The sequence below is a fragment of the Heterodontus francisci genome, chromosome 6 (genome assembly GCF_036365525.1).
Source record: "Heterodontus francisci isolate sHetFra1 chromosome 6, sHetFra1.hap1, whole genome shotgun sequence".
Taxonomy (NCBI): domain Eukaryota; kingdom Metazoa; phylum Chordata; class Chondrichthyes; order Heterodontiformes; family Heterodontidae; genus Heterodontus; species Heterodontus francisci.
This window is the reverse complement of record NC_090376.1, coordinates 42,051,975-42,173,870: the sequence shown is the minus strand read 5'-3', so window position 1 is coordinate 42,173,870 and position 121,896 is coordinate 42,051,975. Positions and strand designations below refer to the sequence as shown.

Genomic DNA, 121,896 nt, shown 5'->3' with positions numbered 1-121,896 from the left:
TGTTCCACTTTTCAAGAATGCCTTCCGCTGGATGATCTGCCACAGACAGCTACAAAAATGACAAGGCAATGCAAAGAACAGAAGTGAGATGATATCAAATTCATTCTTAATGTAGAAATAGAAATATTATTAAAAATCTGTGCCTGGTAATTATTTATGTGGTTCCTTTATCATGTACCAGAATAAGCATTATGCTATCAAAACCTTTACATAATTAAAGTCGTTCAGTGCTTACACTTATAAGGAAGTAGAGGGGAGATAATTGCCCAAAGAAACATGTCCAGTTGTTGTAATCACTACTCAAGCCTTCAGCAATCTTCAGGCTCAACAACTCTTCACTTCTGCCTGTCTCAGTTGTTCCTGACAGCAGCTGCACCTTATGACTCGCATTCTAATTTACCCTAGAACATTGTCGGTGTAAAACAGGAAATTCGGGTTGCAGTATCTGTTTGTTTTTTGCATTTAGCCTACATAATTGTGGACTTGTTTTTGATTGCCTATAGATATGTTACACTCCCCTTTCTCAACCGCAATGACAGCATTTCAGAAGCAGGTGTGTCATGCCATTATCATGGAAAAGGAGGAAGAGGAGGAGCAGGAGAGGATTAAGACGATCATTCACATTATTATGAGATAGTTGGGGAGTTGGTGGGCCAATTCCTGTTCGAAAATTCAGTGGAATCCTTTGTGGGGTGGTAAACTGACAGAAATGGCTTCTGCCTCATGCTGCTGCCCAGGAGAAATACTTTCCCTGATATTATACTTAAAAGGAAGCACTGAGAATGGGATGGAATTTCATGACCTATAACTTTATCACTGCTGCAGTGTGCATATGTTATATAGCTCAAAATGCTCTTTTAAAATAACATTCAGTGTGGAATTTTAGGATTAGTTGGACATATGATATGTACAGTCCTCCTACTAATGGTCTGATGTTAAGTCATTGTTGAGGAAAGGAACAAAGATTGATGCAATTTGTTCCTTTAGTCCAATTCACATTGGTGAAAAATTGGCATGTTGCTTACAGTACTAGAATCCACAGCTTCTCTGTATATTCACCATTTCTCAGAGATGGAAGTAGGTTAGATGACGTGAATATTCTACTGAAAGCTGTTTAAACTTGATAATTGAGTAAATAACTGTTAATGATTATACAGTAATTGGCTGTAATTTGGAAACTGGATGAAATGTTAAGAATCCTTGACATAAAACCTACACACAAAATCATAAAAATATAAATATCTATAAAATTATTCAATGAACATCACACTTTTAGTGAACGTATACAGGAGAAACAGTAAAAAATAGGAAATTGCTCCATAAAGTGATTTACGAGAAAAGTGTCACAGGAATTCTTCGTGATCAGTTCCTCTAGCACTGCAAAATTGATTTTCAGTCTCTGGTTCACTTGGAAGTTCAGCAAGGTCCTTGAAAATCTCAACATATATTTCAAAATTTGGTCCCCAGTTTAAAATATCATCCCAGTTTTGTGTTCTTTTGACAAGGGAATAATCACATGGTAACATATTGTTATCTGAATCCTCATCAGTGATAATTTCAGTGTTCATTAAACATGAGTTAGATGTATACCCTTTTTCATGTCCTTGTAATCTAATCTCCCATTCATTAAGTATCTTATCTTCAACAACATTTCTCTCTGAATCCTGTTGAGTATATTTGTGCACAGAAGAATGGCTAAATGCTGAAAGTTCCCTTTCATAGTTATACTCTGAACAAGTGAAAGAACTATGGGAATCACTATCAGATGAAGTGTCTGTGGAAGAAAGGAAGATTGGAGGACCTTTCTGGGCTGAAGTTCTTTGTGAAACTTGTGACAGCAATATTCCTTGAGCAGTATTCTTGACAGATTTCTGTATTGTTGGAGTATTCAGTTGTTTTATTTCTTCCACAGACAGGCCGAGTGGAAGTCTCTCGACTATCTGTTTTATTCTGCTGTTGGGTCTGGAGCTGGACATAAACACTGATGCATCAGCCAACCTCCCAGTCCGATCATCTTCACAAAAGGTCAAATTATCAATGCCTCCTTCACTTGATTGGTTGGTGTCAAAGTGGACAAGGTGGGAAAGCTCTGTTTCATAGCCAGTTGAATAAAGATCATTTATTAAATATTTGTGCTCTGTAAATAAAATTGATGAAGGAAACCATTCTGACGAGCATGTGTGAGGGCAATATTGCTTTTCAAGTCCACTTTTTGCTTCTGGTTTTTTACATTGAGCATTTTGTTGACTTGGACTAATCTGTGCAGTAGATTGGGTGTTTCTTTGATTCACAATAGGTATAAATGGTTGAGATTTATCATGCATACTTTTTGAGAGAATAGTATAATGATCGTTGTTGGTCTGAAACTGTCTGTGGTACTGAATGACATCAATATCAGAAGGAGATATACTGCTTGCATTATCAATGTCATAGACCTCTAAGTCATAGTCTTCGCACCCATAACATTTCTTATTCTGCACTATGGCTGTGGCATTAATATATGTTTCATCCATGATGTGATAATTTTTTTCTGCTTTGAGGATATCTGGCTGCTTTTCATCATTGTCAGGCGTGCAATGATTTGTGCCATCAACATCATCATCATGATCATCAAAAGCTTTGTTCTCAGTACCTGTCTGGAGTGATGCAACCATTTTTGTTCTCTTATTTTTCAAAGTAGTATATCGACACTTGAAAAACACAACTATCAGAGAAATTACTACTAGAGTAACAGGTATAATCATTGTTATGCTCCATTGTGGAAATTGAATATTGTCTTCCTGACAGGCTGAATGGTCATTAGTTGCTGATGTGCAGAACTCACAATAAGATCCAGTAAAATCTGGCTTGCAAATGCAGTGATATGAGCCATTTGAGGAAGGAAGACATTTACCACCATGCTTACAAGGGTCAGGAAAACAGGAAACTGGAAGACACTCATATGCAAACCATAAATCAATGCACTTCATTCCAGTTGGGCATGGGTTGCTTAAGCAAGCATTAGACTCTCTGCATCCGACCTGTATTGAGACGTCACTTGGCTGTACTTCGACTAAGTCATTTGATCCAGTAAATGGCATCACCTGATTATTGTATTTGAAAGCTTTGATGCAGCCTTTAAAGCCTATAGTAAAAGAAAAAGAAGTTAGCAGATTGTACAACTAATTACAAATCAAGCATTATGCAAAATCTCCTGAGGTTTTGCTGGCTAATAATGATTCAGTTAAAATCTGTAGCATTCACTACACTTAGGACCAAATACAATTCCTAAGAAAAATGATTCATTAATTGTCATGTCCAGTTCACAAAAAACACTTTTGACAGATTCCTAAGTCAAGTATTATGCAAACAATTTAAGGTCAGTTTAAAACAACTTTTTATATTTGTAATTATTCAGTTGGTACCATGTACAACATGTTGTCAGACCAATCTTTGACCCAAGCCATCAGCCAATGGCTAACTTATTTGAATTGATCAAACTGTATGGTGGGAATCCAAACTTATTTGTGCAAACCTGTGTTTGTGAAGAAAATACAGAGTTAAATGCCATAATTACATGAGTACATGAGTCCAGAAACTGGTGTCTGGAGCATGATGCAATCTTGATTACCACACATTTGCTGATACTAAAGAGAAAGCTGGAAGGTAAAGATGGCGTATGAGCACAAATGCATGCAAATTAAGCAGTAAGGCAATTAAATGATTAATCTTGTCCAGATGGAGCAGGCATTAAGGGAGCAATTGCATTGATAACCTCCAAGTCTTCCTTTAGAGGTAAGTAGATTCAAATTTTCTTTATACTGTCTAGGATTTTTGCTAAATATAGAGAACTGTATTCAGTGCTCCACAAACCTGGCAGAGGAGGACCAGCAGAGCAGGAAAGGGTTACCTGTGCAGTCAGGCAGCACAATTGACATATCATTAGGTTTTGTGTCTTCGCTTCACAATGAATCTCATGTACTAGGTACAGTTACCTGGCCATAACAGTAGAGAAATGCTTAAGAAGGCTTTAGTTTAGCAGGACCGACTGCCAAATAATTTGTAAAATCAGTTCAACATTGCCAATGCCAGCCAAAGTCAGTTCTCAATTGTTATGTAATAAAAACAGAAGATGCTGGAAGTACACAGCAGGTTTGGAAGCATCTGTGGAGAGAGAAACAGAGTTAATGTTTCAGGTCGATGACCTTTCGTCAGAATTGATGAGGTTAATAGGCATCAAAGTGCCATCCTCTAATGGCTGAAGGCATAGCTGACACAAAAGAAGATGGTTGTAGTTGTTGGAGGCCAGGACATTATTGCAGGAATGTCTCAGAATGTTCTTTGCCTGAGTGGCTCATCAATGTTCTTCTTTTCATCATAAGGCCAAAGTGTGCTGTTCACTGATGACTTGACAGTGTTCAGCTATATTCACAACTCCTCTGATACCAAAGCAGCCCATGACAGCCTACAGCAGGATTTTGAAACCTATAGCCTGGGACTGAGAAGTGAAAGATAACATTTGTACCATATGAAATGGCAACAATTAGAGGCCACGTTACCTCCCGCCCGATCTTCGCCAGCCCCACTATCAACACGCTGGCATCACCATTAACCAGAAGCTTCATTGGATCAGCCATGTCAACAATATGGCTACAAGACCAGGGCAGAGGATGAGTACTCTGTGATGAGTTGCACTTCAAATCCTCTCCAGCATCTACAAAGCTGAAATCAGGAGCGCAATGACATAATCACCACGCCCGGATGGGTGCATTGTCAACAACCCTCAAGAAGATTGACTCCATCCAGGACAAAGCAGTCTGCCTGATCAGCACCCCTGTCTGAACTTCAGATCCACCCTCTCCTCCATTGGTTCACTGTGGCTGTCATATATACTATCTATCGATTGGGTCAAAATCCTGAAATTCCCTACCCAGCACCACTATGGGAACATGATCAGCACAAGGTTTACAGCAATTCAAGGAGAAGGACACCACCAACTTCTCAGGGCAAAAATGAATGGACGGTGAAATGCAGCTTTGATGGTGTTACCCAAATAAATAGAAATTGTGTGTCTCCTCTTCTAAGCCCACATAGAATAGCTTGCTTGCCTCACCCAGTACGATCATTTCTATAGCAATTTTACAGAGTAAACAGTTGGTTTAGCTTTTCCAATTCTATTTGAGGTGTTTAACTGCCTCCCTAATTGCAGATCACAGCTGAAGTAGAGGATTAATGCTGCTTGCTTTTCATTGGCAGGCACTGTATAAGAGAGAAAGATTACATATTAGTCAACAGACTAAAAATAGCAATATTTTGTGCATACCATGAGGAATAAATTCTCTCAAATACTGTTAGTAACCACAGTTAATACCTAAACAGCAGTAATTTTGATGCTACAGTTATGAATACTGTATTTTATTTTCTGTCTTTTAAAAATAATAATATTTTAGATTTTTTTAAAAATTTGGGGTAGCACAGTGGCGCAGTGGTTAGCACCGCAGCCTCACAGCTCCAGCGACCCAGGTTCAGTTCTGGGTACTGCCTGTGTGGAGTTTGCAAGTTCTCCCTGTGACTGCGTGGGTTTCCGTCGGGTGCTCCGGTTTCCTCCCACAGCCAAAGACCTGCAGGTTGATAGGTAAATTGGCCATTGTAAATTGCCCCTAGTGTAGGTAGGTGGTAGGAGAATGGTGGGGATGTGGTAGGGAATATGGGATTAATGTAGGATTAGTATAAATGGGTGGTTGTTGGTCGGCACAGACTCGGTGGGCCAAAGGGCCTGTTTCAGTGCTGTATCTCCAAATAAAAATAAATAGCTTCCTTCACATTGCATCTCAGTTGAACATTTGTTTTATTTTCACAATAACTTTAGATTACTCTAAATAGAGATCTAAATATGCAAGACTGTTTCAAACCATATAAATTATAGTTTTTTGTAGTTACTGTCGACTCTGGGGACATACTGTTTCTTCTTAAAAGCAAAAATACACTTGTCAAAAATGGCAATTCAGATACTGTATAAGGTAGCCTCGGGTTAGATAGCTTTCAAAGGCTGCTCTTGCAACATGTACGCATGATATCCTTGAGAACTATAACTATTTGTACTAAAATGAGTAGCGTCAAGGAAAGGCACATTTTGGTTATGAATATTTCCCAATATTCACTTAGGGCAAGTACTTATTCCGAATGCTCATGTTCTGATAATGCACATCTTTGTTCCTATCATTAAGTGTCGCCATGGAGTATTAAGTTTTTATAAACCAAGAAGCAAAAGTATTTGCTTTAACCTGATTATTTTTCAGACACACTATACAAACATATGAATTGCTATTCAGATACTTTCAACATTCAGGCAGTTATTTTCATCAACTGAACAATCACCTTGACAAAACAAAATGAGATCACAGCACATTTTAATGATTTGTTTTACTATTTTACTTGCCTCTTTAGTTAAGTACTTACATTTGTAAGTCTGGGTAACAAAATATAGTATGACTAGAGTAATAATTTTACCTGCATACCAAAACAATATTTGCTATATATTGCTAAGCAAAATTGTGCAAAGAACAATGCTGCAAAGCACTCTGCCTATCCTGTAGTCCAGTGATAGTTCAGCTTGACAATCAGAATTAGTGTTATGCCTCCTCTTCTGCATTACACAGCATTAACCATAAAACCCCAGCACATTTGCTATACTGTGTGAAAATAGCCTTTTGTTTTAGTCTTAAAGATACAGATTACATAGAGATTACAAAGAGCTAGGGGAATAAGCATTTTCACTGTGACATCATCATAACCATTAAGCAGTCTACACATCTATTTATTTCCAAATAAAATCATAAAAGTTGGGTTTCTAGATCAAACTTTAGTTGTAATTAATTATCTAATTTATGGCTTAAGTAGTCTGCACAGTGCAGAGCTGTGACCTATGATCTATTTAGAGTCATAGTTATGCAGCACAGAAACAAGCCCTTTGGCCCATTGTGTCTGTGATGGCCATCAAGCACCTAACTATTCTAGTCCCATTTTCCAGCACTTGGCCCGTAGCCTTGTATGCTATGGCGTTTCAAGTGCTCATCTAAATACTTCTTAAATGTTGTGAGGGTTCCTGCCTCTACCACCACTTCAGGCAGTGCGTTCCAGATTCCAACCACCCTCTAGGTGAAATTTTTTTTCCTCAAATCCCCTCTAAACCTCCTGCCCCTTACCTTAAATCTATGCCCCCTGGTTATTGACCCCGCCACTAAGGGAAAAAGTCTCTTCCAACTAACCTATCGATGCCCCTCATAATTTTGTATACCTCAATCATGTCCCTCCTCATCCTTCTCTGTTCTAAGGAAAACAACCCTAGCCTTTTCAGTCTCTCTTCATAGCTGAAATGCTCCAGCCCAGGCAATAACTATTTGCCACTGTTCCCTCATCACACTTAGCTTATCATGTTACAAAAATAAAATACTGCAGATAAATAAAACCAAAATATTGCAGATGCTGGAAATCTGAAATAAAAACAGAAAGTGCTGGTAATATTCAGCAGGTCAGGCAGCATCTGTGGAGAGAGAAACAGAGTTAATGGTTCAGGTCCTTGTGACCTTTCATCATTGAAAGGTCACAACCTGAAACGTTAATTTTGATTCTTTCTCCACAGATGCTGCCTGACTAGCTTATCATGTTGATCCACAAATGGAATATAAGACTTAATCTATCACATATTCTGACTGATCTGCTGAATGTTTCCTGCATTTTCTGTTATTGTTTGAAATTTCCAGCATCAGCAGTATTTTTCTTTTCCTTGTCACATATATTGCTTAAACCACATGCTAGTTTAATAATTAAAATGCAAAAAGTTAGATTTTCACTTTAAATGTATAAGTGGCAGAGTGGTCCCAGGAATGTCTATGTATCTTTTCATTTCTGTTTTGTCTCTACAGAATATGGAAAATATCATGTCATATGTTATAGAATAAATACTGCTTTCAGAAGTCAGAATTATCTTAAAATTCCTGTTATTTACAAACTACTCAAACTTTCCTTTCATCACTTATAATGTAAAATTTTCCTGTCAGTTAAGACTCCCTCCTACAAATCTATTTTACATTTGTTGTTCTAAATTATTATTATTGCAAGTCACCGTTGAATTAGCTAAGACAACTGTGTGTTAATTGCACTAGTTCCTCCAGTAGAAGGAACACAAATCACATGATTATCATAAAATAACAAAGCTAATTTTAGTTTGGTTTTCTTTCACAAGGTCTTGGGAATACTCTATCATGAAAACTTCCTGAGATAGTAGGATTTGGTTGCATACATTGATATGCTTTCTTTCTTAAACAGCAACCTTTCTATCCTACCCACAAGGGCATGTTCTTGTAGCCAGCCTCTCTGTCTGAGCCCTAAGCAAGCTTCAATTGATCCAAAACACTGTTGCCTATTTCCTCACCTGCACAAAGTTCGACATTTCCATCATCATATCATCTGCAAGCTCCACTAGCTCCCTTTGTCCCAACAAGTAAAAATTCTTGTACTCACTTCCAAATCTCTCCATGACCTTTTCTTGCCCTTAGTGATCTTCATCTGCCTTGTATCTCTGTATACCCATCACTCCTCTAATACCAGTTTTCTCCTTTCTTCAATTGGTGACTGCTTGTTCAGCCATTAGACTACTGTTCTCTAAGTCCCGACCTGGTTCCCTCTGATTTTCTACCTCCCTCTCTGTTTTTGAAAACCTTTCTCTTTCTATGTTTCCTTATTTCCCCTTTCCTCCTTCTGCTTACACCTTAGTCCCAGTTTTGCCTTCCTACTGTTAGGTGCCTTGAAAAATTTTCTTGCATATGAACAGCATTGAATTACATAGAATGTACAGCATAGAAACAGGGTATTCGGACCAATTAGTCTCTGCTTGCGGTTATGCTGTACATGAGCTTCCTCCCACCCTCCTTCATCTAATCCTATTAGCATAACCTCCATTTAATTCTCCCTGGCATATTGTGGAAATGCAAGTAGGTGTTGTTCTCTACTCCAAATAGCATTGATTGTTTGAACAGATATTCTATTTTTTGTATTTGGCAATGCATCATGCAGTTAAATATTCTGACAAAGTTTCCCACTCATTGGACAACCAATTAATATTTAGAACTCAAAATACCTTTATTAATTTACTACTTAATGCATTTTGTAAGAACTTTCAAGCTGGTAGCTAGTCTATTTTGGAGAGATACAGTATGATATAGGGGACATCATTAAAGTACCCTTCATTCTTATTATAATACTCCTTAAATGTGACTTTTTAAAAACGTTTCCACACAAACCAAATGTATATCAAATTCGAACAGTGAGGAAGATGCATTATCTCACAAATAACACACTGAAGTGTTACTATTGAGTGTTGATTTATGTCATCTAGATTTAAATATATCTTGTTGACAACATTGTACTTAGTTTATAAAATAAAAAAGAATTCATAGTAGCTCTATCAACAATACTTTACCTGGTTCAATTAGATTATCAAACTGTGATACTGGTGCCTGTCCCAAAGACAAACTGGAGACCTCAAACCCTCCCACTTTCTGAGTAGGATGTGAGATGTTTTTGAGGTGTTTTTTGTCAAGAATCAATCTAGTGACAAAGTCATTGCTCTCCATTTTGAAAGTATGCCATTTGCCATCGGAAACTGAGATATCTGGTAAATGATGCTTAATATAATCTATTGAGCCCGCATCAGAAATGTAGTTTATCCGTCCGTCCATAATCTGAAAATAAATGATAAATTACATTATATTTCAAATGTCTTTATTTTTGTTTTTAATTTTAAAACTCTATTTTTACTGCTGTATTTCCTCACAGGAAATCATTAATGCCAACCATCATCCTTTGGGTTATGGAGCAGACCGCTCTGACATCATGGCTATTCTGATCCATGGCTAGAAAATGGAAGCACTCTTATTTACTTAAAAAAATATCTGGTTTTACATTTTCTCTAGTTAAGTACTTGGGTTCCATTGAATAAATAATGGCACATGGTGCCAAACATTCCAGATGGTCTCTGGTAGGGGTAATCCCAGGATTTAAACCATTACCATCTGTTTTGGAGGCTGCATTCCACAGCCATACTTACCTTTATATTCATTGAAGCTATCTTTGTTTTCAAATTCATAGTTGTATTCAGTGAATTTTTTATCAACGTGAGAAATAAAATTTTTGTTTCTTTTTAGTCAGATGCATTACAAGATATTGTATGTGTTCTTGGTCACTTGCCCTATCAAGATGAGTCCTTGATCCATGTTAGGCCACCAAGCTGTCAGAGAATGAACCTGCACTTCACTTTCATGTACATCAACAAAAAGTGCTTGCATTGACAGATACCTTGCAGCAAGTTTTTTGGTTGCACAAAATGGGGAGAAGAAAAGGATACTGCAAAATGGAAAGGAAATGATCTTAAAAGATGCTAAGTTAACTTGCCAGTTGTAGTAAATTGAAGGCTGGAAACAAGTGTTTTGATGTGAAAATAAGAATGAAAAGTATTCACATGTTACAGAGCTGCATTGTATACATTGTATGTTAACTTGATATCAAATATTTGAAAAAATCCCTCTACCCTGCAATAACAATAAGACTCAACTTCAGAACAATATCAGTGTAACATTTTTCTGGTTCCCACACCAGTCCCTTGGAGTGAAATTACCAATCAATGGCATTTTTGTGCTGTGCGCCCATGCTCATTAGAAACAGGATTCAAGCTGTCCAAAGTTATTTTACGTAGGACCTTAATAACAGTCAAATCGAGGAGACTTCCATCCCAATGGTTTAGGCAGGATTCAAACCTACATCCGACAGGTATTTAATCTACTGGGTCATACTGTGCTCCTCCATCTTATGAATTATGTGCAATTTACATTTGCGCTGTAAAATTTACATTGGGTAATAATGCATTTTTGTAGTAAATTTATCATACTCTTCATTCCATACACTCCATGTAATCATCGTAATTATTGGGGTGAATTTTAACCCCCTAAAATGGGAGGTTTTGGCTTGGATCAGATATTAAAATTTTTAAATCTCAAATCCAACCCCAATTCACCCATTTTCGGGTTTAGCGGTGGCAGGGCAAAGGAAAGGCAGCCAACCCTAGAGGGGAAATAAAAATATTTTAATGAAGCTGACAGCATCTAATTTAATCTGTTTGGCCTCAGAAAATATGGAAGGTGAAGGGAGCGAGGATAGCTTTGGGGAAAAGGTAAGTGTTTTTACAACACTGTCTGTGGGCCAGGAGGAACAGGAGCACTTCCCCTCAGCTCCAGAAGCTCCCTTCTATCAGATCCCACACCCACCGCCCCCGATAAAAAGACTCCCAGCCGAGGATAAGACGCTCCAGGGTCATAGATCCGACCTACTTGCTCCAGCGGCCTGCTCCAAAGTCCAGTCCGTCTGACTGGAAAGCCAAGCCTGTCAATCAGGCCGACTTTCGGGCAGGGAACCTGTCAAGGAGAAAAGATACACACTGTGGAGTTAAATCCTCACAGCATGTGGGGAAACCCAGACTTCTGAGTTTTCCATCCAAAACTCCACCTCTCCCGCCTACACAACCCACCCCTATTAATATCTGGGGTATCATTTCTTTTTCTTGGCACTTGAAGCTGCTTGGAGCTAACTGGGATTCTTTAGGGTTTAAAACTAACAGACTGCTTTGAATATCACTGTTATAGTGAGCTACAAAAAACACACTTTATACGCGATGGAAAAACAATTCGTCATAAGTATATTCACAATAAATAAAGCAAATGAGAACTTCTGGGTTTCTGTTGAAAATAAATGTTGCTTTTCAGCACATTAAAGAGTAACAAAAATGTAATGAGTTCTTTTATGTTGTCTGATGCAACATAAATGAGATGCGTTGAGTCCGGTTGGTTGAAGATCTCAAACAGGTTTATTACAGCTAAATATTATATACAGAACAGAGCTAACTATTTACAGAACCTTACTCTGGGTGTTAGTGTTGCAGAGTGATGCTGGCTCTGAGTCACATGACTGCGTCCTGGTACTTATTTCATTAGCATACTAAGATCTTAAAGGGATATCACTCTTAAAGGCAATCATACAACATCCCCCTTCTTTCCAAAGATAAGTCGTGTATGCTCAAAGTAAGAAACATATAAAATTAGATATCAAAATTGTTTGCACATGGACAGAGATTGTGAAATTTACAAATATAGAAGCTTAAGAGTCCATATATCATTTTGGTGGTTTGACAATTCCTGCTCGGAGAATTTGCGTCTCATCTGTTGCTGTTCTTTCTGAAGTTTCTCCCTCTTTGCATTCAGTTTCTGCTGCTCAGCCTTCAGCCTGATAACATACTCTGTTGCTTTTCTCAAGATGACCACTTTTGAAGCCTTGTCATTCTTGGAGAGTTCTGGTGCCTCATCTCGAAGAGCCAACAGACGATGCTTCAACTCATTTCTTCTCTGCCTCTTCAGGACATTGCGTGTCCTTCGCCTCTCCTCATCCTCCGCGTCTGAAGGCCTGGCACCGAAAGTCAAGGACTTGTTTGGGCAGGAGTACTTGGTCTCATGGAGGCACCTGTCCATTCTAGCTTGTTGTGGCGCTGGCAGTTCTCTAGAGAGCAGAAGTGAAGATGCGACATAATTGTGCTGTTGCTGGATTTCCAGACTGCCCTGTTTGATGTTGGTCAGAGTCTGCGAGCGGGTTCCAGTCCTTGGAGATTTCCCCATGGCAATGCTCTCATGGATAGTTATGATATTGAGGTCCTTACACAGTGGTAGTCCTGCCACTGCTGGTCCGCTTGTGTCTACCAAGTAGAATACTTGTAGTTTCCATGCCAACTTACCATATCTGTATTGCTTTGTTAGTGTGCCGCTGCAAGGAATGGGTGACCGATGATATGCCGATAACTTGGCAGGTGTCGGTTTTATCATTGATTTCCGACGACTCCGGTACATATCTTTGAGTATTTGGACTGGTAGGATGTTAGCACTAGCGCTGGTGTCAATTTTGACCCTGAGTGTATGTTTGCCAGCTTTATTTGGGCATGTGATGTTAATAGAAGCAAAAGCTTCCAGTTGCTTGACTTCAACATGATGTGTCAGGTGCACAATGTGGAACGTCTATTCATCTTCTGGCTGATAATTACTCCTCATTGAGTCTTGTCTCAGGTCTGTTTCGCTGTGGACTTCATCTATCAGTTTGCGTTTACACAGGTCTCTGGTGCTTTCCTTGCTGCTGTTGCCCTGTTTTCTGTTTGCTTGTGTTCTACCATGACTTCTAGTTGCATCTTTGGAGTCAGTTTTGTTGCATAGGTGGGCGCAGTGTCCTTTTGCACTGCACGCCTTGCACAGGTCACAAAATACAGGGCAATTTCACCATGAGTGGGACAGATCACACTTACCACATAGCTTGCTTGCTCTTTTTGACCTGGTTATGGTGCTGATACTGTCGGTTGCACCTAGTGCTTGCAGTGCTGTTGTCCAGCTACAATGGCTTCGTATTTCCTGCCATCTTCCAGCAGCGCATCAATGCTGTGACCTTTCTTTTTCCCTAAGAGGCCTTTTTGAAATGCTTCAATGGGTGTCGATATAATCACTAGCTCCATTATTCGGTCCGACAGCTTAGGTGCTGAGAAGTCACATTTGTTGCCCTTACTACGACATCTACTGACAAACTGGTCTATTGATTCCTGTGGCTGTTGCCTGTAGGATATCAATTCCAGGTGGTGAATTCTAAAATTCACTCGTAATTGGAGCTGATCTTCTGGCACTTTCCATATCTTTGTGGGATCTTTCTGGTCCTTGTTAAATAAGCCTGAGGTATTGATTCTGTGTAATCCCTCATTTCCAACTGCAATTAGTATTTTTACAGACTGTTTTTCTGGTTTTACAATTATTTGGTCTGTGAAAAATAACTGCATTCTTTGTTTGAACAGTTAGAACTCGGATAGGATATCTAAGAACTTCCAGTTCATGTTGGGAAATTTGGTATCCATACTTCTGCTGTACTTTTGCTTTACAACTTGCTTTAAGACTTGTTCTACGACTCTACTGTTTTCCTTTTAAGAGACTCTCTGTTACTTATACTAGCTACTTTGATTGACAGGAGCAGGTGTTTACTAGTGCTGTGTTTATCTTGCTTCCAGGACTTAAGCCTGTACTGTCTACACAACTGTTTAATAGGCAGTTCAATGGTTTTTTTTTATGTTCTTCACACTCCAGTGATTGTAATTTTTTTAACAGTGGCTTTGTGAATGGAAGCTGTTATTCATACTTGAGTAGTTTAATTTTTTTTAAACTTTGGCTGTGTGAATGAAGGCTCTGCAGTGATCTGGGTTTTCCCACATTTTTTCTAATGGACACATCCTGTAATGGCGCCGACCTTGATCAGCTCAGGAAAGGAGTTGGGTCTTCCCCGTTCTTTTTCCACATGGAACTTTTGAAAAACAAATCATCTTTTGAAGGACTTCAAAGTTTTTTTTCAAAAAGCAGTATCCATCGCCCGTCAACACAATGATTCATCTGATTTATGTGCAGCCTGTCATTCTGTGCTCTGTCTTCTACAGCTGGAAGTAAGTTCTTTTTTCACTGTTTGAGCCAGCATTTCTGTCGAACTTTCTCTCTTTTAGTTGTAGGAAGGGTAGTTTTTACAGTATTTTACCTGTGGTCTTCAAAATTAGACTTTTGTCTTCACACCACACCTGCCACCATATAATGAGTTCTTTTATGTTGTCTGATGCATGGAGTCCAGTTGGTTGAAGATCTCAAACAGGTTCATTACAACTAAATATTATATACAGTACGGAGCTAACTAGTTACAGAACATAACTCTGGGTGTTAGAGTTGCAGAGTGACTCTGGCTTCAAGTCACATGACTGCATCCTGGTACTTAGCTCATCAGCATACTAAGATCTTAAAGAGACTTCACTCTTAAAGGCAATCATACAACAAAAAGCATGAACGTGGGTTTCAGCAGCGGATGGGCTGAGGCAGATATGGAATTGGGCGATATTATGGAATTAGAAAGTTTTGGTTTTGAATAGGATCAATATTCCCGTTAAGCTGCATGAGTCTGCAGCCACCCAGCAGCCTGAAAGGTACCACACAGACCTTGCTCTGGGATAAATAATGTGTGCCCGAGCCACGCAAAGGAACAGGCCACGCATAACAGCTAAATTTTAAAGGGATCGTTGGATAAGATATGGGGTCATAAGCTCAGCTCAGGGTCACATTAGAAGTTGAGGTTGTAGACAGTGTGGCTCACACTGAGATAGTGGACTGGGAGGGGGATGGAATCAGTGGTAAGGGAATGTCGCTATGGTGGGGACTTAAGGCAATGGCTTCAGTCTTCTGAATATTTACTGTTGTCTCAACCAGGACTGGAGGTCAGATCAGCAATCTGACAACACAGAGGCAATGAAGGGGTTGAGCGAGGTGGTGGTGAGCTAGAGCTGGGTGTGGAACCTGAGGTTGTATTTTTGGACAATGTCGCCAAGGGGCAGCATCTGGATAAGAAATAGGAGGTGCCAAGGTCAGATTTTTGGGAAGTCCAGAAGTAATGGTGTGAGGGTGAAGAGAAGCCATTGCAGAAGATTCTCTTGGCTATGACTGGATAGGTAAGAGTGGAACCAGGCAAGGGCAGTCCCATTCAATCCTCTTGTGGGCAGCCTCTCATCTGTCCTAAACTTCAGCTCATCAAAACTCTGTTACCCATATCCAATCCTGAACCAAGCACTGCACTTCTATCACCCATGTCATTGCTGACCTATATTGGCTCCTAGTCCCCCACTCCTCCAATATAAAATTCTTCTGGTGTTTATATTCCGTCATGGCCTCATCCTTCCCTATCTCTGTAATTTCCTTCAGGACTACAACCCTCCCTGCTGAATTCTCCATTTGTCTGCCTCTGGCATTTTTTAAAATCTCTACTCCCTTCACCCCACCACTGGCAGTCATGTCTTCAGACTTCTAGGCCCTACACTCTGGAATTCCCTTCCGAAATCTTCCAAGCTCCCTCTCCTTATTTAAGACCTTCCTTTAAACTGGCCTCTTTGATCAAGCCTTTTGTTATCCCTCTAAACATCTCCTTCTTTCATTCATTTATTTCTGATTACACCTCTGACACTACTTAAATGTAAGTTAGTGTTGTTGTTATAAAACTACAGCAAATGTGACATCAGATTCACATGAAAAAGGTTTGTGGAAATGGATGCAGCAAAAAAGGATTATGCTGCAATTCATTAATAGTACTTTTAATGTGAGTTCATCTGCAATTAATATCTCTCAAGGAAATTATTTATTATTTAGTTAATTTTACTGATTACAATACCAAAAACAGATTTACCTTGATAGTGGTATAGTTTATATTTCCCTGTATGTGGAGCAGTATTCCTTCCGATGAGCGTGTTCTGAACTGTATTTCAAAGCTACTGGCACCTCTGTCTCCTTTTTGATTTCTTTTTCTCTTTATATGGCTCTTCAGTAGTTGTTCACGTTTATAACTTTCTTTAATAAAATAATCAAGATGAAATTGCCCATTGAGATTTATTGCTGTATCTGGGGAAATAACTGCATTTGAGGACAAATAGTTAAATTCATCATACTGGCCATATAACCATAACTACAATCACCCAAATACAAATCATGTTCTCTCAGCCTCACAGGTTACACACGTCAGCACATTGCTTTGACTCCGCAGATCATATTCTCTCATTATTCTTGGGTCCAGGAGTCATTCTCCAGGATCTAGAAATCCTCACCTTGTCTGCCTCACTTGCATTCCTGCTGTTCTAATGTCTGCTCTTTTAACCTCTTAACTTGTATAAACTGGCCTCCTGGTTCCAAGTGTTGCCTGTGCAGTCTCCAGTCCCTATTGCCCACAACCTATCAACATTTCTACTAGTGAGCTAGAGACCTAACTGAATTCATCCGATTCATAGAATCCTATTCATAGAAATATCCAGCACAGAAGGAGGCCATTCAGCCCATTGTGCCTGTGCATTATTCTTCTGTGTGAGGTAACAGCAAAATATTTTCCCCTTCTTATTAACTTTCTCCATGTTGCAGGTTTGCAAATGTACATACAAGCTAATTGTACATGTTGATATTTTTAAAATAAGAATAAAAGCTCAAGAATTTTAAAGAACAGAGAAATGCTTTAAATGAGACTTCGAGTACAGCAAAAGTCTTACCTGTCTCTGGCCCTGCCTCAGCTCATCTGCTGCTGAGGCCCTCATCCAGGCTTTTGTCACCTCCAAACTCGACTATTCCAATGCTCTTCGGCCTCCCATCTTCTACCCTCTGTAAACTTCAAGTCTGGTTCACCCATCACCCCAACACTTGCTGGCCTGCATTGACTCCAATCCAGCAATACCTCAAATTTAAAATTCTCATCCTTGTTTTCAAATCCCTCCATGGTCTCACCCCTCCCTACATCTGTAGTCTCCTCCAGTCCTACAACCGCCAGAACTCTGCAATCCTCCAAATCCGACCTCTTGTGCATTCACAATTTCCATTGTTCCTCCTTTGGCGGCTGTGCCTTCAGCTGTCTAGGCCCTAAGCTCTGGAATTCCCTCCTAAACCTCTCCACCTCACTGTCCTTTAAGATGACCTTCAAAACCTTTCTCTTTGACTAAGCTTTTGGTCACCTGTCCTAATATCTCCTTATGTGGCTCGGTGTCAAATGTTGGCCGAGAATACTCCTGTGAAGCAGCTTGGGACATACTACCTTGTTAACTGCACTATATAAATGCAATTTGTTGCGATCAGCACCATGGGCACTATTGGGATGACTCCTGTGATCTCCCCTTACCAATCAAGCAGCCAAGTGTGGCTGTGGATACCAGCCAGAAAAATGGAATTGCTGACATTTTTGTGGGGGTACAGTTACATCACTCGTAAGTCATCAACAAAAATAGACATAACGTCAGGTTTAATTCTGGTGTTTGCTGAATTAACTGAGTTCAGTGAGGTTGTCATTAGGTGGACTACGATTGACATTAGTGCCCCACGTTAGAGTGGTAAAATCAGGCGGGGCCTCTGCTCATGATTGCTATCCAGCAACTGAAGCTGGATATGATCTTATGTAGACATTGGGTTAGGCCATGAACGGAACATACAGGAACTTAGGAACAAGAGTAGGCCATTCAGCCCCTTTAAACTGTTCCACCATTCTATTAAATAATGGCTGATTTGTACCTCAATTCTACCTGCTTTTTCTCCATATCCCTTAATAACCTTATCTAACAAAAAATCTATCAATCCCAGCCTTGAAAATTTCAACTGGCCCAGCATCCGCAGCCTTTTGTCTCCATCTCTTTACATTTAATTTACACACAACTGTCTCTGCTGTTAGTAATGTCATCCCTAGACCCATTTAAGGGTGCACCAGGAGTTGTGAATAATTATGCAAATAAGATTGGACTATAAGATGAAGATTCAGGCAGGTCTTAGAGCAGAGCTAATTAAATTAGAACTGATTTATATACCTGAAGACAAAAGATGGACACTAGGGGCTGAATTTTATCAACGTGCGGTGGCTCGCTGTGAAGGTGGTGCCTTCCAACATGGAAGTGCCACCGTACAGCCCCCACGATATTACGCGCAGGGGCTGATTTAAATGGAGGGGCGGAGTAGTTGCCCCCGATGATGTAGAAGGGGTGGCTGCCTCATCCCCGGCAATGGCGTCCGGTGCTATTTTTAAAGGGCTTCAAGCCTTCAGGTTATATTTAAATATTTAAAGCTGCCGGTGAGCTTAAAAAATTAATAATTTTTAATTTAACATTGCATCCCCTCTCCCACCCCCTCCCCACTAAGTCCTAAACACATAAATTGACCTACCCCCCCGAAAATACACTTTATGAAAATCTGAACTTTCCCCGCTGAACTTCAGTATCTTAGACCCTCAACCCCATGCCACCATCCCCACAACCAATAGGAATAGTTTTACCCGCTACCCCCCACCCCCCACCCCGCCACCTGCCCTGATAATTTTATTCCTCCCCTCTCCCCACCAGTGCGAGTTGCGGCTGGTTGGCCATAAAATTGGCGTGGGACAGCCGCCAGCGGTAGGTAGGTTAATTTTCATTTTAATTTAACTCATTTTAATATTTTAACGAAGACCTCACCGCTTGCCGCACCGAGGCCTCGCTGCCGCCGCTAATATCCGGCAGGGCCTTCTCGACGCCGTGGGTCGAGGCGGGCCGCTTCCGCTAGCATCTTACAGGCCTCCCCGCCACGACCCATGGCCTCGAGAGGCTGATAAAATTCAGCCCTTAGGTCGCCCTTGTATTCTTCTCTAAGCCTTTCAAAGGCAACAATGTCCTTTTGAAGCTAGGTTACCTAAGCTGCATACAACATTCCAAACATGACATCAGGAATGTCTTATGACAGGTTAGGATAGATTACTACAACTTGCAGTAAAGATGTATCCAGTACTTGGCTATCCTTTTTGATAACGGCTTCACATGGACAGGAACTATCAGTGGCCAATCAATAATCACACCTAAATCCTTTTCCTGTTTTATTGCCATCAACAGACAGTACTTCACGCATTCTTTTCCCATGTTTATTGCCTCACATTTATATCCTTACTAGTCAATTTGCCATTTCTCAGTCCATCCACTTAATTGGTCCAAATCTCTCTAAATGCTCTCATTCTCCTTGTCAACTAGCCACATAACTAAGAAGTGGATAAGTAATTATCTAAAGGAAAGGAAGCAATTAGGGAAATGATGTTGGGCTGGCGAGATGTAAGGAGTCGAATGCTGCAGAAATTGGTGCCTAGTTGTTTCTGGTCTATGTAAATAACTTGCATGCAGAAAGGAAATGTAAGTTGAGCAAAATTGCAGGCCACACTAAACTTGGTGGTGGGGTTGGGGAGATCAACATAGTCTGATGAAGCAGCTGAATTCCAGGGATCTCGACAAAACTTTCAAGTGTGCAGAACCTTGGCAGATGAAATTCAATGCAGCTTAAATTAAATATTGGTAAAACACATGCATCCAGTGTCAGACTTTCTGATATATGGTCTTGGTATGCGATGCTCTCCAACAAAAGTGCGACGCCGTAATATTACCCCCCATATTGCCAGATCTGTGGATTTTAAGTCTCAGACCATCATGCTGAAGTTTTATAGTGTTTTGGTATATTCACCCCAGAAATACTGCATTCAATTCTGGTCCCTGAGGTGCAAGGAAACATTAAAGCAATGCACAGGTGACAAGCCGAATCAGTGTTGTCAATGGACGGAGTTACATGACAAGGTTGAAAAGATTTGGATGCTTCTTTTATATTGTTTCAAGTTAAACCATAACTGCAGGATAAGGGAACATATGTATAAACTGGTAAAAGATTTTCAGGACTGTCAGGAAGCACTTCTTTATACAGCATGATTAGTAATGAGAATGACCTTCTGGATAGGGTAGTGGAGGCAAAAACCCTGAAGTTATTCAAGAACTATGATGTGATGATGGTCTTGTAGGACTCTCAGAATAAGCTGAATGGCCTGATTGGCTTCCTTCATTTGTGATCTTTGTGATAACTTGTCTTCATCCATGATACTGTAATGGATGGCCATGGAGTATCAGAACTAGGCATTCCTAAATGTAGTGCAGCAGTTCTTTTCATAGATGATGTGTTGTTGGCTGACTTGCCTAGGGTTCTAGTGTTCTGCACCAATCATCTTGAACCAATGATCTCCTGAGCACTTCATACAGGCTTGATACCATATTGCAGTTATATTGCAAGCAATGTTGAACCTGAGCAATGGGCAACTGCCTCCTCAATTGCTCTAACACAAACTTCAACAGAGGCAGAAAGGGATCTGACCTCAGCACTCTTGGAGGCAATTTTAACCGAACCTGTCTGGTGGGAAATGTAGATTAAAATCAGACAGTGTGTAAGATGAGTGGTTATTCTGAACCTGTCTATTTCCTGCCTTATGGGTTAGATTAAAATTGCCCCCATAATGTCACTTTTGCATTAGTATGAAAGTGGCAGCATAATTGCACCATTGAAAATCTCATTTAGTCTTTAAAACTTCTGTCTACTACTTACGTAGCTAAAACAAATACTTTAGATCCCTCTTGCTATTATCCACCTTTCCACTGTCTCCTTTCCTATTCTACCTGACAAAAGGTTTTTAAAATATTAAGTGTTGTGTAGTACCATATTACTACAATAAAAGTTGTATTATAGGTATTATTTATCATTACAATGGATTGCTTTTACTACTGCTGCTGGAATAGTATGAAAAAACACACACCTTTTTCACAGTGGGCTCCAGAAAAACCTTCAGGGCACTGGCACAAGTAGAAAGACCAACGATCAAGGCAAACTCCATTGTTGAGGCATGTTTTATCCTGACAAACTCTGTCCAAACGAGGACAACTGTAGGAACATAGAAACATTGAAAATCTCAAGGCTGGAAAAAGTCCAGAGGTTTAGGTTGTCTGCCTTTTACTACTCTAGCAATTGTTACTGCTGATGTATTTCCCTTCAAGACATTGTCCAATTTGACCTTGAAGAGATGGAAGCTTTTTACCCCTACAACCGACTTTGGCAAGCCATTCCAAAAACCAACCATCTTCTCAGTGAATTAATGCTTTCCTACATCTCACCAGAATCAATCTTTTTTCAGATTACACTTGTGTCTCCTTGTTCTGCAACCCTGTACCAAATTAAGTAACTCTGACTAATGTTCTACATTCCTGAGCCTCATTATTTTGAACACCTCAATCATAAGCCTCTCCAGTCTTCTCCTACACCATGAAAAAACTTCCAGTTCTGTAAATGATGTGCTTTATTCTCTCTTTTCCTAATCATTCTAGTAGGTCTTCTCTGCACTTTTCCAGCTTTGCTATATATTTCTGTAGTGAAGGTTCCAGACTGCACACAAAACTCCATATTCAGTCTGACCTCACACTCCATAAAATCTACACTTTATCTTTTTATATACACCAACATCTCAATTGCTTTTTTGACAGCACTCAGGTATTAACTTGATGTTTGGAGGCACCTGTCTACTATGATACTTTTAAACCACAATCCTATATTACTGCAATCACAAACTTCAAGGTGAAGTTACCAACACCTTCTTCCAGGTCATTTATGAAAATGTTGAAGAATACTAGTCCAAAACATTTAATGCTGCAAGGCCTCATTCATCAAAACAGTCCACTGAGAACACTCACCATTTACACAGACCCTTCACTACCTATTGACCAACCATAAGTTCTTCCACCTGCATATGCTGCCATTACCATGCCTACTAATTTTCTTAACTAGTTTTCCTTGAAACCTAATCAAAAGTTTTACGAAAAATTCAAATAAGCCACATCTACATTGTTCTCCCTATCTATATCCCTCGGTATTGGTTTGCAATTTCATGTTGACTCTTACCAATTAATTTATGGCAGAAATTTTCCAAGGTCTGTTATGGCACGACTTCTCAAGACAAAGCCCCCAATCAATATATATATAATTCTGACTGTGGTGGAGCAGTGCACTGTCAATTCGGTCCCGTCGCTCTACAGGTCGCATCATACATATCTTACAGCTTTCCAAATCAAAGAAAGCCATAGCCGAATTGAACCAATCTAGTAACCCTGGAATGGAGCAAACCAAACTAGGTATCTTCAGATATCAACAAATTATCTGTTTATGAAAAAAAACTAAAATCTTAAATACCACTAAGATAAACCATATCCAAAGACCTTATAAATTATTTAAAGAATCTAACTCCCGTATTCACATACATATACCCAAACTATCAGTAGTTTGGTGTTTTATTAGCTGCCCGAAACATAGAAATAACAATAAAGTCTTTGTTGATTTACGTTCTTTACGAAATGGAATCTTCAATGTAGGCACAGTCCAAGGTTGCTTGAAGTCTTCACAGTTGTTCGATGGCAAAAAAAACAAGTTCTTCAATGATAGGAAATTCAGTAGTCTAGTTCAGCAGTTGAAGTGTTACTCTTCTTTTTCCAGCAATGAACACAGCAGATCAGCAATTTGCTACCGCTTTCAAAAGAATCAACCTGGCTTGACCTTTAGAATTTTGAGAGGTAAATAAATGGACTAAATTCGCTTCCTTCAGTTTAAATGGTCTGAGATCTCTCCTTTCAGGTGCTAACACATAGCTGTGTCAACTGTCTCTGCAAAGCCAGTTTTCAAAGTCAAACGGCAACATTGTATGTTCTGTTGTCCCTTTCTGTATGGCTGTATCCAGGCAACCTAGTGCACCTTCACTTGGTAACTTCTGAAGCTGGCTGCCTTAAAGAAGTGCTGATCTCTTACAGCCTTCAAGACACACCGCATATTTCCCCCCCCACAAAAAAAACAGGATCATGACAGGTCCAGCACCACTGGCAGAACCTTACATGCCATGAGGGACTTACCAGAAAAGTGCAGGTACACTGTTGGTGTTTTTAACTCCATTAATGTCAATGGGTGGAAAACGGAAAGAAATACACCTGTGGTTTTCTGATAAGCTGCCTGTTGTGTACAAGGACACACTGGTGGCAAGGAGTCTTGGAAAATCATGACCGTTACATCCTTAATTATTCCACCAGTTTGTCCTTGACAATCGATTCCAGGATTTTTCCTGGTACTGATGTGAGATTAGCTAATCAATACTTTCCTGGCTCCCTCTCATTGTCCAGTCTTCTGGTACCATATGTTGTCTAATACATTTTTGAATATGTTTTGCCTGTAGTTCTGTCAGCACATCCTTGAGTTTTCTAAGAACCTTAGGATGAGTTCCATCCAGCCCAAATTTTTTATTTAAGAGATGTGCACAAATGAGCAAGAGCAGGTTGAGTTGACATGGGTGGCAAGAGGCTCACGACCTAGATCTGTCAAAGACTACAGAAGCACAGATTTCAGGAGCCAGCAATTGAAAAAAAAATTCGATAAAGGGAGAACATTTTGTTCCGCCAGGCTACCACCCAGGTAGCAAAGTTGAAAATGACCTGCATCGCTCTCTTTTGTACTCTTACGAATCTCTGAACCAATGTCTATATCAGTGGTAGAAAGCAAGCTAGGCTAGACTGCCCCAGCAGACACCAAACCGTTGCTGTCTGCAGCTGGTTCCTGTTAGGTCCACGAACATATGTACATACGAACATACAAAATAGGAACAGGGGTAGGCTATTCGGCTCCTCGAGCCTGCTCCGCCATTCTATAAGATCATGGCTGACACAGCTCCACTTTCCTGCCTACCCCTGATATTCTTTGACTCCCTCGCTTGTCAAGAATCTGTCTACCTCTACCTTAAAAACATTCAATGACCCTGCTTCCACTGCTCTCCGAGGAAAAGAGTTCCACAGACTCACAACCCTCTGAGAGAACCATAGAACCACAGAAATGTTATGGTACAGAAGGAGGCCATTCAGCCCATCATGTCTGCACTGGCTGAAAAATCTAGCTGCCCAGTCTAATCCCACCTTCCAGCACCTAGTCCGTAGCCTTGCAGGTTACAGCACTTCAGGTGCAGTTCCAGGCACCTTTTAAATGAGTTGAGGGTTTCTGCCTCCACGATTACTGGGAGTGAATTGCAGACACCCACCACCCTCTGGGTGAAAAAGTTTTTCCTCATGTCCCCTCTAATCCTTCTGCCAATCACCTTAAATCTGTGCCCCCTGGTAATTGACCTCTCTGCTAGGGGAAACAGGACCTTACTGTCTACTCTATCTAGGCCCCTCATAATTTTGTACACCTCAATTAAGTCACCCCTCAGCCTCCTCTGTTCTAAGGAAAACAACGCTAGCCAATCGAATCTTTCCTCATAGCTGCAACTTTCAAACCCTGGTAACATTTTTGTAAATCTCCTCTGTACTCTCTCCAGACCAATTATGTCCTTCCTGTAATGTGGTGACCAGAACTGTGCGCAATACTCCAGCTGTGGCCTAACCAGCATTTTATACAGTTCAGCATTACATCCCTGGCTTTTGTATTCTATACCTCGGCCAATAAAGGAAAGTATTCTGTGTGCCTTCTTCACCACTCTATCTACCTGTCCTGTCATCTTCAGGGACCTGTGGACATGCACTCCAAGGTCTCTCACTTCTTCTACCCCTCTCAATATCCTCCCATTTATTATGTATTTCCTTGCTTTGTTTGCCCTCCCCAAATGCATTACCTCACACTTCTCCAGATTGAATTCCATTTGCCACTTTTCCGTCCACTCAACCAAACCATTGATATCATTCTGGAGTCTCCTCATCTCTGTCTTAAATGGGAGACTTCTTATTTTCAAACAGTGCCCCTAGTTTTACTCTCTCCCACAAGGGGAAACATCCTTTCAACATCCACCCTGTCAAGTCCCCTCAGGATCTAATATGTTTCAATAAGATCACCTCTCACCCTTCTAAACTCCAATGACCCAACCTGTCCAAACTTTCCTCATAAGATAACCCTCTCATCCCAGGAATCAGGCGAGTGAACCTTCTCTGAACTGCTTCCAAGGCAATTATATCCTTTCATAAGCAAGGAGACGAACACTGTACACAATACTTTAGATGTAGTCTCACCAATGCCCTGTACAACTGTAGCAAAACATCTCTAACTTCATATTTCAATCACCTTGCAATAAATGACAACATTGCATTTTCCTTCTTAGACACTTCTGTACCTGCATACTAACGTTTTGTGTATCGTGTACTAGGACACCCAGATCCCTCTGCATTTCAGAGTTCTGCAATTTCTCTCTATTTAAATAATATGTTGCTTTTCTATTTTTCCAGCCAAAGTGGACAAGGTCACACTTTTCCACACTATAATCCATCTGCCAAATCTTTGCCCACTCACTTAACCTATCTATATCCTTTCGCAGACTTCTTATGTCCTCCTTCACAACTTACTCTCCTACCTATCTTTGTGTCATCAGCAAATTTAACAACCATACATTCTGTCCTTTCATCCAAGTCATTGATATAGATTGTAAATAATTGAGGCCCCAGCACTGATCCCTGTGGCTCTCCACTAGTTTCAGCTTGCCAACCTGAAAACGATCCATTTATGCCTACTCTCTGTTTCCTATTGGCTAACCAATCTTCCATCTGTGCTGACATGTTACCCCTTATACCATGAACTCTTATTTGTTTAGTAATCTTTGAGGTGGCACCTTGTTGCCTTCTGGAACTCCAAGCACACCAAATCCTCTTTATCCATGTTGCTTGTTACTTCCTCAAAGAACTCAAGTAAATTAGTTAAACATGATTTCCCTTTCACAAAACCATGTTGACTCTGCCTGACTGCATTGAGATTTTCTAAATGACCTGCTATAACCTCTTTAATAATAGTTTCCAGCATTTTCCCTATGACAGATGTTAAGCTAATTGGCTTGTATTTTGCTGCTTTCTGTCTTCCCCCTTTCTTGAATAGCTGAGTTACATTTACTATCTTCCAAATTGATGGGACCTTTCCAGAATCTAGAGAATTTTTGAAAATTAAAACCAATTCATCCACTATCTCAGCAGCCACTTCTTTTAAGATCCTAGGATGAAATCCATCAGGACCTGGTGACTTGTCAGCTATTAGTTCTAATAATTTTCTCAGTACCCTTTCCCTGGTGATGGTAATTGTTTTAAGTTCCTCCCTCCCTTTCAACTCTTGATTCACAATTATTTTGGGATGCTATTTGTATCCTCCACAGTGATGACTGATGCAAAGCATCTGTTTATTCCTCTTCCATTTCCTCATTTTTCCATTATTAATGTCAAAAACTCACTCTCGCGAGGACCAACACTCACTTTACTTACTCTTTTCCTTTTTAAATACCTGTAGAAACTCTTACTATCCATTTTTATATTTCTAGATAGCTGTCTCTTGGACTGAAATTTCTCTCTCATTATTCTTTCAGTTATTCTTTGCTGTTTTTTATATTCCGCCCAATCTCCTGACCTGCCACTACTCTTCACTGAATTGTATGCTTTTTCTTTCAATTTGATACTGTCTTTAACTTCCTTCATTAGCCACGGATGGTGCGTCCTTCCCCGAGAGTCTTTCTTTCTCACTGGAATGTATCTTTGTTGAGTGTTATAAATTATCTCCATAAATGTCTGACACTGCATCTCTAATAACCTATCCCTAACCTGATTTCCCAGTTTACTTGAGCCAGCTCTGTCCTCAAACCCTCATAATTACCCTTATTTAAGTTTGAAACATTAGTCTTAGATCCACTCTTCTCACGCTCAAACTGAATGCGAAATACAATCATGTTATGATCACTGCTACCTAGAGGCGCCTTTATTATGAGGTCATTAATTAATACTGTCTCGTTACACATTACCAGATCTAGAGTACCCTGCTCTCTTCTTGGCTCTAGAATGTGCTGCTGTAAGAAACTATCCCAAAAACACTCCATGAACTCATCTTCCAGGCTACCTTTGCCAATCTGATTTGTCCAATCTATCTGTAGATTAAAATCACCCATGATTATGGCTGTACCTTTCTCACAAGCCCCCATTATTTCTTCCTGTATACCCCATCCTACAGTGTGGTTACTATTTGGGGACCTATACACCACTCCCACAAGTGAATTCCTTCCTTTACTATTTCTTATCTCTACCCAAACTGATTCTATATCTTGATTTTTAGAACTAAGGTCACCTCTCTCTATTGTACTAATGTCATCCTTAATTAACAGCCTGAGCTAGTAGACATCACTGACCTTAAGCCTATCATGATTGAATCAAATCAGCCTCCTTCCTCCCATACTATTGGGAAATCAACTCAAAAAAGCACTTTGGTCAGGCACTAGGGACTCACATCGAGTGGACGATAGCATGTAGTTACTTCTGTAAGCGATTAAAGCCACATTGCTATTTGAGATCTTTTTATGCAGAGACTATTAGATTTTACCAGCTCTATGGTGATGGGCTGGAAAGCAGGAGGAGTAGTAATATCATGACGAAAGGCATTGAGAGGGAAGCCCAATGTTTATATTGTCACAACCGGATATTCTGAAGGGCAGCCAGGCTGGCGGGAGGACTTGTCCTGAAAAGCGACAGGAAGGTAATTAAGCCTGTTAAACAGGCAATTACCAGGGTTTTCTAATTTTATGAAGTGTGCACGGCAATAACAGGGCTTCAGAGCCTCGCCAGGTATGAAGAAGCAGTGGATTAGCGTGAGGTCAGTGCTGACTCCAGACGGCAACCATTGCGAATGATAACGTAGCTTTGCAGAGAGGGTGGAACAGCTTGGGCATTGGCAGTGGCAATTGGGATCAGGGACAAAATTGCCAGTACAGCAGGGGCATACCGCTTGAGTGCCATCTTGGGTTTGGACCTTGTTTGAATAGAGCAATGGGCATGAGAAGTCCTGGAAACTGAGTGTAGCTATCTGCCATGAGCCTCATTCACTCAGGCTTTGAAACCTCTAGTGAGGAGGAGCATCAGACAGGGAGAGAGCTACAACCACAGGCAGTGGGCCAGCAGTAACCAGAGGGTCACCAGGAGCTTCAGCCTTGGAAGAGGCACAAAAGAGGTGGAGACAAAGGGGCACACAACCAGCCTCTGGTGTGCAGAAGAGGTTACCCACCAGAGTGGGTCTACTGTCAGAGGCTCAGCTTCCTGCAAATGAGCAGCAGTGTCCCTGGACTCTAGGAAGGCAGTCACTGAGCTGTGTGCCATGATAGAGGACAAGCTGAGTCCTATGGGAATTGGGGGACACCATTGCCTGTGCCCTGAAGGGCATTGTGGCACTGAATTTCTATGCCTCAGGATATTTTCAGGAATCTTCTGGAGATATCTGTGGGATCGCCCACTCTGCAGCTCATTACTGCACTGAGATGGCCACCAATGACATGTTCAGGAGGGCCAGTAAATATTTGCACTTTTGTACCGATCAGAATGTCAAGCTGAGAGGGCCATAGAACCCAGGGCTATCACAGGGTTTCCCCAGATGCAGGATCATAGAGTCATGCAGCACAGAAACAGGCCCTTTGACCCATCATGTCTGTGCCGGCCATGAAGCACCTATCTATTCTAATCCCATTTTCCAACACTTGGCCTGTAGCCTTGTATGCTATGGCATTTCAAGTGCTCATCTAAATACTTAGGATGTAATCGACTACATACATGTGGCAATCAAGGGTCCCACAGACCAGGCAATGACATTCATCATCGGGAAGGGATATCACTCCTGCAATGTACAACTGGTAAGCAACTACCGCAAATAGTTCCTTCAGGTGTGTACACAGTTCCTGGAAGCAGCAACAACGCCTACATACTAAGGCAGTTCCAGGTGCCAGATCTTTTCAGGTCCCCCACGTGCCTTCAAGGATGGCTACTGGCTAATAAGGGCTACCCACTGAAGAGATGGCTACTAATGCCTGTGGGGAACCCAAGCACAGATGCAGAGGAGAGATACAACTGTTGCCACGGGATAACTCGAGTGCCAATCAAGCAGGCCATAGGCCTTCTGAAGATGCAGTTCTGATGCCTTGTTAGATCCTGTGGAGCACTTCATTATGCCCCAGCAAGGGTGCTGTGCACAATCTGGCACGACAGAGGGGGAAAGCTTTGAAAAGTGAGGACATCCTGGAGCGTGATGTCTCCTCTGAGGATGAAAATATGGAGGAAGATGCTGGACAGGTGCTGAATGATGAAGAACCCCAGGGACTGCAGGCAAGGCACAATGAGATACACCCAAGGGAGGCTCGCTATGTACTATTACAGACACATTTTAGGTGAGCCTTACTGACAGATCCATGCAATTCCATAAAGTCACAGCTTTCTGCAGCCCTGATGCCGTTTCCTTGATTACCCTTACCATTTAGCTGCACGCATTAATACATTAGACAGCGGCATGAGGAATGCATTGACCTCATGTGGCGTGGTCCTTCCCATCACACCCTTTGAGGGAGCCAGGGTACCAACAAAGGCCCAGCGGTCTGCAAGAAATGGAAGGATTCCTCTTGCCTTGCAACATTGCACATTTTTCGGAAAACACAAAGAATGCAATATAGCATGTGTTAACAAAAAACAAACCCATGAAACTCAAGTGCAGCTAGGTGCTCTTCTTAAATCTCTTATGTGTGCTGCACATGTGCTCCCCCTGCGCTGTCAGCTGAGGTGTAGGCAGGCTGTTGATATTGGTGCCCCATGGCTTTCAGTGGCTTTGCCAGTCATCCTCTGGCTGCTTGAGGCCTGGAAGTCCCCAGCAGATTGAGGGCCTCCTGCACAAGTGCAGGAGACACCTCTGTCGTCATGGCTATGTTAAGCACTGGTATCACTGACAAAGGGGCTGATAGCTGCTGTCCATGCTAGGAGAACCCTGAGAGGAGCCCACAGATGCATCAGGCATCCACTCCTCTACCTTTCAGGGCACACCTGTACCTCCCTGCCCTGCTCACCTGGAGTTCGAGGACCTGGTGGTGAGTCAAGGTGCCTCGCCTCCCCCACCCCCCTCTCATCCAGACATTGCTCCATAGAGCTCATGGAGGTGGTAATGGCATGAAGGCCTGTGTGCATCTCTGGCATCCACTGAGTGGTCTGCTGTTTGTGGCTCTCCAACAGAGGCACCACTGTCTCCATGGGGAAAGCCAACTGCGCGCATACCAGAGACATGGCAGCACTCGTGTCCCCGATGAACTCCTCCATCGCCCATGCATGGGTACGCATAGCTGGTCATGCAGTGCAGAATTTGGACCCAAAAGCGGGCCCTCACAAATTTCTACCCTTTTGTCTTTGAACCCTCTTCTATCTACAGCAGCCAAATATGGCATGAATTACAACTGAAAAGAAAAGAAGTTTCTGAAATTTCTGTGTCGGAAAAGGCAATATTTCCAAGCACTTAGCTATTGGTCCTGTAACACTTAATAATACCACATTATAATAGATGTTGACCATATAATTTACGGGGAATAAACTGTAAATTATTTCTCAATAAACGCAGTAATTATTTCACAATCAGTGTGAATATCATCACATTTCAAGGACATGAAGTCTGTACTATCAGCACAAAATCAAACTGTCACTCTTCTCACCCTCACCTCGTAAAATCACCAGCCTTTATCTAGGATAATAGCTTAGGCAGTCGTAACGCCAGTGGGAATGGCATAATATAAACGGGAAGTCACTTTTATGTTTGTGCATCTTTAGATGCAGCTGCAGGAAACTGGCCTGTGACCCTGCTCTCCATATGAACATTAAAAAGGGGCTAAATTGGATAGCCTACGAAATCAGGCACAGAGATCGCAATGCGCGGTTCCCTCACGCTGTTGAAAGTGATGCAAGCAGCATGCAAACTTCACACTGCCTGCTCATTTACACAATTGTGGTGCGCAGTCCTGCATTGAACACGCTGCTGTGTGGCTGCATGCCTCAATGGGGGGGGGGGGCCCAAGTTTGGACAAGGCTAGCAGAAATTAAAGCTAACCTGGACTACTTAAAGGCGAGATGCAACTCTATCAGCAGCAGGAGCAGAAACTGTTTGAGGAAGAGGGGAAGACCCGGAGGAATTAAGAGAAATGGCACAGCAGGCCAGAGAGCATGCCCCAAAGTTCTCAGATGCCATGCTGGAGGCTTTGGTGCAGGAGGGTAACAGAAGGAGGGATGTCCCCATCCCTCAGGGGACTAAGAGGCTTTTTTTTTATTCATTCATGGGATGTGGGCGACACTGGCCAGGCCAGCATTTATTGCCCATCCCTAATTGCCCTTGAGAAGGTGATGGTGAGCTGCCTTCTTGAACCGCTGCAGTCCATGTGGGGTAGGTACACCCAGTGTGCTGTTAGGAAGGGAATTACAGGATTTTGACCCAGCGACAGTGAAGGAACGGCGATACAGTTCCAAGTCAGGATGGTGTGTGACTTGGAGGGGAACTTGCAGGTGGTGGTGTTCCCATGTATTTGCTGCCCTTGTCTTTCTAGTTGGTAGAGGTCGCGGGTTTGGAAGGTGCTGTCTGAGGAGCCTTGGTGCATGGCTGCAGTGCATCTTGTAGATGGTACACACTGCTGCCACTGTGCGTCGGTGGTGGAGGGAGTGAATGTTTGTAGATGGTGTGTCGGTCAAGCTGGCTGCTTTGTCCTGGATGGTGTCGAGCTTCTTGAGTGTTGTTGGAGCTGCACCCATCCAGGCAAGTGGAGAGTATTCCATCACACTCCTGACTTGTGCCTTGTAGACAGTGGACAGGCTTTGGAGTTAGGAGGTGAATTATTCGCCTCAGGATTCCTAGCCTCTGACCTGCTCTTGTAGCCACGGTATTTATATGGCTACTCCAGTTCAGTTTCTGATCAATGGTAGCCCCTAGGATGTTGATAGTGGGGGAATCAGCGATGGTAATGCTGTTGAATGTCAAGGGGAGATGGTTAGATTCTCTCTTGTTGGAGATGGTCATTGCCTGGCACTTGTGTGGCGCAAATGTTACTTGCCACTTATCAGCCCAAGCCTGGATATTGTCCAGGTCTTGCTGCATTTCTACACGGACTGCTTCAGTATCTGATGAGTCATGAATGGTGCTGAACATTGTGCAATCATCAGCGAACATCCCCACTTCTGACCTTATGATTGAAGGAAGGTCATTGATGAAGCAGCTGAAGATGGTTGGGCCCAGGACACTACCGTGAGGAACTCCTGCAGTGATGTCCTGGAGCTCAGATGATTGACCTCCAACAACCACAACCATCTTCCTTTGCGCTAGCTATGACTCCAGCCAGTGAAGGGTTTTCCCCCTGATTCCCATTGACTTCAGTTTTGCTAGGGCTCCTTGACGCCATACTCGGTCAAATGCTGCCTTGATGTCAAGGACAGTCACTCTCACCTCACCTCTTGAGTTCAGCTCTTTTGTCCATGTTTGAACCAAGGCTGTAATGAGGTCAGGAGCTGAGTGGCCCTGGCGGAACCCAAACTGAGCGTCACTGAGCAGGTTATTGCTAAGCAAGTGCCGCTTGATGGCACTGTTGATGACACCTTCCATCACTTTACTGATGATTGAGAGTAGGCTGATGGGACGGTAATTGGCCGGGTTGGACTTATCCTTCTTTTTGTGTACAGGACATACCTGGGCAATTTTCAGCGTTGCAGGGTAGATGCCAGTGTTGTAGCTGTACTGGAACAGCTTGGCTAGGGGCGTGGCAAGTTCTGGAGCACAGATCTTCAGTACTATTGGACAGGCTCTTAGGACAAGTGCTGAGAAGGCAGTGGGAGCAGGGGACCGAGGCAGTCAATGCCACCAATGTAGCCCTGAGGACCTGGATGCAGTGCTGCAAGAAGTTTAATGACCTCACACGAGTGGTCAAGGTCAGTGAATGCATGTCCATTGCTCCATTCAGCACACTCCCTTCACTCAACTGCCAACAGTCTACATTAACAACAACTCAAACCTCACATTCATAAGCTTCACCTCACCCTTATGCACTTAGCACTGCTGGAAGCTGCACACTCACATCTCACAGCTTGTACACACTGCCAGCTGTTCAACTGTGGCAGGCACATCACCTAAACACACTGCACCACACTCCCCGACACAACCCATGGTAGCCCATATTAGATGAAGTGGCACTGAAGCCATCAAAGAAGCCGTCATATTCCTGCCAAATGCACCTTCTCAAATCCAGGTTCAATCTGTTATAATTTACAAGCTGCAGTTGGTATAACCATGCACGTTGTTTCCTCCCCGCTCCTTTTCCCTCACCCCAAATCTGCCCTTGCGCCTTTATCTTTCAGATACCCAGGAACTGCTGCCTGGCCAGACAGTGGTTTGGGAAACTGAAGGCCTTGTGGGAGGACAGACTGATGAGGAATAAACACCATCACTCAATTAGACCCTCGCAGTCACCGGATCAGTTGCTGGCATTCCACAAACCTTACAGGGTAACAAAGGAGCAGGATCTGTACGCGGTGAGTCACTGGGCATGAGTGGCCTGCAGCCAGGCCTGAGAAAAGGGTAGCTCAGGTGCCATCTCCCCAGAGTGTGAAGTCATGCACAGGTTCTGCTGCAGATGACACAAATGAGGATTTCAAAGGGGGTGGTGTAAAGAAAAAGGCTGATGGGCATACACATAGGAACGCTTGGTGCATTGGCAGGTCTGCCAGAGAGCCTGTTCTACTTGTCAAGGAGCATGGAGGAGTCTCGCTCCAACTTGGCACAGGGCTTCACACAAAGCTTGGAGCCCAGCCTTCCCAGTGTGTAAGTGGTGGCCGACTCCATGACAGCACTTGTGGACCCTGTGTGATGCAGCGTCTGGTGGCCGATGTCTCAATTGTAGCACAGGCAGAAGCCGCCCAACGTCTGAGTGATGTGGCGGAAGCTTAGTCTGAGGTCATGAAGTCTCAGCTTTTTGTCATGCAAGCTCAGACATGCTGCCATTGTGACTCTGGATAGAAATGCTCAAAGGGGCTTGCAGGGTCTCACAGCAGTTCAGCAGTCTGTGCACCAGCAGATGACTAGGATTGCTGAGGTGCTGCCCCGAGGGAATTGCAGTGGTTCCATGGAGTGTGAACCTCTTGCCTTTTCCCAGGTTGACAGCATCCATGCTCCCACCCCTGCCACTCTGCCAGTTCCCTTGCTGTTGCTGGTCACCCAGCCCAGACTGCTGCCACCCATGCTGAGGTGGCACATTCCAAAGCCTGGCCCTCAAGGCCCAGAGCTTCTCAAGGGCATCCTGTAAGGCCATCTGCAGTCTGCCCCACTGAAAGTCAGCAGCCTTCCATCAGCAAATCAGGATTGCTGCCATGCTGGCTGGCATTTAGCAGCATGATCTGCTGGCCATGGTTGTACACCAACTACACATTGTATAAGTGGTAGTCTTTGTGGTTTCAGTACATCACACCATTGAGATGTGATGCACACAAAGCCATGTGTGTGCTGTTTATGGCTCCCAGTATCCTGCCAAGGCCATAAGCCTGCTCCTCCTGCTTCTCCCTGATGGATAATGCTTGTAAAGCACTTTGGGGCATTTTATTACATTAAAGGTGCTATATAAATGTAAATTGTTGTTCTTGATGTTGTTGAGAAGACAATGAAGTCTCCTCTGCTGGTGAACAGAGCCTCTGTCGCCTACTGGATGCCGCCGTGGACAGTGAACTGAAAAATGTTTGCTATGTCACCTGTTTCAGCCAGGAAGGATCCACTGGTGAAAATATTCAGGGCCATGGTCACTTTCACAGCCACTGGTCGCACCATCCTTACTCTGCTCTGAGGCTGCAGGTCTGGTTCTAAAAGGTGGCACAGTACTGTGACTACCTCCTTGGTGAATCACAGCTGCTGAACACACTGCTCCTGGGTGAGGAGCTAGGATAAGTGCTCTTGGAAGGCCCTAGGTGAGTATGGCCTCCTGCTGAGACCCTTCGTCCTTCTCCCTCTGTGAGCAGCTTGTCTTCTTTGGTGCCTCTGCTCCATGTCCCTCTGATGTTGCAGACCAAAGGGGACTGTGACTATAGCCCCCATGACTAGGAGCAAATGGTGTACACTACACCCTTGCAGTAGCAACCACTGCTTTCCCCAAAGGCGAACACTGATCCCTGCAGACTTTACCAACTTTTCTGAACTCTTTCAAACACCCAGTGCTTCCACAAACTCAGCAAGAGCCTGTGTAAAGTAAAGCACAACTAACCTGCAAGATGGAGGATAATGCCATTTAATAGCACTGGTGGGGAGGGGAGTCCCTTGTGCTGTTCAACGCATATTCAGCTGTGTGTATTTAAGAGAGGGCAATATCTAGAGTGGTGAGGGTTAAAATGGCAAGTCAAGCATAAGTACAGCATTACACGCTGACTGATGTTATGATCTGCTCATTCTGCACACTTCCAGCACGTGCACTTAACACCCACGCTAATGCTTTCAACAACATGGCATTTGGCACGACCCATGCTGGAATTGGTTAGGAGTGGCACGGATGCCATTTTTCTCCTAAACTGGCACCGTTAGCAGCAAAACTACTGCCGCTATGGAGCCCAATTTTGTAGCAATAAAGTGAGTTGGTTGCTGGAATTGATGCAACTCTGTGACAGCTTCTCTAGAAACTTACAGCTTTCTTATGCACTGCTCAGAGAACTACAGGTATGTGCTTGGCCCATATAGTCTGTAAGGATTCCTGCAAGCATGATTCCCTCTATTTGCTCGCTATCTGGTTGTAGCTCTTTTTCTCACATTCATCCTGCTGCAACTCCTGCTTCCTGTTCTTATTCCTTCTTTTGCCAATGTGAAATTCCCTAAAGGACCAACATCAACATGTCAGCCATGGCTGAATAACAGCATTCTTGACTACAAGTCAGAAGATTCTGGGTTCAAGGCCCAATCCAAAGACAAAAGCACATAATCTTGGTTGAGACCTCTGTGTGTTGATGTGCCATCTTTTCGATGAAATGCTAAACTCTCAGGTGGATGTAAAAGATTGCACACCACTATTTGAAGAAAAGCAGTGGTATTTTTCTGGTGCCCTGGCCAACATTTATCTCTCAACACAGCGCTTTAATCATTTGCACTATTTCAGTCCTGCTTCCAGGCTTTTTTTGATTGCTGAGCTGCTGCAGGAGGTCAGTATCATGGGAGCTTCCTGGAAAGTGGCCAAGACCCATGAATCACTGCAGGATATTAGGGAAGTGAAACCTCTTGTGGTTCATAAAGCCTTGTGGACAGGAGCCCTGATGACCACATGGGCTGCATTTATTACGCCATCGCAGGTGCTAGGAGTGGTATCAGATGTGGGTGGCATCATTGTGCATCACATTGGCAGACAGCTGACTGATCATGCGGCAGCCAGCCAATTTGAATGCATGAGGTGCGGAGTCTGTCTCACTGGAGGACAGGGGTGGGTAACGAGACACCGATGGCATCGTCAGCGGAGATGAACGCAGATGCTGCGCCATATTTAAAGTGCTGCCAGCCCTGCTTGGATAGCTGCATCATTCGGTGAGTTTGATGCTGGTTTGCCTTTGTGCTGCTGATTGTAGACCCTGTGCTGCTGTGCCGTTGACTGTAGACCCTGTGCTGCTGTGCTGTTGACCAAGTCCTCATAAGACCAAGAGCTGATGGGGAGCCAAAAGGGGCCATTTCAGGCAGAAGACACCGGGTGGCTCCATGGTTCAGCCACGACTCCCTGCAGATTCTCCTCCAGGCTGTAAGGGAAAGGAGAGAGCTCCTCTTCCCAAGGGATGGCAGGAAGAGACCCTCCTGTCTGACCAAGCAAGCCTGGATGGGGGTTGTAGAGGAGGTTAGCAGCTGTGGTGTCACCCTCCGAAATTGGGTCCAGTTCCACAAAAGGGTCAATGACCTCCTTTGCTCCGCCAAGGTGAGTCCTCCATACCCATCCCATCATTGGGGCTTGCATGTAGTCACGCGGGAGGGAGTGTGACATGCCCAGGAAGTGGCTACAAAGGGGGTGGCCAGGGTCGATTCTTCTCTTTGGAGTGCAGTAGCAGCAGGGCAGGACTTCTGCTCACCCCTTTGATTGCACCCCAAACCTGACAGATCTCCCTAGGTCAGAGGTCACAGAATATGCATGGCGGGATCCAGATGGAATTCCCACCACCAAGAGGGAGTCTATCCATAAAATCTTGGCAGTGCTGAAGTGGGCGAGGTGGCCAAGCATTTAATGGGCAGAAGAATACAGAAGATCAAGGAAGGTGCAGCCTTTTAGACCTCGGCAGAAACTGAGACCTACTGATGAGCGAATGAGGTCTACATGGATGAAGAGTAGGCCTTTCCATAGCTATCTCCCTCCATTCTATTACAATAGCCCCCCTATTGCTGGTACCTCAGGCCTACTGCCATCTTTTAGATGGTGGTCCCTGAAAGTGAAACTAGTCTGGATAAGAATGAAATAGGCAGGACCCCAGGCCACAAACTCCCAGTAGCATTTGCATGTGGTTGGTGGGATAAGGATGGCCAGTCACAGTCCCAGTGGGGATGGGGGGAAATGTAGGCCTCACTGCATGATTTTGCCTCATTGTACACGGCTACCATACCCCCAACCACTATCCCCCCCACTCCCTGCCCATTTCAGGTAGGATCATGGAGGTGAATCCAGTCCTAGATTTCAAAAGGGGACATAGTTTAACTTTATAAAACCACCACAATGTTCAGGATTATATCATGCATTTGTAAGGTGAGGTTTTATGTCTAAATTTACTATCAATCCTATTTTGAGTAAAGCAGTAATGATAGTATTTTCCTATTCCATCCTTAAAAGTCATGGAGAAATATCTCAGAAGTTATGCAGCTCATGCATGCTATAATCGAGCGAGATCATCCACTCGCACTCTGACAATTAATTTATCACACCTCGTTTCATATGTCGGATGTACAAAACAGCAAGTAACACAAAACACCCAACGAATGCAAAAAGTACATAAGCAAAATAAAGATTACAATGTTTAAAAAAATTGATTGATGCATCTTTTACTCACTTGAGGCACATGACTCATTAATAAATCCAGCCTGATGGAATATGGAGCAGTTCCTTTGTGACAAAGCAGCATTTTTCAGTTTATATTCATAGCATCATGAATGGAACAGAAATGCACAGCCTTTTATCAATCTATAATTAGTTAGCTATCGGTGAACAAGTACTGTTTTTTCAATTAGCAACAAATCTTTTCTTTTTGCCTGAGGGCTGGCAAGAAGGTAATAGATCATTTCGCCGGTAATAGGGACAGTTTCATTGTTTAAACTCTAGCATTTCTACATCACTTCAAAATATTTGTTTTGTTTATTAAGGTTGGGGGCTGATGTGCTTTGGAAATAGGCTTTGCACTCTGAGCACGGAGTTGAAAGTTAGAAATTAAAATTTGATATATTGGGGATTAAAAATGATAAAGCCAGGTTTTAATTAATCTTTTTCAGCACTGCGAAGATATAGGTCTGTTGCATTTGGGATAGGCCATGTTAATATTTACATTCTGCCCTTTCAAGAGGGAAAAAAACTGACTTCAAAGTCAGTTTTCATGAACGAATACCCACCCTTTTTGTCTAATGAAGGACCCAACAATGCACAATACAGCAGTAATCAATCTGCAGCATCTTTTTGTTCTGATCTAGGCCCCACTACACTTCCAGCGGTACAATGATGCCATGGGAATTTTGCACCTAATGTGTTTACATGGTTCAGAGATGAATGAGTAGAGTGGGATGACACTTTGAGCAGGGAAGGAGAGGTATAAAGACCTTAAACATTAATTGTTAAAATCTGGGCTTCAGTGGCACACACAGACTTGAACTAGCCTGGACATGATCCCAACATCATATCGATGTTAAAGACAAGGGCACTTTGTCTTCAGACAGTATGAGGGAGGATCAAAAAGACAGTTCTGGTAATTTTTGGCTGAGTAAAAGCAGACAAGAAGATTATTGTACAGATAGTGAGATATGCAGATTGAGAAGAAATTCAATGCCTGAGGAAGGACAGAGAGGCTATTGATAGAAACAAATCAAAAAGGGAGGAGTGAGCTTTGTATGCAAGACCCAGAGAGATTATCCCAAAAAAAGGAAGGAAAAGCAATAGATCTGAGCAGCTGCTTGGAAGAAGTGTCAACTGGTGGGCCCATACCTGGAGATGAGGTTTCAAAATGATTTTTCATCATTGCTCCTGTGGAGTGCTGGGTATGTCGTCATAATGTTGTACTTTAATACACTTTGGGACCACGTTTCCTCAACTGGTGCAAATTATGTGTGAGAGATTAAGAACTGGTGCAATCCCACCAGAATTGTAAAATACTCAGATTTTCTGGGTCAACTCATTGCATCATTATTCATAGATCCAAGAGCAAGTGTAAGGAGCAACTAAAGGTCAGAGTGGATAATTGCATGTAAATTAAATTTACAGGGATGGGGACAATTATAAGGCAGTGTCACAATAGGGGGGTGGAGGGGATCAAAGCTTCTGAAAGCATTAAAATAGATCAAAGGGCATCTCAAACCATTAACAGCCTTTGCCAAGGTTGAAGGAGCAGAGGATTGACAGATACAAATAAAGACAAAGGAAGTCCCATGTGTAGGCTGGAAGCCTCAGTTGGCAAATCATATCAATGGCTGTGCCAGCCTGATAATGCCTGCTAGCAGCAGCTCTCCTGACAGTAGAAGGCAGAGCTCTGCATCTGACAATTATTGTCATGTAAGTGTGAAACTGCCTGTAAATCTGGTTATAACTTCTTGGCAGGAGTGGCTTTGCTGGCTGAAAATCACCCTGGCATGCCTTCTTCCATGTAGTACCATGTAAAATATAAAGTGTTTGGGGCTGCTCTTGCATAACAATCATTCAAGCCTACATGCATATCTGTGCCATTGCATTGCTGGTACAACTTATAATAACTTGCATTTATATAGCATCTTTAACATAAAAAGAACAAGCCTATGGTGGAATGTTAGCACACCTGCCTCTGAGTCAGAACGGCCTTCTCCCGATATTCCTAGTTCAACTCGGGATCTGGCTATTTTAGATTTCGTGTTATGTAATGAGAAAGGGCTAATTAATAACTATGCTGTAAAGGAGCCATTAAGAAATAGTGACCACAATATGACAGAATTTTACATTAAGTTTGAAAGAGATACAGTTCATTCTGAAACTAGGGTCTTAAATCTGAACAAAGGAAACTATAACGATATGAGGGAAAAGTTGGCTATGGTGGATTGGAAAAATAAATTAAAAGATTTGATGATAGACAAGCAATGGCTAGTGTTTAAAGAAGTTTTACACAGTTTACAACAAATATACATTCCTCTAAGACACAAAAACCCAACAGGAAAGGTGAATCAACCACGACCAACAAAAGAAGTTAAAGATTGCAAATAGGTCAAAGGAAGTGGCTTATAAGGTTGTCAGAAAAAGTGGTAAGCCTGAGGATTAGGAGAAACTTGGAGTCTAACAAAGGAGGACCAAGAAACTGATAAAGAAAGAGAAAAGAGATTATGAATGCAAGCTAGCTATGAACATAAAGGTTAACTGTAAAAGCTTCTTTAGGTATGTGAAAAGGAAAAGATTAGCAAGGACGAATGTGGGCCCATTGCAGGCGGAGACAGGAGAGTTTGTGGTGGAGAATGAGGAAATGTCAGAGAGGCTAAACAATTACTTTGTGTCTGTCTTCGCGGAGGAAGACACAGAAAATCTCCCAGAAATACTAGGGAACCAAGGGACTTGTAGAAATGACGAACTGAAAGAAATTAGTATCAATGAAGAGGTAGTACTTGAAAAATTAATTGGATTAATTGGACATGATGAGCTATATCCCAGAGTATTGAAGGAGGTGGTTATAGAGTTAGTGGATGCATTAGTGGTTATCTTTTAAAATTCTATAGATTCTGGAAGGGTTCCTGCAGACTGAAAAGCAGCAAATGTAACCCCACTATTTAAGAAAGGGACGAGAGAGAAAACGGAGAACTACAGACCTGATTGTTTGACACCAGTAGTAGGGAAAATATTAGAATTTATTATAGAGGATGAGATTACTGGACACTTGGAAAATAATATGATTGGCAACATGGAGAGGGAAATCATGTTTGACAAACCTGTTGGAATTTTTTGAGGATGCTACTTATAGCATAAAGGAGAACCAGTGGATGTGGTGTATTTGGATTTTCAGAAGGCTTTGATAAGGTCCCACACAGGAGGTTAGTTATCAAAATTAGAGCACATGGGATTGGGGGTAATATACTGCAATCGATTAAGAATTGATTGACAGACAGAAAGCAGAGAGTAGGAATAAATGGATGGCAGGCTGTTACTAGTGGGATTCCGCAAGGATCAGTGCTTGGGCCGTAGCTGTTCACAATCTCTATAAATAATTTGGATGTAGGGACCAAATGTAATATTTCCAAATTTGCTGATGACACAAAACTAGGTGGGAATGTAAGCTGTGAGGAGGATGTAAGGAGGCCTCCAGGGGATTTGGACAGGCTAGGTGAATGGGCAAGAACATGGCAGATGGAATATAAGGTGAATAAATGTGAAGTAATCCACTTTGATAGAAAAAACAGAAAAGCAGAGTATTTCTTAAATGGTGAGTGGTTGGGAAGTGTTGATGTCCAAAGAGACTTGGGTGTCCTTGTTCATGAGTCACTAAAAGCTAGTATGTAGATGCAGCAAGCAATTAGGAAGGCAAATAGAATGTTGGCCTTCATCGCAAGGGGTTTTGAGTACAGGAGTAAGGAAGTCTTGCTGCAAATGTATAAAACCTTGGAGACACCGCACCTGGAATATTGTGTACGATTTTGGTCTCCTTATCTAAGGAAGGATATACTTGCCATAGAGGGAGTGCAACAGAGGTTCACCAGACGAATCCCTGGGAAGGCGGGATTATCTTATGAGGAGAGATTGAGGAAAGTGAGCCTGTATTCTCTAGAGTTTTGAAGCATGAGAGGTGATCTCATTGAAATGTACAAAATTCTTACAGGGCGTGACAGGATAGATGTGAATAAGATGTTTCCTTTGGCTTGTGAGTCTAGAACCAGGGGACACAGTCTCAGAATAAGGAGCAGGCCATTTAAGACTGAGATGAGGTGTAATTTCTTTACTCAGAGGGTCGTGAATCTGTGGAATTCTCTACCCCAGAGGGCAGTGGAAGTTCAATCATTGAGCATGTTCAAGACAGAAATCGATAGATTTCTGGATATTAATGACATCAAGGGATATGGGGATAGTAGGAAAAAATGGCATAGAGGTAGATGATCAGCCATGATCTGTTTGAATGGTGGAGCAGGCTCGAAGGGCCATATGGCCTAATCCTGCTCCTATTTCCTATGATCCTATAAAAATGTGCTGTGCCAAATGAGGATTTTTTAATTCATCAATTGGAAACATACATCAGACTTTTAATGAAAAAAAGGAGCTGGGATTCTATAATTAACTTTTAAAAAGCTGGCAACCAAATGGACACCAGGGGACACATCTGGAATTTGCATCTGAAATACCTCACGTTCCAGAACATAGAATTGGAGATGCATGTCTAACAGGAATCCCAGCCAGAACAATGCTTTGGCTAACTGAGTAGATTATCCAGATCACCCCCATTAACAGAACATTTAAAGCCATCTTGAAGCATTCATGAGTGGAGATGTCCCTCCAGGGGGTAACACTGACAATACCACTGAGACAGGTTTTCGGTTTTATTCTTTGGACCTCATTAAAAACAAAGGGGATTGAGAGAACCATGTGACCGTCTCCCCAGGCTGTGTAAAACTGGGAGTTTTGTTACACACAGCAGACAAGCTACTGGGACCTTGAAGCAGAGGCTTCATTTGCTAACCAGGCAGAACCCCAGTGGGATTGTATGTCTCTCTCTCTCTCTCCCGATGATATCACAGGTTTAAAAACCATCTGCGGCTGTGGACTATCAAAGTTTACAGATTGCTACAGAGAGACCCCAGGGGAAGAAAGCCACCTACAATTCTGTCTCCAAGAAAATCCTGAGCCAGGTAGGCTAGCCACAAGGCAAGACAACACGATCACAACTTCAGCTGCAAGACAACAACCGACTGTGTATTAATTTTTATTTGTTCTGGACTCTAATCCAAACCAAACTATTTCTTATCACTCTGTACTCTATTTGTGTTTATGATTCTCGTGTGCTTGTGTGACTGAAAGAGTAGTGTACTTTTATTATTTTATCTAGGTCGGGTTTAGTTTTTTTATGTACAATAAACTCACCTCTTTCCTGTTCAAACTCAAGAAAACCTGTCCGATTGGTTCTTTGCGATCACAACAAAGGTAAAAGGTAAAACACTCACTAAAGTGGTAAACACAATCACTGTTTAAAAAGGAATAAAACCTGTTGTGGTCAAACAAGAGGAAGGGTAAGAGGGGAGCCTGCTCACCTGATCGTAACACCTAGCAAGTGGAGACCGGAGCACCAGTTGTGAATTCTACATTGACATCCAGCTGGATTCTTGAATCTGGTAGGTGTGGGTGGCCCTTCACTCATCATATGGGTTGTGGGACCCCATAAAATCTTTCCGTCATATAGAACTAACCACCAGATTAGTTGATATAAAGATAGTTGCAGCCATGGAAGGAGTGATAATGTCGTGGCCTTTCAGATTTTTTATCAGTCTGCATATCTTTCCACTACTTCACAGTAATCTCTAAGGGAAGAGTGCAAAGAGACAAAAACAACACCAAAAAATCCTGAAGCGCTTCACGGTGGTGTAAGAAAAAAAGATGTCAAGCCAAAAAAGGCGCTATTAGGAGGGGTGACCAAAAGCTTGGTGTAAAAAGTGGATATTAAAGATTAGTTCTGATAGGCTTACAGAAGAGTGACACAAATTGTCCAGCAATTTGTGGATAATTAGAAGTCATATCTTTTTAACTCTGCACATTGCTGGATTTCTTATCAAATAATAACGGCAAGTGACATTAATGTGGCATTCTGAAATGTGACATCCCAGCAATTTCAGGCTATACAGTGTGGTGATATCTGAGGTGCGCTGCTGGCTCCACTGTGTTCTGTCCATTAAAATTAAGACATTTCAAATAACTAAAAATAGGAGAGAACATAATATTTTGGGATATGGTATTTGAGTAATTTGAGGCACAATGTAAGTTGAGCATGCTTAGAAGGTACAAGAGATTTCGGAACTATGGATTTCAAAGCTTTCCACCATTGGGTTAGTCTTCGCTTCATGTCTCAGTTTGTTGTGGACTGATTGATAGAAACTAATTATTATGATTAGTCCTCTACTCCATTATCATTGCATTATGTGATTGCCAGAATGGTAGAAGGTGAACTGACTGGACCTTGGTCTTTTCTCATCTAGCAATTCCTAAGTTTCTATGAAAGATAGGGAAAGGGAACACAAGAACACAAGAAATAGGAGCAGAAGTGACCATATGGCCCATCGAGCCTGCTCCACCATTCAATACGATCATGGCTGATCTTGGGCTTCAATTCCACTTTCCTGCCTGCTCCCCATATCCCTTGATTCCCTTCACAGGGAAGGTGAGATGGGCTGAGCTATGGATATTTCTATGGCAACTTCCATTGCAGCTCTATAGCAATCAGCTGAAGGCAAATTCAAGTGACAGCAGTTAGATGATGTCACTTTCTTGTGTGCATAGAATATTTAATTGGACATACCCCACAAGACGATCTGCAACTGGCAAAACTCATCCAGTGGCACAAGAAAAGCTGAATGACTGGCAACTTGGACTTAATGATATAATCTTTGGAGCCATGTCTCTGCTTAACCATTTCAGATGTGAGTCTGCCTTAAATATGGTAATAATTTCATAAGTCAGGGATCTGTATGTATAATATAGCTCAAGGGCCATTCTCAGTTTGCTTTTCCTTCACTTGTGGACCTTGGCATACTTGCTTCCCCATGTGCATCTGGGTCCCTATTCATAGCACATCCATATCACGAGTATTCAGTGCTGTTTCCTGGCTTAAGATTTAGTGTTATTTCCTCTTTATTTCTTGTTCGTCAACAAAAGAAGGTCAAAGGAATGTTATGCAATTCAGAGACATGATTATCCTACCTTCTGGACAGCAAGTGAAAGATCTGTATTGAGGTAGAACTGCTCAAAAGATATTGTGGGTGAAATTGGTCTGGACGGTGCACAAAACAGACGTTAGTGAATCGGCAGCCCATTTTTACAGCGATGGATTTTCTTTTCCAATGCAATCAATGGAAAAGAATACCGGGCCAGATGTAAAACAGGCTGCCAACTTGCCATGGCCCTTTTTGTGCAACCACCCAAGACGAATCTTATTGGTCTTTCTCACTAGTTCTGTAGTTTTTTTTTCTCTTTTGCTTTGAGGAGATGCCTGGTCTACACTTGATAACTGTTTATGCTAGTATGATTCAGATCAGGAGCTCAGGAGAATTGTTGGTGCAGGCCCACATCCCATCATATAGTGAGTAATTTATATTTAAATGCTCCATACCAACATTTGGCTTCCCTGGAAATAGGAGGGTAGTGTACATGATATAACAAATGCACAGTTTAAGACGTATGCTGATTTCTGAAAATGTTCACCACAATGTCTGAAAGCCTCATTAAATTATCATGTCAAATACTGGCAAAAAATTCCTTGAAATAATTCATCAAATATCCGTTATATCCCTAATAAGGTAAAATGCTTTATAAGAGTTTGCTTTTCCATAGTGTGAATACAATGACACAGCAGTATTATGTGAAACATGTTACCTGATAAGGATATTACTCGAAGACAGCGCCTCAGCAAATTTAACAGGAACACTGTTCAGTTTAAATTCCTTAATGCAACCAATGAAGTCATGTGTTTTTACTTGATCTGGGCGAAGGAGTATTGGGTCAATTGATTTGATTCCTCCAAATACCATATTATTTTTATCCAAATCCAGAGTTCTAAGAGTGAGACAAGACTGGAATGTATTAATTTGCAGAATTATCTTTGAATCATATAATATGTCATTATTTTCTTAAGGCTGATTGAACAGAAGAAAAATTTTTGAACAGCATAAAGCTAAATATTCATTGATACCTTTCTGTGCCTATGCCTGGAGTGCTTACAAAGCAGAACTGTGCTGGCTGATCGTTGGTGCAATTATCCACTGTCAGGGATCCAACCTGCAAATATAGCAAAAGAAAAACAAGCTGGTTGCTGCTCACTTCAAGAACAATACCAATGAAGTAAGTATGCTGCATCCCCCCACCATCCCCCAGACACAGAAATCCTTCTCCTCTGATTTACAGTCTGCTTTTGTTCTTTGCTATTAATGTTTAGAACACTCTGGCTTAAATTTTCGGAAACTGGTGCTGTGAGGAAAATGCTGACAGATAACAGTTATAAAATGTCTCTTTGTGGCGTTTAATTCCCCACAATTGGCCTTTTTGACTCAGACTGGCAACTTATTGCTAATTTTTTGCTGTGGGTTCATGGCCATTAAAATATAGATTGCAACATCCGACATCCAGAGTCATAAGACATTTATGTCCCATCAGTTTGGCTGGATTACAGCTCAGGCCACAAAAGTGAAAGCCCAGTGTTGTTGAACTCTTCAGCTCCCCTGCAAACATTTTAACTAAATCTTTTGTTCCAATTTTTGTGCTTCATTTATGGTTCGCCCAATAGGAGGTCATGTCAATGCCAAGAAAGCTCTAACTGAGCACATTACAAAATAGTAATGAGGTATTTTGCATTGGAAAACACCATTTCTGTTCTTTCATTTCTATTCCTGCAGCTCAGAACTGAATCAAATACATTTATAAAGAGCAGAGATAAGCAAAACACTCAGAACACAAAAGTAAACCTCCAAGAATAATGTAAAATATAGTTTGCATTAGTACAGCCTTTTAAAAATTGATCCCTTTTTGTTTCTTTATGCTAAATAATTTATCTAGTTGTTAGCAATATGATTATATCATTTAGTCTTTATTGCACTCAGTCATCTTAAGGTTTACTCAGTTAAATGTGAACCCTCTCAACTGAGCAGAACACAGCATGTGTTTCAGCTATGACGAATTTATCTATCATTTAGACAATTATGTAACTGGTTTATCATTCATTTATTTCTTAATATGCGCTAATTAAATTTGCACCATGCTATTAAATACATAGTTTTCTCTGAACTAAACACTATCCAAAAGCGTAATATTGCAACTAACCAAATAATAAAATGTGCAGGATTTTCTCATAAGAAATATGATTATCGCAGTCTATAAAGGTAGTAGAGAAATAGTCGTTTCTGATGGTTAGTTTGAAATAGCCCTGAAGGAATTCGTGGCAATTGCCGCAAATCGTTTTGCTTCCCATTATTGTAAAAACTGTACTCCTGTAAAAGATTTTCATTTGTGAGGTTTGATTTTTTAAGAATATTGAGATGTTCATTAGATTTGAATTTCATGTTCTAACAGTTAAATGCCTTTATTACGTTAACTTCGTTTTTCTGCTTCGATCTATTTCAGTTCAGACCTGCACCACCCACCAGATGAGGGAGCAAGTAGTTGAACTACTCCAAAGCCTTTCAGAATCCTTCTATAATTCTCCCTGAGGGGCATGTGAGTCATCTCCTCCTTTGTAGTATGATGCTCTGTAACTTCTCCCTGAGGGATGTACGAGACCACATCAGGGTGACTCACCCTCTGATTTTTCCTTGACTTGTGCTGCACTGTAATTGGTCACTAAGGGGCGCCTCAAGGTGACTTATGTTCAATTTTTCCTCCATGTTGAGATGTGTCTGGCCTCCATTCAATAGCTTCCTGAGAGACTGGGGACTCATTGTGGGGGGAATCACAGGAGTGAACTCATGTCGTACTATTCTGTCTCACAGAATATTCATGCTTCAAGCCATTGCATCATCACCCTGCCTTATAGGCAATGTATTTTTAACATTTTGCATTAATTGCTACATTTCAATAAGCTGAAAAATCCTCATTAATATAAAGGCATTTTACAGTGATTAACAATAGTGATGCATCACGCGATTAAAACACTACATATTTGTCTAACACAATCATTTAAAAAGACTAAATCTCATGAGATTATGTCAGATAAGTCTTGTGATCCTGTGCAGAATCATAGAGTGTGATTCCAAAATCTGTGTTTTGTACAAAGCAGAACTAACATGATGTCATGCACATAGTAGAAATACCATGAAAATACATCTACAAAATCTCAATGACCTAAAATCTGAGAATCAATGCAGTTTAACTCAGGGTTCTTTCTTTTGGGCCTGCTTATCTCGAGAGACAATGGATACGCGCCTGGAGGTGGTCAGTGGTTTGTGAAGCAGCGCCTGGAGTGGCTATAAAGGCCAATTCTGGAGTGACAGGCTCTTCCACAGGTGCTGCAGAGAAATTTGGGTAAACCACAGTATAAAGGATTGATTAATATGTAGAAAAACCTAAGCAATGAGAGTAGAGCCTCACGTCTGATGGGTTTGACTTGCTATTAAACAAACACAAAACCTAGAGGTGCAGAGCACCAGCTGCTTGCAGTACAGACAATAATGTGTTCATTCTCAGTTCCATGATCACGATTACCCAGTCTTTATTAATTTTACTCTTTTGTGTTTAACCCTATGAGTACTGAAGACAGATTTTACTGGATCTCTAGGTTATCTTTATAAAAATGTATAGAAATACATATATTAATGTTTACAGACTTTTTGTAAGAGATATGATTTTATCATCTTTCTTTTGAAAGCCGTGTCATTATAAAGCATTCCATAGATTGGTACGGCCGTGAAATGACATAATATCCTGAGTGGAGACAGGTATATCTGAGTAACAATTACTTCTGGGAATTGAAGCTGTCAACTTGTGGCTGGGCTATAAGTAGTCAAATGCTTGCACTACTCTTTGCCCAGCTCCTTGTCCCTTTCTGGTTGGTCATGGTTGGTTATCTCGATAGTTTATGCATTTCCTCTGAAATGAATAAGTATGGCTGCAAAGTCATAGAAATAGTTGTGGCTCACTCACCGACTCAACTGTACTGGAAATGTGAGAACTCATGCAAGCGAGGGGAAAACAAGGCAGGAATTGGAGGAGGAAGTGTAATCGTGCTTCTGAACCAAAGTTGTAAAGCAAACAATAAAACTGGTAATTTAAAACAGTAGAGGGCTGCGTTTTTTCATTTTTATGTATATGATAAAAAGATAATGGATGCATTTGTTAAGGGATGATTAAACAGCGTAAACTAGATAGGCAGGCAGTTAAAATCACCCAGGAGATTTGCCTGCCAATGTCCATTCTCCTTCTCCAATCTTCCATTTTAACCGGCTCAGATGGGAAGGATATCTGCTGTATACTGGTGGGATCTTTCTTTAAATATGCAGGTTGGGCTCTGCTGACATCACTGTGCCGACCTCTATTTTAACCGGTGGCCTGAGTTGGGCAAGCTGTTGTGGATTTCCTGCCAGGTGAACTGGGTCCAGAAGAGGCACAAACAGGTGGGGCCAGGAGAAATAGGAGCACAAATCGTGGTCCTATGACATATATTAGACCCTAATTGCCATTTTAGGATAGAACTGGATGGAGTGTGTGTCTAACCTACAGCTGAGGAGGCCCCATTAGGTAAGTTTTATTTACCAATTATTTTGGTGAGGCCAGGAGGAGCAGAAGTGTAATTTGGACACCATCTGTGATCGTAGATGCGCGAGGGCTTACTCCCGCTGATTGCTGGCTGGCCTCTGGACTGACCAATACTAGAGTGGCCTGAATCCAGAGAACTGCATCTTAAATGAGGCCCAGACCTCAAAATATATCTGGCCTCTACACCCCTCTTCACAGTTGGTCAGTCAGCATGCTCCTCCAGTCAGGTGCCCAAAAATTAAAATCTACTGTTTTGTTGCTACAGATTTGATAGTTCTGGAACAGCCTCAATTGATGTGAACATATGAACATACAAAATTGGTGAGCTGGAAAAGACCAGCTGCAATACATTAGTCTCATGGTTTAGCATCCAATTTAAGCCTGAGTGCAAACACTGCATTTTTATTTGGCTCAGGAGTTAACTTGTAGCCTACAACATTATTTCTGCCTGACAATCTGAAAAATGACTTTAATCACTTGGTACTTAGAAAGGCCGTGTTTTCTAAATGAGGACTCTGTTGAAATTTACACTGTGATACATGTCAGTGTTTGATCAAATAATGTCATAAATAATCTCCTAGTAATTACTGGTCTTGTGGTTCTTGTTGGCAGAATTATATGCACTGAAGAAAGCCTGAGGTCTGGTCTGTCAGTGCTAAGTTACATGATGTCAGCCAGCACAGTGGTGGGGGTGGGGGTGGGAGCAGGTGATGAAAATCTAGGCTAGATCAACTCACCTCCTTACAGCTCAGATTGGTCAATCAGTTACCCAGATCACCCTTCTCCCTTAACTGGAGGTAAGATGGGTCTCCTTGGGGTTGTGTTATCCCCAGATTGGCATGCACTGTGACAGTAGATTGGAACTGAGTCAACTCTCATTGACAGCATTAAAAGAAAAATTGTTCTTGGGATGTGGGTGATGCTGGCAAGCCAGTACTTATTGCCCGCCCTTAGTTGAACTGGGCACATTAAACTCAACCGCATAGTGTGGGACTGGATGTGGCATATGTAAGCCAGACCAAGTAGGATTTTTGCAATAATCTAGCCACTTTCATAACCATCTTTTGGCACAAATCCACAAATTACAAAATTCATTTTGTTTTTATTCTTTCATGGGATGTGGGCACTGCTGGCAAGGCCAGCATTTGTTGCCCATCCTTAATTGCCCTTGACAACTGAGTGGCTTGCTAGGCCATTTCAGAAGGCAATTAAGAGTCAACCACACTGCTGTGGGTCTGGAGTAACATGTAGGCCAGACCAGGACAGCAGACTTCCATTTCCAAAGGACATTTGTGAACCAGGTGGGTTTTTATGACAATCAATGATAGCTTCATGGCACCATTACTGAGACTAGCTTTCACTCCCAGATTTTTATTAATTAATTGAATTTAAATTCCACCAGCTGCTATGGGGGTATTTGAACCCATGCCTCCAGATTACTAGCTCAGGGACAGTATCATTACAACACAATTTGATACGTGAGCCAAGCAGATCTGGAAAACTCCAGACAAATGCTAACGATTGACCAGCCACTCTGGGTCATCAATTAGAACTGGAGGGGTGCACTTAACAGCAGGGATGGAGTTCCCTCAAAAGCCTTCAAATAACTCCTCAGGGCAACACTCTAATGGTAGTTTAGTCCTAACTGGATAAGTGGAGGACCACCATTGTTGGTAAGCGACACCATTTAGATTGTAGATTGTAATAGAATTCCTGCACATACTTGAAGACATCTAAGATTTGCCAGACTGCACCTAAATTTAGGAAATTGGGATGTGCCCCTATGGGCAGAGTGTGCACTTGGGGAAATAAAAATTCCACCTGTGAGGATTTTTCTATACAGGTAAAAAGAAGAAAATGTTTGGAAGTACAAACTAGATCTATCAGCATATTGAACAGTGAGCTCAAAGTTAAGCTGCATAGTGCCCGTATTTTCAGCACTATGGGTGCTGTTTCGCATTGAAAATGGTGTCCATGATGAAAGTGCACACTTGTGATGCTGGTCACACTGGATGCCATTTTGGTGAGGCCATCAGTGTGGCTGTAGGGAGCTGGAAGTACACAGAGTAGACAGATCATAACATCATAAGTGTGCAACCCTGATTTAACATCAGCAGTGCCATTTCCAACCTGAATGCTCCAGCTCTCTTAACCTCACACAGTTGAACATGCGGTCAGCAGCATGAAAGACCACCCACTAGCAATATTTAAAGAGATCATCAACCACTTTCAGGTTTGTTGCTGATTGATTTCTACTGGTTGTGGCTGAATTTGTAGAAGTGATAAGTGGTTTGTACTGCTGCTTAAAGTTAAAGTTCAATTGGAGTGGTGTGACACATGCTGAAGGCCTTGGTTCTGATTTCATGGGTTCTGCTTGGAGCACTTGCCCCCAGTCAAGAGTTCTGTAGTTTCTATACCCCTTGGCCTGCAGCATGACAGGGTGAATGAGCAAACTCAATACAGAGGAGGACAAGCTGCTCAGAGACAGAGGTGGAGTGAGGAGAAGGATACAAAGCAGGAGATCAAATCAACCCAGGGTCTTCAGGGTGCAATTCCCTACCTCAACCTCAGCGAGGAGCAAGGGGCTGGATTTTAAAATCGGTGGTGGGTGAAAAAAATGGTGACCCGCACACACGGGCCGCACATTATGGAGCCGCCGCGATTCCAAAAGCGGCGGCTCATTAGCCCCCCAATGATGCAGAGGGGGCCGGCTGCATTCAGACAGATCCAATTAAAAAACCTTTGTGCTGGAGTTGTGAAGCCAGTGCAGGAACTCCTGAACGACACTGTGAACCCAGGACACCAGCAAGGCACAGGCGATGGCAGAGGAGCGAGGAAGGGTGGCCCCACGGTTCAGTGATGCCTCCCTGCTCAGTCTCCTCCAGGCTGCACGGGCAAGGCGGGAGATCCTTTTCCCCAGCGATGGCAAGAAGAGGCCCTCCTGTCTCACCAAGAAAGCCTGGATGGAGATTGCAGAGGAGGTAAGCTGCCGTGGGGTCACCCACCGTGACAGGGTCCAGTGCCGCAAGAGGACGAACGATCTCATTTACTCGGCAAAGGTAAGTGGCACTTTTTTTGGGGCCCCATCTGACCTGGGTTTGCCCACACAGAGTGGCACATGGGTGCCACTGCTGTGTCAAACACAGGGAGGCTGGGCGGGGAGGATTGATCCCACATGGGTGGCTGCATGTGTGAAAGAACCCACCCTCATTTGCACTCCAGAGCATGGCACCTACATGATAGGCTGAGTCTGTCTGACACACTGACTGTCACCCACCTTTTGTTGTAGTGCCCCTATTGTGCAAAGCGCCATGTTGCTGTATGTCAATGTTTAAGATCTGCACCCTTGCTCTTCCAGGCAAAGAGTGCGCACAATGTGAGGGAGTCCTCCAGGACTGGAGGAGGAATGCTGGACTTCCGACCACTGAGCCAGGCTGAGGGGGAGGCCCTCAAACTACCTGGCGGTCAAGGAGGACGTCCAATTTCAGAAGTGGAGCTTGGCTTCGGGGTGAACATTCATCTCTTTGGCAAATGCTATTATTATCAGAAACATTACGTTATTGAACACACTGCTGTCATATTAGTGATATGTACACCCAAAGAACCTAAAACTGTGCTCTTCACATTGTATCTTGCAGAGTGACACTCTAGGGTGAGATCAGAGGACCCAGAGAGTGCTGCCACCTCTGAGGCAGAGACAATCTCAGAGGAAGCAATGTCCCATGACACTCACCTCGGTGGGAATGCGTTCGGCTTTAGAGTCTGAGTAACAAGCTGGTGAGAGCACCACACACGTGCCCGAGCAGCTGGCTGAGGCTGAGACAGCCGAGGCCTCTGACAGTCAGAGGACTGTGGGTGGCCAGGCTCCTGCTGAGCCCCAGGTTGATGATGACTCTCTGGTGTCGACAGCACAGGGCATGCTGGAGTCGCAGGGAGAGAGAAGGCAACATCTGGCGGGGATGCCACAGACCATGCGCAGCCATGAGAGGACGATGGGGGAGTCCATCCAGACCATGACAGCTGCCTTGTCCCAAGCAAATGAGTGCATGGCTCCCTCCACTGAGAGGATGGCAACCCTCATGGAGAGCCACATCCCACAGATGTGCGCTGACCTGCAAACCATCGCTTCGGTTAAGAGCTGGATGCAGCAGTGGCTAAGCGAGAGAGGGACCAGGGGCCTGGAGAGTGTTTCTGCTCCTGGTCCTTCTCAGGAGAGCAGATAGGTTCCCACGAGCCTTGAGAGGGAGGAGGAAAGCCAACTGTCCATATGTGGGGTTTCCCCTCAGGGTGATTCCAATGTGGACACCGGCTTCTCAGCCCCTCCGCCGGTGAGTCCAGCTCCAGCAGGCACGACGTCTGAGGAGACCACTGTACTGGTGCAGGAGGCCCTCAGACAGCCGGGGCTCTCCAGGCCTTGTGTGCCCAGAGGATGACTGCCGGTCATCACAGGACAAGGGGCATCCTGAACAGCAGCCTGACTCCAGTCAAGCTGCTAGCGCAGAGGTTGCACAGAGAAAGAGCACCTGCAAGTGGGTAAAAAAGACACAATGACACATATGGATTTTCATGGGTACAACGTATATCTTTTGTTGACTTCTCATTCAATGTGTTTTTCTAACAGATGTCTTCTTTCTACTGTGTTAATGATGCATGCTAGCATGTGCCGACTATGTCTCCTCCCATGACATCATTGACCTGCAGCAATGCCAATGTATGGAAAAACATCATCGCCATGCCAGTATGCATGATGAATGCACTGCATGGGTGCAGTCACATGGGCAATGGCTCAGTCATCTGCTGCCAGTAATAGTGGTGACACAAATGTCACAGATGCAGGAGACTGCCTACCAGATGCAGCACGGTGATGTGTGAGATGGGGAGCATATTCTGCTCCTCAGGTATAGTGGAAGCGCTCAGCAATAAGGCGTTGCCGAGCATCCCTTGCTCTTTGCTCGCCCTGTCTGCGATGCCTCCATGATCTCCCTCTTCCCATGTGGGTATACTGCTGCAGCTTCTCTGCGTCCTCATCGTGTGAGCATGTCTCCTGCTCGTGTCTCTACTTTTCCTGCAATGCCTCCCCCCTCTGTATTGTAAAGTTGCCCAGAGCACATACACAAAATGATGCGCGCTACCCTTTCTGGTGAGTACTGTAGGGCCCCACCCAATCTCTCCAGGCAGCGGAAGCACAACTTCAGCATGCCGATGGCCTGCTCGATGGTAGTTCATGTCGAGCCCTGGCAGATGTTGTATCTCTCCTCTGCATCACTGGTGGGGTTTCTCACTGGTGTCAGGAGCCATGTCTGCAAGGGGTAGCCCTTGTCCCCAAGACGCCACCCCTGGATCTGAGCTGCTGCAGTGAAGAGCATTGGCACCTGGGACCGTTACAGGATGAATGAGTCATGGAAGCTGCCAGGAAAGCGGGGACACACTTGCATGAAGCGTTTCCTGCAGTCCCAGACTAGCTGCAGTTGAGTGAGTAGAAGCCCTTTCTATTCAGCCATGCAGCTTCTTGTCCGACTGGAGCCATGCGTGCAGTGGGTGGTCCCTTGCATCTGTGGGACTCCCGCGATAGCCCCAAATCTGACAGCCCTTTGGGCCTGACTCTCAGGGTCTATCCTGAAGCACACATAGTCACCGGTCCTCCTGTACAAGGCATCGGTGACCTCCCTGATACAGCTGTGCACTGCTGACTGTGAAACGCCACACAGGTCACCAGTGGATCCCTGGAATGATGCGGAGTTGCAGAAGGTAAGAGCCGTGGTGACTTTGAGGGCCACAGGGATTGGGTGTCCAGCAAACCTATTGGCTATAGGTCATCATTCAGCAGGGCACAGAGATGTGTCATCGCCACTCTGGAAATCCAATCACCTCTGACACTGGCACTCCGACATCTGCAGGTATGTCATGTGTGACCTGTAGACCTGCTGTCTTCTCAGGCCTCGAAAGTGCCTTGGTAGCTGCTGCTGCTCCCTTCCATGAGCTTCCACCTGGGCTGTGCCTGCCTGTTAGTTCGGTTCTGGTAGATATGGCTCCTCTCGGAACTTGGCTCAAGAAAGACAGGATGGACGAGCCCCAGCTGAACGCTGCAGGTGAACTCGGTGCCTTCAGTGGATCAATGGCACCTATCAATGCAGATAGTGATGTACATTGGTGCTTCAGCTGCGTTCCATCATCACCTATATGGTGATACGAGCTTCGCATGAAAGCGAGACAGCATGAGCACGGTCATGTTATGGACGTTGTGAGGATACAACCAACGGCCACATGACCTTTGACCCCAGACCATTTTTGGCACGTACCCCACACAGAAGAGGTCATGGAATGCTCTTGCTCCCCTTCCCCAAACAATGTTGGCCGAATGCAGCAGACCCCTTCACCACCATGCCAGGTGAGAGTGACTGCCCTTGACATCAAGGCAGTATTTGACCGAGTATGGCATCAAGGAGCCCTAGCAAAACTGGAGTCAATGGGAATCAGAGGGAAAACTCTCCGCTGGTTGGAATTGTACCTAGCGCAAAGGACGATGGTAGTGGTTGTTGGAGGTCAATCATCACAGCTCCAGGACATCACTGCAGGAGTTCCTTAGGGTAGTGTCCCAGACCCCAACATCTTCAGCTGCTTCATCAATGACCTGCCGTCAATCATAAGGTCAGAAGTGGGGATGTTCGCTGGTGATTGCACAATATTCAGCACCATTTGCGACTCCTCAGATATGAAGCAGTCCATGTTGAAATGCAGCAAGACCTGGACAATATCCAGGCTTGGGCTGATAAGTGGCAAGTAACATTCGCGCCACACAAGTGCCAGGCAATGACCATCTCCAACAAGACAGAATCTAACCATCTCCCCTTGACTTTCAATGGCATTACAATCGCTGAATCCCCCACTATCAACATCTTGGGGGTTACCATTGACCAGAAACTGAACTGGACCAGCCATATAAATACTGTGGCTATAAGAGCTGGTCAGAGTCTAGGAATGCTGCGGCGAGTAACTCGCCTCCTGACTCCCCAAAGCCTGTCCACCATCTACAAGGCACAAGTCAGGAGTGTGATGGAATACTCTCCACTTGCCCGGCTGAGTGCAGCTCCAACAACACTCAAGAAGCTCGACACCATCCAGGACAAAGCAGCTCTCTTGATTGGCACCCCGTCCACAAAAAACATTCACTCCCTCTACCACTGATGCACTGTGGCAGCAGTATGTACCATCTACAAGATGCACTGCAGCAATGCACCAAGGCTCCTCAGACAGCACCTTCCAAACCCGCGACCTCTACCAACTAGAAAGACAAGGGCAGCACTTGCAGGTTCTCCTCCAAGTCACACACCATCCTGACTTGGAACTATATCGCCGTTCCTTCACTGTCGCTGGGTCAAAATCCTGGAACTCCCTTCCTAACAGCACTGTGGGTGTACCTACTCCACATGGACTGCAGCGGTTCAAGAAGGCAGCTCACCACCACCTTCTCATGGGCAATTAGGGATGGGCAATAAATGCTGGCCTGGCCAGTGACGCTCACATCACATAAAACAAATTTAAAAACTGCTAGCGTGCGCAGAGTGATCCCCTTTACATTAGAAGGGCACGGGATCCCTCCCTTATTTCCTGCAGAATTATGTCCCTGTCATCGGAGACCCCCACCCACCTTCAGCAGCTCCGAGGAGTGTCGCTTCGTTGCCGTCAGCTTTTCACGTCCGAATTAAGATCTCAATCTGCTGCCTGAATTGTTGAGGCCTGCATATTAATGAATGGTAAGTATCGATTTACATATCTTAATGTGGGTCTCATCGCCAAGCGGCAGGGGGCCGCCACAGGGCCTCGCCGCCGCCGCCAAGATCAGGATGGGGCTTGCCGGCGCGGGGTCGGTGGCCGTCCTCATTCGTTCCTATTTTAATGGCCCCCCGCCACCGCAGCCGGCATCGGAGACCCTATAAAATCCAACCCAATGTGTCAGACGTCTCCACTTCACTAAGCAAGTGCTCACTGAAATCTGCTACCTGTTGCAGTCCACACTCCAGCCTCACAGCAGGGCGAGGATGGCATTGCCAGTGGCTCTGAAGGTGATTGTGGCCATGAGGTTTTACACTTTGGGCTCCTTCCAGGCTGGAGTAGGGGACGTTTGCAACATCTCCCAGTTTGCTGTTCACGTTGCATCAGGGGGGATACTGAGGCTCTTTATCAAAAGAGAGCTGAATATTTTTCATTCTCTCTTGCCGAAGAGAAGCAGGTGGAGCGAGCCTGAGGCTTTCCGAGGACTGCAGGTTTCCCCAAGGTGCTGGATGCCATTGGTTGTGCACACATTGATTTGCGGGCAACACATGAAAATTCAGAGATGTACCGCTGCAACCAGAAGTGATTCTGTTCTCTCAATGTCCAGCTGCTGAGTGACTATACAGCCCATCGTGCAGCTCAATGCCTGGGATCCTCACAGCAGTTAGAATGCCTTCATTCTGTGGCAGTCTGCCATTGCATCTCCATTTGAGCCACCACGTGAAACCGGAGGATGACTACTGGACGGCAAGGGCTAGCTGCTGACCCCCTGGTTCCTGACTGCAGTGCACAACCCACACACATGTGGGCAGCGTGTATATAATGAAAGCCATGTTGCCACACAAAATATGATACAGCAGCCCATTGGCATGCTGAAACAACACCTCTGCTGCCTGGACTGCTTTGTAGGAGCTCTGCAGTACCTTCCAGAGGGTGTGTCAAGATTCATGGTGGTCTGCTGCATCCTGCACAACCTCGTCATCATGAGTGCTCAGCCCTTGCTACTAGGAATACAGCATGCAACTGATGGGAAAGAAGAAGAGGAAACTAACACATCCCCTTTCTGGACAGCTTGTGATCTGTTCATCTGGCTGCGGTATCAGTGAACGCAACCCAAATTCCCCATTCTACTAATCACCCATGTTCATTCCCTTAGTGCTTGTCTTCCATGTGCCCTTGCCTGCCCCAGTGGTCCTACACAGTGCTACCCCAGTGGTTACAGCATGACTGCAGAAGGCTGCTTACTTTCAGTGGTGGAGACTGCATATGGCTTTGGAGGATGACCTCAAACAGCTCTGGACCTAGAAGGCTCAGCTTTGGACTGTACCATCTCAGCATGGGTGGCAGTAGTCTGGGCTGACTGGCTGAGAGCAAGGGCACTGACAGATTGGCAGTGGTGGGAGCACAAATGCTGCCATCCTGACAGAGGACAGCTTGTTGGTGTTCCACAGAGCCACTGCCACTCCCACGACACAGCACCTCAACAAACCTAGCAATGTCTTGGGGGACAGATTGCTGGACTGCCGTGACACCCTGCAAGCCTCTTTGATATTTGCAGCCATGATGCCAGCTGTCTGATCTTGCACAATTTCAGCCTGAGCTTCCACTGCAGCATACAGACATTGAGTGGGCTTCTGGTTGTGCTGCAATGGAGGCTGAGACATTGGCTAGCAGAAGCTGCATCATGGGTTCACTGGTGTTCTCATGGAGCTGGCCACAACTTCCATGCTGGATAGGATGGGCTGCAATCTCTGCAAAAGGCCCTGTGCCAAGTTGGTGCCAAACTCCTCCATGCTCTGTGACATTGACCACAGGTCTGTCAATGAACTGAGAATTCCAGTCTACTTACCCATCAGCCTTCTTCTGTACGCTGCCGAATCAAAGTCCTTATCCGATCCCTCTGTAGCAGAACTCATGGCAATCTCACCTTCTGGCGAGCTGGCACCTGCGTTACCCTTGTCCCCTGCCATGCCTGCATCCCACTTGTGCCCGGTGTCGCACTAAATATAGAACCCACCTCTAAGCAACCCTCTACTGTATGCACAGTTTCTGAGCTGGTGAGCAAGTTTGAGACTGAGTGACAATATTTCTTCATTATCACTGTCTTCCTGCTCTTCCACCTCTTGCTTTTCCACTGCTCCCTGGCCAGGTGGCAGTCCTTGGGATCTGAAGGGAGAAAGGCACAAGGGTAGGGTTGTGGTGAGGGGAGGGAGGAAAATAAGAGGTGCATGAATATATCATGTGCAGCTTGTAAATCAGAAGAGATTGTGGGATGAGAGGGAAGTGGAATATGAGAAGGAGGATTAGGAATAAGGATGTAGTCATCTTCAATTTATTCAGCTCTACCACTGGCCAAGAACTCAGCAATGGCCACTCCTATGATAGAGCGCACCATCTCTTTTACATGTAACCGTGCTAGTTCCCGCCGGTTAGTTGCTGCTGCCTTTGGTTATGTGCCACCTTGTCCTGCAAGAGACAGAGACGTGTGTCAGTGAGTGTGGTGCAATGTGTTTGGGTGATATGCCTGTCATGGTTGAATAGCTGGCAAAGAGTGCAAGCTGTGTGATGCGGATGTGGCTTGCAGCAGTACTAAGTACATGAAGGTGTGGTGAAGCCATGAATGTGAGGTATGAGTCATGATTGATGGAGATTGTTGGTAGGTGTGTGAGGAAAGGTGGTGAATTAAAGACTGTGTGAGGCTAGAGGTTCAGTTGTAAGGATATGGATTTTTTAAGATTAATTCACTGACCTTGACCACTTGTGTGAGATCATTAAACTTCTTGCCACACTGCATCCAGGTCCTCAGGGTTACTTGCATTGTCTTTTCAGTGTTTTCTGGAGTGGCTCCTTGCCTCTTGTGGGGGTAAAGGACATTTCTCTTCCTGCTCACCTCCTGCACCAGGGCCGCATCAGAGAACCTTGGAGCACAGTCTCTGTCATTTTGCCTCATTACTCAGTGTTCTTCCTGCTCAGAATGCTTTGGCTAGCCACTTTCAGCATCTGTTCCAGCCAGGATGCGCCTCCCCTTTAAGAGGTGCGGCTAGCTTTAAGTGGTGTTAGTCTTGCATGAACTTGGGCCACTGCTGAGGCATACAGTCACACAACAGTTCACTTAGCACTGGGCTGCACACAATAATGATGTAAATCAGCAGGCAGTACGATGCTGCCTGCATCCGAAGGAACGGGCGCGTGTTAATTGCGCATCGTGATCCCATGACTTTTGTTGGGGGCTATCCAGTTTTCCCCCAGTATCTCACCAGTGCCGTCTGCACCTTTCTGGTTTGAATACTGACTTTACTAACTTCAGACCTTAGCTATCTCCCATTTTCTAGTCTGTCTCTTCCGTCCACCTTCTACTTCATTTCCTTTTTGTTGTTGTGTATTTTTGCCATGTTTGTTCACCAGCTCCCCTGAATACTTTTACACCATTTTGTTCTTTGAATGATTTTTTTACTACCCCATAACTGAGGTACCATTGTTTTCCCATCCACTGGTATTCATCTCTTTTTGGCTTTTTGTTTTGTTTGCAATTAAATCCACTAATTGCTTCTTGGTGACAGGAGTCCACATCCTGGCTCTTAAACGCATTAACCCAAAAACTCATGTTAGCTCAATTACAAATATAGCCCTTGATTCAACTATTAATCACAATAGAATTTAAAGTTAACATTCAAATTAATCTGGGTTTGAGATTTTGAATCCTCACCCACTAGAGGGCAGGTAGCACATCACACTTTACATCTTTGGACTTTAGTAACGTCCTTTATTAAAGGCCTGGAAAGCTCAAGAGAACAAGGTGACATCAAGGTTGAAAATATTTTCTCATCCTGTTCGTTTTACGTCCGCCATTTGTATTGTTCTCATCATCCAAAATTATATTAATTCAGAATTTGACTTTGGTGCTCATCTAGTTTTGAGTAATTTTGAGTAAACATCAAAAATTGGAATCTATAACTAGGAACGGGGAGAAGATGCATAATTTTTGTTACCATAACTTTCCTTACATTAATGGTATAATTCTTTTGCAATACACTGCCACATTTTGATGGTAGTCATGTCAATGCAGCACAAATTATATCATGACCAATCACAGCCAAAGGGTACGTGTGGCTCCAGGAAATGGGGCCAAGACCTGCATCAACAGGAGCAGGCTGGATGCTGCAGTTTTTAAATTTTACAGGGAAAGGTGTCAAGAGCCTAAAAATAATGGGAAAAAATAAATTAACTGCAAATATTTAAAATAGAAAGTTAAAACTTTAAAATAAAGTTGAGAATACACTTAACCTCTCAGAAAAAATGGTGTCAAACGTCAGAGGAACAGTTCAGGTTTTGTCACCAAAGTCACTCAGTAGCCAACTCATGTCATTACAGCATGATAATTTATTTAGGAAAAGCCCATTATAAATGCATATGTAGGAATTTATTATGGGGAAAATAAGCCTAAAACGTATGAAATAAACCTGACAACAGCAAGACGAGAGGTTCATACAGCAAGCAAGTGCAGACGTATGATTTTTTTTAACAAGATAGAGGTAGATAGATGTATCATATTGTGAAAATGTTCTTACCTTCCCCATTCTAGTTGCAGAAATCTTGTGAAACTGTCCATCTGCTACTTGCTGGTCAGTTACCAGCCTAACGATTCCATTTCCAAGATTATAGGAAAACTCCACTTTACCATTTACTATTTCCAGTGCAAGAAATTCACCCTCTGCACCTTCTTTGTTGTCATAGTTATATAGGAGCAGGGAATTTTCTTTTATCGTAGTAAATTCCACATAAATCATATTATTTCTAGGATCAAGAGAAGGGAGTTCCATGTAGGAGAGCTCTTCAAACCCAAGGCTGGTTATGTCACATTCATTCCCACTAGTACCTGTTTGGAAGAGATGGGATAAAATATTGGAAAAAATTGTAGAAGGACAAAACCATCAGGCTATTTACATAGGCAATGGGAAAATGTTTATGGCAATGTATTGGAAACATAATCTGCATCCAGTTCCCAATAGCTCACATTACAAAACCAATACTTTGTTAGAAATCACACGCAGGCAGGAAATAGAACAATGTCTTCTGGGGTTAATTCTAGCCTCTGGAACGGGCTGAATGGCCTTCCTTCTGTGCTATGTGATTCTATGATAAATTAATTTTTGACAATATCTACAACTCATCACGATACAAATTCAGATGAAGATAATTTTGATGTAAGAGAGCACTTACCAAATGGGCATCTGCAACTGTATCCATTGGGAAGATTGACACATGTTCCATGGTTCAGGCAAGGTGACATTACGCAGTAGTTTATAGCTGTTTGGCACAATTTACCTGTAACAAACCTCTGTTATATTATTATTATAGAACAATATAGTCTACTCCACTAAATAAATTTTTCTTAAATAACTTTCATGTCTAGAAAACTATATTGAAAGTGAACTGTCTTGAAACTACATAACTATTGTGAAACACTAATGTGAGGTGCAAAGGAGTTGTAAGGTATGAGTTCACGTGTATGAAACTCCATACTGAGAATTTCTGGTCAGGGTGAACATCCTCACAATTCAGGGATGATTAGTATATGGAAAAAGGGGAATGAAGCCGAGAAAACAAATAATGCCCAGACCCCTTTTTCAGACTGCACAGCAGGTGGCTCAAGAGTAGCATTAAGGCCTAACTTCTTGGCTGGGGAATTGTATTTATGAAGAAAAAGAGGTTTTGGAGGGGAGATTGATCGTGTCTGACAAGAGGGAACTATTGAAAACATCAATTACAAAAGGGCCAGGAAGGCGAATAGATTGATCAGGAGTTGCTTGGTAAGAGTATAAAGAGACTAGGAGATGGGTCTAATGACCTTTCTGAAGGTAGGGGACAGATGGGAGAGGAAGTACAGGAAGATAGGATTTCAGCACTGAAGTGCTGGGAGCTGGGAAGTGAGCAGGGGGCTTGGGGAAGATGAAAGGACGAATGGTCTCTATCTTGATAATGAAGGAATTCGTTATCCCCTCACACTTTGTTTGAGGTGAGGATGGAAGAGCAAGAAAGAGAGAGATTTATGGTATTGTATGCCATGGAGAAAGAGCCTGTCCAACCTGATCCTGAAATAGCAGGTGGTTATGGCTGAGGAGAATGGAACAGAGTAGATTTTGCTGTGGTAAAGCCAGATCTGGCAATGAATGGCAAGGTCAGTTGTATGGCAGGTATGTTTGAGCTTATGTCACTGCAACGAAGGTGCGGACTGTACCAAGGACATGATAGAGGAAAGTGATAGTGATTTGTTTTAGTGGGAACAGAGACTTTGAATACATAGGTGAGGAAATGGTTCAGTAAGTTGACAACAGCAGAGGTATCATTACAAGTGAAGGGACAAAGATGAGGGAATTAACAATCTGGGAGTAAAATTGTAAAGGACCTGGGGGAGAGTTTTTTCCATGTGAGGTGAAGGTGAGAAGATGAGAAAATGATCCAAGATAATCTATACAACATTTACATACTATTTGTACTTGAGCATAATGATAAAGTATTTAAATTAAGTACAATAGAATTTACATGCAAAGAAAGAGATGCAATAGGAAAATGTAATGTTAAAATAAATAAGTTTGAATATATTTTCATTCTGGTCAAAGCCTGAACTTACCATTGTGCAAAATTATGTTCCATATTCAAAATTATCATATCATATACAAGATTAATTTCACCAGTAAATATTCTGTGTATATTATTAGTTTTGGTCATCTAAAAATAGTTTAGTTATTGTGATTATTACCTGTATGACTTGGAGGACATATACATAGAAAGGCTCCAGGCAAATTTCGACAAGTAGCTCCATGCTGGCACAGGTTTTGTTGGCATTCATTTATATCTGTTCCACAAAGGGGACCTGTTATACCTTCAGGACAATAGCAAGAGAATCTTCCTGGGTAGTTCAAGCAGGTTCCATAATTACTGCACGGAACAGCCAGACATTCATCAATGTCCATCTCACACAACTGTCCAATATATCCATTTGGGCAAATACAGTTGAAAGGCCCCTTTAGGATGTGACTCAGAAAAATGACAGAAGAACTTTCTAGAATTACAGTGTCTAAGCTGACACCAGTTTGCTTTGTGCAGACAGCACCATGGTGACAAGGGCTTGTTGCACAAGGATCATAATCAACTGCAGAAATTGTGATTCCAATATGAGTCCTAAGCCACTCTTTATGAGCTGTGAAAAAGTCTATTACAATGCTCCTAGATAGATCCTGCCCATTGTTATTTTTAATCGCTGCCATCAAGAGAACTTGATTACTCATGGGCATCATCCCAAAGACATACAGATTTGTGTTATTTTTGCTTAGGAGATCATCAATTGCCTCGATAAAATGCAGATACTTTTTATCCAGAAACTCTTTAATGGAGTGTGCAATCAGAAGAAGAACACTATTGTCAATTGTGGCATTATTAAAATGTCTGTATTTTATATGAATACTGCTGGAGACAGCACTGTGAACATGGTCATTTGCCTTAACTGTGAGATTGAAGTCATCTTCACCTAGCTGTTTTCCAGATAGCAGTTCACAGGTGTCTGATCCTATAGTAAAACCGGTGGTGGAATTGGTTACTATGCTGCAGTTGAATATACCTGACATATCTGGATCTTCTGGCTTTACACTACCTAACTTGCCACCAGGAAAATATTTACCATAATAATTGACTTGAATATAAAGGTTTCTGGGCAGAGGAGGATTGTCATTTTGATCTAGAACAACGACATGAAAAATACTCATTGAAGACATTGGTGGGATTCCAGAATCATGCACGATTACTGGCAAATACAACTCACTTATAAGTTCTCTGTCAATCCTTTTCTTAGTTGACAAAACACCAGCTGGTGACAATGTAACAAAACTACTGGCATTATCATCTGCTAGCTGATATCGGAAAGGCCCCTGATTGGGGGCTAAGTCCAGATCTATGGCATTAAGGGAAATAAATTGTGTGCCAGGAGGTTGATTCTCCATTACATACCCTTCAGTATTAACAAGAATGGGACCATTATCATTAACATCATCAACTATGATCATCAGTTGTGTGCTAACTGTTGCTGGGCTGGCCCCTATATCAATTGCAATAATGGTCAGGTTATAAAATGGTATGGTTTCCCTGTCAAGAGAAGATGCAACAAATATTTCACCGGTTTGTGAATTGATAGAAAATGAATTATTTTTGTTTCCATCTTTAATTTTAATCACAAACTGATTCCATTCTGGAATAGTGCCTGAGTCATCAGTCATCAGAGTTATGACTGAAGTGCCAACAAGTGCATCTTCTCTGACATGGGTCTGATAGACAGCCAATTTAAATACTGGGGCATCATTATCATCAAGTATAGTAATATTAATTAGTGCTTCATCTACATCAAAGCCACGTATTCTTCCAGGATTTTTAGCAAGCACTCGAAGAAGAATGTGACTACCACCATGCAGTTTCATGTTACCAGAAACATCTACCTCCCCAGTCTTTCCATTAATCTGAAAGCCTCTCTCTTTGCTTTCTCCTATAAGTAAGTAGTTAACCATGCCATCGAAACCAAGATCCTGATCAGTTGCAGTCACACAGCCTACAATAGTTCCTTTAAGTGCATTCTCTGAAACTGAAAAATTATACTGTGTTTTAGCAAATTGAGGAATGTATTCATTCTCTCCAGTGACATTAACATACACTTTAGCCAAACTGAATTGATCATTGTCATGAGTGTTAAATGCTCTGACAGTTACTTCATAGAACTGATGCGACTCAAAATTTAAAATTTCTTGCAATGTTATTATTCCACTCTGTGGATTTATAAAAAACACTTCTGGATGCCCATCCTCAATAGCATAATTTATCTCAGCATGGATTCCGGAGTCATTATCTGTTGCATTCACTTTAAAGACTGTGGTGCCACATGGTGAGTTCTCTGCCACAGTTGCAAAAAAGACATTGCCACAAAATGCTGGAGGATTGTCATTGACATCTTCAACTCGTATAACAACATTAACGGAACCAGTCTTCGAGATCCATCCACCATCTTGACCATAAATCTGAAGACTGTAAACAGAATCCATTTCAAAATCTAAACTTCTAACCAAAGTTAGCAACCCAGTAGTGTTTCCAATAGTAAAATATCCTCCATTGTTGCCAGCTACTATAGAGTACATTATATGGCCATTTATCCCTTGGTCAGTGTCAGAAGCAGAAAGACTGCCAATAACAGAACCAGAAGACTGATCTTCAGGAATAGAAAAACCTACTTGTAGAGTAGAAAATTGTGGGGTAAATCTATTTTCTTCAGTGATCACAAAGTTGGCAATAGTATTAGAGGAAAGAGGTGGCGTGCCTTCATCAGTTGCTGTTACTGATACAGTAAATAATTTATTCAGACTTGAAGCTAAAGACTTAGCAACAAAAATCCAACCACTATCCCGCTCAATACTAAAAAGAAATGAACCATTATTTCCAGTGATATAATATTGTACTTTTCCATTTGAATACAAGTCTTCATCAACCGCAGTTAGTTTGGCCACCTTGGTGCCAAAAGCTAAATTCACAGGAACTGGGGTCAACTGTCTGTGTGGCAAAAATATGGGTGAATAATCATTACGAGCTACAATAGTGACTGCCACAGTTGTCTCACTTAGATTTGGTTGCTCACCAAGGTCTGAGGCAATTACAGAAAACTTAATTTTGTTCTGGTCAGTGCTGGAGTTATCTGAATTTTTAAATGAAATGAACTGCTTAGTGAAGATCTCACCAGTGGTTGCATTCACTCTGAAGAATTCATTTGGAGACTGAAGGAAGTAGAAAATGTTTCCATTGCTTTCCAAATCAGGGTCAGTAGCAGATACTTGCAGAACAAATATTTCTTTCTCCTTAGGCTCTGGAATAGTTAGACTGTAAAATGGCTCAGTAAATTGTGGTGAATTATCATTTGTATCAATGACAAATATAGTGACATCTGTGTTTACATCCCATGCTGAATCATTGGCATGCACTCTTAAAATGTACCAATCTGTTGCCTCTCTGTCCAATGGCCTTGTCACAATTAAATCTCCAGTGCTTTGCTTCACACCAAATGGTAGGCTTGCTGTCTGATCTGAAATACTGTAGGTAGTAATAGCATTCACACCAATATCTTCATCTGTGGCAGTAATTCGTACAAGAGTAAAGCCGACTGGAGCATTTTCTACAACATGTGCAAGGAAGATTTGAGAAAACCGAGGAGCATTGTCATTTTTGTCTAGAACAGAGATGATAACTGTGGTTGTGCCTGTTTTGGAGTTGCTTCCTTTGTCTTTTGCTTCAACTGTTAATGTATATAATGCCATCTGTTCCCTGTCTAACATCCGAGCTGTTCTTATGGCTCCAGTGTAACTATCGATCTCAAATACATTATTAGCATTTCCATCAAAAATACTATATTCTAAGAACCCATTCAGACCAGAATCCAAATCAGCTGCAGATACATTACAGATTTTGCTGGCTGGAACATTTTCATATATTTCACACCTGTAAACACTCTGTCTGAATTCAGGAAAATTGTCATTTACGTCTGTAACATTGATGTCTATTCTGGCATAGGAAGAAAATGGTGGTGAACTTGAATCCCTGGCTTCGATCCAAAGCTGGTAATGTTTTATAATCTCAAAATCCAGTGCGTTTTTTATAATCAATTCTCCTGTTAGTTGGTTGACTTGAAACACATCTTCAAGGTTGCCTGCTGCAAGATAAAAGAGAATAGGTCTGGCTTCTCCTTTCTCTTTGCCTAAGGCTCTGACCTTAGAAATCACAGTATTTACTGCTTGATCTTCTGGGTATACATGCACATTCTTATCCACAAATAATTGGGGAAAGTCATTGGTGCTTTGAAACCGCACTGTAATAGTTGTACTGTCCATTTTTGGATCTTTTCCTCCATCGGTTACATTAACATTTACTGTAATATCCATTGGTCCTTTCAATACATGTTGTGCAAAAATCACACCCCTAAGTGGATCAATAACAAATTTGTTTGCATTTGGGCCAGATAAAGAAAAGCGCAAGTCAGCATTCATCCCGGCATCTCCATCCTTTGCTGTCACGGCATAAACAATCGAGCCTGTTGGGAAAGTTAAAGGCAGAGATTCAGTAAAAATATATCCATAATAATACATGCTTTACAATCAAACCTTAAAATCATATTGGTTAATAAGATCGTCCACTGTATAACACAAATTTAGAAAGTCCAACTGAGTTCCCACCACCACCCCACCCCGACTGTTGCAGATAAAACTGGCAAGCTACCATATTACTTTCAAACATCTCATCCCAAATTCTCAATGATTATATTGTTCCAGATTTTCACTGTACCTATATAGATCCCAGACCTTTGTGGCTTTTTCTGTGGGCTCATTCTGTAACGTTGGCAGGATTCTTTGGATATCCAATCTCTACATCCCCATCCCCACCAGATGGTCTGAGGGCTCTCTGCTTCTTCCTTGAACAGAGATCCAACCTGTCCTCATCCACCACCACCCACCTCCGTCTCGCTGAACTTGTTATCACATTGAACAACTTCTCCTTCAACTCCACGCACTTCCTTCAAATAAGAGGTGTTGCTATGGGTATCCACATGGGTCCTAGTTATGCCTGTCTTTTTATGGGGTATGTCGAACATTCCTTGTTCCAGTCCTACTCAGGCCCCTTCCCCAACATTTTTTCCGATACATTGATGACTGTATGGCATTGTTTCCTGCTCTTGCCCCGAACTGGAAAACTTCATCAACTCTGCTTCTAATTTCTACCATTCTCTCACCTTTACATGGTCCATCTCCAGCACTTCCCTTCCTTTCTTCGACTGGGGATAGGCTGTCCACTAATATTCATTATAAGCCCACCGACTCCCGCAGCTACCTTGACTACACATCCTTACACCCTGACTCCTGGAAGGACTCCATTCCATTCTCCCAGTTTCTCTGTCTCCGATGCATCTGTTCTGATGATGAAATATTCCACAACAGCACTTCCAATATGTCTTCATTTTTCCTCAACTGAGCATTCCCCTTCACTGTGGTTGACGGGGCCCTTAACTGTGTCCAACCCATTTCCCGCACTTCTGCTCTCACCCCTTCCTCTCCCTCACAGAACCGCGACAGGGTTCCCCTTATCCTCATTTTCCACTCCACCAGCCTCCACATCCAAAGGATCATCCTCTGCCGTTTTCGTCACCTCCAGTGTGATGCGACCACCAAACACATCTTCCCCTCCCCTCCTCTCCCCTCCCCTGTCAGCTTTCCAAAGGGATTGCTCCCTCCATGACTCACTGGTCCACTCCTCCATCCCCCCCGACACCTCATTCCCTTCCCACGGCACCTTCCCATGCAATCGCAGCAGGTATGATATCCACCCTTTTACCTCCTCTCTCCTCACTATCCAAGGCCCCAAACACTTCTTCCAGGTGAAGCAGTGATTTACTTGTGCTTTTTTAAAATTAGTATATTGTATTCACTGCTCACAATGCAGTCCCCTCTACAATGGGGAGACCAAATGCAGATTGGGTGACCACATTGCAGAACAAATCCGTTCAGTCTGCAAACACGACCCCGAGCTTCCAGTTGTTTGCCATTTTAATTCACCACCTGCTGTCATGCCCAGATTTCTGTCGTTGGCCTGCTGCAGTGTTCCAGTGAAGCTCAACGCAAATTCAAGGAACAGCACCTCATCTTACGATTAGGCACTCTACAGTCTTCTGAATGCAAATTGAGTTCAACAATTTAACAGCATGACTGCCATTCTAATTATTTTTTTTAAAAAATTCTAAGCATGTGCCTGGCTTAAACTTGTTTTTCATGTTTTTGCTTTTGGACAGAGCTGTTCATTATTCTGCTATTAACACTCTCTCTGGACTAATGCTTTGTGTTTTACTACAACTATTAGCACTCCTTATGTCTTTTATTCCGTGACATCTCTGTCATTTAATCTCTCCTGCCCTCTGCCCTATTACACACCTTTGCTTTTACTCTTCTTCACATCCCCCCCCCTCCTTTCACTTGCTCAAAGCCTATTACATTTCTAATCTTTGCTAGTTCTGATGAAAGGTCACAGACCAGAAATAACTCTGTTTCTCTCTTCACAGATCCTGCCAGACCTCCTGAGTATTTCCAGCACTTTCTGTTTTTATTTCTTTGTAAGCTAGCCTTGAAGTCAAGATAACTCTCTGTCAAAGATTTCAGGTCCAGGTACCTTGTGGTGGCAGACTTGCTCCTGCCTCTTATAAAGCCATTGATTTAAGAGGGGATCAGACTCTGAACACTGGCAGTTGTGGTGTCCACCTGGGGTTTCAAGCTGGGATTGAAAGTTGAACCTGAAAATTTGTGCATGCAACTTTTCCTGTAATTTTTTGAAGCTGCCCCCTTTATAAGGTAGATTTTTCTTCCAGAATGAATTCAGCAATCTCTTCCTCCTGAATTAGAGTCATAGAGTGAGACAGCACTGAAACAGGCCCTTCGGCCCACCAAGTCTGTGCTAACCATCAATCACCCATTTATACTAATCCTACATTAATCCGATATTCCCTATCACATCCCCACCTTCCCTCAATTCTCCTACCACCTACCTACACTAGGGGCAATTTACAATGGCCAATTTACCTATCTACCTGCAAGTCTTTGGCTGTGGGAGGAAACCGGCGCACCCAGCGGAAACCCATGCGGTCACAGAAAGAACTTGCAAACTCCACACAGGCAGTACCCAGAACCGAACCCAGGTCACAGTGGTCACCACTGCGCCACTGTGCCGCCCCTATTGTTCAGCTGAAATTTCTGGTGAAACTTCTGAGGGAAGGAAGTGTCTCACCCCATACTTCTAACTTCTACTTCTAGCTTTCAAATTAGCTTTCAAATCACAGAATCTCATCCTGGCACCATGAACTTTAGCAGATCGGTACCGCTGTACAAAAGGACACATTTATTACATTTTTCACTGTCTGACCAAATTGGTGGCTATTACTGGGAATTGAAACTACCCACTGATGTAATTGATAATGATGATAATCTTGCTAAACATTTTAGGAAAGCTTAGGTTTTCAAATGTGTTGTTCCCTTCCAGCTTGGTGCCTATTTATTCCACAACTTCTTGTTTGAATTGATTCAATCATGTTTCTGTCCCTCCCATGCAAGGTCATGAATCACATTCACAATGGCTGTCACTATAGTACATCGTCCCATCTATTCCTCTTTGACCTCTCAGCAACCTTCAAAATGATTGACCACATTATTATCCACCAACACTTTTCTGCCATTGTCTCAGTGTGATTGTTTTCACTTGGTTCCATTCTTAATTATCCAATTATAGCCAAAGCATATTTAGGAATGGCTTCTTTTCCCATCCTTACACCTCCAGAGACCCCTAAAAATCTATCTTTATACCCCTCCTTTCCCTCATCAACATGCTGTCTCTTGGTGTCACCATCCTAAGTCATGCGGGTCAGCTTCTACATGTACACTGATAACTGATGACACTCCACTACGTCTCTCAATGCCTGACTCAATTCTGTCAGACTCTCGGAGCTGGATTTTCAAAGCCTGATGGGGGTGGGACCAGAGGTGGGTGGGCAGAAAAATCACTGCGGGAGAGCAACATGCTGGTTTGCCAGCATCTTCCCGCCTCCAGGTCATTTTCAAACTAGCTGGGCCGGGGGTAGAACGGCTACTCGCCCTCAAGTGGCAGATAGTCAATTAAGGGGCCTATTAAGACTGCTCTCCCGTGCCGACTGGAACATGGCCAGTGAAAGGAGGTGGCCTCCCACTGCAGACCAGGGTCCAGTGCTCCATATGACATTTTTAACACCCCACACCACAACCCCCAACCCTGCAGGCAACTTAGAACTGCGGCCACAGGCCGCCTTATGGGGAATTTCCCCTCCAAAATAGTGGTCTAGCAGCTGTGACCACATTTTAATTTCAATCATTTTAAAAGTGCTGAGAGGGCACCTCCATCTTGAGGTGTCCTCTCTCTCCCTTACCTGCATCAGCAGGCTGCAGCTCCTTCAGTGCTGGGGGCCCTCCTATTGGCCCTCCAGGTTTGACAGCCCGCCCACGATCCTTAATTGGATGGTGAAGGCACCCTCTGGCCATTAATTGGCCTTTCATTCAAAAATCGTGGCATGCGTGTCACGCCAATGCCGTGTGGGGTCGAGACCCAGAAATTATCCTGATGTCGGGGTCCTAACCAAAAATGAAAATCCAGCCTCTATCTTACATCCCATTCTGGATAAGCTTAACATTCTCCAGCTAAGTATTGAGAACACTGAAGCATTCCCTTTGGCCTTCCCATGAATTCCATTCCCTCACCACTGATTATCAGCTTCCCTGGTCATTGCTTCAGCTTTAACCAGACTGTTTGTAATCTTAGAGTTCTGTTTTACCTTGAGCTGCGCTCCTGTCCTCATATCTGCTCTATTACAAAGATAGCCTACTTCTACCTCCATAACATCTCTCATCTCCATCCCTACCTCAGCCTATCCACTGTCTTTGTCACCTCCAACTCAACCATTTTTGGCCCCTCATCTTCTGGTATATCAAATTCACTCACCCATCAATCCCATTTTTGTTAACCTACATTAGTATTCAATCCACCAATGTCTCTGATTTAAAATTTGTGTCCTTGTCTTTAAGTCCTCCATAGTTTTAACTGTCTCACAATTTCCTCCATCCTTACAATTGCTTCTGAATTCTTTGTTCCTCTTACTCTGACTTTTTGTGTCACCCAGCCCCACCCCCTTTCAGTCACTTAGGTCTTGATTTTTGAAATTCCCTGCCTTAATTGCTCTGCCTCCTCACCTTCCTCTCCTCCTTTAAGACACTTTTTATAACCTTTTCTTTAGCTTTTGGTCTCTATTTGGTCAGCATTCATTTCTCACTATACATTTATGAAATGCCTTAACATTTTTTTTTATGTTAAAGGCATTACACAAATTTGTGGTGGTGTTCTTAATTTCTTTTTGAGAAGAGAGTAATATCACAAAGCTGTACATAAGCATCATTAAGGAACTACCAGAGACTGCAGTTGTGGAAATGCCTTTGTTTCATATGAATATGTAGTTCAGCAACGTACCTTCATTTAGAATTGCAGGAACATTAGCAACGTATGGGTCATTCAGGAATTGAGGTGGCTCATCATTTACATCGCCTATTATGATGAACACTGAGGCTGAACTAGACGAGGGCTGTATGTAACTGCTGTCGTTAGCTAGAATGATCAGCGTATAACTTGCCTGGACTTCTCTGTCCAAAGCAGAAGTAGTGATAATTTCCCCACTGATTGGGTCAATAGAGAACGGAGACGTTCCACATTCCATTGAGTAACTAGAAATGAAACGAATACAATCTCAGCAATTTACATTAACATTTACAATAGGTTTTCTGTTCACTTTAACGTCTTCCATAGAAGTTACATTTTCATACAAATTTCTATTCTATAAAGGTAACTGCCTGGATTTTCTGCTGGGATGGGGTTAGAATGGCATCATTGATATAGAGCCTGTTGTAATTGTCATGGTCTAAAAGAATTTGGATAAGCTGTAGGCATTATAAATGTATCTGTTTGAGAATTTGACCATTGGTGAATGAGTAGTGGATTTAAAAGCCTGCAGTAGCTTAAAGGGCCAGGCATCCTCAAATTGTTTTAGCTGCAGGAATCTTTATGATTGTCGTCTACATGCGGGGAAGTATGGGTTACAGGGAGAAGAGCCCCTGTTTTGCAGATTTCAATGTGCTACTGCAGGAGATTAGGCTGAGGAGAAAGACCATCTTGGAACTGACAAATGAAACTAAGAAAGGCTGTCACAGGTCATTGGCAGAGGGTAATCAGGGCAATGAGTGCCAATTGAATTACCCGCATGTGGGTGGATTTCTGGTGGAATGGAACTCCTGCTCACTTTCCACTAATGGCCATTTGGATGGAAAACTCAGGTTAGCTGTAGGATTACAGAGCATTTATGCAAAAGATATCAATACAATAATAACGCAGTTTATATGCATGGACAACGCATAGATTGGATTTCACAATAAATACACAAATGTGATGCTTTAGATATAACAATAAGTAATGAAAGACTATAATCTTACCTAGGAAATATAATGATACATTTGACTACAGAAATTAATAGATGTTTTCTTAATATGAGTAAGCATTAAGCATAAGCAATTAGCCAGCAAGTTGAAGGTTATAAGCAAAGGTTGAATGGTTGAATCAGTTGACTGAATCTGAAGAGATTAAAGGGTGAGTGTATGTGATTGAGGGGTGTGTGTGTATGTGTGTATGTGAAGCTTTAGAAATGAACAAAGAAACCACTTCCAAAGCACATCTTTTGTTGACTTGAACAGCAGCGCGTTGAAAACTATGCCACCCACCCAGCTGAAAGAGAATAATGCTGAGATGCAGGCAATGATAAGAGTTCAATTAAGAGTAAAATTATAGAAATGAATTTCTTGGAACAGCTTCCTCAGTATCAAAATAAGTTTATGCTCCACACAAGCCTCTTTCCACATTTCTTTATCAATCTTGGTGAAAATTCCAAAATACCCCATCTAACAGATTTGTAAATGAGACACATAGGTGATTCCACATATTTTTATATTTTAGACAGATGCAGATGAGGTCAGGACACTTCCCTTGTTTAAATATAAAATATTGATGTGTTTCAATATTTTTAAGGTGATGCAGTGCTTCTTACAAACACACAAACGTTAACTGTTGAGAAGAAACCCAGGGTTTTGGCACCTCAACGTCAGGATCAAACAGGAGTCAGAAGCCCACATTGTTTGGGAACAGTCACTCGGCGGCAGTGATTTTCCCCAAATTGGCTGGGCAGGCTTGCCGTACCATTAAGGACAGTGGGCGGGTTCTTGAAGCTGGACGGCTAATAGGAGGCCCTCCAGCACTGAAGGGGCAGAAGCTTGCCTTTCCAGGTAAGAGAGAGAGAGAGAAGGCACTACTAGATGGAGGTGCCCTTTCTCTCTCTCCAACTTTTTTAACTTTTAAATTTAAAAAACCCTCAGCAATCGGGCCACCATTGTGGAAGGATTTCCCCAGCCTACTCCAGTCATAATGTCCCCTGTGGCTTCAGCTGAGGCCAGACGGGTGGGGAGGCCACAAAGCCTGCCTGGAGCACAGGACCCCAGTCTGCCGCCAGTCGGCCTCTGACAATAGGCCTTAATTGGCCTTCAACGATCATTAAGTGGCAAGCAAAATACTGTGGATGCTGGAAATCTGAAATAAAAACAAGAGATGCTGGAACCAGTCAGCAGGTCTGGCAGCATCTGTGGAAAGAGAAGCAGAATTAACGTTTCGGGTCAGTGACCCTTCTTCGGAACTAGCAAATATTAGAAATGTCAAAGGTTATAAGCAAGTGAGGCGGGGGTGGGGCAAGAAATAACAAAGAAGAAGGTGTAGATTGGACAAGGCCACATAGCTGACCAAAAAGTCATGGAGCAAAGGCAAACAATATGTTAATGGTGTGTTGAAAGTCAAAGCATTCGTGCAAATAGGGTGTTAATGGACTGAAGGTTGAACAGCAGCAAGGACAAACATGAAAAAAAACCAGTTTGACCTTTTGGTCAGCTATGTGGCCTTGTCCAATCTACACCTTCTCCTTTGCTATCTCTTGCCCCACCCCCGCCTCACTTGCTTATAACCTTTGACATTTCTAATATTTGCTAGTTCCGAAGAAGGGTCACTGACCCGAAACGTTAACTCTGCTTCTCTTTCCACAGATGCTGCCAGACCTGCTGACTGGTTCCAGCATTTCTTGTTTTTATTTTATATTATCATTAAGTGGCTACCCACTGCTTGTGGGAAGGTAGACTTGCTGTCTCCGATCTCACCTCCGGGAAAATGGCCCAGGGGTGCGATGGAGCTTGCAAACTGGCACGTCAGCCAGCGGCATGAATTTTCGAGCTCGCTTGCCTCTGTGCTCATTCCCATTGGAGGCTAAAAATCCTGCCTTCAGTCTGCAATAAGCAGAAAGCAGGCAAGATGTTTCATTATTGAAGTTAATATTGATAGGCAAACAGATGGATGGAAAGATGAAGCAAAGGTACCATGATATGAACAGCTCAGATGTTAACAAAGATGTAAAATTTATCAGATGGGTCTCTCTGTGTTGGTCAGCAAAACTGTGATGGTATCATACCTGATTTTTCCATTCTCTCCAGCATCTGGATCAAAGGCATGGATTGTTAAAACCGTTACACCAACGGGGGCAGCTTCACTGACAGTGACAGTGTATAGACTTTGGTCAAAGGCAGGAGTGTTATCGTTGAGGTCATCAACAATTATTTTGATTGTTCCAGAGCCAGTCAATGGCGGAACACCTATAAAATTCAAAAAAGTCTGTCAACATTACAATATATTATCCCATTACTGATAAAATTTAATTAACATATACATTTGTCAGTTTTGATTTTTTTAAAATTTGTTCTCAGAATTAGGGCAATTGATGGCAGGCCTGCCCTTATTGCCCACCTCTAGTTGGATTAAATAGGTGGTGCTCTTCTTCTTAAACTGCTGCTGGAATTCCAGTAATCTGAGCCAATGATGATGAAGGATATATGTCCAAGTCAGGATGGTATGTGACTTGGAGGGAAAATTGGAGATTATCATATTCTCACAACATTGCACCTTTTATTGTATTTGGGGTTGGAAATCATGGAGGAGTGAGCTGATGTTGAAGTAACCTTGGTGAGTTGGGGCAGTGCCTCTTATAAATAGTACCTACTCCAGCCACAATGTACCTATGAAGGGATGGATATTGAGTCCGATGACAAGGGCACCAATTAATAGAACTGCTCTGACCTGGATCAATGAGATCTACAACAGAGACATTTTACTGGACTCTAAACTGAATGTCAGTGAGTAGGTCTCATTTGATGGCATTATTAGTGATACCTTCCAACACTTTACTGATGATTGGGAGGAGGTGGATAGGGTCGTATTATGCCAGCTTAGAGTTATCCATTTCTTTTTGTAAATTGGACATACCTGGGCAATCTTCTGCAATGTTGTGCAAATGGCTGAAACAGCTTGACTGGGGAAGCAGCTGGCTCTGGTGAGCAAATCTTCACTGCTACAGCAGGGAGGTTGTCATGACCCACAGTTTTTACTGTGTCTAATGCACCCAACCTTTTCTTAATGGCATGTAGAGTGTATTGAACTTGCTGGACACTAGTATCTATGATATTGGGAGGCTCAGGAAGAGGCTAAGTAAGATCATCCACTAAGCACTTTTATCTAAAGAAGCTTGCAAACACTGCAACTTGTCTCTTGCACTAATGTGCTGGGTTGCACGAGGGTTGAGGATGTGAATGTTCATGGAACCCTCTTCTCCTGTTAATTGTCTGGTTGTCCACGACCAAGCTTGGCTGGATATAGTCAGGCTTGAGACTATCAATCTAATCACTTAACTCTGTCTGTAGGCTAAACTTGCTATTGTTCGCTTGGCTTGATATTCGTGGTTTGATGTGTCTGAAAATCTGCTCGATCTATCCTGTCATTCATAAAGTCCCGTTCACTCATCACCCCATCCTTGCCACCCCCACAGTAGCTTCTTGACCCCCAATGAATTAAAATCAAAATCCTGTTTCTCTTCTAAAAATCCATGACCTTACCCCATCTTCTGTCTGCAATCTTCTTCTAAATACCCTCTCCAAATGCTCCTTTTCTTTTGTTCTGGCCTCTTATGTACCTCCACCGCCACCCACCCCCCCCCCCCCCCCCCCCACCCCATTCCCCACCCACCGTGTGGCTCCACCAGTGGTGGCAGAGCTTTTAGCTACCTTGGTCATCTTTCCTTAAACACCTGTTTCTACTTTTAAAAACATCTTCAAACCACATCTTTCTGATCAAGCATTTGGTCACCATTCTAATGTCTCTTATGCTGCTTTGGTGTCCGTTTACTTTATACCTTTTTGTGAAATGCCTAGGGATATTTCATTATATTAAGGCAATATATAAATACATGTTCTTTCAAAGATGAAACAAAATAAACTGCATTAATTTATGCAGACAGTCGTAACTTAGGGTCAATTTCAAAATCCTAGAATTCTCCACCTAACAGCACCGTGAGAACACCAGCACTATAAGAACTACAGTGGTTCAGGAGAAGGCCCACCATCACCTTCTCTTTGGAGGTAGAGATGAGCAGTAAATGTGGCCTTGCCAGTGTCACCTACCTTCTGAGAACAAACATAAAAACCCCTCTAAATCTAAAAGCGAAAGCTGAAAATTTATAGGAAAGTCAAAATGATAAAGAATTGTTACTAGTTTAAAACGATTTGATCAGTACCTAAAGTTAAAGTCTTGATAAAGAAACAAACTGCTCCAAACCTAACGCTCACACCTTTCCAGGAGGGGTCATAGGAGCAAGAGTAAGCCATTCGGCCCATCGAGCCTGCCCCGCCATTCAATACGATCATGGCTGATCATTCACTTCAATGCCTTTTTCTCACACTACCCTCATATCTCTTCATGTTATTGGTATTTAGAAATCTGTCAATCTCAGCTTTAAACATACTCAATGACTGAGCTTCCATAGCCCTCTGGGGTAGAGAATTCCAAAGATTCACGACCCTCTGAGTAAAGAAATTTCTCCTCATCTCAGTCCTAAGTGGCTTCCCCCTTATTTTGAAATTGTGTCCCCTGGTTCTAGACTCCCCAGCCAGGGAAAACAGCTTACCTGCATCTACCCTGTCTATCCCTTTAAGTCACCACAGAATGATCCAGAATAGGAACCCTGCTTATTTTTCTTTCCCCTCCTTCACCATCCTTTTCTGTATTTCTCTGTATACAATTTAATTTTTCATGTTTATCTCCCCTAAGTAAATTCCTATTGTTACGACTGAGGCGGGAGGAGTGCACGGTCTTTTCTAGTTCCACTTCACCACAGGTCACAACATATATTTTAAATGTTTACCCAGTTACTGATACGGCCAATCATATACTCTGCTCTTTATCGCAGAATAAAGTACACCAACCAAGTTTCTTTGTTTATCAGTTTATTATGAAACAAGACTTATGCAGTAACGAAGCAAAGCATTAACACACAGATTGAAATACAAATGTACCCTTTTTAAATACCCAACAGGCACATATTCACACACACTGATTAAAGAAAAATAAAGAAATTTTCTCATGCAGAGCTCTTCTACAAAAAAAACCAAAAAAGAATACTTTGGCCAAATACTTGTTAATTCTTGAAGAAAATGGCAGAAATATGCTGTGTCCCAAAATGGCATACAGTCTAGTGTCCAAGAGCACATAGATGGGTCACTGGGATCTTTTCTGGAGCAGTTCTTTTCAGGCGGTGTCGAGAATTAATCTGGCAGGTTCTTCCAGCTTCTCAGGAGAAATGCGCAATCAGGGGTTTTAGATCTCACACGAACAGAACTCTCGAGGTTTTTCAGAGAAGTGAAGAAAGAGATGAGCTGGGTGTTTCTCTCTTGGCAGTCTGACCTCCAACTGCTTGCAACAACAGTCCACACTCCAACTAAACCAAGACAATATCTCAGAAGCGAACCCAGCTCATGACCTTCTTAAATCTTGACATGTTACTTCTCTGTAAACATCTCCCCAAGTCACCAAGGTTTCTGCTGTTTAGTGAGCTTAAGGCATGTAACATCCAATAAAGGTTTGTTTTAAAACAAGACCTCTCAGTGACCCTTGTAAAAAAACATCCAACTTCCATGGAGTTTTTTCTGGTTTCCCAAATAAACCAACGTCCATAATTCTAAAATATGAGTCCTCAAAAAAATTTTTTAAAATAGAAGCACTTTCATGACACCTCCATCCTTGGAGGAATGAAACATCATTTTTAAATGCATTTCATTACAAAGTATGGTAAAACAGAAGATGAAAAAATATTAAAACACATTTACACACTCATTCTCATTCACTCTTGACCTGCAGCTAATACAGTTCTGCTTTGTACCATCTTTGCACTCAGATAACTCAAAGCAAAGTTAAATCCTAGACAAAGCATCCACAATTACATTATTTTTCCCCGCAATGTGAATAATCTTTAAGTGATAAGATTGCAACAGTAAACTCCATTGGAATAGTCTGGCATTCTGGTTTTTGAATTTTTCCACAAAGGCTAGGGGGTTATGATCAGTACATACCAGTATCTCTCTGTAGTCATAGCAGACATAAACTTCAAAATGCTTAAGATCTAGTAATAAGCCCAGGGTTTCTTTTTCCACTGTTGAATATCTTTTTTGGTGTCGATTTAGCTTTTGGAAAAGTATCCCACTGGTCTTTCTATGCCCGATTCATCGTCTTGGAACAGGACTACACCGACCCCCAGGTTATTAGCATCAATTGCTATCTTGAAGGACTTAGTAAAATTTGGAACAGCCAATACTGGTTCACTAATCAAAATGGTTTTCAGTCTCTCAAAAGATGTTTGGCACTCCCCTGACCACACTACCTTGTTTTTTTTTAAGCAAATCCGTCAGTGGAGCAGCTATAGTACTAGAATTTGGGACAAACATGCGGTAAAAAACACACTTCCTCAAAAACTCATGATTTCTCGCTTAGTCTTAGGGGTAGGGAACTCCACCAATGCTTGTACTTTTGCTGTTCTTGGCAACACTTGTCCTACCCTCACTTTTACAAATTCACTTTTGGCAAGGCTTATCACTAAATCATCCAATTGTAATTTTGTAAATAGAGCTTCTAGTTGTTGCAAGTGGTCCTTCCAAGTGTCACTGTGTACCACACATCATCAAGGTGAACCACACAGTTAGGAACACCGGTTACCACTTGGTTCATTTGTCTCTGAAAAGTGGCTGAGAGTTCAGTGTGTGCAGAAGCTAAAACTCCTGATGACGCATTTCTCCTGAGAAGATGGAAAAACCTGCCAGATTAATTCTCGATGCCACCTGAAATAAACTGCTCCAGAAAAGATCCCAGTGATCCATCTACGTGTTCTCAGATGCTAGACTGTATGCCATTTTGGGACACGACATATCTCATTCATTTTCCTCAAGAATTAACAAGTATTTGGCCAAAGTATTCTTTTTTGTCTTTTTTTAGTAAAAGAGCTTTGCAGGGAAAATTTCTTTATTTTTCTTTAACCAGTGTGCGTGAGTGTGTGCATGTTGAGTATTTAAAAAGGGTAGATTCATATTTCAATCTGTGTGTTAATGCTTTGCTTCGTTACTGGTTAAGTCGTTTTTCACAAAAAAACTGATAATTTTGTTGTTTATTAAAGAAATCTGGTTGCTATATTTTATTCTGTGATAAAGAGTAGAGTATATGATTGACTGTATCGGTAACTGGGTAAACATTTTTTTTTTATTATTCATTCATGGGATGTGGGTGTCACTGGCCAGGTCAGCATTTATTGCCCATCCCTAATTGCCCTTGAGAAGGTGGTGGTGAGCTGCCTTCTTGAACCGCTGCAGTCCATGTGGGGTAGGTACACCCACAGTGCTGTGAGGAAGGGAGTGACAGAATTTTGACCCAGCGACAGTGAAGGAACGGCGATACAGTTCCAAGTCAGGATGGTGTGTGACTTGGAGGGGAAGTTGCAGGTGGTGGTGTTCCCATGCATTTGCTGCACTTGTCCTTCTAGTTGGTAGAGGTCGTGGGTTTAGAAGGTGCTGTCTAAGGAGCCTTGGTGCATTGCTGCAGTGCATCTTGTAGATGGTACACACTGCTGCCACTGTGCGTCGGTGGTGGAGGGAGTGAATGTTTGTAGATGGCGTGCCGGTCAAGCTGGCTGCTTTGTCCTGGATGGTGTCGAGCTTCTTGAGTGTTGTTGGAACTGCACCCATCCAGGCAAGTGGAGAGTATTCCATCACACTCCTGACTTGGGCCTTGTAGATGGTGGACAGGCTTTGGAGAGTCAGGAGGTGAGTTACTCGCCGCAGGATTCCTAGCCTCTGATCTGCTCTTGTAGCCTGTGGAGAAATAGAACTAGAAAAGTCGTAACACTATTCACTGATTTGTCGCTACTTTCTCATAAGTTCATTTTTGTTTTATACTCTGTCCATAGATTTATACTGATAAGAACAAACATTGTGATGGGGATTCTACTGGAAGCAAGCAGAGCCAATGGCCAACGTCGGGATCAAAAGCGGGTAGCATGGCTGCGTGGGCAGGAGTGTGCGAAGTTGCGAACGCGATATTCTCAGGGCTGGCCAATTAAGAGCCAGCAGGCAGGGGAGCTGGCAAATTAGGCAGCGTGGGGTGGTGGAAAGTTTCAGCTTAGGCAATGCTGCCACCATCTTTAAAAGGCAGCCAGCAAGACTTGTAAAGGCAGCAGCCCTGGAAGGAACAGTGAGGGAGCCCTGGCAACTGCACAAATTGATGACATGACTGAAGGAAGATCAAGGGTCGCTCCATGATTCAATGATCTCTCCCTGGAGGTATTCCTTGAAGCTGTAAGGGCACGGAGGGAAGTTTTGTTCCCTCAGGATGGCAGGAGGAGACTGGCTTGCCAAAACAAGCAGGTCTAGATGGAGATAGCAGAGGATGTCAGCAACCATGGGATTGTCCCCTGTACCTGGCTGCAGTGCCAAAGAGGGTCAATGACCGGATGTGTTCTGGCAAGGCGAGTGCAGCACATAACATTAAGTTTGTGACTGAAGAAAAATATGAAATTGAACAAAGAACAGTACAGCACAGGAACAGGCCATTCGGCCCTCAAAGCCTGCGCCGATCTTGATGCCTGCCTAAACTAAAACCTTCGGCACTTCTGGGGACCGTATTCCTCTATTCCCATCCTATTCATGTATTTGTCAAGATGCCTCTTAAACGTCATTATCGTACCTGCTTCCACCACCTCCCCCGGCAGCAAGTTCCAGGCACTCACCACCCTCTGTGGAAAGAACTTGCCTCGCACATCCCCTCTAAACTTTGCCCCTCGCACCTTAAACCTATGTCCCGTAGTAACTGACTCTTCCACCCTGGGGAAAAGCTTCTGACTATCCACTCTGTCCATGCCGCTCATAATTTTGTAAACCTCGATCATGTCACCCCTCCATCTCCGTCGTTCCAGTGAAAACAATCCGAGTTTTTCCAACCTCCCCTCATAGCTAATGCCCTCCAGACCAGGCAACATCCTGGTAAACCTTTTCTGTACCCTCTCCAAAGCCTCCACGTCCTTCTGGTAGTGTGGCGACCAGAATTGCACGCAATATTCTAAGTGTGGCCCAACTAAAGTTCTGTACAGCTGCAGCATGACTTGCCAAATTTTATACTCTATGTCCCGACCGATGAAGGCAAGCATGCCGTATGCCTTCTTGACTACCTTATCCACCTGTGTTGCCACTTTCAGTGACCTGTGGACCTGTATGCCCAGATCTCTCTGCCTGTCAATATTCCTAAGGGTTCTGCCATTTACTGTATACCTCTCTCCTGCATTAGACCTTCCAAAATGCATTACCTCACATTTGTCCGGATTAAACTCCATCTGCCATTTCTCCGCCCAAGTCTCCAACCGATCTATATCCTGCTGTATCCTCTGACAATCCTCATCACTATCCGCAACTCCACCAACCTTTGTGTCGTCCGCAAACTTACTAATCAGACCAGCTACATTTTCCTCCAAATCATTTATATATACTACAAAGAGCAAAGGTCCCAGCACTGATCCCTGCGGAACACCACTAGTCACATCCCTCCATTCAGAAAAGCACCCTTTCACTGCTACCCTCTGTCTTCTATGACAGAGCCAGTTCTGTATCCATCTTGCCAGCTCACCTCTGATCCCGTGTGACTTCACCTTTTGTACCAGTCTGCCATGAGGGACCTTGTCAAAGGCTTTACTGAAGTCCATATAGATAACATCCACTGCCCTTCCTTCATCAATCATCTTTGTCACTTCCTCAAAAAACTCAATCAAATTAGTGAGACACGACCTCCCCTTCACAAAACCATGCTGCCTCTCGTTAATAAGTTTGTTTGTTTCCAAATGGGAGTAAATCCTGTCCTGAAGAATCCTCTCTAATAATTTCCCTACCACTGACGTAAAGCTCACCAGCCTATAATTTCCTGGATTATCCTTGCTACCCTTCTTAAACAAAGGAACAACATTGGCTATTCTCCAGTCCTCTGGGACCTCACCTGTAGCCAATGAGGATGCAAAGATTTCTGTCAAGGCCCCAGCAATTTCTTCCCTTGCCTCCCTTAGTATTCTGGGGTAGATCCCATCAGGCCCTGGGGACTTATCTACCTTACTGCTTTGCAAGACACCCAACACCTCCTCCTTTTTGATAATGAGATGACTGAGACTATCTACACTCCCTTCCCTAGGCTCATCATCCACCAAGTCCTTCTCTTTGATGAATACTGATGCAAAGTACTCATTTATTACCTCGCCCATTTCCTCTGGAGAAGGAGTTGCCCATCCAGTAAGTGAAAATGCCCAGGCGTCAGCACTGGTTGTTAGATGCATGTTAATCTGCCTGTGCAGGACACAGGTAAGGCAGAGGTGAATCCTGCACAACTAGTGTTGATTGGCTGCACGCAGGAGGCATACCTGTGGCAGCATGATGGACACTTAGGTTGCCACCAACATAGGTGTTGTGTGTGTCTTTGATGGGCAAGTACTAATTGGAATTTATGTACTTGCTGGAAAAGAGAGCACACAATGCAAGGGAAAAATAAAGAACCAGAAGCAGCGTACTCTACATGCCCATTACTGGTCAGATGATGAGTAGTTAAAAGGATATGTTGTAAAGCATATAGCCCTCTCAGCACTCTTCTCTCTTTTGCAGGTCATGGAGAAGAGTGGCCAGTTCCCAAGCCTGAATGAGAGCTCCCCGCCTCTGAGGAGGAGGAGACCTCAAAGGGTGCACCATCACATCATTCCCCCACACTCTCCACCAGCACAGATATTCTCACATTGGTGGGCAGTCGTGCATGAGTAGTAACAGGGTTAAAATCTGGTGAGCACAGCACAGATGCACCTGAGCAGTTGACAGAGGCAGTGACAGTTGAGGCCATTCACATTCGAGGACTGTGGGAGGGCCCGCAAAGCTCAGCTTCAGATGATGACATGCCTCTGGAGTCATCAACAAGGTGGCAAATGCTGGAGCTGCTGCGTGAGGTGCGTGAACATCTGGTGGAGCTTCCAGAGGCTATGCGCAGAGGATGGAGAAGTCCATCCAGGCCATGAGTGCAGCCATGACTTGTGTGTGAATGGCTTCCTCCATCGGGAGATTGGTGACCCTCATGGAGAGCCATATTCAGCATTACACCCAGTGGATGCTGGAGATGAGCACGGACCTGCATACCATTGCCACCTCCATGAGCTGTGTGGAGCAATGGCTCGGTGAGATAGGGGGAGGGGGCGTGAGACACCTGGAGCCATCGCCAGGTCCTCAGACTGCACAGGTGAGTAGAGAGGGCCAAGTGTACCCTGAAAGGGAAGAGGAGTGGCTGTCGGCAGCATCTGGGGGCTCCTTTCCTGGTGTGGGCGGAGGGTTCTTGTCCCCTCTGACAGTGATACCAACCTCATGAAGCAGCAGAGACAGAGGCAGCTCCAGGCCTCAGGCAACTAGAGGACAACCAACATGGTCATTGAAAGTCATGGAGCAAATAGGTCAGTAGCCTGCGTCCACCACAGCTGGCAGCACAGGGGGAGCACCACATAGGAGTACTCACTGCACTTGGGTATCACAGATTTATATCATGATGTTACATGTCACCTGGCTGTGTATACGCCTTAAAGGAATTGTGAAATGGTGCACCACTAAAAGAATCCTTTACCCTTTTACACAATACTGGGCCATTAAAAGTTTGCTAGCTCCTGCAAAGACTGTGATGGGAAGGACCACACCAGATGAGGTCAATGTAGTCAATGCATTTCCCATGCTGTTACCTCATGTGATGAAGGGTCCAGGGAATTGGTAAGGGCAGCAGAAAGTGAAGGGTTTAGTGGATTGACTGGGTGTGTAAGTAACGCTCATGTGAAACGTGCATGTCGCAAGCCTCCCTTTGTCTGTTGTCCCTTGGGGTCTTCTTCCTGTTGTGCCTGGTCACCATCCCCCTCCATATCCACTTTGTTGGAGGAGGCATCATGCTCCATGATGTCCTCATTGTTCAAAGTTTCTCCCCTCTGTGCAGAGCACAGCACACCACCAAAATACACAAGACCCTTGTTGGGGTTTACTGAAGGGCTCCACGGGATCTATCCAGGCATCGGAACTGCATCTTCAGAAGGCCTATGGTCTGCTTGATGACCGCTCTAGTTCTCCCATGGCAACTGTTGTATCTCTCATCTGCGTCTGTGCTTGGGTTCTTCGCAGGCATAAGTAGCCATCTCTTCAGTGGGTAGCTCTTATCAGCCAGTGGCCATGCTTGAAGGCATGTGGGGAGCCTGGAATGGTCGGGCAGCTGGGACTGCCTTAGTATGTAGGTGTTGTGGCAGCTTCCCGGGAATCTTGCACAGAACTGAAGGATCCATTTGTGGTGGTCACAGAACAGGTACAGGTACAGTGGGTGAGTGGAAGAACTTCCTATTGATGAAGGATGCTGCTGGGAGCCTTGATTTGCGCAGTTGATGAAACCTTGCACCTGGGGGAATCCAGCGATGGCTCCAATCCTACAGCCCTCTCAGCCTGACTGTCCGTATCGGTGCGAAAGTGCATGTATTTGCTGGCCCTCTTGAACATGGCATTAGTGACTATTTTGATGCAGTGATGAGCTACAGACTGGGAGATCCCACAGACATCACCAGAAGATCCCTGAAATGATCCTGTGGCATAGAAATTCAGTGCCATGGTGACCGTCAACTCGACAGGCATGGTGTGCCTGCCCCTTCCCACAGGGCTCAGTTTCTCCTCCATCATGACAGAGAAGCAGAGTCTGCTGTAACACTGCTGCTGCGATATTTGCAGGAAGTTGAACCCCTGACAGGAGAACCTCTCTGGTGGGTAGCATCATCTTTGCACAAGAGGCTGGTTGCGTGCCCCTCTGCGCCTCCTCATCCATGCCCCCCTTCCAGGATCATGATCCTGGTGCCCCTCTGGGTATTGTTGCCCTGCTCCCAGTGGCTGCAGCTCTCTCCCTCTCTGATTCTCCTCCTCACTGGAGGTCTCAAAACCTGAGTGAAAGAGGCCAAAAACAAACAGCTGCATTCGGTTCTTAGGGCCTCCCACCATCACCAAGGACCAAGTCGAAGAGGACACTTAACCAGAATGCCTCCGCTTTGCTAGCCAAATTTGTCTTTGCTCTCGATTACTACAGCCACTGTCTTCTCAATATCACACACCCTACCAAGCCACACTACCTCTTGCAATGGCTTCCCCCTTGTTATAGCTGGCGAGGCTCTAAACCTCCGTTGTTTCCATGTGAACCTCATAAAATGGAGAAAAAACTTGGTAAAATCGCAATCAATTGCCTGTTTGATTGGCTTAATTACCATCCTGTCGTGTTCCAGCCTGGCCGCCTCTGGTAATATCCACTCGCGACATAAACCCGTCGGCTTCCCTCCCAATGCCTTTTGCTACCATTTTACCACCACTCCCACCTCCCAGCCCATCTCCAAAGGGCTGAGAAAATCTTGGCCTGTATTTACAGCTTGAACCTGTGATGATGAGAATTTCTGGCATTCAGCTTTTTATTCCTTTAAGCTGCCATACCCTTTTAACATTTTAGTCAGATTTCTGTGGAAGACAACAGAATGAATCACAGAATTTTAAATAATATCATAGTTCTTTTTGTTTCACCTTGTTTCTTCAGAAATTCAGGAATCTTTGTTTCCTTTAAAGTTTTGCTCAAAGCAGTGTAACATTGTTCATCGTCCAGTTATGTCATAGGCTGAGTCATGGGCCACAAAAGTCACCACCCCCGCGATGTGTGGGAGGAGGTCAAGGGGGAATTAAGGCTGCGTTTGCTGACAACACCACCACTAGGTAGCGCTGCAATGGCACATGCGCAAATGCAGCCTGTGCCACTAAAACGTCGCAGTCTGTGACGTCAGGCAGCTGCCAGGATTAAAGATGGCGCTGCTAAAATAATCACACAATGGCTGGAGGGGAGGGAGCGAGCGGGCCGGGGGCTGTGAGCAAGCGGGCGGGGGGCTGTGAGCGAGCAGGCGGGTGGCGGGGGGAAGGAAGAGAGCGCACCCACCACCAGCAAGGTCTTCAGCTGGGCTCTCCCCGCTCCCCAGACCCCCTCTCCCCCCACCACTGCTCTCTCCAGCCCAGATCCCCCCACCATCTGCCCACATTGCGATGACGTCATCTGCGCATGCGCCAACCTCATCTGCCCGCGTTGCGCGATGACGTCATCTTTGCATGCATCAACCAGTCCTGGCACTGCGGAACGCAACGCATGCACAGAGGGTAGGAGCGAATCTGCGCATGTGCGCAGATCGGCGCAGTCGGATGACGTAAGCTGCCGGCTGCGTTGTCAGTAATCATTTTGAATTTTTATAGCACTTTTCATGGGTCAGGGGGTGCAGAGGTCCTCGTCCTGTCCCCTCAAGCAAACCTTTTGCCTCCCTTCTGCCAATTGTGGCCACTCTCTAACCTCTGTCGCCATCAGCGACCTTTCTCCCGAAGTACGGATCTGAAGTCTGCTCCCCTCCTAATTACCGGGGATTGTCCCTGACTACAGCCTCCTGCTGCTGGTATTCCCGTCCAGCAGCCAGCCTGTCAATTTGGCTGGCCATCGGATGGGAAGCAGAATCCACAAATTATGATGAGGTCCTGCTGTTAAATTTGGGCAGGACCTCTACATTCTTCCCAGCCATGCGAGGTTTCTCTGCGTGGCTACCCGACCCGAACCCGACGGGATACGATGACGTGTCAGGTTCGGTTCGGGTTGGGTTGGTTTGCACTTCCGGGTCCGGCTTTCGGGTTCAGGTCGGATTAAGCTGGGCCGGATATGCTCTATCACCACCTCCGGTCATGGCTCCAATCTTAATGTACTTTTTGGACTTGAAAGGTTGTTTAGTTACTGTTTTTTTAAGCTTGTGCAGATAAGCAACAAAGTGAAAAATGGAAGCAAGGTTAACTGATGGTTGGGTCGGGAAAAAATTAAAGGACTCAGGCCGGGTCGGGCTCGGATGTGGGTCTGTCGGGCTCGGGTCGGGTTTCATTTGCAGACCCGAGCCGGCCTTTACTCCGCACCCTCCTCCTCCCCATAAATATTGGAGCCCTGATGTCAATAATTATTTGACTCCCAATTTCCAGCCTCTCTTTTGTTGTTTTGTTGCTATATTCTTGGGCCCCTTTACAAATGTTAGGCAGTTTAAAGCAGTAACGTTGTCCTTTCAGTGCTCAATGGATTCACTGGCTCCATTGAATTTATGTACCTCATTAGCACTTGTCACCCCAGCATATGTGAGGTGTTAGAGATCACCATAATCTGGATTGCCCAATAAATTAAATCGTAGTTTAGTCTTAATACACTGCACCAGAAATTTCCATTAAAGTGAATGACTTTGGGATGGGAACATAAAGACTTTTTGTGAGGAACAAATGCTGAAGTGCAGTTCTGCTAAATCAAGGAATAAGGTATGACTCAGAGCCAAAGAGTTGCACTCGGATTGTCTTTAATTGTAGGGTGCCCAAGTAGTCGGTTTATGTCGCCATCCTTATTGACTAGTGGAGCACATACCACTGTTTAGTAGAAACCCTATTTATGGTGGTGGAATACAAGGAGCCCCAAAGAAAGTTATTCCTTTAGTTTTTTGCTTGACTGCAGAATCCTGTATACTTATGTTTTATTATACTGCTACAGATCTTAGTGCAACACATTTGTGATCCTTCAACATGACAGTTAATTCAACGAATATTTTCCATAATGTAATTATTCTTTTTTAACTACTCTAATGTGAAAATTGTTGATCAAAAATTATCTGAGTGTCATCAGGAGTGTTATCAAATAAATGTTGACACTGAGCCACATAAGGAGATATTAGGGCAGATGACCAAAAGCTTGGTCAAAGAGGTCGGTTTAAGTAGCGTCTTAAAGGAGGAAAGAGAGGAAGAAAGACAGAGAGGTTTAGGAGGGGAATTCCAGAACTTAGGGTCCAGGCAACTGAAGCCACCAATGCTGAAGCAATTAAAATCAGGAATGCACTAAGGGCCAGAATTGGAGAAACAGATATCTTGGAAAGTTGTGGAGCTGGAGGAGATAGGGAGAAGTGAGGCAATGGAAGGGTTTTAAAACAAGGATGAGAATGCTAAAATCAAGCTGTTGCTCAACTAACAGCCAATGTAGGTCAGCGAGCGCAGGGGTGATAGGGGAATGGGACTTAGTGTGAGTAAGGACATGGGCAGCAGAGGTTTGGATGACCTGAAGTTTACGGAGAGTATAATGTGGGAGGCTGGCCAAGAGTGCGTTAAAATAGTCAAGTTTAGAAGTCATAAAGGCATGGATGATGGTTTCAGATGAACTGAGGCAGGGGTAGGGTTGGGAGATGTTATGGAGCTGGAAGTAGGCGGTCTTAATGATGGCACTGATATGTGATTGGAAGCTAACCTTGGGGTGAAATGCCACACCAGTGTGCAGACGGCGTGGTTCAGCCTCAGACAGTTGCCAAGGAGAGGCTTGGAGCTGGTGGCTAGGGAACAGAGTTTGTAGCAGGGACCGAAGACAATGGCTTTGGTCTTCCCAGTATTTAGTTGGGGGAAATTTCTGCTCATCCAGTACTGGATGTCGAACAAGCAATCTCACAATTTAAAGACAGCGGAGATGTCGAGAGAGGTGGTATTTATGTAGTGCTGGGTGTTGTCAGAGTACGTGTGGAAACTGGCACTGTATTTTTTGTTGATATCACTGAGGATCAGCATGTAGAAGAGCTATAGGAGTAGGCCAAAGATAGATTCTTGGGGAACTTCAGAGATAATGGTGCAACTGAAGAAAATAGGCCTCCCTTGCAGTATCTATTTTATATGGGCACTTTGTGTACCAGGTACTATTTGGTGCTGAAATTATATTGTGGGGACCTGCTTCATTTTCATTGGAATGAGTGTTTGCTTGCCTTTAATGAGTCTTTTGCACAGTGTGTGTGAAGGCTTGAAGCACTCAGGTTGCTTCCAGTTTGCATTTGCCTGCACAGAGTGTGTACAGAAAGGGAGCAGAAAATCCTCCCTGTTGTTTCCCAGGACCTTAGAACTGTGCAAATGATGACCTCTGCTACAACCAACATCGCAAAATTGGACAGGACCTGAATACAGGTTCATGGATTGCAATGCGGGATTATCCTTTGCCCATTGCGTCTGATGCAGGCACCATGCACACTTCATGCTGTCTGCTTATTTAAATTCTTGTAGCGTGCAGCCAGTGCTAAGTGTGCTGTTGAGTGGCGGCATATCTGAGCAGGGGAACAAAATTGTGAAAGGTCAGCCTGTACTACTTAAAGCCAGCCTGTACTACTTAAAAATAGCCTGCACAACTTAAAGGGGAGGTGGATTGTGGTTGGAGCAAATTCTGGAAGTTGTTCTAAAAGTGATTTTGATGTGGGGAACAGTCAATAATGGCAGAACATGGCACAGAATGGGCTGCCCTGAGGCCTTGATGGAGGAAGTGGAAAGATGTCATCTATCCACAGGGGCACAGGCTTGGGCTAATAAGTGGCAAGTAAAATTTGTGCCACACAAATGGCAGGCAATGACCATCTCCAATAAGCAAAAGTTTAAGCACCTCCCCTTGACATTCAATGACATTACCATTGCTGAAACCCCCACCATCGACACCCTGGGGGTTACCATTGACCAGAAACTTAACTGAACCAGCCACATAAACACGGCGGCTACAAGTGTAGGTCAGAGGCTGGGAATTCTGTGGTGAGTAACTCACCTCCTGAATGGCCTGTCCGCCATCTACAAGGCACAAATCAGGAGTGTGATGGAATACTATCCAATTGCCTGGATGCGTACAGCTCCAACAACACTCAAGAGGCTTGACACCATCCAGGACAAAGCAGCCAGCTTGATTGGCACTCCATCGACCACCTTAAACATTCACACCCTCCAGTACCGGGGCACAGTGGCAACAGTGTACACCAACTACAAGTTGCTCTGCAGCAACTCAACAAAAGTTTCTTTGGCAGCATCTTCCAAATCTCTGACCTTTACCACCTAGAAGGACAAAGGCATCAGGCACATGGGAACACCAAAGCCTCCAAGTTTCCCTCCAAATTATACACCATCCTGATTGTAAAATATCATCATTTCTTCATCATCACTGGGTCAAAGACTTGAAACTCCCTAACAGCTCTGTGAGATTACCTTTACCACTCAAACTGTAGTAGTTTAAGAAGGCAGCTCACCACCACCTTCTCCAAGGCAATTAGGGATGGCCAATAACATAGAACATAGAACAGTACAGCACGGTACAGGCCCTTCGGCCCACGATGTTGTGCCGAACCTTTAACCTACTCTAAGATCAAACTACCTACATACCCTTCATTCTACTATCATCCATGTACCTATCCAACAGTCGCTTAAATGTCCCTAATGTATCTGCTTCTACCACCGCTGGCAGTGCATTCCATGGACCCACCACTCTCTGTGTAAAGAACCTACCTCTGACATCTCCCCGAAACCTTCCTCCAATAAATGCTGGCCTTGCCAGAAATGCCCACGTCCCATGAATACATTTTTAAAAAATAAAGTGGTCAAGGCCAGTGAATGTATTTTCAAATTCCACATTCCACCAACTGCACCACTAGCCTCACACACTGTACAATTTGTCACAGTTTCATCAGTAACCTACCAACAATCTCTCTCAATTTTGACTCACACCTAACACTCATAGCTTCACCTCACTCTCACACGCATAGCACTGCTGCAAGCCTCACCCCCACATTTCATACCTTACACATTATTCAACTAGGATAGGCATATCATCCAAACACATTGCACCACACTCCTACTGACACACTTCCCGCTCACTTCCAGGACAAGATGGTACATAACCAACGGCAGTAGGAGCCCTGCAGTACTCAGCTGAGCAACTAGCAAGATAGTAGTATGGTGCATGCTACACAACCTAGCCAGTATGAGGGAAACCACCCTTGCCATCACCTATCAGGTGAGAAGCTGAGGAGCAGGGGCACGAGGAGGAGGTGGAGGAGGAGGAGAAAGTGGAGGAGGAAATGCAACAGTAAGTCAGTGAAGAGGAAGAGAGGAAACAACATAGACATAGGAACACAAGAACAAGAGTAGGCCATTTAGAGCCTGGTCCACCATTCAATGAGACCATGACTGATCTGTGACCTAACTCCACATATCCCTTAAAACCTTTGGCTAACAAAAATCTATCAATCTCAGATTTAAAATTAAAGTCAAAAATTAGAGCCAGACCTTTTGGGAGTGAAGTTAGGAAAACATCAACACACAAAGGCCAGAAAGCGATGCCTAGAACCCTGCATTGCGTCTTTTCTGGAAGACCTGCCAAATCTAGTGCCAATCACCCACTTAAGTGGACAATGGTGATCCTTAAATCAGATCAAGGACGCCGGTGCTGGAAGTCTCACCCTCGGAGAGCTGCCGGCCAATCAGAGGCCAGCAGCTCTTTCATTAAGTAGCACCAGGAGGGGTCTCGCGGGGTGGGGCTGTGGGGGAGGGGGGTGTAGGGGGATCGGTAGCAAGGACAGGGGGGTAGCTCTCAGCAGGCCCCCCTCCCCGATGCTGGGCTCCTCGTTCAAGCACTGTGCCTTTTAACAAGTGACCACCCCCTCCCCCCACCCCCCAGATCCGGGAAGCAGCCCACACGGTTTTTCATGTCGTGCTTCCTGTGCAGCAACAGGGCCTTCCGTCACACAGCTAATTGCGGTGGCGGAATGATGCCCTTAAAATGGGATTAACTGCCCAGTTAAAGGTCTCAATTGGTTGCGAGGCGGGAAGGCCGTTGACAGGCCAGCCGGGAAGGTGGCACCGCCACCCAATTACATGCGCTCCCCGCCTCAAACCCGCCATAGGGGAAGAGCATAAAATTCCCCCCGACGTGTAGCAGAAGTCTGGAACTCTCTTCTACAAATGGTAATTGATGCTCGATCCTCATCACCTAAATCTTCTGACATTTTCTGTAATAATCCTACCTGATTCTGAGTGGGATCATGGGGGAGAATTCCCCCCATTGTGCAAGGAAATGTGAGGCTTATGCTACCATTCCATGAAGCAAGATGTTGCTACATTAAAGCACTGTGCAACCCTACTGCCCTAGGGCAAATCCTTTATTATTAAATTTTAAATCTGAGATTGATAGATTTTTGTTATCCAAAGGTATTAAAAGATATGGGGCAAAGGCGTTTAGGTCACAGGTCAGCCTTGATCTCATTGAATGGTGGAACAGACTTGAGGGGCTAAATGGCTTACTCCTGTTCCTATATTGCTATGTCCTATGTTCTTATGTCGCCAATGAACAGCACAGGGAACGCTGGCTGCGGGAGCAATCATTTAAAATGGCAGGCAGCACTAATATGATGTGCTGTCTGCATCGCGGTAAATGGTTAATAGTTAATCGCGCATCGCGATCTTTGCATCTATTTTTGGGGTCCAACTTAACCCTTGGGTGCAAGTCATCAGGAACTGCTCAGAGGGTGCATTTCAGAACCAATATTGCTTTGAGAATAAAGTGAGCCAAATGCTGAAACAGATCATTAAGTGCTGGTGTTTACCCTGAGAACGAGCACTTAGATCCATTATCACAGCATATCCTTAATGCAATGCACTTAAGACCCCAATATCGGTATCTGCTTTCCTGATGAATTTTTCCTCACCCATGAAATTGTATTTTATGCAAATTTTAATGTGTTTGGTTGCAAGTGGAATAGCTTTCAACACATTAAACTTTCCTGATGATGCCCTGTAGGCTTCTTTCTAGTTGCTTCCATTAATTACTTTGCAAGGATGCACATATTTGCTGATTAGGGGTTTCGAAGTTATCCCAGTTAACTGGGTAATTCATTATTATAGTTTTGGAGCTAATCGAATTCAGGGTTGAAACAGTTCATGTTCCAAAGGCTGCTCACAGTTGTTTGTGGACAGATTGCCTTTGTGAAAATTACTAGACCTTTTCTCCCTTTTTGAGTTAGTGGAAACTGCTCAAAGAATAAAAACAATCCCAATCTGATTTTAAAAGAACTGCAAGTTATTCCCATTTATCATCCCCCATAATCAACTGACCTGCCCATACACCCAGTATAAACTTACACACAAAGAATTATTAATTGGGAAAGGTACTGGAGGGCAGCTGATGTGCGAGGAACTACACCTCAGCAAGAATGAACACATTGGAGAAGGGGAGATATTAGAGGGGTAAAAATATTTTGAAAATATGCCCTAGGGCAGTAGAGTGGCACAGTGCACTGATGTGGCAACATCTTGCTTCATGAAATGGTAGTATAAGCCTCACATTTCCTTACATAGTGGGGGGAATTCTCCCCCATGATCCCATCCAGAATCAGGCAGGATCATAACAGAAAATGTCAGAAGATTTGAATGATAAGGCCTCCTCATTGCCCAACTGGGATTTCCATCCCTACTGCAACCTGCTTCTTTCCCATCTGCCACCTTGAGGATGTGCAGGGCATGACATAGAATGCAGTGAAATTCCATGCTCTCTGTCACAACTGCCACTATTTCCTGAGGCTGCCATGTGAAGATGGGAATTGCACATGGGAAGCAGCAGTATATACACAAACAGGGGAGATATCCCTCCAGCTGTTCCTAGTTTCGACCTCAATCTTGTCCTCGTACCAAGCTTCAATGCTACTTCTATCACTTTATGTTCCTCACCAGTTCTTGCACTGAAGTACTACTGGTGTTTCCTGAAATGAGAACAGAAAGTGCCAGAAATACTCAGCAGGTCTGGCAGCATCAGTCTAGAGAGAAACAGAGTTAACGTTTCAGGTCTGTGACCTGTCATCAGAACTGGCAAAAGTTAAAAATGGAACAGTCTTTGAGCAAGTGAAGAAAGGGAGGGGGAAGAAGAACTGTGATATGACGGAGTGGGGAGAGATTAAATGACAGAGATCTCATGGAACAGAATGCAAATTGAGTGCTAAATAGTTGTAGCGAAAGACAAAGCTGGAGTCCAGAGAGAGAGTGCTAATGGCAGAATAATGAACAGCTCTCTATGAAAGCAAAAACATGAAAAATAAGTTTAAGACTAGCACTTGGTTAAAAAATAAGTAATTAAAAAAGAAAATATATGTATAAAAATAAATAAACTAAAATAAAATAAAAATAATTTTAAAATGGGGCTCATGGTCTGAAATTATTGAACTCAATATTGAGTCCAGAAGGCTTTAAAGTGCCGAATCAGAAGATGAGGTGCTGTTCCTCCAGCTTGCATTGATGTTCACTGGAACACTGCAGCAGGCCAAGCAACACCGCCTCTGATACGTCTTTCTTTTTCCTCAACCGAAGATTCCCCCCACTGTGGTTTACAGGGCCCTCGACCATGTCTGACCCATTTCCCACACTTCAGTCCTCACTTCTTCCCCTCCCTCCCAGAACCGTGACAGGGTTCCCCTTGTCCTCACTTTTCACCCCACCAGCCTCCACATCCAAAGGATCATCCTCCGTTTCCGTCACCTCCAGCATGATGCCACCGCCAAACGCATCTTCCCCTCCCCTGCCCTGTCAGCATTCCGAAGGGACCATTCCCTCCGCGACACCTTGGTCCACTCCTCCGTTACTCCTGACACCTCGTCCCTTTCATACAGCAACTTCCCATGAAATCACAAGAGGTGTAATACCTGCCATTTTACCTCCTCTCTCCACACCATCCAAGGCCCCAAACACTCCAGGTGAAGCAGCGATTTACTTGTACTTCTTTCAATTTCGTATACTGTATTCGCTGCTCACAGTGCGATCTCCTCTACATTGGGAAGGCCAAACACAGATTGAGTGACCGCTTTGCAGAACACCTCCGCTCCGTCTGCAAGCATGATCCCAAGCTTCTGGTTGCTTGCCATTTTAATTCACCAGCTTGTTCACATGCCCACATTTCTGTCCTTGGTCTGCTGCAGTGAACATCAACGCAAGCTCGAGGAGCAGCACCTTATTTTCTGATTAGGCACTCCAAAGCCTTCTGCACTCAATATTGTGTCAATAATTTCAGACCATGAGCCCCATTATTTTTTTGTTTATTCTTTTTATTTTATTTATTTTTTAATTTTTTTTTTGTTATTTATTTTTTAACCATGTGCCAGTCTTAAAATCTATTATTCATGTTTTTGCTTTTGTACAGAGCTGTTCATTATTCTGCCATTAGCATTCTCTCTGGTCTCATGCATTGTCTTTCGCTACAACTATTTAGCACTCCATTTTCATTCTGTTCCATGACATCTGTCATTCAATCTCTCCTCCCTCCTTCGTATCACAGTGGTTCCTTCTTGCTCTTTTTCTCCCTCCCTCCCTTCACTTGCTCAAAGACATTTTTAACTTTTGCCAGTTCTGATGAAAGGTCACAGGCCCGAAATGTTTCTCTCTACACTGATGCTGCCAGACCTGCTGAGTATCCCCGGTACTTTCAGTTCTCATTTCAGAGTTCCAGCATCCGCAGTATTTTGCTCTTATACTGGTGTTTCCCGACAAGCTTGGTGGCAGGAATGCCACTGTGCATTCTTAGTAAACCCTAATCCAGAAAATAGATGAGAACTGGGGCATAGTCACAGGGATGAGTGGAACTACCACACCACCAGAACTGTACACCAAAGAGAAAAATGAATTCCTGATCTCAAACACTGAGTTTGTTGGCTGTAAACAGGCTAAACCAATACTACACCAAGATGGCAGCTGCTCATTCACTTTTGTATCTGACACATCAAAACAACTGCACCCTCTAAACCTGCTGCAAATTGGTGATGAGACAAAAATCAGCCTGTGGATTCAATTTTGAATTAGCCCTTACAGAAAAAGAAAGTAGTTAATTGTTCGAAGTATGGTTTGGGAAACTATCCCTGGAACACTGAAGACCACATGAGAGAGGTATTCCAATGGCATATTAATAATTTTCAGCCATGCTGCTACAAACATGAGTCTAGAACTATATATGTATGGGGATTAAAGTAAATTCCACTGAAGATTTACATAAAAACAGAAATATTTTGTGTATGTTTTTCTGAACAACTTCCTCAGTTCTCTAGGTCTGATACCAGTGTATAGTACAGTCCTCCAGTGATAGGCCTCTGCCCTGTTTAGGAGCTATGGTAGCAGAGACATTTGAAACCATATCAAATAGTGGCGCAGTGGTTAGCACCGCAGCCTCACAGCTCCAGTGACCTGGGTTCAATTCTGGGTACTGCCTGTGTGGAGCTTGCAAGTTCTCCCTATGACTGCGTGGGTTTTTGCCAGGTGCTCTGGTTTCCTCCCACAGCCAAAGACTTGTAGGTTGATAGGTAAATTGCCCCTAGTATAGGTAAGTGGTAGGGAATTGAGGGAAGGTGGGGATGTGGTAGGAATATGGGACTAATGTAGGATTAGTATAAAATGGGTGGTTGATGGGCGGCACAGACTCAGTGGGTTGAAGGGCCTGTTTCAGTGCTGTATCTCTAAATAAAAATAAAATAAATAAAAATTTCAAGAGATAGGGTAATTTTCACCTTTGTTGATTGGGGACTAACCTGGTGGAGTGGATTTCATGCCCGCCTGGTATCAATGGGACAAAAAGAGGTTGAGTTCTATAAAGGATGGGTGATTCACTGCACTGGGTTACCACCTGAGTGTTGAAATTGAAAATTACCCCCATAGGTTTCTATGTAGTGGCCACAATGCAGTTCAACTCTGAATGTGTGTGTAGGGTTCAGTAATGTCATTTTGTGCTTTAATAAAGAACAGTGGGGCCGATTTTCACTTGCTCCTCTGGTGCAAATCCACATTTTAGCAGAAAGGCTGCAACTGTCCTCTGTGTCACCTGGTACAGCAAGACCTCTACCAATGCATCTAAAAGCTTGGGTGCCCTTGCATGTACCATCTCTCACTGACTGTTCAGTAGCAACAAACTCACCAACAGAAAAAAAGAAACCATGCTTTAAATAGGCTCTGGGTCCACCGGGAATTTGCACCCTCCTAATCATCGGGCTGTCTGTCAGCATTGGAAACCTGTGGAAACCTCACCAATGAGATTCAAATGGGGGCCAACCAAAGTGGTTCAGTTCATTCCCCGAATCCATTGGATGGGTGACCCACTGGGTGCCTAAACAGCACCAGAATTAAAAATTAACCCCAGCAAGAGTAATATGGGGCCTGAATTTCCTCTTCCGTTGCTTTGTATTTATACAAGATTAAACTGTAGTTGCTGATCCACTCTGCTGGGGGAAGAGAAGAAAGATGGCGTGTTAAAACCATCAGGGTTAGGGGAATGGAGTAAAAACAATTTATTTTGACGTTTTTGACAAAATAAATCAAAAATCTCTACTTTCAGCTTTTTCACGAAGTATCTCTGCATTACCTGCATCTGCAGCAGTCACTAGCAGCATGTATTCTTCTTGAAACTCTCTGTCTAAACTCTGCACTAGGCTGAGTCCTCCATTTGCTGAGATTGAGAACTTGCCATCTTCATTTCCACGGATAATTTTGTAGCTCAGCTTACTGTTGGAACCCAGGTCATCGTCACGCCCCAGCACCTGGGAAACACAGCAGGGTCAGACTAAGTAATTGTTTTCCAATAGTAATGTTTTATAAGTATTACTGCACATGGTCAATGCACTTATTCTGAAAGTCCACTTCTTAGAATGTTTTACTGAACTTTTTGAATAGCTGCATTCTTTTCATCTACAGTTCAATCCGAAAATGTTTAATGTTAGCTTCCAGCATAAAGGCTAAGAGAAGAATTAATAGAGTTTTTTTTAATTATAGAAAAAAAGAGCTTGCATTTATTTAGCATTTTCACATTCTTAGGACATTGCAAAGCACCTTACAGCCAATGAATTACCAATATTGTCATTGTTAACCAATTTGTGCACGGCAAGGTCTTTCAAAAGATTAAGTAATAAATTGTGTTGGATGATGGATAGATATTGGCCACAACACCAGAAGAAGTCCTTGCTCTTGTTATCTTCTTAAAATAGTGCCAGGGATCTTTTATACTCACCTTAGCAGGCAGAGCCTTATTTAAGCATCTCATCTGAAAGATGCAACCTCCAACAATGGAGCACTCCCTCAGTATGGCACTGAAATGGCAGCCTAAACTACTGAAGTCATGGAGTAGGGGCTTAGAAACCACAACATTGTGATGCAGAGGCAAGGCTGGTTCTGATGGATTAAATAGGGTAAGATTACTTTTTCCGGTTAGGGAGTTAGTGCCATGAAATAATTAGTTTTAAATTCTTTCATGGGATGTGGGCATCACAGGCCAGGCCAGCATTTATTGCCCATCCCTAATTGCCCTTGAACTGAGTGGCTTGCTAGGCCATTTTGAGGGCATGTAAGAGTCAACCACATTGCTGTGGATCTGGAGTCACATGTAGGCCAGACTAGGTAAGGACAGCAGATTTCCTTCCCTAAAGGACATTAGTGAACCAGATGGGTTTTTACAACAATCGACAATGGTTTCATGACCATCATTAGACTAGCTTTAAATTCCAGATTTATTAATTGAATTCAAATTCCACCTTCTGCTGTGGTGAGATTTGAACCCATGCCCCCAGAGAAATACCCTGGGTCTCTGGGTTACTAGTCCAGTGACAATACCAGTACGCCACCGCCTCCCCATAAGCAAGTGAGGAGAGCAGTTAGGAGAAAATCATTTACACAGAGATGTTAGAGCATGTAATGTTTCACCACAAGGAACAGTTAAGGCAGCTACCATTACATCATTTAAGGGAAGAGCAGACTGGCGGAAGCAGAGGAAGATAGATTGGGCAGAGTATTTATACAGAAATTTCCCTGAGAATCCATGCTAGAGTAAATTTTACATGGTTTGATGAGACAAATAACTTTCTCATTTCATACATTCTTCTTGGATTTGTTCAAATGTAATACAATTCAAGTATACCAAGAAATAAAATGACTATTGAAGCATTTAGAGAAGATATAAAAAAAGCAAATCTCCTATATACCTGATACATAATTTGTGGAACTGCATTTATATTCTCCAAGAAATGTAGAGTCATTTTCATGGGTTGGATGATTGGTGCAAAATCATTGACATCTCTGAGTATTACATTGACAGTGGCTGTTCCTGACCTGGGACTCCTTCCACCATCCAATGCAAAAACCACAAAAGAACACACTGGGATTTGTTCACGATCCAAATTCCCAAACACTGAGATTAATCCAGTGACTGAATCAATGTAAAAGTCCTTGCTGCTGATAGTATATCGAACTTGTCCATTTTTGTCTTCATCAGGGTCAGTAGCTGAAACTACAAGCAAATCTGAGCCACGAGGTATATTTTCATCCACTGTGACAGTATAAATGCTTTGAGTGAAGACAGGACTGTTGTCATTGACATCAGTAATGATTGCTGTAATGCTTATCGAAGAGGACAGTGATGGCTGTCCTTTGTCTAAAGCAATCACATCTATTGTAACCCATTCTACTAGTTCTCTGTCAAGATTTCCAATCACACTAAGTTCCCCACTTGTTACGTTGATGCTAAACTTGTTGCCTGTAAATTGCTGCAGAGAGTATTCAACATGGCCATTGAGTCCACTATCCAGATCCATGGCATTAACTGTCATTATCACTGTGCCAATAGAAGTATCTTCAGGAAGGTAGACAGTATTCACAGTTCTGAACTCAGGGGTGTTATCATTCACATCATTGAGCTTCACTGTAATCCATGCAGTACTTGTGAAACGCGCTGAATCACATTGAGCTTGGTCAGTAGCTTGAACAATTAAAGTATAGACAGACTGGTGTTCCAGATCTAATGTCTGTTGGACCCTTAGCACAGCATTTCTGTCAACCATAAACTGCCCATTGCGATCCCCTGAGATTATTTTAAATATCAAAGCTGCATTCAGACCTAGACAGTAGACAAATCACAACATTAAACAATGTTTGGTCATTTATACATCACTTATACAGAGCATTTCCTATCCATCCCAATATTTACTATAGGACTGTCAGCTGATTAGTATCACAACCAGTCTCTGCTCAACTGACGCCACTCTGCCACTATCCTAGATTAAATGTAAATGATGTATTAACAGTTACACAGGAAAATAGGAGTTTCTCATTATTCAACTGTTAAATGAATCCAAAGACAAATACACACTTTTTTTTCCAACAACCATTAATCCTGCAGGGGTTTCTTCAGGACGCAGACAATATTCGCAGTTTTGACAATATTGAACTTCATTGTAAGCTGGATCAGAGTAACTTTCCCAACCTTTTATTCCTCTACTAAATTTTCTTCCTCTCTTTAGAAGGCACAACTAATGCTAAGATTTATTTCCATGGATGCCAGCCGCACTTAGCTCAAGTGGCCACTTTTCATGTCCAAGTCTAGACAGCCAGTGTAGTGAGTCTATTCAGCTTCTGTGGTGTCGGTGGGACACTACAGGAAAGTCCTAATCTGTCCTTATTTATAAACTTTCCAGCATGTAATTGAGTATCAATTAGGAGTAGGACCCTTGACTAATATTTCTCTTCCATAGCCGAGGATACTGGCCAAGTGTAGCACCCTTACTGCCAACCTGGATGAGATCAGATAAATCAGCACAAACCTGGGATAGAAACTGAAGACTTTGTATTCTGCAAAACTCAGTAAGATATTGGGCAGTACACACACCCAGCAAGCTAGAGAGAGTTGACAATGCCAACTTTTATCAATTACAGACTTCAGCAAATGCCCTTTGTTCTAGCATTTTTAAAATGTATTTGTTACTATGGTGATCTGAGGTAATCCCATGTGAAAAAGTAACCTCTACGCTAAGATTTAAAGATTTTATTTTTCTATATGATAATAGATTGTTCCATACAACTGTTTGGCACCTTACAGAATGTTTACCCTTCATTCTTTGATCGGCTTACTCAGTCTCAAAATTACCTTGGACATTTAAGTACACGCTGTTCTCTTTACTCTGAGACTTTGGCACAAGTTCAACCCAAGTCAAAAAAGCAACAAATATGGTTTCTCACTGTTTAGCCTCTAATTACTAATGGTTTCCTAAACCAGCTCTAATAACATGCTCAAAGATAAATGGTCAGTTAATTTTGAATATATGAAACTAGCCTGGAGTTGAGAAGTAATTCAGAAGAAATGAGTACAGTAGGTTTGACATTAGTCTTAAAAAGACATTCCTAGCTTTCTCCCCAACATGTGCTTTTTGAAGTTAAAATGTTTAGGGCATTTAATAGATATTGGAATACTAAAGTGCTTTTGAAATCACCATGACGATGACAAGTAAAATGTTAATGACTGATAGGACCGCTCAAGGCCTGATCTCATTAGGACTCAAGTTTAAATTTGACTACAACAGCTGCATTCAATCTATCGATTAGATACAGTCTGATGTAAGCTTTAATAAATGAAGGAAAAACAAGCATTTCTCTCAGCCTTTGTTTTACAGGTCAAGGAACCGAACCTCAGGATTTTCAAAATGACTCTTCAGCTTTCACTATAATTATCCTTCAGATAATTTGATTCTTCCGAACTGGACACTTTCATTGTTTTTCCAGGACATTGCATATCTCTATTCGTGGCAAGACACACACTGGTAGGCAGTTCCACTGGCATGTGGAAAAGTAAGTCAATATGTAAGATCTGAATTGAAACCAGGAGGATTAATCACAGATGTTTGCATGGTTGATGCTTTTATGGCTATGGTAGAAATTTTCAATAAATTAAATTAAGTATGAAAAGATTATAATTTAACACAATATAGATAAATATACATCCCGTGATCTCCACATCTCCATTTCCAAGTGACCAGACTGCATTGTTGACCGCTACCTAACTACTGGAGTACAGCAACAGCAGTCAACCCTACCTTTCAGATTCAATTATTTCCATGCGTAAATGGTGATGGTGATGATGTCACATGAACGGTCTGGATATGCATAAGGTTGCAGTAAAAATAGTGTACAAAGGCCAGGGAGGAGGAGTGAGTCAGAGCAGCAGCTGTCAGACAAACTAGATTTCCTTTTAACTTGAATGAATAGAGTTACTCATTCCAGAATCCAAGCATGAATAAACCAAAGTGAAAGGCACAACGTGCTGCTAAAGATTTTGTTCTCGCTGCACAGGCAACAATAGCAACATTAAACATTCATAGGAAAAGCATGGAAAGGGGTTGGAGGGATTGACATTGCTACTCATGTGAGTTGATGCACTTTAAGGTCAGTGTGAAGAGAGAACACTCCTGCTAAATGTTTCAGTTTCCCATAATCTTATTCTGTAGGGAGAAACACTAGCTATTTTATTTAAAAAGTGGACAGGCGGGCAGACTACTGCTGCGGCCTGGAATGGACTAAACTGGTGTGCCACACAGTTGTAGAAAACAGTTTAATGCCTGTGATTCCTCCCAGTACCTAATCTGAACTGCCATGCAGTGTGGGGGAGGAGGGCGAGGGGTGGACCTGAGCAGAAGCCAGACTTTTCACCAGAATATTAAAATACTAAATCATTGCTGTACCATCCTTATGTCCTTTTCCTGACCAACTCAAAACCAAGAATGGCAGGGCCTAGGACCAGATCATATGGTGTTCTATATTGGGTGACAATGTTCAAATTCCTTCTTGCCAGTTTTCTGCCCTCTCCTTTTCTGAAGACAATGAATTTTTGCTGGAGTACAATTCCAATGATGCAGGGTTTCTTAGCCAAAAGACCATTATTAAGTTTCGACATCGAGCCTCAACAGGCTATTCATATGCAGGGGCATTCACAATGGAGCCCAATGCCCTGTTTTCATATATGTCCACACACAAGCTCTTCCAATAGTGGTGATTGGATTGGGGGTTGGGCTGGAAGCCCTGGTTAGGTTTCACTCCCTCACCTTGGGGTCTTGTGGCCAATTGTAACACCCCTACTGCTGCTATCCCAGCTGAGACCAGCTAACCCAGCATAAACCTGAGGCCGTTGCGTTTTTGACTCATCTATTTTACTGGCAAACTCACTAGAGAAGACAAACTCAATGAATGAAACTATGAAAATATAATCCTTACATTTTAAACATATAAATAAAATTTAAACAAGGGTTCAAAACAAACAGAGCTTGTAAGATTTTCTGCAAACACAACAAAAAGGGGTTTATAGATGTTAAATTATCCCTTTTTGTATGGCTTTTCATAAGTCTGACAGACATAACCTTTTTATTTCTCTTCATAAATCCGACCTGCATTTTAAAAATCTAATGACAGGTTATTAAACAGTAGCTGCCTATTTCCAAAGTAGTACCTGTACTCTTAACCTCTGCCTGTTGCTCTCCTCTCTCCACATTACTTTTAAAGACACTTTTTCGGCCCCAACCACACCAGTTCCAGTGAAGGGTCACGCCCAAAATATTAACTTCTCTTTCAGGTGCTGACTACCCTGCTGGGATATTGCAGCATTTTCTATTTGCAGTTAGATTTTTCATATCCACAGCCTTTCTCTTTGACCCCAAAATCACACAGCCTTTATTGGAAGAACTTGCACTTTTTAAAATCAACTTTCACCCTTCAGGACATGACAACACTTTGCACCAGATAAAATGGTTTTGAAGTCATTGTTGTTTTGTAGGAAAACATGGCAGACAAATTTATGCACAGCTAGCTCCCACAGACAGCAATGAGATAAATGAACAGTTAATCTGTTTTGGAGTGCAGGCTGAGGGATAATTGTAGGCCAGGACACTGGAAAAATCTTCCAATTCTACTTTGAATAGCGCTGTGAGATCTTATATGTCTCTGCGCCCCGCACCCCCCCCCCCCCCCAAAATAGGCCGGTAGTGCCATTGTTTAATGTCTCATCCAAATGTTTGAACATCTGAATATGCTGTATTCTCTCAGTGAAATATACTCTAGTTCCTGCAGTGAGTCTTGAACCAACAATTGTTTGATTGAAATTTGAGAGTGCTACTATTGGGCCAAGCTGACACTGCAAACTCAGTCAGGCCTGGCCTTAAATGCAAGTTTCTAGGATGCTTCTGCTCTCCTTGACAAGGTCGACATCGTAATGAGACAGGGCCATGAGTAGGGACTCACTAAGTCAGGCGATCCTGCACCTTGGCCCTCAGTCAGGACTTGGTAATTTTCACAGGTACATCTGGTTTCACCTGCTCACTTTGAGATCCAGTCTGGGGTTACAGCTTGAACCCCAGATTGTTCAACCTTGGTGTTGAATTTTACCCTGAGATGAGCGTCTGACAACATATCCTCTCCATCATAAACCCTACTGTTTTCCATCTCCTTAACATCACCCGACTTCACCCCTGCCTCTGCTCATCTGCGGCTGAAACACTCATCCATGTCTTTGTTACCTCTATACTTGACTATTCCAATTCTCTCTTGGCCAACCTCCCATCTTACACCCTACACAAACTTAAGGCCATCCAAAACTCTGCTGACAATATCCTTAAATCAGACTAATTTCTGTTCGCCCATCACCCCGGTGCTCACTGACCTACATTAGCTCCCGGTCCAGCAATGCCTTGATTTTACAATTCTCATCCTTGTTTTCAAATCCCTCCATGGCCTCATCCCTCCATATCTCTGTATCCTCCTCCAGCCCTACAAACCTGCGAGATATCTGCACTCCTCCAGTTCTGGCCTCTTGCGCATCCCTGATTTAAATCGCTCCACCATCGGCAACTGTGCCTTCAGCTGCTTGGGGCCTAGGCTCTGGAACTCCACATATAAGATGCTCCTCAAAACCTGCCACTTTGACAAAGCTTTTGGCTGTCTGTCTTAATATCTCCTTATATTTTGTTTGGTAACAGTCCTGTGTAGCACTTTTGGACTTTTGACTATGTTAAAGGCACTATATAAGTGCACGTTGTACTTGTTGTTGAAAAGGCCAAAAAGCTTTAAAGGGAGGCAGTCACCATCAATGTGCTTCCAGCAGAGTGGGAGGAACACAAACCCACAAACTTCAGCAGGTCAATGGCAGAATTGCAAGGTGGGCACAATCTTGGCATAATTGTTGGGATCATGCCCTCTAAGATTTTCCAGGCCACTATCTCTATTTGTTTCTGAATGTTTAGAGTTGGTACCACAAAATCAAAGGAATAGGCAAGTGTCAATTTTGAATGTGTGCATGTTAAATTTGCTTTTTCTAAGATTACTATCTAGGATGGATGTGCTATGCATTTTATACATGTTCTAATTAAGCATTAATACTTTAATCGAAAATACAGAGCCCATATTTCTGTTGAGCTGCTGACATGGTCAATAGTATCACCTCATGCTTCAATGAACACATTTCCTTTTCTATCCTGGAATCTGCCAGAAATGACACCATAGCAACATTAACTGTATTTATCATCTAACGTAATAAGAGAAAGTACAAGCCCCTGCTCAAAGCCATGTATCAAGCAATGCCACTGTAAGAAGAGTGTTCTATAGGACTGAAACACAATCTCAAGACAGGTTTATTAGGAGGGTAAAAGTTTAATGTTTTACCGTTATCATATTCTGAAACAAGGAAATGTCATTGACTGAGTAGAATCATTTTCACAGTGGGCTTAGTGAATGTCGCATATTTGCTAATTGATTATTCACTAAATGTGACATCAACTTAAAACAGTGGAGTGTCACAAAGCATAAGGTGATTGATGTCTGTCAGATTAATTAATCAAAGGGAGTCTTGTATAATGAACGTTTGGATTTCCATGTGATTTCCTACAGATAGGTTGAACAGAAGTTACATTGTTTCATTTGCTCTGAGCCTTTTCTGAAATCCCTATGTGTACTGCTGTCACACTGTCTGTCTAACATGTCTCGTGTGAATAATGCAACAGAAGACAAGGGCATGCGGCATCACTTTGGAATGTGAAATAGAATCTGATTCACACCACAATGCATGTAGAAAGACATACATTAACTTATTTATCCAAAACATGCCATATATTGTTTAATTGTATGCATTTCATCAATTGCATATTACTGTTATCACCCTCCCTCAGCAGCTTTGCTGCCACCACCTTGTAATGTTTGCCTTGATGTACTGCTAGAAAGACAAACAAATTTGAGAAAGAAGTTTCTAAATCTCACCTTCATCAGCATCAGTCACATTCAGGGTTAAAACACTGGTGCCAATGGGGACATTTTCCATTATGTTAATACTGTAGAAATCAGGATTGAACACTGGAGGGTTGTCATTGATATCCAGCACATTAAAGTAAGCCCGCATCACACTGAATTGCCCATCTGTATTAGTTGCTTTCACTGTGAGAATGTAATACTTTGCAGACTCAAAGTCTAAAGGACGAGTGAGGGTAAAATTTCCAGTAGCTGGATTAATAACAAAGAGACCATTCCCATCATCTTCTTGTATTGCGTACACCTTGTCATCAACTCCCTGATTTGGAGCAGAAGCTGTTACTAAGCCCACCATGGTGCCTGGTTTGAATAAAAGAGAAAATGTTATGTATACTTTCATCTGATGCAGAGACATTCATCTGCTTCACTATGAAACCCTTCACTTTGAGCAAAATACTGTAGTTGGAAAAGCTTCAAGCATATTATTGATCACATTTATCAGCACTATTTTAACCCAATGTAAAACCAAAATGAAATCTGAGCTGAGGGAAACCTTTTTTTTATTAGTTATTTTCTTTAAATTAGAGGACTTGGAAATATTTTACAACATTGTGAAATATACAGAAAAATATCTTGTGGAGATGGCTTTACTATTAGCATTTGCCAGTGCAAATGTTCTTGTTGGATGGTTGAATCTTGAATCTTTACGAGTGAGAATACTTAAAGTAGTAGGTTGCCTTAAGTAGAATGCTGTTATCTTTGACAGAAAATTACATAATTTGTGGAATAAAAAAAGCATTGAGTCCATGAAGTTCACTTCTTCCACAGACTATGTACAATCAGTCTTATAATGGAGTCTGCTGCATGTATGTAATCAATCACTTAAAAGGGAATCTTGTAAAATGTCTATCTGAACAGCCCTCTTCATCCCCAAGTCTAAAGATAGTTGAGCAAACTTCTACAATATCCGTGGATGATCTCCATCATTCAAATCCGGCTAATTGCTTTTCACATGTGACATTCTTTGGCTACGGCAGTATGGGAACCATTGCATTCCTTGGAGTATTTGATTTTCTTTGCCTCTGCTTATCCCTAAGACCTTCAATCTCATTTGACAAGATTTATAATTCATTTTGAAGCAGACACCATTAGCTGCTGGGAATTTGTTTCCATCACTCTGGAAAAACAGCATTCATCTCATGTTTAGCCTTATTTGAAGCTTGCAAATTTTATACTTGTGACTTGTAATACAGTGCTCATATAGCTTCCTAACAGCTATATGATTTATCCTAGCATTATTAATGACCTGAAACATGTCCTCTCTTAAATTTCTTTCCTCTAATGAAAATAAGTATAGTTCAATGAATCTATTTTAATAACTTAAAGCCCTAGAGTCATTTTATTTTTAGATACAGCACTGAAACAGGCCCTTTGGCCCACCGAGTCTGTGCCGACCAACAACCACCCATTTATACTTACCCTACAGTAATCCCATATTCCCTACCACCTACCTACACTAGGGGAAATTTACAATGGCCAATTTACCTATCACCTGCAAGTCTTTTGGCTGTGGGAGGAAACCGGAGCACCCGGCGAAAACCCACGCAGTCATAGGGAGAACTTGCAAACTCCGCACAGGCAGTACCCAGAATCGAACCCGGGTCCCTGGAGCTGTGAGGCTGCGGTGCTAACCACTGCGCTGCCCATTTTCATCATTCTTCTCTGAACTCTCTATCAATACATTGATATCCTTCACTCACTATTTCAAATGTGGTTTCACCATCATAATTTTCAATATGTAATAGTCAATGATTACAGGTAATAAATTAATTTCTAATGTACACAGACTAGATCTCAGTCTACATCTAGTCAGGAGACAGTGAAGTCTGTATTCGAACTTTCATCCAGATCATAGAGCAGTGAAAGCTCACCTGACAGCCCGAGATCCATATAAAAGTTGATAGTGAATGCAGATGAAAGGACACAGATAGTAGAATCAAGAATTAGGTATAGAAAGTCAGAAGAAGTAGTCAAACATTGTTACTACCTGGATACACTGGGTGCATATTCAGATTGTCAAACAAATGTATTTCATGAACTCAGAAAGTGAGTAAATCCATGGCAAATCTGCTGAGAGTTTTCAATTTCATGCCCTGTGAAAGTTAGCACATTAGCATTTTATCGAGGAGAGCTCCTAATCATGTGGAATTAATCACATTACCTGGAGCTACATCTTCCTGGATATCAAAGCTGTAAACACTTCTTGAAAAGACCAGCCTGTTGTCATGGATATTCCAGTGGTTATTGCTTGATGCGGTTTGTGAAGACTCAACATGGTTCTTGGCAGAATAAGGTTCTTGATTTAGATCTGTGGTTCCCAGATCTTCCTTACTGACGACATCAGTGTAGATGCCATCTGCTTTCTCACCCAAACTCTGGTTAAAAGATATAATTTTATGTATTTGTCAATAATAATTTTTCTACTGTAAAACAATAGTACTTTATCATTTGTGTTATGCTCCACCATCATTGTAAAACAGTCTCTATAAATTAGTTGCTTTACATAATTTTCCTCCCACATTTGTTCCCTTTACATTCCTCTTCCCCTGAAGACATGAGGGTAATATTTTTTCTGCCATTTAAAAAAATTTGTTCTTCAGCATCACTGGTAAGATCAGAATTTATTGCCCATCCCTAATTGGCCTTGAGCAGGTAGTGGAGAACCACCGATAACTGAGTGGTGTACTAAGCCATTTCAGAGGGCAGTTAAGAGTCAACCACATTGCTGTGGATCTGGAGTCACATGAAGGCCAGACTAGGTACAGACAGCAGATTTTCTTCCGTAAAGGACATTAGTGAACCAGATGAATTTTTATGATAATCTGATAGTTTCATGATTACTATTAATGAGAGTGGCACTTTATTCCAGATTTATTAATTAATTGAATTTAAATTCCTCCAGCTGCCATAGTGGGATTTGAACTCATGTCCTGTGAGCATTCATCTAGGACTCTGAATTACTAGTTCAGTAACATTACCACTGTGCGACTTGTAGGGGGGGGGGGTGGTGGGAATAGGGGGGAAGGGGAGGGAGTGGGGGGGGGGTAAAGCAAAGAAAAAATGGAGCAGAGGCCTGGTACATTGCATCCTTTGCATTCCACAGGGATTGGCTCCTTGGGATACTGAGTGCTCCTATAGTCACATCAAGAGTAAGGGGGTCTAAAGGCCTCCCACCCAACCCGAACCCGATGGGACCCGACGACATGTGTCGGGGTCGTGTCGGGCCCCTCTTCCGGGTCCGGCTTTCGGGCTCGCATCGGTTTGGGCTGAGACTGCATCGTGCTCGGGTCTGGTGGGGCCAGACACACACGGTAAGTGCTCTGCCGGTAAGTATTAAAAATAAAAAAAGCTTAGCTGAGCTGGGAATCTGGGGCGAAACAGAATCTGCACAGTGAGCGAGTGACGTCACTATGGCATCATCACACATGCACTGCAACTTCATGAAGCTTCCCAGTCGGAAGGTAAGTAAAGGGATGGTCGAGTCGGGCCAAGTGGGGTCGGGCCCGCTGTGGATCGGTTGGGTTCAGGTCGAGTTCTTTTTCCCGACTTGAGCAGGCCTTTAAGCAGGTCATCTGATGCAAAAGACATAGGAGGGGCCTAATCACCATTCACCTCATTTGTATTTCAGGACCCTGCGAAAACATGCATTTGGTAAAGCATCCCAAAGGAATGAGCCATAGGCCTTGCATCCAACCCTGTTCAAATTGAAGATCTGAGCAGTTGGGGTGATGCTGAATTTAAGTATATCCTTTATCAGGTGCAGGAAACAATGAATTGGGACTGAAGACCACCTCACTGTTATTTTTGGAGAGCAGTCTGAAAACCCTGAACTTAGGAACCATTACTATTGCAGCAGGCCTCTCAGGCCTACAGCAAAAGTCGATGACATTTCCTCATTTTCAGAAGCTAAGCGTTGCCAGAGATCAAGCCTGCACCAAGGGAATGCCTCAGTGGATGTAAACAGCTGCATCCAGAAATACAGGTGGGTTTAATTCTTGGCAAACGGAGTGCATTTTGGGTGTGCTCCACCTGATTAGCACCCAGGCAGGGAAGTGTTAGAATGAGGACGCTGAAGATTATCCCTACTGACCCTTGCCAGGAAACTGTTCCACCAGGTGGAGGTTATGCTGGAACTATATAAAACACTGATTAGGCCATAGCTGGAGGACTGCATGCAATGCTGCTCACCAGAAAGATAGGAAAGATGTGATTGTACTAGAGAGGGTACAGATTAAATTTACAAGGATTTTAGTTATGAGGAAAGATTGTTGTTTTCTTTGGAACAGAGGAGGCCAAGGGGAGACCTAATTGAAGTGTATAAAATTATGAAGGGTTTGGATAGAGTAGATAGGAAGGCCCTTTTCCCCTTGGTTGAGGGGTCCATAACCAGGCAGCATAGATTTAGGGTAAGAGGTAGGAAATTTAGAGGGGATTCAAGGGGAAAGGTTTTCACCCAGAGGGTGGTGGGGATCTGGAACTCACTGTCTGAAAGGGTGGTAGAGGCAGAAACCCTCAGAACATTTAATAAGTACTTGGATATGCACTTGAAGTGCCATAACCTACAAGGCTAGGGACCAAAAGCTGGAAAATAGGATTAAGCTTGATGGCTACTTGTTGGCCGACGTGAACATGGGCCGAATAGCCTCCTTCCATGCTGTAAATTTCTATGATTTCAGTACTTGCAGACCTCTGATGCCTCACTCAAACAACCATTTTTCATGTGTGCACCTAAAGAATGAATGCTAGCAGGCCATTTGCTCACACAGACATCATAACTAAGTTCACACCTGACATTCTCACACATGATTCCAGCAGCAGTCACAGGATAGTGATCAGGAGCAGGAACCCTGAATGGGCGCTCTCCTGAGTTACCCAGTAGAGGATTAGTGGAAGCCCCACTTTTTTTTTTATTTGTTCATGGGATGTGGGTATCGCTGGCAAGGTCAGCAACTATGCCCATTCCTAATTGCCCTTGAGAAGGTGCTGGTGAGCCACCTTCTTTAACTACTGCAGTCCTTGTGCACAATGCTGATAAGGAGGGAGTTCCAGGATTTTGACCCATCAACGGTGAAGGAACAGCCATATAGTTCCAAGTCAGGATAGTGCGTGATTAGAGAGGAACTTGCAGGTGGTGGTGTTTCCATGCATCTGCTGCCCATGTTCTTCTAGCTGTTAGAAGGTACTCATGCAATGTAGCTGGGTTTTCTGGTGAGCTTCTGGTGGTTGATCGGGGAAACCCCCCCCACCCCCCCCCCACCCCCCACTGTGAAAATTGTCAGCGCCTGTCTACTTAAGATCAAGGTGATTGGGCCAATTGGGTCATCCCTACTCACAGCTGAACTGAGATCACTTAATTCAACATACACTGGAAGATACACTTTCTCACTAAATTGTTGGGAGAACTGTATCATCTCAAAATCAGAAATTCCAATTTTTTAGTGCTCATCTTGGGAAAACAAAGTGCAAATTAGTGGCAGGATGCCCACTCCTATATAGTGACCTGTCACATCTCAGATATTAAAATATATAAACTTTATGATCTTAATTGTGACAGATCCTTTATCTATCACAGACCCTGGTGCACGATTTGCCAAAAGCCAGAGGATAGTTGTTAATCTCATGGTATGCTATCCCACTCAGCACATTTAAAGACACAGGTTTCATTTTATAGAGGACTTGGTTGTGCTAATGAAAAACTGTCTTCATGCTCTGGGCACAAAACAAAAGTGTTGGAAAAAACTCCTAAACCAAAAATAAAAACAACTTTTCCAGCACAAAGAAACACTGCTACTATTTACATCAACTATGAACAGATAATAAATCTAGCTCTTGATCTTCATCAAAGGCACAATCCGACCTTTTGGTCAAAGAAATAAACAGTTCAAACTTTGTCACACGTACATTGGAGAAGGAAATTTCCATTGGTGCCTAGAAATACTCATCAGGCCTGATTCAGCCACTTTGCTCTGTGGGAGCGGCACAGTGGCGCAGTGGTTAGCACCGCCGCCTCACAGCTCCAACGACCCGGGTTCAATTCTGGGTACTGCCTATGTGGAGTTTGCAAGTTCTCCCTGTGTCTGCGTGGGTTTCCTCTGGGTGCTCCGGTTTCCTCCCGCATGCCAAAGACTTGCAGGTTGATAGGTAAATTGGCCATTATAAATTGCCCCTAGTATAGGTAGGTGGTAGGGAAATATAGGGACAGGTGGGGATGTGGTAGGAATATGGGATTAGTGTTGGATTTGTATAAATGGATGATTGATGGTCGGCACAGACTCAGTGGGCCGAAGGGCCTGTTTCAGTGCTGTATCTCTAAATCTAAATCAAAAATCCCTCAATGACTCTGGCAAGCAAGACTGAATGCTAGAATTACAAGGTATTATATTAAACAATACTTCAATTTTCACTTTTGGAATTCTCATTACAGGCCTGAATTTTATTCCATTTCATATAAATTGGTCCCACGGCAAAGTCAGTGATTTTTTTTCACCCTATCACTTATTTTGCACTGTTTGCCTGGATAAAATGGATGTTTCTAGGTCTTGCATCTCTGACCTTTGGGTGTTTATTTCTCAAAGGGTAATTCCACAATCCAAGTGAGCATCATGAATGCAGGTCAGAGAGTTGGGGCTACAGTGTTTTAGCCCTATCTCGACCCTCATGCTCCTTGTGAACATGGCTCCTCCATGTTACTATGGAATTGTAAAACTGTCCCCTGTGTTTCTGCATTATCATTGAAGCATTCGCTGCTTCTGGTATTTGGTGCTTTTTGTTTGCATTGCAAAACTGCTTATTCACAACCCTATCGCCATAAAAGTCTTCCTGTCAGATACTATTTCATTGGCAGTAAGCAAGTTTTTTTAGCATGGAAATTTCTTTGAGTATTATAAAGGCAAACCTAGATTTGAAAAACAAAGACTTCATATAAAGAAAAGAAAGACAGGTTTGATTTCACCCGAGTTCTATCACAGCATAATATTTCTATGATATTGGATCCTTCTATGCTAATGGGTATTTTTGCTAGGTTGATCAGTCTTTGCTGCACTCAACAATGGCTGAAGCCATGGGAGTCTCAACATTGACTCCAGATGCCATGAAGTGAAGTCTCATGGCATCAGGTCAAACATGGGCAAAGAAAGTTCTTGCTGATTACCACCTACCGCACCCCCCACCCCCTCAGCTGATGAATCAGCGCTACTCCATGTTGAACAACAATTGGAAGAAGCACTGAGGGTAGAAAAGGACATAGAATGTTCTCTGGGTGGGGGACTTCAATGTCCCTCACCAGGAGTGGCCCAGTAGCATCACTACTGGCTGAGCTGGCCGAATCCTAAAGGACATAGCTGCTAGATGGGTCTGCGGCAGGTGGTGAGGGAACCAACAAGAGGGAAAATCCTACTTCACCTCCTCCTCGCCAATCTACCTGTCACAGATGCATCTGTCCATGACAATATTTGTAGGAGTGACCACTGCACAGTCTTTGTCAAAGTCCCGTCTTCACATTGAGGATACCCACCATCATGTTGTGTGGCACTACCATGCTAAATGGGATAGGTTTTGAACAGATCTAGCAACCCAACAATGGGCATCCATGAGGTGCTGTGGGCCATCATCCAAATTGTATTCAACCACAATCTGTAACCTCATGGCTCAGCATATCCCCCACTCTACCATTGCCATTAAGCCAGGGGACCAACCCTGGTTCAAAGAAGAGTGCAGGAGGGCATGCCAGGGGCAGCACCAGGCATACCCATAAATGAGGTGTCAGCCTGGTGAAGGTACAACACAGGACTACTTACATGCCAAACAGCAGAAGCAGCATGCAATGGACAGGGCTAAGTGATCCCACAACCAACGCACCAGATCTGAGCTCTGCAGCCCTGCCACACCCAGTCACGAATGGTGGTGGATAATTAAACCACTAACAGGAGGAGGAGACTCCACAAATATCCTCATCTTCAACAATGGGGAGCCCAGAAAAATCAATGCAAAAGATAAGGCTGAAGCATTTGCATCCACCTTCAGCCAGAAGTGCCAAGTGGGCGATCCATCTCAGTCTCTTCCTGAGGTCCCCAGCATCGCAGATGCCAGTCTTCAGGCAATTCGATTCACTCCACGTGATATCAAGAAACAGCTGAAGGCACTGGATACTGCAAAGGCTATGGGTCCTGACAACTTTCCGGCAATAGTACTGAAGACTTGTGCTCCAGAACTAGTCAGGCTGTTCCAGTACACACCTACCCAGCCCTTGTAGGTACTGTACACAAAAGGCAGGACAAATCCAACCCAGCCAATTACCGCCCCATCAGTCTACTCTCGATCATAAGCAAAGTGATGGAAGGGGTCATCAACAGTGCTATCAAGTGGCAATTGCTCAGCAATAACCTGCTCATTGATACCCAGTTTGGGTTCTGCCAGGGCCACTCAGCTCCTGACCTCATTACAGCTTTTGTCCAAACATGGACAAAAGAGCTGAACTCTAGAGGTGAGGTAAGAGTGACTGCACTTGACATCAAGGCAGCATTTGACCAAGTATGACATCAAGGAACCCTAGCAAAACTGGAGTCAATAGGAATCAGAGGGAAAACTCTCCACTGGTTGGAGTCATACCTAGCGCAAAGGAAGATGATTGTTGTTGTTGGAGGTCAACCATCTCAGTCCCAGGACATCACTGCAGGAGTTCCTTAGGGTAGTGTCCTCTGCCCAAACATCTTCAGCTACTTCATCAATGACTTTCCCTCCATCTTAAGGTCAGAAGTGAGGATGTTCGCTGATGATTGCACAATGTTCAGCACCATTCATGACTCCTCAGATACTGAGCCAGCCCACGTCCAGATGCAGCAAGACCTGGACAACATCCAGTCTTGGGCTGATAAAAGGTAAGTAACATTTGCACCACACAAGTGCTAGGCAATGACCATCTCAAACAAGAGAGAATTTAACCATCTTCTCTTGATGTTCAATGGCATTACCATTGCCAAATCCCCCACCATCAACATCCTGGGGGTTAGCATTGACTAGAAACTGAACTGGATCAGCCACATAAATACCGTGGCTACTAGAGCAGGTCAGAAGCTGGGAAATCTGTGGCGAGTAACTCACCACCTGACTCCCCAAAGCCTGTCCACCATCTACAAGGCACAAGTCAGGAGTGTGATGGAATACTCTCCACTTGCCTGGAAGAGTGCAGCTCCAACAACACTCAAGCAGCTCAACACCATCCAGGACAGAGCAGCTTGCTTGACTGCCACCCCATCCACCACTTTCAATATTGACTCCCTCCACCACGAATGTACAGTGGCAGCAGTGTGTACCTTATACAAGATGCACTGTAGCAACTCACCAACACTCCTTCAAAAGCACCTTCCAAACCCGCAACCTCTACCAACTAGAAGGACAAGGGCAATAGATGCATGGGAACACCACCACCTGCAAGTAACCCTTCCTTCACAGTCACTGGGTCAAAATCCTGGAACTCCCTCCCTAACAGCACTGTGGGTGTACCTACACCTCAAGGGCTGCAACAGTTCAAGAAGGCAGCTCACTGCCATCTTCTCAAGGGTAATGAGGGATGGGCAATAAATGCTGGCCTTGCCAGTGATGCCCACATCCCATGAACGAATAAAAAAAATAAAATTCCGGCCACTTTCACTACTTCCGCCATGGAAAGGAGGCAGCAGCATGAGAGGGAACAGTCCTTTTACTGGAGGGCTGCTTTCTCAAAAGTTTATGGCCTCATTAATGGCATTGTCCTGGCCCTTAACAACCATGACATGGTTTATACGAAGAAGGAAAGGTTATATTTTATAAATGTAAAATGGTAATGGACAAGAAGAACAGATCTTGTAAATGAATATGTTATACCTTGAAAGAAGTCATGCATCTGGAAATTTGTAGGCTGGCAGAAGTGGGTACAGGGAGTAATCCTGCCACCTGAATGGGTAGGCCAAAAGCACACCTGATATTGGGCCTTATGTCTCATTCAAATAAGGTTGGTGAGCAGCAGACACTTGATGGGCCTGCAGGCTTTGAATTTTGGGCTGCTGCATTACCAGCAGCGGACCTCAGGTAGGTTCTTAAAGGGAAATAAGATGCTTCTAGCCCAGAGGGCTGTGGAAGCTCAATCCCTGAGCATGTTCAAGACAGAAATCAATAGATTTCTGGATACTAATGACATCAAGGGATATGGGGATAGTGGGGAAAAATGGCAGAGGTAGATAAGCAACCATAATTTGTTTGAATGGCGGAGCAGTCTCAATGGGCCAAATGGCCTATGCCTGCTCCTATTTGCTATGTTCCTATGTTCAATTGGGAGGGGGTGTGACTGGGAAAGGAAGGGATACCATGAAAGAGGAGGCAATTGGAAAAACAAGGGTGACTAGGATGGGAAGCAATCAAGCAACAAGGCAGAATGTATTTCGACAACCAGGATGGGATGCAGGGAGATCAGGTTTGGGAGATCAGAGGAGGCGAGGTGGCAGTTGGGAGGGGGTTGCGATGGTTGTGGGGAGGCAGGTCGAGATGGTGGTTGGTCGGGATACAGATGGCGGTTGGGAGGTAGGTGAAGTGGCAGTTGGGAGGGGACCGAGGTGGCAGTTGGGAGGGGATGAGATGGGATGTGAGTGACCCCGCAGTTTTATTATGGAGCCAGGATGATGACTTATTTTATTGCAAACTTACCTTTTTGTTGGTAAGCTGCACTTGTTCATACAAATCCTAAACAAGCAATTTATAAATTGTGCAAAAATGTTGATGTAAGGGTAAAGGACTTAATGGAATATAGTTTTCTATATTTCTTGCATAAATGGGTGAACTAATTAAAAGTTTCCTGTTTCAAATTGTGTACCTCAAGGGAACTATTTTTATTACTTGATATCAACAAATCCTTAATTTTGCTCAGTGTCTTATCATCATCAATTGCCGGTTATAAAGAACAATAAACACAGAATTAGGTTATGACAAAATTGGATTATATTTTATTTCTCCAGAGAGCTTCACCTCTAGCAACTTTTCATTATATGTGTGCAAACACAAAAAGGCACCATTACTGTTCTGATAATCCTACTGTATCTGTATCAGTCAGCAGTCTTTTCCTGAGCAATACTAAAGATCCTCCTTTCTGTGAGCATATAGAAAAGTAATAGGAAATTCCAATTTATTTTCTCTGACCTCATCTCACTCAGCAAAGAAGAAAAATTCAATTAGATAGTATAGCCATTCTAACTTAAACATATTGTCACAGTAATACCACAGGAGATAGCATTATAGTATTTTAAGTACATTAAATTTAAGCTCTCATTGCACTTCCAATAATTTAGTCAAACCGAACATGCACTCTTTGCACTTGAAAGAAAAAAAATCAAGTATCAATGCTCAGTTTTCCATTTTGGCTGATATTCAAGAAATGATATTTAGTATGAGGGTCGCTGACTACTGTTCTCAAGTCTTAATCTCAATGATTGAATTAAGAGAACTGTTTTGCCCAAAAGAATCCAGATGATGGAGGGGATTTTAACTCTCCCTGTTCGCAGCTAAAGTGGAGGGACTTTATGCTTTCTTTCTACCAATCCCTGATTCCAACACTGTCACTTTTCACTGCAGATGGAGTGCCTGCTGGACTTGTGCCTAAATGTTAATCAGTGTCCTAAGATGTAATTTCTTTTATTCATTTATGAGATGTGCTAATCACTGGCAAGGCAAGCATTTACTGCCCATCCCTATGTGGTGGTGTTCCGCCTTCTTGAATACAACGGAGTGGCTTGCTATGCCATTTCAGAGGGCAGTTAAGAGTCCGTTCTGATGAAAGGTCACTGACCTGAAACGTTAACTCTGCTTCTCTCTCCACAGATGCTGCCAGACCTGCTGAGTATTTCCAGCACTTTGTTTTTATTTGAAGAGTCAACAACATTGCTGTGAATCTGGAGTCACATATAGGCCAGACAACAGGTAAGGACAGCAGATTTCCTTCCCTGAAGGGCATTAGTGAACCAGATGGGTTTTTAATGACCATCCAATAGTTTCATGGCACCATTGCTGAGACTAGCTTTTTATTCAGATTTATTTATTTAACTGATTTTAAATTCCCCAGCCACCATGACGGAATTTGAACTCATGTCTCTGGAAAATTAGTGCAGGTCTCTGGATTGCTCGTTCAGTAACATATGCTACCCTACCCCTAGCCACTATGCTGTTGACTGCATTTTAACTAGGGGCTGAGCTGGGAAGCTGCAGCAGCTTTCCACCAGGCTAAAGCGGGTGGGAAGGATGAAGAGGCCCACCAAGATAAGTGTCAAAGTTTCCTTTGTGGTTCAGGTGGAACAGAAGTTCCCCTTGGGCCTTTCAAAGAAAGGCAGCACCTCCCCTCCCCTTCTTTTCCACAAGACACTCCTGAAGCCACCCACCTCTGCCACTTAGCTGCAAGTCAGAGGATGGCCAAGGACAGCTTGATATTTCTCCACTGGCAGCTGTTCAGCTTCCTCTTAGCACCCAAAATATTTGAAGAATTGTGAATTAAAATACCCCAGGCCTGAAACTTAGGCCAGCGAGTACATTTCATACCCACCCCACCTCACACCTCTCACCTACCCTAAAACCATTCAGGGCTAAAATTAACCCACTCTTTCAATTACAGTCAACTATTCAGTTGATCTGTCATTGTAATGTCCTGTGTCTTTGAGATAGTATTGATCCAGTTGGGCCCTAAAAATAGAACAATATCTTTCCTTCTTCCAATTCTTTCCTTTCTGTCCTGACAACACAGATTCCTGTTGGGGTTTGCTTGCATGGATGCCATAGCAATTTTTTTTATTTGTTCATGGGTTGTGGGCGTCGCTGGAAAGACCAGCATTTGTTGCCTATCCCTAATTTCCCTCGAGAAGGTGGTGGTGAACCATCTTCTTGCACCGCTGCTGTTAGGAAGGGAGTTCCAGGTTTTTGATCCAGCGACAGTGAAGGAACAGCGATATAGATCCAAGTCAGGATGGTGTGTGGCTTGGAGGGGAACTTGCAGGTGGTGGTGTTCCCATTCATCTGCTGCCCTTGTCATTCTAGGTGG

At 43.2% G+C, this 121,896-nt stretch overlaps 1 protein-coding gene across 1 annotated transcript; it reads right to left on the bottom strand.

Moving 5' to 3' along the window:
• Positions 1-1,343: 1,343 nt before the first annotated feature.
• LOC137371571 (protocadherin Fat 4-like) lies at positions 1,344-114,509 on the bottom strand. The gene is made up of 29 exons (XM_068034410.1): positions 114,420-114,509; positions 112,717-112,809; positions 112,271-112,417; positions 112,025-112,165; positions 111,007-111,220; positions 108,798-109,145; positions 101,717-102,627; positions 100,108-100,282; positions 76,877-77,057; positions 73,798-74,048; positions 64,574-68,803; positions 62,911-63,015; positions 62,259-62,566; positions 61,148-61,267; positions 60,440-60,583; positions 59,540-59,690; positions 59,180-59,296; positions 55,786-56,093; positions 54,224-54,409; positions 52,868-53,009; positions 51,909-51,968; positions 49,915-50,040; positions 46,795-46,892; positions 46,367-46,452; positions 46,051-46,230; positions 21,235-21,359; positions 16,315-16,538; positions 9,461-9,722; positions 1,344-3,124 (listed from the first exon to the last, which is right to left on the bottom strand). The coding sequence occupies exons 1-29, from the start codon at positions 114,507-114,509 to the stop codon at positions 1,344-1,346; spliced, it is 11,304 nt and encodes a 3,767-aa protein (XP_067890511.1).
• Positions 114,510-121,896: the final 7,387 nt, after the last annotated feature.

Excerpts from the sequence above, each read along its gene's own strand:
- LOC137371571 (XM_068034410.1), bottom strand. The coding sequence starts at position 114,509 with ATGAAACCTGTGTCTTTAAATGTGCTGAGTGGGATAGCATACCATGAG. Across the intron at positions 109,146-111,006 it reads CCAGGAAGATGTAGCTCCAG|GCACCATGGTGGGCTTAGTA; the intron begins GTAATGTGATTA and ends TATTCAAACCAG. Across the intron at positions 74,049-76,876 it reads GGAGAGAATGGAAAAATCAG|TTACTCAATGGAATGTGGAA; the intron begins GTATGATACCAT and ends TTTCATTTCTAG.